This window comes from Pantherophis guttatus, chromosome 12 (assembly GCF_059756535.1).
Source record: "Pantherophis guttatus breed Tessera chromosome 12, ASM5975653v1, whole genome shotgun sequence".
Taxonomy (NCBI): Eukaryota; Metazoa; Chordata; class Lepidosauria; order Squamata; family Colubridae; genus Pantherophis; species Pantherophis guttatus.
In genome coordinates, this window is record NC_142074.1 from 5724746 (window position 1) to 5868924 (window position 144179).

Genomic DNA, 144179 nt, shown 5'->3' on the forward strand with positions numbered 1-144179 from the left:
ACAATTACTACTAACCTGCCTTCACAGAGGGCTGTGAAAATATCTACAGACCATTCACATCCTGGACATAAATTATTTCAACTTCTACCCTCAAAACGATGCTATAGAGCACTGCACATCAGAACAACTAGACACAAGGACAGTTTTTTCCTAAATGCCATCACTCTGCTAAACAACTAATTCCCACAAACACTGTCAAATTAACTACTAAGACTGTATTACTATTCCTCTTCTCATCCTTACTAGTACCTATCTCTTCTCACTTATGGCTATATCCATCTTGCTTGTACCTTTACAACTTATATTGTTTTTATTGTTTCCTAGTATAATTTGATTGCTTATTAGTATCCTATCATTAAATGTTGTATCTTATGATACTTGACGAATATATTTTATTTTTTCTTTATGCACACTGAGAGCTTCTGCACCAAAGACAAATTCCTTGTGTGTCTAATCACACTTGGCCAATAAAATAATTCTGTTCTATTCCATGGCCAGCAGAGGTGCTCTTTTCTTTAAAAAGATGTTGCTTTTTCAGAGAGGATGGTCACCCATGTGATCTATTTGGTTTTGGCAATATGTGAACTCTGCCATTGTGGTATTCCTAGGGGGTTCTGGGCTTCATAGCTTAGCAGCTTCTCCAACTCAACCCAAACTGGTTTAGTGTAGGCATTACAGCAAACCAGGTTTAAACTGTTGTGCCAGTGCAGCTGCTTAGCCTTCAGCTGACCTGGTGTGGCATTTTTATGAATTCTGTCTTGTTGACTCATATTTGTCATATTTAAGTTATGATAATACAAAACTGTGTCTGGATTCACACATGTAGCTTGGTAGGGCATGACTTGATTTAGCCATGATGTATTGAATAAACCACAGGGGCTGATTTTATACATGTTAAAAAGTTAAAATTCATTAAACACTTTTGTCCATGGCACTAAATGCAACAATCCTATTCCCACGATATCTCCAACCAAACACAACTGTAGTGTTTTTATTACACATCAAGTTCGAAACAACCTCTGTTATAGTTTAACACGAAAGTCTGATTCACAAAACTACTAAGTTTGATCTTCCATGAGAAACAACCTTACCGGTGTCTAACCTGTTATGGGAACCTAATTGATTTGGGCACTGTTCTGGGGCAACCTGGGCATCTTATGAAGAAATGAGAACCGTCCCACTTTTATCCACGCTAAAACTTTGCCGAACTCTGAACCCCATTTTAGCCAAGGATATCCACAAATGCACTCTTTAATTTTCAAACCCAAATCAGGAATCTTAACTAACCAAGTCATCTAAGTCGAAGCACCAGTCCTCCTTGGGAGTAAACCGAATCCCATTTCCAAGGAGTCAGTTCCAGGCTCCTTCGCACCAGGGCAGGTGTGAATGGGTGGAGCAGGTTCCTATTAACCTGGCCAGCTTTTCTTGCGCCTTGGAGCGCGATAAAGTGGTTCTTTAGCCTGGGAGGGTTGGAAACAGGAGGTAGGAACGGGGATCACGGTTAAGGGCGCATCATGGAGAGGCTTTTCCCCCGCGTCCTTCTCTTGCTCTTCCTCCTAGGTTGCACGGCCAAGGAGGGTAAAAGGGACACGACTCGTCTCGACCCCTACGGAGCACCGTTGTTGGATGACCTCATGCAATGCCCCGCGCACTTGAACGTCTCCGGGGAGTCTTCCTTACACCAAGCCCAAACCTCCCCTATGGGCCAGGGGAAGGCAGGCGCTGGCGACCCGCCGGCGAAAGAGACCAGCTACCCCTGGACTCTGCTTAGCGGCGTCTCAGCGGGCGAGATTAGGCGATTCTCCGCGAAAGAATCGACAAGTAAGAAATTCGAGGGTTGGGGTGGGTGGGTAACGGGGTTGCTCCAATCGGCCCCCTTTATTCCCTTATTGCACGACACTCGGCTAAATGAAGAGCGCAAGTGAAGGGGCAGCGTTGAACACCGCCGGGTAAAGTGGGACGAGAAGATTTTCAGGTACACCTGGTGGAAGTAAGTCTTCGAAGTTGCCACGGCACAAATAGTTACTTTCCTTCTCTAGATTTAAGGGCTCAAAGATGTGTGTCATTTCTTTTGCTCTGAAATATTCCTTTGTGAAGCGGTGCTATAACCATAACTATTTTTAAAAATTCTTATGAACCACTTTCTTAAAGTACCATGCTCAGGTTTACCCATTTTTCCCAAAAAAATGTCATTCGTGAGTGAGGAATGGACTTTACTGCATTTCTCCCACTCTCTAACCTAAATTATAAGATGGTTATCTACCCCTGGAATTTGGCCATTGTTAACTCAGGGGTGACCAACCTTGGCGACTTCAAGATTTGTGGATTTCAACTCCCAGAATTCCCCAGTCATCCTCTGGTGAATGGAACTGAGGAATGGCTGGCAGGGGAATTCTGCGAGTTGAAGTCCACAAGTCTTGATATTGCCAAGGTTGATCCCCCCTGATCTAACTGCCCCTAGGGATAGAGCCAGCTCTGCAAATGTATGTGTGCAGCAGGAGTTATCTGTATGTTTTGTTTCTTTTTTTAATCTTAGATGCTGGGGTTCTTCTTATGGAGGGTGAGCAATGCCACAAATGGGTGCATGGAAAGGCAAGTCCCGTTGAGACCTTCCAATGTCCTACCCAACATAACCAACGGGAGATGTTTTGCTGTGGTACCTGCACAGCCTCCTACTGCTGTTCATCCACAAAGAAGCGCCTGGATCAGGCAAGCTGCTCGAAGATTATTAAGAAGACAGAAGACCACAGGGCAGTGCTGTTTGCTGTGACCCCATCTGAGAAGTCAAGTAAGAGGATGAGGGGTCCATACCTTAGTTGAGGGGTATTTGGATTTTGACTTTGGAAGTGTGGAGGGTAAACCAGCATGTCTCAAAGTTGGTAACTTTGACATGTGTGGACTTCAACTCCTAGAATTCCTGAGCCATGCCCCACTGGCTGAGGACAGCTAGAAAATGAGCCTTGGTAGTACAGGGGTTTAAGGCACCCTGTTATTAAGCTTATTAAGACCAGCTGCCTGCAATTACTGCAGGGTTCGAATCTCGCCAAGGCTCAAGGTTGACTCAGCCTTCCATCCTTTCTAAGGTAGGTGAAATGAGGACCCAGTTTGTGGGGGCAATAAGCTGACTTTGTATAAAAATATACAAAAGGATGAAGGCTATTGCTTAACGCATTGTAAGCCGCCCTGAGTCTCCGGAGAAGGGCGGCGTATAAATCAAATTAAAAAAAAAAAAATTGAAGCCCACGCTTCTTAAAGTTTACCAAGATTGAGAAACACCATGTTAAATAAAGAAATCCATAGGAGACAGTATTAGGCAATTGCACCAAATCTAACCAGGGTTTGATCAGGTTAATGAGGATGAGACACAGCTAGGAATTTTGAATATAACAAACTGGGAAAAGAAATGAAGAAACCAGTCAAAAAACCATGAAGGCATGTTCATAGGAAGTTATTTTTCAGAATAAATTCAGAATTTTTCAGACTTATTTTTCCCTCATCCTAAAAAGATGCATTAATATGCAAATCCTTTTCTAGCAGTTGTCTGCAAAATCTTTATTGCCTGTCAGTCCCATTTGCAGAGTGCCCATTGGTTGTGTTCACCCTGATTGAATACTAAACAATATTCTTGATACAGGAATGCAAAACTTGGTTAGCTTATTTTTGTATATTATTGTGTTGCACACAGCCAGTGGTGGTCATAAATGAGTTTTACCTTAACCACTAACCAGATTAAGCCTGGTGCATGAATGCAGCTGCTGATTCTCAAACCACAGCTTGAGTCTTTGGTGTGCACTCAGCCAGGACAGTTAGTTTATGCTTCATATTATTGTAGAATCAAACAATTGTTTTATTTCAACTCTAGTAGATCCTGACTGATATGCAAATTTAGGGGGGGGGACCCTTAAGTGAATAAAATATAAAATCGGACAGGCCAGACTAAAACCACCTGATAAATAACAAAGCCAACAAAATGGGGGCTTTCAACTTTAAGGAAAGCATGGGAACAGTTCTATAGAAAGGAGAGGCATTTGGGCTGGAACCAAAGAGGAAGGGGTTCGTGGTATAGGCAGGGCATGGCACCCAGATATTTAGGAGAACAATTAATGTATGGCTTCTTATTTTTCAGTCAACAACATTCGGTTAGTCCTTGCAGTAATTGGTGTCTCGTGCATTTGCGTTTGGATAGCAATGGTGGTTTCCTATTTCCAAGATCAGAGGATCACCCTCAATCAGCAAAGACCTGGCAATGAGCAGTTAGATGTGGAATGTGAGCATCCTGCATCCAGACAAGCTGTCTCTGGAGATCCCAATCCATCATCCTAGTGGCTGAAGAGTCCCAAAGATCCTCTGAGTCACTCCTGGCTGTGGCCATTTCATCTGGTTGCTCTGGAAGTCCCATGGAACAAGACACGCCATTTAGCTACAGATTTAGTGGTTGATCCCTTTGGAGGTTGGGATTAAGCAAGCCCCAAGGCTCAGCCATGAGCATTGGTGTCATTATCTTTTTTAGCATTAGGAACAGAATTATTCTCTTTTTTACTATCTAAGATTCTAAATCATCTTTAGAAGGTACTGCTCTGTTTGCCCAGAATTGCCTTTTACTTGTGGGCCACCCCCTCCCTGCTCCATGGATGCTTTGACTTACATGGATTGTTTATGTGGGTTTTTCCCCTCCCCTCACACACCTGAACCCCTGGTCAATGCATTTGAGTAGCCCTCTTTAATCTTTCCACTGGTAGTTGGGTTCAAACGTCTCCCAGACATGACTTTCAAAGAGGTCTTGATACCTGAGCTTGTAAACTAAGATATGTGGCTTGTAAGCAATTGGAGGAGAGGGAGAAACTCTTTGCAAGAACATTATCCAATGCAGTGTTTCTTAACCTACACAATGTTAACATAAGTGAACTTCAACTCCCAGAATTCCTGAACCAGCCATGGTGGCTGGGAATTCTTGAAATCCTAGTATCTGAAAATTGCCAGACTTGAGAAACATCGATCCAATGTATTGAAATTATCTTCTTCACCCTAAGCTAAAATTGTATGTTCCAGAATTCCTAGTTTCATTGGCTTAGAATTGTGGGAATTGCAGTTCCACAGCATATTCAGAGTAATAGGTTGGACAAGACACTTCTGCTTATTGCTGAGGTAGAGAGCCATCTGCATCCCCCCCCTTCCCTTTTATGATGACTTGAGAGAGTTCAAATGTTAGTGGAGACAAAACAAAGTCAGAGTAAGCGTCCATTTAAATGTTGGGTGGCGTGATTTGGTCTTCATTTTCATATTTAATGAACGGACGTGCTGTTTAAAAAATATACCTTTTAAAAGACTTTTCATATTTGCTTTAACAACTGACTGACAAGGCAAGGACCATACTTTAAAACAAAACAATACGAAACAGGAAGGTTGTATGGTTCCTAAAGAGGAATAGGCCTAGGAAATGCTTTTTAAAATGCAATTGTCCACACTGTTTTATTGTATCTTTCTGAATGTAACAATCATCAATAAAGAATGTGTTAGCGTGATGTTTTAATCCTGGTTTTGGCTGAATTCTTGCCTCTCTGAAGAGGCTCTACATGGGGTTTTTGAGGTCCTGCCATGAATTCTGAGAGTATCGAAGGATGCAGAATAAAGTAAGCAACAAATGTAAGTTTTTGGTTCATTCCATGGCAGGCAGAAGTGCTCTTTCAGAGGGGATGGTCACCCATGTGATCTATTTGGTTTTTAGCAATATGTGACCTTAGCCATTATATTCATAGCAGCTTCTCCAACTCAACCCAAACTGGTTTACTGTAGGCATGTAAAGCAAACCAAGTTTAACCTGTTGTGCCAGTGCAGCTGCTCATCCTTCAGCTGGCCTGGTGTGGCATTTTTATGAATGCTGTCTTTTGGTGCCACAAAGGTAACATTTAAGCCAATCTCATAAATTTAGTCTGTGCCTGGATTAAAACATGCAGTTTAGGCAGTGCATGTTTTGATTTAACCATAGGTCATTGAATAAGCCACATTGGCTGGATTCCTATACTAATCCATAAACTAATTCCCAGGCTGTTTTGGCTCACATTCATGGTACAGAACACATTGACCAGGATTAGGTTCCACTGGCTGAACTGACACTTTTCTAAAAAAAATGTTAAAAGGTTAAAATCTATTAAGCACATTTGTCAATGCCATGAAATATAAGTCATATTCCCACAATATCTTCAACTTGGGCTAACGAAGCTCAACTGCGGCTTTCTACAACACACCCAGCACAAACAAACTACAGTATTAAGGTTTACCATTAAAGGAGAATATTCGTCATTCAGGGTTGAAATGAGGGGTCTTTGGTGGTCTCTCAGCTTGGTGGTTTTCTTGCAGATGATTCATTCCTCAACTAGGTAACATCAGTGATGTTTCACATCAGTGAAACATCTGCAAGAAAACCAAACTCGGAGAGCACCAAGGACCCCTCATATCATGGCTTAATGTGGAAGTCTGATTTACAAAACCTGCTACAACAACCATTAAGGCAGGACCACAAACAACATTTTTCACCCAAATCTAGCATGTGTGAAGCTAACAGTGTCCTAGTATAGTCTAGAACTCTTACCAAGAATAGAGAACCATGTTACTTTTAGCCAGGCTAAAACTTTGTCCAACTACAAACCCCAAATGCTGACATTTTAGCCAAAGATATCACCAGGAGCAGATTGACTTTGATTAATCTTCGAAACCATCAGGAATTTTAAGCCAGTTTTCTAGCTCCAAACACCAGTCCTACTTTGGAGTAAGCCAAAGCCTACACCCACCGAAGGGATTAGTGTCTATATTGCAGGCTCCTGCACCAGGTCAGGTGTGAATGGGTGGAGTAGGTTCCTACTCACCTGGCCGGCTGAAGTCAATTGCTTTCCCTAGCCTTAATAAAGCGGTATTTCAGACAGGGAGGGTTGGAAAGAAGTCGCAGATCACAGCTGAGGGCGCTTCTGCACCATGGAGAAGCCTCTGTCCAGCGCTCTCTTGCTCTTTTTCCTAGGATGCACCGCTTGGGCGGGCCGGAGCGACACGTGCCGCCTTGGGCTCTACGGGATGCCACAGCTGGACGCCTCCGAGGAGTCTTCCTTATGCCGAGCCCCAAGGTCCCAAGGTCCCCCAGGAAAGACACGCGCTGCCGATTCGCCGGCGAAGGAGACCAGCCGGCCCTGGATTCGCCTCGGTGCCTCGGCGCAAGAGATTAGCCGTTCTCCCACCGACCCACCAGGTAAGGAGGGGTGTGATCAACGGCGGTTGGGGAAGGGGCAGCGAGTAACGGGTTAGCTACAACCGGCCTCCTTGCTTCCCTTCGCTGCCCCGTCTTTTGGCTGCGCAAAGTTAAAAGCGCAAAGTGTGCAAAACTGTTTGAAGTGTTTGCTGCTGGGGGAGGGGGGGTCCGCATTCTCCACTGCCAGGTGAGGGGAGATGAAGAGAATCTACTGGAGATTTGGGGGTACACCTCGAGGAAGAAAGTTTTAGGGAACTGGCCTGGCACAAATGACTATTCTCTTAAGGGCGGCCTTCCCAGTCAACCATCTATCTCTTCCATTGCTCCGCTGAGCTAAGAATAGTGTTGGATGACCCTCTGTATACCATCAGCTACGCTGTTTATAACATCCCTCATTCAAAACAACAACAACCCTTAGATGGCATTACAAACTACAAACTAAGTACTTAAATACAAGTTGTAAGGTAGCTAATCAAAGTTATGAAAGGATGTTTTCCTTGTCCCTGCAACTTGGCCATTATTCCTAACAGGAATTGGCTCTGCAAATATATGAATGCAGCAGGACTTATTCCCATGCTCTTTTTTTCTAAATTAGAAGCTGGGATTCTTCTTATGGAAGGTGAGCAATGCAACAAATGGGTGTCTGGAAAGGCAAGTCCCGTTGAGACCTTCCACTGCCCCACCCAAGATAACCAACGGGAGGAGATGTTTTGCTGTGGCACCTGCACGGCCTCCTACTGCTGTTCCTCTACAAAGGAGCGCCTGGACCAGACAAGCTGTCCCAAGGTGGTTAGGACAGAGGACCAAGAGCCTGAAGAGCCTGCTGGACCCACAGTTAAGAAACTCAGTAAGATGACATCCATCTCTCATTTTGGGGGGGCATTTGTATATTAACCGTAAAAGGGTGTGTGTTCAACATAGACAATTTATCCCATGAGTGAGTGTGGGTCTTGGCTTACTCCAAAATACACCTGGTGCTTGGAGCTAGAAAATTGGCTCAGTTAGCATTCTTGATTCCTGTTGGTTTTGAAGACTAAAGTCAAGACTGCTTTTGGTGATATCTTTGGCTAAAATGTCAACATTTGGAGTTGGGCAAAGTTTTAGCCTGGCTAAATAAAAGTGGGATGGGTCTCAATTCTTCATAAGATGCCTAGACTATACTAGGACACTTTTAGGTTCACACAACATGCTATATTTGGGTGAAGAATGTTTTGGTCCAGCCTCAATGGTTGTCATTGAATGGTGTAACTTAATATTCTCAAACTTGGCACCTTTGAATTCGGCTCCTAAAATTCCTCAGTCTGCTATGCTAGTTTGAGAGTTCTAGGAGTCAACATATCCCAAAATTGCAAGGTTTTGAGAAACACTGGATTAAATAAAAAAATGCATAGCAGGAGACTACCTAGATATAACTAGATAGTTGCCTAAAGCTAAGCAGGGCTGGATCAGGTTAATACTTGGATGAGAGATGGCTAGGAATTGTGAGAATAACAAATTGTGAAGAAAAATGAAAGCAGCGAAACTCAACTTCCATACCATTCCCAAGAAAAACCATAAAGGTGTGTTCATAGGTGCACAGGTACACGAGTCAATCAAACTTTATTTCTTCCTAATATATTGATATGCAAAATACAGGTAGTCCTCAACTTACAATCACAACTGAGCCCAAAATTTATATTAAGTAAAAAATTTAAGTGAATTTTGCCCCATTTTATGACTCTTCTCACCACATTTGTTAAGTGAATCATTGCAGTTCTTAAATTAGTAACATGGTTAAGTGAATCTGGCTTCCCCACTTCCCCACTGACTTTGCTTGTCAAAAGGGGATCACATGACTCTGGGACACTGCAACAGTTGTCAAGCATCTGAATGTTGACCATGGGGATGCAACAATGGTCATAAGTGTGTAAAATGATCATAAGTCACTTTTTTCAGTGCCATTATAACTTTGAACTGTTGTAAATTGAGGACTACCTGTAGCTCTCTAGCAGTTGGCTGGCAAAGCCATCTTTACTGAATGTCAGTCCTGTTTGCAAAGCACATCATGGTCGTGCTCACCCTACCGTAGTTAAATACTAAGTCTCATTTGTGCAGTGGTGAGCAGCTTAATTAAGTATTTTGGTAGCTAATTCTGCTGTCCAAGTCCAGAGATGGTGGTTGTTTTGTATCTTTAGTCAGAGTATGGATTAACCAAATTAAGTCTGTTGTATGAATGTAGCTCCTTACTCTCAAACCAACACTGGAGTCTTTGGTGTGCATCCAACCTGCACAGTTTATGCCTCTTGTTATTGCAGGCCCAGGAAATTGTTTTATTTTAAATTTATTTGGCTGCCCAACTTTGGATGGCATATAAAACTAGAATAAAACATGCAAACAGTTAAACATATAAAGCAGGCAGCCAAAGCTGAAATAATTTGGTAAATAACAAATTCAACAAAATAAGGGAGGTGGGGGGCTTAAACTTTTAATTAAGAAAGCATGACTGGTAACCATGGATAATTGTTAAGCAAACACAGACAAGTTAGATATGAGTTGTTTTAAAACTTAAACACTTTTATTGCTTAGGTACTTTTATTATTCAGAATTCAGCCAGACTTTTGTGTTATAACTAAATCCATGACTGCTAAGACTCTGTTCTGCAGATGTTGAGTCTGGCTGGTAAATAATTTTTAGTGCCCAGGATCATATATCACATTAAAATATCATGGTTGGCAATCTGGGAACCCAGCCTTCTGCAGCCTGTAAATCATGGCTTAGCATGTTGTGAATTCAGCAAGCCACAATGATTAGGTGTGAAACTCTGCAAACCTAATGGGCAAATTCATTCATAGTGCTGCAGGTTATTGGGAAGACGAAGAGGCCAAAGTCTATTACTAATGCAGAACAATTCTCTAGAAAGGGGAGGCATTTGGGGGTCTGCTGGAAGAATCAAAGAGGAAAGGGACTCACGAGATAGAGAGAGTGTGTTCATGGCACCCAAATCTTTAGGAGAACAAGTACAGATAATATTCAATTTATGACCACAATTGAGCCCAAACTTTTTGTTAAGTGAGACATTTGTTAAGTGAGTTTTGCCCTATTTGACAACCTTTCTTGACAGTTGTTAAGTGAATAACTCCAGTTGTTAAACTAGTAATGGTTAAGTGACTCTGGCTTCCCCATTGACTTTGCTTGTCAGAAGTCACAAATGGGGATCACATAACTCCAGGACACTGTAACCATCACAAATATGAATTTTGATTACATGACAATGGGGATGCTGCAGCACAGTGGGTAGCTTGAAAGACAGTCATAAGTCACTTTTTCCAGTGCCATTGTAACTTTGAATGGTAACTAAATGAACTGTTGTAAGTCAAGGACTACCTGTAACAACCGGCCCCTTATTTTTCAGATATCATCAGCATCCTTGAGTTCATCTTTTTAGCAGTTGCACTCAGCACGACTTTCACCGTGTTCTTCTGTGCACTGCGCTATTGGATAGAATGCATGAAGGACCAGGTGGCGCAAAGAGTGGCCAATGCCCAGCTGGACTTGGTCCGTGGGGTTCCTGCCACATCTGTCAGTGACAGCCCTCAGCCTGAACGGGCTGCCTCCGCAATTCCTGATCCTCCATCCTCTGTGCCTGAAGAATCCCAGAGTTCCTCTGAGCTGCCCACGGCTGTGGCCAATGCACTTTGGGGCTTTGGAAATCCCATACGTGAAGTGATGAAACTACCAGTATTTATCCTAAGTGGGCCACTGGGGGTTGTACCTGAAGAAGAAAAAAGGGAGGAGGAGGAGGAGGAGGAGGAGGAGGAGGAGACAGTTTTTTAAACAGAGGGAGGAGAAATTAAGCAAGCCCCAAGCTCAGCCCTGAGCATTGGCGTCATTAGCTTTTTTAGCATTAGGAACTGAACTATTCTATTCTTTTTTAATATCTCCTTTTTAGCAGGCATTGCTCTGTAGCCTCGAAATGTCTTTCACGTGTGTGCTACCCATTCCCTGCCCCACATAGCCTTTGGTTTACACGGATTATCTTGCTTCTTCCTCTCCCTTCACACCACTGAACCCCTAGTTGAGATTTGCTCTCTTCAATCTTTCCATTAGAGATTGGGGTTAGAAGTTATGGAGTTCTCCTAGTCATGACTCTCAAAGGGGTCCTGAGACCTTGTTTTACCAACATTATTTTAAATGCTCTGTAAAAAGAACAGCTGAGGCTACTTTTCCACTTGGTAGGAAGTTTCTTAAACCATGGTTTGCATGCAAGTGGAGTTTTTCTTTGCAGAAACTATATCCAACGTATATTGAAACTACCTTCTGCACCCTAACTCCCAGAATTCCTAGTTTAGTTAGCTTAGAATATTGGGAACTGCAGTCCCCATGCATACTCAGAGCAACAGATTGGATGAGATACTTCTAGTTTACGGATCAGGTAGAGAAACTCCCAATCTCTCTTCTACCCACCACAAACATACATTTTGATGACTTGAGAGAGTTCAAATGCAAGTGGAGACACAACAAAGCCAGAGTAAGTGGCCATTTAAAACACTGGGGGGTGATTTTGCTTTATTTTTACATTTGGTGAGGGGTATGCATTTTAGAAAACACAAATTTCTTTTGTTTCACTTTTCTCATTTGATTTAGCCACTATTGATAAGACAAAGAGCGTACCTTTTTAAACAGGAAAGATTGTGTGACTTTTGCTGTTTTAGCAAAAGAGGTATAGATGAGGGATACGAAATGCTTTTATAATGCAACTGTCAACTGCAAACTTATTGTACTGTCAATAATTGTACAATTATTGTACAACTGTACTGTCTCTCAGAATGTAACAATCATCAATAAAGAATATGTGGTCGTGTGATGTTTTAATCCTGCTTTCTGATGCATTCTTGAAAAGGCTCCTCCACGCATTACTTGGTGTTTTTAGGTCCTGCCGTGAATTCTTCCACAAGCATCAAAGGATGCAGGATGAAGTAAGCAACCACAGATAAAAGTTTCTAGTTCATAACATGGCTGACATTTGTGCTTTTTAAAAAAAATGTTGCCTTTTCAGGATGTGGACTTTGTTGTTCCTGTGGCACTCCCTGCCACAATCACATTCAGGAATTCAAACTTTTGTGTTGGAAATAGTTCCTGCTAGTTTGTAAGTCTAGTAGTCCTCAACTGACTGGTTGCTTAATAGGGGTGGGTTCTACTTACCTTTAGTACCGGTTCGCATCGTGCCTGCCCGCATACGCAGACCACCTATGATGACATCCGGGTCAGTGGGCAGAGCCTCCCATCGGTTTTACTACTGATTCTTGCGAACCGGTCCGAACTGGGGGCAACCCACCACTCTTGCTTAATGACCATCTGAAGTTATAACAAATCCTCCAAAAAGTACTTATGACATGAACCAAGTCACTTAAAACAAAATCTTTGCCCTTCAAAGTCCTATAACATGTTTCTTCTTTATTTGTATAATGTTTATATATTTTATTTTTTTTAAACTTTTTTTGTTATATTGATGTATTCTCATTGTGTTATTTTTCATTTTATTGTTCTATTATATTGATTCTGGTTACATTCCTTTCATTTTCTTCTTTTTTATTATTATAAGCTACCAAGAGTAGTTCCACAGCCAGATAGGCGGCAATACATTTAAAAAACTAGCAAGATGCCCATAGTTGCCTTAGCAGGAAGGTGGGTGGCATATAAATAAATGCAGTTTAGTTAAGTATTTGTCAGATTTACACTTTAGGAGTCCAAAATAGCTTGCATGGGAATATCTCTTTGTTATATTCTCACAACAACAGTCGTGTGAAGTAGACTGGGCTGATTTGCTCAAAGTCACCTAGTGAATTTTCATAGATGAGGGAACCTTCATCCTGTGAGCAACTGTACAACTTTGGCTAACCTGCCTATCTCTAAGGTGCTGCCTACAAGACAAAACAATCATCTTAGGAAAAAAAACAAAAAAGCCAAGATCAGCACGTGCCGATTCCCAGCTGCAGGAAAATAAGGAGCTGCATTCTTAGCTCCAGCAGGAACACAGGAGAAAACTCTAAAAAGTGGATAAAATTATGGTATAAACTAAGTTATATTATTTTTTTTCTTTAAGAAAGGCACTTAAAACCAGTCTTGATAAGTGAACTGCAGTGATCATAATGTAAAGTCAGGCTGTCCTGACACTTCTAACACACTGCCTGCCTCTTGAACAGCAGAGAAGTATTTATAGTATTCCTTTTTTAAGCACTGGGAAAAGTATATTTGAAAGACATTCAAGTCCTGCTTAGTTGTTCTTCCACTGAGATTTTTTTTCCCCATCATATTTGACCTGAAAAAAAACTTGATAATCATTAGAGGGCAGCAAAGACATTTTTTCTCCGTTTTGCTGCCCTCTGGTGGCTGTTTGGAGGCCTACTTTGCTCCAAAACCTCTGTTGGCATGGATAAATTAACTTCTTTAAGTAACTCCTTTATTAGAGATGGTAGATTTTACAGAATTTTGCATACGAAGGGGAAAAAAAATCACTTATGATTTGTGGATTGATGATTAGAAAAAACTTTGGATAATAGAAAAGAGTGAACTTTCTTTTGTAATCACAGAGCTTCTATGGTGGTTCTACTGTCTTGTCCAATGGGCTGCAGAAATTGGAAAGATAAATGCAGATGGAATATCAAATGTAGAATAGTGGGATGAGGAACTTGCTTGCTAATGTAGCACAACCAACAGGGTTGGGTTTTTTTTTTTTGTGAGTGCTGCTTGGAATTTGCAAAAAGTCCTTTCAGGAGCACAAGCTATAAATTTCCCTTTTGACCCCCAAACTTCCATCTCCCGCCTCAGTACTTTTTTGTAAGGAATGTAATTCAGTCTCCTCCCCCGCCCCCCCGCCCCGCAAATCAGATGTGATAGCTTCCAGTCCGAAGGAATTGGGGGAATTGAAGTGCCGCAACGTCCTTTAGACCAGTGTTTCTCAACCTTGGAAGCTTGAAGATGGGTGGACTTCAACTCCCAGAATCCCCCAGCCAGCAACGCTGGCTGGGGGATTCTGGGAGTTGAAGTCCACCCATCTTCAAGCTTCCAAGGTTGAGAAACACTGCTTTAGACGGACCCGATTGAGATCTCAGCGGAACTCAAATGCGTCAGGAGCGGAAGCGGGTCGGACGGAAAAGCTGAAGCTCCTGTTGGCGTTTGGCGGTAGCCACGGCAACGCGAACGGCCTGCGCGGCGCGGGTGAGCCCGAGCTCGAGTTGGGATTGAATTCAAACATTATTTTAGAGAGAAACGCTCCTGGAGGGGGGAAAAATGGACATATTGTAGAACTCCCGTCTCTGAATGGACGACGCAACGACCTCTTCATTTCCCTCATTCTGGAAAAAGTATTAGTTTGGACCTGGTTGAAGGTGGGTGGGATCTCCTTTTATTTTTTATTTATTTATTTCGTCAAGCGTGTATTAGATAAGAGACATAAGTATAAACATGATTATGAATACATGAAATGGATACGAATAAAAGGGGGCATTAGAACGGGTTAACAACACAACAGCCCTGCAAGGTAGGCTGCTGGCCTTTCTCTCCGCCATTGCAAGAGAGGTCAGCAGGAGAATGCCTCTGGAAAAATATTTGCTCTGCATTTGCTAGATTTGCAGGCCACCATTTCCCCAGGGACCCGAGTGGGTCTTTCTCTACACAACAACCCTGCAAGGTAGGCCAGGCTGAGTGATAATTCTCCAAAAGGCTCCGCATGAGGTTCCATGGCTGAGAGTGGATTTGAACCAGGAACTCTTGTACCAGGATACCTCCCCGACTTTTTTATGAAAATAAAACTGATTTTAGGGAAGCTTACTCTAAGAGAAATGGGCATCAGATCATAATCTTAGCTAGGTGGGACATTTCTTTGGTACTTGCTCATAGGTTAATGCATTTCCTTTTCTGCAACATCTCCCTGTCAGGTAGGCCTGTTGTTGGTTTATTTAATGTGGCATAAAAAATGAGTACAGGTAGTCTTTGACTTATGGCCAAAATTGAGCCCAGTTGCTAAGCAATACAGTTGTTAGGTGAGTTTTTTTTTTTAATTTTTATTTTTTAATTTGATTTATATGCCGCCCTTCTCCGAAGACTCAGGGCGGCTTACAATGTGCTCAGCAATAGCCTTCATTCTTTTTGTATATTTATACAAAGTCAGCTTATTGCCCCCACAAACTGGGTCCTCATTTCACCTACCTTAGAAAGGATGGAAGGCTGAGTCAACCTTGAGCCTTGGCGAGATTCGAACCCTGCAGTAATTGCAGGCAGCTGGTCTTAATAACCAGCTTAATAACAGGGTGCCTTAAACCTCTGTACTACCAAGGCTCTTAGTTTTGCCCCCTTTCTTGTCACAGTTGTTTATTTATTTATTTATTTTATTCAATTTGTATACCGCCCTTCTCCTAGTGGACTCAGGGCGGTGCATAGCCAGAACTAAAACACATACCAATACAAAATTTAAAATTATTAAAAGAATTACATACTTTGGCCCAAATTTAAAACAATTCAAATTAAAACCCATTGACAAATTAAAAGCTAAAAAACTAAAAAAAAGTGGGGGGGTTCACACCAGCCCTGCTTGATGGAAAAGAAAAGTTTTCAGGGCACGGTGAAAGACCCGGAGATCCGATATCCTTCGTATCTCCGGGGGCAAATCGTTCCAGAGGGCAGGAGCTGCCACAGAGAAGGCCATCCCTCTGGGGGTTGCCAGCCGACATTGCCTGAATCACTGTAGTTGTTAAGTTAGTAATATGGTTATTAACGGAATCTGGCTTCCCCATTGACTTTGCTTTTCAGAAAGTCATAAAAAGTGATCACATGACCCTGGGATACATGACATGATCACATGACCCTGGGATACTGCAACTGTCACAAATATCAACCAGTTGCCAAGCATCTGAGTTTTGATTATGTGATCATGGGGAAGCTGCAACAGTTGTGTGAAAAACAGTCCTAAGTCACTTTTTTGGTACCGTAGCTTCAAACAGTCACTAAACAAATGGTTGTAAATTGAGGACTACCTGAAATTTATATTCCTGAAACTCCATGCTGCCTGGGGAATTCTGGGAATTGAAATCCACCTATCTGAAAGTTGCCAAGTTTGAGAAATACTGTTCTACACTAAATCAGTGACCTACTTTGGATTCTAAGGGAAAGGGCATTTAGAAGTATTTGTGTTGGAGTTCTTGGCAATTCTTTAAACCATATTTATATTTTCCTGGGAGTGTGATTCCTCATTTGATTCCAGGGGAAAAATGTGGCGTGTCCAAAGTATATTTACTGTTGGTTTTGAGGCTGGCTATAGTTTGGGGAATCTTAATACTGTATGTGTTTTACTACATAAGCCTTTTAAAGCTTGAAGTTATGCTCTATTAATTTTGACTATATGAGAATAATTTGTAAGTTGCCTAGAGCCAGTAAGCGAAAAGTTAATAAAATTCACAATATTACTCCTTTACAGAGGACCCTTTTGCTGCTAAAATGAAGCTGCTAGTACATAAGCAGACAGCAACATCCAATGCCAATAGGTAGTCCTCCACTTAACAACCATTTGTTTAGTGACTGTTTGAAGCTATAAATGCCCTGAAAAAAGTGATTTATTTACCAGTCCTCACAATTACAATTGTTGCAGCAACTTCATGGTCACGTGATCAAAATTCAGCTACTTGGCAAAGGCAAATATTTGTGACAGTTGTGGTGTCCCCAGGTCGTGATTATTTTTTGGACCACCTAGCAAGCAAAGTCAATAGGGGAAAGCTGGATTTGTTCAACAACCGCGTGACTTACTTAACAACTGCAGTGAATCATTTAATGGTGGCAAAAGAGTCATAAAAGTGAGTGTGACTCACTTAACAACCATTTTCCTTAGCAATGGATATTTTGGTTCCACTTGTCATAAGTTGAAGACTACAGTTTTGTTTTGCTTTGGAAAAAAAAATCTACGGTACTACAGGTAGTCCTCAAATTAAGACCACAATTGAGCCCAAAATTTCTGTTGGTAAACGAGACAGTTGTTAAGGGAGCTTTGCCACATTTTACAACATTTCTTGTCACAGAAGTGAAGTTTATCATTGCAGTTGTTAACTTAATATCATGGTTGTTAAGTGAATCTGGCTTCCCTATTGAATTTGCTTGTCAGGTCGCAAAAGGGGATCACGTGACCTCGGACACTGCAACCATCATAAATATGAACCAATTCTCAGGCATCTGAATTTTGATCACGTGGCCATGATCAATAGTTGTAAGCGTGAAAAAGGTCATAAGTCACTTTTTTCAGTGCCATTGTAACTCTGAACAGTCACTAAATGAACTGTTGTAAATCAAAGGCTATCTGTATTTTATGATTCCTCTTTCCCCTTTAACAATTTGTATTTATTTGACTTTCTCCAACTCCTTCCTATGCAAGCTTTTTTTTTTTTTTAAAAAAATATCTTGAAATCCTGGCAATTATTTTGGGAGGAGAATAATTAACCATTGGAGTCATAAACCCTATACAATGTAATCTGGCCCTCTGTCATATTAAGGTATGGATGAATTACGCAAAGCTTTTCTTCCGATGTTTTTTCTTTTTCTGCTTCATATTGGCAAAACCTCAACTGTGGTCAACTTTATTTATTCTCTTTTAATGAAGAAACTAGTTAGTTACCATTTAGCAACCATTTAGTTGCCTAGAAGACATTTGTATATTTCTCTGCATTTTCATTATCATAATTACCCCTCTTCATGGTGTAGGAGCAGAAATAGCTGTTCAAACATTCAGAACTCCTGCGAGTCTCTACTTTTACTGTATCCTGTGGGGTGAAGCAGGAAAATGGTTGATCATTTTCTGTTAATTTCCACTTCAATTGTTTCACTTGATAGGACAGCCGCAGCCTAATTGCTGCTACCCTCAATGAAAAGTAATAAAAGGGATACAACTGGCAAACAGGAAAGTTTTAATTAACATTAGAGATTTCTGCTGCTTCGGACCGATTTCTAAGTATAGCAGGAGCTTGAAAAGAATATTCTGAATAATACAGCATTATATTAAGTGCTGTGTAGAACCCACTTTTAATTTTACTTCCAGCTGTTTGCAGAATAGCAGTGGCTAAGCAGAGCCCAACAACTTTAATCTAGAAACCCCTGTAATTTACACTAATTTATATGGTGTTCACTGATCTTAAAAATCTCTCTGGTGGGTTTTAATAAGGAACAATCACTTGTAAAATTTATTTTGTAAATTTATATGCTGCCTTTTGACAGTTGTCCATAAACCATTCTATCAGAAAGTGGTGATCTCTACCTAGAGCAGGGTTTCACAACCTTAGCAACTTTACGACACATAGACTTCAACTCCCACAATTCCCAAGCCACCTTGGGATTTGGGAGTTGAAGTCCACGCATCCTAAAGTTGCCGGGGTTGAGAACTAGTGACCTAGATCATTTTGGCCTGGTTTAGAGATTGGGCTGAATCATACTTCGGGTTTCTTTGGATTAAGCATGGCCTGTAAACTCATTGGTTATGTTATAGAATCTAGGTTTCAGGAACGGTGTTGGAAAGCACTTGTGAGTATGCCAGCACTTTGGGGATTACAAGTAATCCTTAATTTACAACTGTTCGAAGTTTATTTATTTATTTATTTATTATATTTCTATACCGCCTTTCTCCCGTAGGACTCAAGGCGGTGTACAGTCAAGAAAAATATAGACACACAAACATCATAAAATTGCTAATTAAAATTATTACTTAGTTTGGTCAATTAAATAAAACCCAGAATTAGATAACATTTAAAAAATCATTCACATGTTTGTATGTTTAGCCCTGCCTGTTGGAACATCAGGGTCTTGAGGGCACGGCGGAAAGCACGGAGATCAGGGATATTCCGTATCTCCGGGGGCAGTTCATTCCAAAGGGTTGGAGCCCCCACAGAGAAGGCCCTCCCCCTGGGAGTCGCCAGTCGACATAATTTGACTGACGGTACCCTGAGTAGTCCCTCCCTGTGAGAACGAACTGGTCGGTGGGAGGCTATTGGTGGCAAAAGACGGTCTCGTAGGTACCCAGGTCCTAAGCCATGGAGCACTTTAAAGGTGATAACTAACACCTTGAATTGCACCCGGAAGACCACCGGGAGCCAGTGCAGCTCGCGTAGGAGAGGTGTTACATGGGCATAACGAGCTGCACCCATAATCACCCGCGCGGCTATGTTCTGGACCAGTTGGAGCCTCCGGGTGCTTTTCAAGGGGAGCCCCATGTAGAGAGCATTACAGTAGTCCATACGGGAGGTAACTAGGGCATGAGTGACCGTGCGCAAGGCGTCCCGATCCAGAAAGGGACGCAACTGGCGGATCAGGCGAACCTGATAAAAGGCACCCCTGGCCACGGCCATCAAATGATCTTCTAAAGATAGCCGTGAATCCAGGAGGACACCCAAGTTGCGGGCCCTCTCTGTGGGGAGCAAGATCTCATCTCCTATTGTCAGTGAAGTTATAACTGCAGTAAAAGAAGTGACTTATCACTGTTTTTCACGCTAATGACTGTTGCACCATCCTCATGGTCGCCTGCTCAAAATTCAGATGCTTGGCAACTGACTCATCTTTATGAAGGTTGCTATGCCCCAGGATCATGGAATCACTTTTTGCAACCATTGCAAATCAAAGTCAATGGGGAAGCCAGATTCAGTTAACAATTGGATTACTAGCTTAACAACCACAGTGATTCGCTTAACAACTGTGGCAAGAAAGGTTGTAAAATGGATCTAAACTCACTTAATTGTCTCAACAATAGAAATTTTTAGATTTAATTATTCAATTACGCATGTACCCCCATATATGTGGGTAACATGCATAATTTTGTATTGATTGATCTATTTATCTTGTCATGTTTATATTTATATTAGAGGTGGAGACCCTTTGAGAGCTGTATGCAATGTAATTTCATTTTAATGTATCTGATTAGTGCACATTCAAAGTGACAATAAGGTAAAGGTAAAGGTTCCCCTCGCACATATGTGCTAGTCGTTCCCGACTCTAGGGGGTGGTGCTCATCTCTGTTTCAAAGCTGAAGAGCCAATGCTGTCCGAAGACGTCTCCGTGGTCATATGGCCAAAGGCGCACGGAATGCTGTTACCTTCCCACCAAAGGTGAACCCTATTTTTCTACTTGCATTTTTTATGTGCTTTCTAACTGCTAGGTTGGCAGAAGCTGGGACAAGTAACGGGAGCTCACCCCGTTACGTGGCACTAGGGATTCAAACTGCTGAACTGCCGACCTTTCGATCAACAAGCTCAGCGTCTTAGCCACTGAGCCAGTGACAATAAAGTTGTTCTAAGTCTAAGTCTCTTAGCCCTAAGAAGAAGAAAATGGCAAACCACTTCCAAAATCTTGCCAATAAAATTGCAGGGACTTGTCCAGGCAGTTGCTAGGAGTGAAACAAAGGCATGTATGGGTGCGGATGCATGCACAGACACATACACACTTGGGAAGCTAGCTAGCAAAGACTGTCTTTTATTTTTAAACCATTTAAGAAGAAATGTTTTTCCACTTTAAGCACTGTGACTGTTTTACCATTGTTAGGTATATATCTTGCCTTTGTTTTCGTACAATGCATTCATAATGCTCCCACCTCCTATTTTTCCCATCTGGCCAGCTTTCGTTGCCTAAACACAGCTTCCTGGTTTTTACCTTAACTATTTACATTAATCTGGGTCACCAAATGGAGCCTGGAGACATTCCCAGAAAATAAATTTGGGAGAATTTCTCTAGGTTAAGTGTGCCCACTTGTTCAGAAAAAAGCTCCAAGGGAAAAACATTTTATCAGGTGTAAGGAGATGGTATTTCTTTCTGATAAGTGTATTTTTCTGATATTCATTTTTTGAGCATCTGAACCTGTACAGAGAGTCCTTGACCTATGACTGCAACTGGGACCAGAATTTCCATTGCTAAGCAAGATGGTTGTTAAATGAGTCGCACCCAAATTTATGACCTTGTTTGTTAAGCAAATCTGATATTGATTTTGCCTGTCAAAAGCTGGCTGGGAAGATCTCAAATGGTGATTACATGACCAGGATACTGCAACTATTGTAAATACATGCCAGGTGCCCAAATCTTGATCATGTGACCATAGGGATGCTGCAATATAGGTGCAAGGACCAGTTGTAAGTCACTTTATTCAGTGGTATTGTAACTTTGAATGGTTGCTAAACAAGTGGTCATAAATTGAGGATTACCTACTCAAGAGCCAGATTTGTGATGTAGCATTTCTTCTGAACCAGCCCTGAGTGATCTGTTCTGCAAATCTCAAAATCCTGGCTTAGTTGAAAGCATGAATTTAGCTTTTATTTTGAGGTAAACACAGTTAGAATCAAAGCATCATTCTGCAATCATATGTACATGTCTACCGAAGCCGCTGAGATTTCCTTCAGCATTGGGCTTAGGAAATTTTGTTTGCAAGTGAACCTCTAGGTCAGGGATGTCAAACTCAAGGCCCATGGACTGCATCCGCCGCGGGGTGTTTAGATCGGGTCCGTGGGGCCACCCTGGAAACGGAAGGACCGACCCACAGTGCCTCTACCAATGAAAACAGAGCTGGGAGGGCCGCACACCCTCCTGAACTCCATTTTCACTGGCAGATGGTTTCAGGAGGCCGTCACAGCTGAAAATGGAACTTGTGAGGGCCACAAGTGGCCCTCCCTAGCTCCTTTTCACTGGCAGAGGGTTGCAGGAGGCCATCGCAGCCAGAAATGGAGCTCAGGCAGAGTGCTCGAGCCACCACTGGTGCCCCCAACATGAGTGACATCAAGCTGGAACCGCCCCCCCCCGGCCCCCGAAGGTCAGACACAACCCTGATGCGGCCCTCAATGAAATCAAGACATCCCAGCTCTAGGTGCTGCAGCATTATTTTAATATTCTTGCAGGAGAGAGAGGAAGGAGCATTGAAAGACAATGAGTAGAAATGGGAAATGTCCAGGATCACTGCTGTGAAGAAGAGAATGGAGAAAAGGTGCAAATCTTAAATGGCTAAGTCCAGTGTTTCTCAACGTTGGCAACTTGAAGATGGGTGGATTTCAACTCCCCAGAATTTCATGCTGGCTGGGGAATTCTGGGAATTGAAGTTTACCCATCTTCAAGATGCCAAGGTTGAGAAACACTGGACAAGACCCACATCATGCATTGTCTTTTAGTACTTAATGTTGGATCAGTTTGCCAATGACCCTTAAGAACAGTTTAACGGTACAAGGATGACAAAGTGAGTCTTCGGTTTGTTCATTTCTCCTTTATTATATTCTTCTGTGTAACTTCTGCACAAGATCAGAAATTTTGGAACAATTCCATTTTAGCATTGTTTGCAAGCCCTAAACTGTGATTAATCTTAATTGTGCACACTTGAAAAATATGTGTACCCAAAGAAATAAGATGGAGATGAAAGAATATATAGACGAAATTTATCGCGTGCACAAATATATAAGAAGGCATCGACTGGCAAGAGAAGTCCATATAAGATTCACCAAAAAAAAACAAAAAAAACAAAAACCCAAAAAAACCAGGGATGAAATCTACAAGAAATCAAGAGATGAAACAATAACATATAGAGGTAAAGAAATTATAATTTTGAAACAAATTCCATGAAGAATTTGGACTCAAAGACAACAATATCAGCCTCACAACACAATTTACCAAGTATAGAGTGATGTTTAGATAGATAATCCCAGAAGGCATCCTTATTACGTAGCAAGATAGGAAGTACAAGGTAGACTCGATAGAAAAGGCACAAGAATTTTACAAAAATTATCTCTCACAGGAAGAAGAGCAAGAGAGTAAAGAAGAATCAGAAAGCAAAAGTCAAGAGGAAGATCAGTCAGAAGAAACAGAAAGGGAGAGAGAGATAAGAAAAGTACAGGAAAGAGAGTGAGAAGAAAAAGAAGGAGTGAGAGGGAGAGTAAGAAGAGAGACAAGAAATACTAAGAAACAATTGCGGTAGAAATGGAAGAGGCACTAAAGCTCTTCTCAGTGAACATAAATGGTTTAAACTCACCCAAAAAAAGAACACAAATTTACACAAAATTAAAGAAACTCGAAGCAGATGTGATAGGCCTCCAAGTGGTACACATTAAAAAAGTTTTTCAGAAGCTATTAGAAAATGGATGATGAATTGGTAATGTTACAATACAGATCTATGGAGTTTGCTCTGAGACTGAGAGGCCTGAAGGAAAATAGCAAAGAAAATTTAAAAGACATTTGTGCTGATGTTATGGCTGAGATAATTAAAGAAAGACCAGAAGATGTGGCAATCCAAATTGACAAAATTTACAGGGTTACTTCCTGGTTGGCAAAACAAAGACAGCTGCCACGAGATGTGGTGATTTATTTCACATCTAGGAGGATCAGAAATGAAATTTTACAAGCTTCTTACAATAATAAAGTTCAGGTGGCTGGGCAGGAGGTGGTGGTTTTGAAAGAGATTCCTCCAAAGATGTTGAGGAGCAGGAAAGACTTTGGCTTTTTGGTAAATGAGCTGAGAAATCAACAGGTGGCATATAGATGGGACGTTCCAATTGGTCTAATAGTGACTTATAAAGGAGAAAGATAAACACAGTTTGGAAGGCAAAAGATTTTTATGTAAATGTGTTACAGGCTGGATACCCACCCTCACCAGGGGGGGGGGAAGGAAGAAAATGGAGATGTTACAACAAGAAAAAGATGGAAAACAGATACAAACCTACGCTGCAGCTGCAGCTGGAGGAATTATTATGGAAGAAGATTTGGATCTTGGGGGTTTACCCCCAACTTTGGAACCACCTAAGAAGGGAGAGCCGAAAGCACAACAACTGACCCGATCAACTTATAAAATGGAACAACAACCAAAAGGGCAACAATCTCAAGATTCACCTCAAGAAGTTCAAAAAACAGAAGCAGTGGGGGGAGCTAGGCCGAAGACTAAGGTGGAGGAGGAGCTTCAGCTGATGCTCACAGGCTTCGAAAGGCTAAAGATGGCAACTAAATTCTTATCTTGGAATGTTAATGGCCTAAACTCACCACAAAAAAGAAAGAAAGTATTTCACTACTTGAAACAATTTAACAATGATGTTATTTGCTTACAAGAAACACATATTAGATTATCAGACCAAAAATATTTGATAAATTCAAGATTAGATACAAATTTTGTGGCATCAGCGCCAGAGAAGAAAAACGGACTAGTCATATATGTAAGGAAAGGACTATCAGCTAATCTAATTGAGGCAGATGATCAAGGAAGATATATTGCAATTGAATTATTGACAGGCTTTATAAAAGGGAGACAGATGAAATATAATGTTAGGCAAATTATAAACTTACTGGAATATTTGGAGAAAAATAATCAGGTCTCTGCAGCGTTTATATTTGTGGATGCAGAGAAAGCATTCGATCGATTGAACTGGCAATTTTTGTTTAAAATAATAGAAAAAATGCACTTTGGGGAGCATTTCATACATTCAATTAGAGCAATATATCAGGAACAAACAGCACAAATAATAATTAATGGAGGTTTAACAGATGTGTTTAAAATTGAGAAAGGTACGAGGCAGGGTTGTCCTTTGTCGCCATTGTTGTTTATTTTAACTTTAGAAGTTTTGTTGAATAAGCTACGTGATTCTGATAAAATAAAAGGAATTGTAATTAGACAGCAGGATTATAGATTAAGAGTGTTTGCAGACGACCTGGTTCTTACTTTATCTCAACCTATAGAAGTGGCTCCCTATATGTTGGATATAGTAGCTGAATATGGTAAAGTATCTGGATTCAAAGTAAATTTACACAAGACAAAGATGATAACTAAATAACTAAGAATTTATCTATAACTCAAAGAGAAGAGTTAGGGAGGATAACGGGGTTTGAAGTAGTTAAAAAGGTTAAGTATCTAGGAGTATATATTGCAGCCTCAAATACGAAATTGTATAAAAATAATTATGAAATTCTTTGGCAAAAAGTACAGAAAGAAATGGAAAAATGGAAAAAGTTACAACTTTCACTACTGGGAAGGATAGCAGCAATAAAAATGAATGTATTACCTAGGTTTTTATTTTTGTTTCAAATGATACCAGTGCTTAAAAAAGATGGAAATCTGATGGAATGGCAGAAAGGGGTTAATACTTTTATTTGGGCTGTGAAGAAACCAAGAGTGAAACTGAAAATTATACAGGATATACGTGAGAGAGGAGGTCTTAAAATGCCTAATTTAAGATCGTATTATGAAGCTGCAGCGTTATCACAAATTAGTGACTGGTTCAACTTAACTGAAGAAAGAATGTTAAATATAGAAGGTTATGATTTGTTATATGGATGGCATGCTTACTTGTTGTATGAAAAAAAAAGTGGATAAAGTGTTTAAGGGTCATATACTTAGAAATGCATTGTTGAGGGTGTGGAAAAAGTACCAATATAAGCTGAATTACAAGATACCTATATGGGCAAACCCCAGACATGTAATAGAAAATATAAGTACAGAGCAAAGAATAGAGGTGATTACTTATAAAGAGCTTCTTCTTTTGGAAAGGGGTAAATTGCAATTGAAATCTCTAGAGGAATTAAAAGAAGAAGGGATAATTTTTACTTGGTTTCAGTATGGTCAGCTCCAAGCTAGATGGAGGGAGGATCAAAAAATTGGGGTTATGCAAAATGAGGAAAATTTGGTGAAACAGATTAGAGATCAAAGTCAGATGCATATTAAAAGGTTGTATAATGCATTATTGGAAATAGACTCAGAAACTGAATTGGTTAAAGATTGTATGATTAAATGGGCACAAAACTTTCAGGAACCAGTGATGATGGAAACGTGGGAAAAGATTTGGGTCAGAAATGTTAAATTTACGCAAGCACAAAATTTGAGAGAGAATTTTTATAAAATGTTTTATAGATAGCACTTAGATCCTAAGAAATTGTCATGTATGTACTCGAATTTGCAAGCTAAATGTTGGAGATGTGAATGTAATGATGCAACCTATTATCATATATGGTGGACTTGCAAGAAAATCAAGACATTTTGGATAAAAATTTGGTGGGTGATGCAGAACATTTTGAAAAGAAGGTTGAAATTTACTCCTCAATTGTTTCTATTGGGTATAACTACAGACTGTACAGTTTCAGAGACTAAATTGATTTTGAACTTAATATCAGCAGCTAGGCTGCTGGTAGCTCAATATTGAAAGAAAGACTCTTTGCCTACTATTGAAGAGTGGACATTGAAAGTAACAAACCTAGCAGAAATGGCGAAAATCTCGGCGTACTTGAAGGACCACACGCAAGAAAGATACGTATCGGAATGGAGAAGATGGATTGATTATATTCAAAATAAGTATCAGACAAGAAAATATCAAATAGCTTATGAATGACTGTTAGTATTAGAAGTATTTGGTTATCGGTAGTAGAGTTAAGGTTTCAGTGGGGGAGATAGTACTTTGAGGATAAGTAGATTAATCTAGTTTATGTTTGACTAAATGAAATACCTTGTATTTTGCTCTGGGGAGTTTTTTTTCAATAAAAAAAAAGAAAATGCAAAACTAGGAAGACTATATACATCACTAACACAAAAGAAAAAAAGGAATCTCTATATATGTAAAAAAGAGAATAAAATCAAACTTAAAATACTCAGACGAAGAAGGTAGAACTTCGATGGTAGAATTAGAGACAAAGCAAAAACAAATACTATTAGTAGTGATATATGCCCCCAACAAAAACTAACATGAATACTTTAGGAAATTACATAATAAAATCATAGAACAAGGCCACGAGAATATCTGCTTAGAAGGGGATTACAATACTATAGTAGATAGTAAAAAAGACTATAATAGTAATAGGAAAAATAAAAAAAAGAAGGAGATCTTACCCAAAGAATTTTTTAATATGGCAACAGAATTAAACCTGCGGGATGCGTGAAGAGAAACACACAATGAAGAAAAAAAATCTCCGATAGAGTTCGCAGTCTGGGTGTCCTCCTGGATTCTCGGCTGTCCTTGGATGACCATCTGATGGCCATAACCAGGGGTGCCTTTGCGCAGGTGCGTCTTGTGCGCCAGTTGCACCCTTTTCTAGACCGGGATGCCCTCGTCACGGTCACTCACGCCCTCGTTACCTCTTGGTTGGACTACTGTAACACCCTCTACATGGGGCTACGCTTGGGATGCATCCAGAGGCTCCAGCTAGTTCAGAATGTGGCCGCGTGGGTAATTACAGGGGCTTCTCGATATTCCCGTGTAACACCTCTGCTGTGCGAGCTGCACTGGCTGCCGGTGGCATTACAGCCGACAAAGCTTTAATGGCTGCGGTGGTGTTACAGAGGCCGCCGCCGCCCTCCCGGTAACGCCCAGCTGATGCAATCTTCTCCCTTGCCATCCCAGGTTGTCCGAGAGCCGTACCCTGCCAGGGACGGCTCATTTAAACCACCAGAAACTCAGCATATCGTGCAGGAGTCGAGGAATAGAAAAATGGCCTCCATGGTTTCCCATCACTTACCTTTCATCCCCCGATCTCAGCCGACGCTTCGGGGAGCCGCCATCTTGCACATGCGCAGCCGCAGATTTCTGTTCAATTGTGTCCAATATTTGAAAACTGCCTAGAAAAGTCCCTGCAGTTTTCTTGATAAGGTTTTTCTCATGCCATTTGCCATTGCCTGCTTTTCAGGGCTGAAATGAAATGGCTGGCCCAAGGTGACCCAGCTTCATCCCTAAAGCAGAACTACAACTTGCATTCTCCTGGTTTCTAGCTCGGTGCCTTGTCTATTACACCACACTGGCTGTGTGTGTGTGTGTGTGTGTGTGTGTGTGTGTGTGTGTGTGAGAGAGAGAGAGAGAGAGAGAGAGAGAGAGAGAGAGAGAGAGAGAGAGAGATTCTTCTGTTCAAATTTTTAATACTTGGACACTGCCTGGACAAGTCCTTGCCGTTTTCTTGGCAAGGTTTTTCAGATGTAGTTTGCCATTGCCTTCTTTCTGGGGCTGAGAGAAAGTGACTGGCACAAGGTCACCCTGTTGGCTTCATGCCTAAGGCAAGACAATATAGCAAGGCAGTTTTGGTCCTTAAGGTGTCACAAAAATTGTCACAAAATCCCCCACTTTTTTATTTTTTGCTCTGCAGACAGAAATGGCTAGGCATTTGGAATTTAACTGGATAATTTAATGCGTCCTCCTGGACTCACGGCTGTCTTTAGAAGAGCATATGACGGCTGTGGCCGGGAAGACTTTTTATCAGGTTCGCCTGATTCGCCAGTTGTGTCCCTTTCTGGATCGGGACTCGTTACGCACGGTCATTCACGCCCTTGTCACCTCACGCCTGGACTACTGCAATGCTCTCTACATGGGGCTCTCCTTGAGGAGCACCCGGAGGCTCCAACTGGTCCAGAATGCGGCTGCGCGGGTGGTGATGGGAGCGATGTGGCGCTCCCATGTGACCCCCCTCCTGCGCGAGCTGCACTGGCTCCCGGTGGTCTTCCAGGTGCGCTTCAAGTTTTTGGTTACCACCTTTAGAGTGCTCCATGGCTCAGGACCAGGGTACTTACGAAACTGCCTTCTGCCACCAGTGGCCTCTCACCGACCAGTTCGCTCCTATAGAGAGGGGCTCCTCAGGGTGCCGTTGGCCAAACAATGTCGACTGGCGGCCCCCAGGGGGAGAGCCTTCTCTGTGGGGGCACCTGCCATCTGCAACGAGCTCCCCCCAGAGATACGGAGGATCCAAGATTTACGCACTTTCCGCCGCGCCCTAAAAACGTTTTTATTCCAACAGGCTGGTCTGGCCTAACTCTCCCTTTTAAATTGGGTTTTAAATGTTTTACATAAATTGGATGTTTTTAAATTTGTTTTTGAGCCCAAATTATTTAATCTATTTTTAATAGCTTTTAACTTTTGTATGTTATTTGTATTTTTATCTTGGCTGTTCACCGCCCTGAGTCCCTTGGGAGTAGGGCAGTATATAAATATGATAATAAATAAATAAATAAATAAATAAATAAAAATAAATAATGAATAGAATAGAAACTCTGTTGATTTAGTCATTTGACCATGTCAAAGGGTAATTTAATGAAAGATTGCAAAGATTATATTACTCTCCCCCTCCTGCATTCTTGTTGCTAGTTTTTAGATAACTTGCTCCAAAGTTACTCTTGTCTTGGAAGCGGATAGTGGACAGGTTGGTTGTTATTTTAATCCCATACTTCTACATTTATAATTAATTTTGCCCTGGTTTTTTTTAGTTAAAGGGTGTGATGACCAGCTGGGGAGATGAGTTGGGGACATCTGTTGCGGAGCAGATGGGGCCAAACTGAAACTGCAGCATGTCTCTTCCCAACTACATTTACCTCTGTGACTGAAGAAAAAGAGGAGAAAAGGCAGTACGAGGATGACTCATTTGAATCTTATGACTCAGCGGATGAGTTGAAAGAGCCAGTGGCCTCTGACCTGACCGAGGATTGGCAATCCTCATGTCAAAAGGATGAAGGTCAGTTAGGATCCACAAGGATTTGGTTCAGTTCCTTCTGCAGGCTTACAAGTGGGAAATGGGGGAGACTTAGGTCAGCAAAAATAGAAGAAAAAAAGTACAAGGGGAGAAAAAGGCAAAAGAGAAACTTGCCAACTTTATGTTGAACAGCAAATTTTTTACTTTGCTAACTCAGAACATCTTAGCAATATTAAAGAAATATTAATTATATTTAAGTTATTGTTAATAAAATATATTAAGAATTATTAAATAGATTAAATTAATTATACAATTTAAAATAAAAATAATTAATTAAAAATTAAACAATATTACAGATATAAAGAAATATATGCCAGGCAAAAGAAGGAAATGTCTGGGTATAGTAGTGGTGAAATCAAATCTGGTTTTCTACCGGTTCAGTATGTGCCAAAAGGAGGCTTGGGAAGGTAAGTAGAACAGTGAGGGGGGGGGTATCAGCTGGGCATGGGATTTAGTTTTGCTAGAAAGCAGGATTTCCTGCTTTCTAGCAAAACTAAACCATGCAGCACAGCTGATTGTTGGAAATACCGGTTGGAAGGAACTGGTAGCTTTTTTTAACTACCAGTTCGCCCGAACTGGTAGCTTTTTAAACTGCCGGTTCAACCGAATCGGTAGCTTTTTTTTTTTTTCTACAGGGTCGCACAAACCGGTAGTTTTTATCACTACTGGTTCATCCGAACCAGAGCGAGCCGGTAGCATTTCACCCCAGGTGTGTAGTATTTAGCACAATGGGGGAAGTCGGGTAGCTCTGTAAGAGCAGCAAGATAATGGATGCCCAAAATTCATAAGGGCTGTCTTGTGACCTAGGCTCACTTAGTCATTACAGGACACAATTATTCTCAAACGAAACTTTTATTATAACAGCTGAGAATTACTTCATTCCCAGCTTAGTCCAAATTAATTCCAAAACAAGTCCTTCAGAAAAAGTCCTTCGGGCTTATCACAAACTTTATCTTCTTTGGCAGATATGAAGTTCAGAAACGAGACGCTGACTAGAAAACAGATATAGCAACGTTGCTTTCCTACAAAGAGCCCAAGAGCCTTTTAAGCCTTATGGGAGGGATCAGTCATCTCCTGGCCTTACTCCCGAGTTGTCCTTTTTGCTTTAGCTGCTCTTGCCTTCTGGCAGCTCTGCGCATGCATGCACTAGGAACAGGCTCCTCCTGTTCCTCTGCCTCTCTGCTGTCCTTCTCTGGAGGCTCCGGAGTCTGCGCATCACTCCCAGATGGCCCTGGCCTCATCTCTGCCTCCGACGCAGAGCCCTCGTCCAGGCCTTCCCCAGACTCCAGGACTGGCCCATGGTCCTCCCCAGCCTCCTCACTGTCTGACTCCACTGCTAGCTCTGCGGACTGCTGGCGGACCACAACAGACTGATCATTTTTAAAATTTTATGTTTTTTAAATGTTTTAATTGTATAATTAGTCACAGCTATGGATAAAGGAAACTCTAGCTTTGGCCAATGATGACATTAATCAAGGAGAAAATCCCAGATGGTAGGAAATCATAACAGGAGAAAATGACAACCCTTGCACTCTTATAAGATTCTGTGCTTAGAGCACCCTTTAACCAGGACTTGTCAGGCCTGAGCCCCAAAAACAACACAGTAAGATCCACTCAAGTCTGGTTCTTTATTTGCTTACATTATTATACAGAATCTTGCCAGACTAAACCTATACGCTTCTAATGTAACATATATACCTTGAGAGATTCTCGGGTGTGGCTACCCTAAACCTTTTCCTTCTTCGCCTTCCAGTTCAGGACTATGCAGTTTTCCAGAGCGCTGCTCCTACACTCCAGAGCTGGTTTAACTCTCTTCTCTGACACCAACTGAGAGAATATTTCTTTAAATTTATGTCACTCTGTGCTCTAACTCCACCCCTCTGCCCTTCATTCTCCAGACAGACTGAGTCAGCAGTGAATTTTTTCTCCCTGTGCTCTGGAGTGTAGTACAATTAGGCCTTTTGGTTATTTTTGAGTAGATTTTTTTCTTTCGGTGGAGAGTGCTGTCTCTTATTAAATTGCCCGCCTGTCAGCTGTCTTGCCGGTAGCGTGCCTGGTGGTTTGGCCGTTCTGAGCTTAGCGCTCTGGGCGCAGCTGCCGCCAGTTTCTGTCCCTGCGGGGTGGTTCCAGCTGACACTTTGCCGCCGGTGGAGAAGGGGCTGGTGGTTCGCCGTCGGAACCCCTACCACTGCTTCTTGTTGCAGGCTCTCTGTTTAGGAAGGCGGTGGCGGTGCAAACAAGGGAGATTTGCACCGGAGGCATGATCTCTGTAATTGCTGTATCCGGCTTCTGTCCCATCAGTCTTCTGCGGGCGGAGCCGTGCTCCTGATGGACTTTCGCGGAGTGTCGGAGGCTCATTGGAGGCGTGAGTTGGCATCGGGAGGAGCTGGGTGGCAGTCTGCTTCGTGCGCCAGCCTCCCTCGCCACCATTTGTCGTTGCCGGGCCTAGGGCCTCGTGGCAGGTAGGCAGACGTGTCCACATTAATCGGACAGCCGTCATTTTGTTCTCTGACATCGCGCCCGCCATTTTGTTGTCGCCATTTGCCGCCTTTATCGTCGGATCGCCTGGCTCATGGCTTGCCTTTACAAGGGGAGGGCAGCCAGTCATTCTTCGGCTCTCCAGCATTGGCCGGCTTTCTCGCCCAGACTGACTGACATCTTAGAGCCTTGGGCCTCCCGGTGGGACACCCCACTACTCCCCACTACTCTGGGACATTTCAGGGACAGCCTGGGCCTCACTTCTGCTTGGCACTGCATGTTATCTCACCTCCTGGTGGCTGAACTGCAGACTTTCAGATCCCGTCGAGCCATGTTTATTCCTTCCTGCCTTTTTTTTTTTTTTTAAAAAAATACCCTTGTGGTTTCTGACCTGTTTTTGGAGGCAATGGCGAATTCATCACTTTCCTCCAACCTGGACTGAGACACCAGCCCTCCCAGGCCAACCGAGTCGCACAAGAAAAAGAAAGACAAGCCGTCTGCCTCCGACAGCCGCAAGTCTGGGGCCGCAAAGTCATCTGCGGCAGTCGATAAAGACGCTCAGCATCGCCACAAGGCGCTCGAGCGGCAATATACCAAGGCTAAGCAAGCAGCGACTTCATCTTTTGACGGGGAGGCAACCGCTCTTTGGGGGGTGCCCCTCATGTCTACGCCCACGGCCACGGGGTCCCTCACCCCAGCCCCCCTGGCCTGGTCTAAAGGAGTCTCACAATCGCTTCCTGATGTGTCTGCTGCCAGTTTGGGCGTCTGCCATCCTTCTCGGAGGCAGGCCCCTTCCGCTACATTCACGCCCACAGTGGCCAGCCTTTGTCCTCCGGAGCCGCCTCCTGCTACGGCTCAATTCGACCTACAGATTATGCTTTCCACAGCCTTGGCAGCCATCATGGCGGCAGGTTCCCAGCAGGCCTCTCAAGGTCTAGCTGCCAGTGCCCCTCTGGTGACTTCTCGTTCTGCGGCCTCGCACAGGTCTCGTTCTCCTCGTCGGCTCGAGTCAGACTCGTCTTCTGGTTCGGAGCACGAGGATGATTGCCCGGAGGATCCTGAATTCTCCGAGGATGAAGGCCTGCTGCCCGACTCGCTGGCCTTTACGGGTCTTTTTCGACCGGCTTTATTCAAATCCCTCCTCCACAAGGCTCGCCTGACAATGAATTTGAGATCAGTGGGGGCACAGCCAACCTCCTTCCAGTCGGAGGTTGGTCCCCATGATGCCTTGTTCAAACAGGCCAAACAGGAGAAGGATTTAATCCGTGTCCCCAGCTATTCACAGACGTTCTCCAAGCTCCTTGGGCCCAGCCGGGCTCTTTGATGGCGCCCAGTAATTTGGACAAAAAACTTTACTGTCGAGCACCTGAGCTGGAATCATTGTTGGATTTGCCAGCCGTTGATGCACCAGTGGTGAACCTGGTCTCACAGTCGATGATTTCGTCAGATCCCTTGGACGATCTGAAATCGGACGACAGGCGGGTGGAGATGGCGTTCCGTAAGTTGCATCAAGCCTCGGCCTAGGCCGTCAAAACCGCTACGGCCACTTCATTTTTCAATTGCGCTTCCTTGATCTGGCTGTGTCAGTTACAGGAGCGTCTGCCTCCCGAAGCGACACGCTTGCACCAGGACATTAATAAAATCATTGCAGCCACAGAATTTTCAGCGGATGCGTCGCTGAACTCTGAAATTTGCGTCACGCGCAATGGCGTCTTCCATCACTCTCGGCGTTTGTTTTGGCTGCGCTCCTGGAAGGCGGACTTCAAAACAAAATGGAAACTGGCAGCCGCCCCGTACAAGGCACCCGCTCTTTTCGGAGCCGCTCTGGATCCGGTCCTCGCCAAAGACAAGGACAAAAGGAAAGTATTGCCTTCGTCCTTTCGTAAGCAGGACAGGAGATTCACTCCTTACTCCCAGCGGCAGTCCTTTCGCTCCTTTGCCGGTTCGGGGGGCTCTTCCGCCTATCTATCGGCCTTTCAATCGTTTCTCGGACAGGCAACGATTCCGTGACCGGGGACGTCCTCAGGCGGTTTCAAAACGACCCTTCCATGGATCCGGTTCCAAGAACCTCAGGCGTGGCAAATGACTCGCCTGCGCCTGGACCTGTAAGCAGACATCTCCAGGCATTTCACCGCCAGTAGGAGCTGTCGACCTCGGATGTTTGGGTGCATCGCACAGTCGCGGAAGGTCTTCAGATCGAGTTCACGGACTGCCCGCCATTCCACTTCGTAAGGTGTCCTGTCCCGCACTCTATCGAGCTCTGTCGTCTGATGTTGGCAGAGATAGATCATTTGCTGGACATCAAGGTGATCGAACCGGTCCCACCGGACCAGCGGGGGACCGGTTTTTACTCGATCCTATTCCTCGTGCCCAAGAGCTCGTGGGGAGTTCGGGGGATCCCCAATCTGAAGACCTTGAATTTGGCAGTGCGCTACTGGCGGTTCCGGATGCATTCGTTACGCCCAGCTTTCTCGTTTCATGACATGTTATCCAACTCCGGGGGCGGAAGACTTGGATGCACTAAGGTGTCGCTGGCCGAGCGGACTCATGTACGCTTTTCCTCCAATCACCCTGATCCTGCAGGTGGTATGGAAGCTGATTGCGGACCGAGCGGAGGTGCTGCTGGTGGCCCCGAATTGGCCGTGCCGACCCTGGTACGCCGACCTCGTGGAGCTTTTGGTGTGCAACCCATGGCTGATCCCTCCTCATCAGATCGTCCTTCACCAAGGGGCCATCTCCCACCCAGAGCCACAATGGCTCCAGTTGGCCGTGTGGCATTTGAACAGGTCATTCTGAGGAAAGGTTGGCTCTCGGACACTGATTAGCACGATGCAGGCGGCACGCAGACCATCCACGACATGTATATACGAAGCTTCTTGGAAAGCCTTTTGTTGCTGGTGTGCCAGCCATCACGTCGACCCTACTTCAGCGGTGGTCCAGGACGTTCTGGACTTCCTCCAGGCCGGTCTGGGCAGGGGTTTGGTGTCGGCCACCCTGCGTTGGCAAGTGGTGGCCCTTTCCATGGTGATTTCCTGTCCGCCTTATTCTTCCTTGTCTCAGCATCCGTGGGTGAAAGATTTTCTGCATGGCGCCTCAAATCTTTTTCCTCCCACGGTTCATCATTACCCATCGTGGGACTTGCGCCTAGTACTGCAGGCCCTTACGGTTTCCCCGTTCGAACCACTTGGGGCAGTTTCTCTTAAGTTTCTTTCATTTAAGTTTGCCTTTCTGTTGGCGATTACGTCGGCCCGGAGGATTTCCGAACTTGCAGCACTTTCCGTCAGGAAAGACTTGTGTGTATTTAAAGCTAATACAGTTGTGCTCCGGCTGGACCCGTCGTTCACGCCCAAAATAAACTCATGGTTCCATCGGTCCCAAGAGATCGTGTTACCAGACTTTTGTCTGGAACCTAGGCACCAGCGAGAGGTCCTCTGGCATACTCTAGATGTACGCAGGGCTCTGCGTCGTTATATTCGTCGGACTGCGTCCTTTTGCAAGACGGAGGCCCTCCTGGTCTCCTTTCACCCAGCTTCATTGGGACAAAAGGTGTCTTCTTCAACGGTAGGACATTGGATTAAGGCCTGTATAGCATCCGCCTACAAACGCCAGGCTCGCCCAGTGCCGTCCAGGATTTTACCCCATTCCACTCGGAGTGCGGCTACATCGGCGGCAGCTTCAGTGTTGGACATTTGCAGGGCAGCCACTTGGACTTCATTGTCGCCCTTCATAAGACACTATAGGATTGATGTTTATGCTTTGGCCGAAGCGGCCTTTGGTCACTGAGTGTTGCAAAGTGTGGTTTCAGGGTCTTCTGAGCGGAGTATTCAGCCGCCCGACCCTGTGGACTAGGCTTGGGTATGTCCCAGCTATGGAGTGTAAGAGCAGCGCTCTGGAAAACGGACGTTGACTTACCTGAACGTCCATTTTCGGAGCGCTGCGAATACACTCCATTTCCCACCCTTTGTTTGTTGGGGCTTCCTGCTCCGTTGGTTGGTTTATCGTTGGTTTCCTGTTTAAATAAAATTTGGTTTGTTTGAGTCCTGTGTCGCACCTTCGTTCAAGACTGGGGAATGAAGGGCAGAGGGGATTAGAGCACAGAGTGACCTAAATTTAAAGAAATATTCTCTCAGTTGCTGTCAGAGAAGAGAGTTAAACCAGCTATGGAGTGTATTCGCAGCGCTCCGAAAATGGACGTTCAGGTAAGTCAACGTCCGTTTTTGACTTGGGCCTTATTCTGGAATGTGCTGCCTCCTCCCTGGGAGACTGTGGGGCTACCGTTGACATTCCCCACTCTTCTCCTTCAACTGCAGACTCCCATCATAGCACTTTAATAATTACTTGACTAAGAAAAACCGGAAGGTTTTACACAATTTTGTTTCTACATATTTCTACCTTTAGTTTATCTTGTACTGCCTAACTATTCCTACTAGAATGCTAGGCCACAGTTAAAAAAGCAGCGTTTTGTATTAGCATAATATGAGAACAGAGCAAAAAAAATCTTTGAAGGTTAAGGTTACCAAGAACTGCACCTGAACATAAGGAGGACTTTATGTTTTTTAACAGTGCTAGCCCATGCTTGTAAATTAAACAGCTTCACACATCTTTTATGGATGTCTGAGGATTTTAGATTATACATCATGCATGAGTTTCACATGTATGAACCCATTTGTCATTTGGTTGATCTCTATGTTATTTCCTCCCTCCCTCCCTGTTAGAATTGTTAGATTCTGCATTTGTAGGAGAGTCTTTAACTAGAAAAAGGATTAATCTTCTGAAAGTCAACAGAAGAAGTATCACTGAGAGAGCAAAACCTTCCATAGAACCAGATACTGGTAAGTCAATTTTCAGGTCTGAAACTTCTTAGTCTTACTCATGGTAATGGCGATACCTATTGAGTGCCATTACACACAGAGTGGTGATACTATAATGTGAGAATTTGGGGCATTCTCCCATTTTTCAGGTTTTTTTAAAACACATAGATATGGTAATCCTATCAAAGCTAAATGCATTTAGAATAGAATAGAGCTGGAAGGGACATTGGAGGTCTTCTAGTCCAGCCCCCTGATCAAGCAGGAGAATCTATACCATTTGAGACAAGTGACTGTCTAGTCCAGTGATAGCTAATCTTTTTGCCATCATGTGCCAAAAGCAGGGGGAGTGCAGGGGGGGGGGGTCGCACATAAGAGTGCCCACACCCATAATTCAATGTTCCCCTGTGCCCCGCCCTCTCACACATGTGCACATGACCCCCCTGTGCTCCTCCCGCTTTTGGCATGTGACAAAGGTTATCAGTGGGTGCGGTAGGCCCATTTTTTGCCCTCCCTAGGCTCCAGAGGCTTTCTTGGAGCCTGGGGAGGGTGAAAACTGCTTCCTCCACCCCCCCAAAGGCCCTCCGAAGGCCAAAAATGCCCTCCCAGAGCCTCTGTGTGAGCCCTATACTTACCTGGTATCCAAAACAGGCCGCATGGAGACTCCTGGAAGGGGAGGGGTGGCATGGGCTGGGCCAGCCGTAAATCAGCTGCCCGGCTCATGCATGCGCACTGGAGCTGAGCTAGGGCAGTGACTTGTGTGCCCACAGATACGGCTCCGCGTGCCACCTGTGGCACACGTGCCATAGGTTCACCCTCACGGGTCTAGTCTCTTCTTAAAAACCTCCAGTGATGGAGCACCCACAATTTCTGAAGGTAATATGTTCCACTGGTTAATTGTCCTCACTGTTTCTCCTCAATTCCAGGTTGCTTCTCTCTTTGATTAGTTTCCAACCATTATTTCTTATCCTGCTCTCTGGTGCTTTGGAGAATTATTTGACTCCCTCTTCTTTGTGGCAGCCCCTCAAATATGGAATACCGCTATCATGCCACCCATAATTCTTCTTTTCTTTAGACTAGCCATACCCAAAACGTGCAGCTGTTCTTCATATGGTTTAGTCTCCAGGCCTTTCATCATCTTAGTTTCTCTGAACTTTTTCCAAAGTCTTAACATCTTTTTTGTAGTATGATGACCAAAATTGGTTTCAATATTATATAAGCTGGAAGTTGCTTCCCTCTGAGGGTTTTTTTTTTTTTTGCCTATCTGTGATCATTCTGTTTCTCCTGTGCACTGCTTGGAGAGTCCAAGCATGGGTTAATTTCTGTCTGTTCTGACGTCACTGAGTTAGAATTTCTTTGGCCACACCCTCCTCCTCCGGCTGAGCCTCAAGTTTTTCAACTCAGTCTGCTAGAAAGACTTGTTTGAGTTGGTTCCTTTAAATTGATTAAATTAAAACTTCTCAAAATTCGGAAAATTGGCTAAATTAAATTCCTTTCAATAATAAGATAATTCAGAGCTTCCCAGGATTCGTTTCCCTGCCATTTCTAGCTGCTGGAGAGCAGCAAGCAGGTAGAAAAAGCGCTGATCACTCAGCCAGTAGCCGCTATTTTGTGGGCGGTGGCCATTTTGTTGCAGCACACTACGCAGCAGAAATTGATTGTTTTGAGTAGCTGGGCAATACTTGGAGCAAGGGAGCTTCTCTGGAGTCCTAATTGTTGCTGAGAATCGTGGCTACGCAATTAAAAACCGTTTCGCCGGTTTATAAAGCGTTTTGAAGTGTTTGGCTGCCACGTTGCTGGGATCAAGCCCTAATTACACCTGAAGTGCTTGGGCATTGCTGCTGCTACTTGTACTTACTGGCTAACAAACCACTTTGCTGGTTTGGGCGTGATTTGAACTCTGATCTGCGCAGTGAGTAAATCTTTCAACTTCTATTATCTAAAACCTGTTTTCTGGGTTAGTCATGGCACATAGTAGTGATTCTGAGGACTCTCAATATCAGGCTGATTGTCCTGTAGTAAAAAAGCCCAGATTGAGATCTAGCAAGGCTTCTGTTAGCACCCAAGCCAAATCTTCCAGATCTTCATCTTTAGCTACTGATAAAGATGTGCTGAGGAGACAGAAAGCCTTAGAAAAGCATTTTGCAAAGGCTCAGCAACAGGCTGCAGCTTCTAAATCCCCTGAGGGTTCCAGGGACCTGGGAGAACCTTCTAATCCTTTATCTTCAGAATTGCAATTGCAGGAAGTGCAGGAGGATCAACCTAACTGGTCTCCCATTGTACCTTTGGAATCACAGGGGTTCCATGTAGTCCCCTTTCAGGAAGGATTTGTCTCTGACCCTCCTCAGCCTCCTTCTGATTCTTCTCAAGGGCCTAGCAGGCCATGTTCTGTGCCTTCAGCAACTTTTATGCTCACAGCAGCAGGGTTGTGGCCCCCAGAGGTGACACAGCAATCCTTATCCTCAGACTTACGTTATGCCATTGTACAAACCATTACTCAAGTTATTGATCAGGCCTTGGCACAAAGAGGATTGTTGGCTCCCCTAAATCCAGAACCTTCCAGATCAGATCCTATGCATCAACATTCATATAGCGCAGAGATTACAGGGAGGGATCACGCCATGATTCTCCATCACTTCACAGTGAGGCTTCACTGGAAGGAGAGAAGGAATTAGGTGAATTTGAAATGTTTGGGGATGAGGGGCTTGCTCAGGACAAACCTACTTGCACTGGTTTATTCCGCCCCCATCTCTATAAGACATTATTACTCAAAGCAAAAATGACTGCTAATATGGGTCAAATGGAAAGGCCTGCTACAGATGCCAAAGGTCCCCAGGATCTTTGTGCCTGTCTCTTTACTGAGCAGTTACCACTCAGGAAGTTATTCCGTCCCCAAAATTCTTTGTAGATGTAATTCATAGGCAATGGAAATAACCTCTGTCTATCCCAGCGCCTAGTGGCATGGACAAAAAGATGTATACTGTGGAGAAGGAGCTTGAGGAACTTCTTTTTTTTAATATATAATTTATATAATATATATAACTTTTATAATATATAATTTATTTTTTATTATAGTTAAAAAAAACAAATAAAAAAACAAACAAACAACTATGTAATAGTTTTTCTATCACGGTGTAACATCACCAAAATGTCCACACCAATAATCAGAAAGTAAAAATAGAAAATATTTACAGATTCTTATATACAAATTTACATTTCCAATACTTATTGATTACCATAATTATACCATCATCTATAATTATAATCCAACATTATCCTTTGTCTCTCTCCCATCGTTTCTGGATCCAATCATACCACATGTTCCAACTACTATAAAAATCTGAGTCTCTTTTACCCTTGATCAGTTTTGTAAGTCTATTGGACTCCACACATTCCATGATTTTATAAATTATTTTTGAGTCCGTTGGTAGATCCTCATTCTTCCATTCTTGTGTGAATGCCAGTCTCCCTGCAGTGATTATGTGCAGCATCAGATACCATTTAGTCAATCCAATATTTACGGGTCTGACCCCCAACAAAAAGGTTTCCAGTTTCAGTTCCACTCTACAGTGTGTAATTTCAAGCAACCATCGTCTTTTTTTCATCCAATATTTAGCTGCCAGCGGACATGTCCACCATTAGTGGAAGTAGGTTCTGTTGCTATGCCCACATTTCCAGCACTGTGAAGATGTCCCAGGGAACATTTTAGTTAATCTTGCTGGAGGTAGGTGCCATCTATAAACCATCTTATAAATATTCTCTTTATAAGAGGATGCCATAGTTAATTTTAAATTTTTAAGCCAAATCTCCCATTTTTGAAAATCCAATGAATAACCCATATTTCGCCCCCAGGCAATCATGGAGTCTTTAACGACTTCCCCACTTTCAATGATAATAGGTAAGAATAGCATCTCGATAAAACTTTCCTGTCATTACCTAATAATATTTTATCCAATTCTTGTTTCCCATGAAACAAGGCAGGCAGCCCTTTCGGAACACCGAAGTGGGGTTCCCTGCCTCCCCCTATCATAGACAGTACCCCTATGGAGGGGACAGAGCACAGGATAGGTCAGGGTTTTGAGACAGATCTCGACGGCCACACTCCAGGCGGTCTTACAGGGATTCAGGGGGACGCCCCTACTGCCGTTCCAAATGACTCGGGGTCACAAATCCTGATTGGCGGCAGGTTAAAGAGGTTTGCTGACCAATGGAGGGATACCACCATGGACGTGTGGGTATTACAAACAATAACTCTTGGACTGACCTTAGAATTTTGTTCCAGACCCCCTCATCGATTCCTTCAGTGCCCAGTACCCAGGGAGCCCAAAAAAAGGCCATGATGGAGGCCGAGATCCAGCATTTGCTGGACATCAAGGCCATCGAACTGGTACCAATTGGACAAAGGGGTTTGGGGTTTTATTCCGTACTCTTTCTGGTTCCCAAGAGCTCGGGCGGCCAAAGGGCGATATTGAATCTAAAAGACCTCAATGTTCACATAAAATACAAGAGATTCAAGATGCAATCCCTTCATTCAATTCTGGGTTGCCTCAGACTAGGAGATTATTTAACATCGATAGATCTCAAAGAGGCTTACCTCCATATCCCCATACGGGTATCTCACAGGAAGTTTCTCAGATTTGCATTTGCAGGCCACCAGAGCAATATTGGGCTCTCCGATACTACTGAGGATTTGGCCTATCCTCAGCCCCACATACCTTCACCAAATTACTGGACGTTGTAGCAACATGTCTGAGGGCACATCCCATCCACCTACAGTGCTATCTAGACGATGTGCTGATCCAGTTACTGTCTCTCAGGCAGGCAGAGTTAGATCTTCAACTCAAGATCCAGTCTCTGCAGGACCACGGCTTTTCAGTCAACTGGGAGAAAAGCCATCTAATGCCGTCCACCAGACTTACTCATCTGGGGGCGGTGATAGACACCCAGTTATCTCAGGTGTTCCTGTCTCAAGAACAACGGGACTAAGTATAAAGGACTTAGTGAAACAGGTTCAGACATCAGTTTCGGTGCCCCTATTAGTGCTTTCCCAGCTCTTAGGGAAAATGATTTCATGTCTAGCAATAGTTCCCTGGGCTTGCTTACACGTCAGGCCCTTGCAGTGGCTCCTTCTTCCCAATCAGAGGTCAGGGCGCAGCAACTCACTGGGCAGGATCAGGGTTCCTCAACAGATTCTGCGATCCCTGGATTGGTGGAAATCGAAGGCCATTGAAGAAGGCTGCTTGTTTCAAGATCCTCCCAGACTGGTCCTGACATCGGATGCGAGTCTATTCGGCTGGGGAGCACACCTGGGGACCCAGGTGACTCAAGGACAGTGGTCGCAGCAGTGTCATCACTGCAACGACATCAATTGGCTGGAGCTGAGGGCGGCCCATCTGGCGCTCCGTCATTTTTGGTCCGAATTGTCGAATCAACACATTCTCCTGTTAACAGACAACATCACGGCCAAGGCGCATGTCAACCGCCAAGGGGGCACCCGCTCCATCCTTCTTATGGGCGAAGCGAAGAAGATGTGTCTCTGGGCAGAATGGCATCTACTGTCCTTGCGAGCGGAACACATTGCCGGGACATCCAACTCGACAGCAGATTGGTTGAGCCGGAGGACAATAGATCAATCTGAATGGCGACTTCATCCGGAGTTATTCCACCTCATCATAGCCCGATTTGGGACTCCAACCATGGACTTGTTTGCCACACCTCAGAACACTCACCTGCCTCGGTTCTTCACCCGGTACTGGTCTCCAGCAGCTGAGGGCACCAATGCTCTTCGTTGTTCATGGCCACCCGAACTCCTCTACGCCTTTCCTCCCATTCCTCTGCTCCAGAGGGTGATCCGGAAAATTCTGGAGGAGAAGGCAGAGGTGCTGTTAGTCACACCGCATTGGCCGAGACGTCCATGGTTTGCAAACCTGGTGTTGCTGTCGATAACGCCTACCTGGATATTACCACCGCACAAGGTATCCCTCAACCAAGGGGCCCTTCAACATCCGGATCCCCAGTGGCTCAAGTTGGCCGCTTGGCGCTTGAGCGGGAGATTCTTAGGAAGGGATCCTATTCACCTGAGGTGATTTCTACTATCCTTGCATCTCGGAAAGTGTCCATGACCAGGATTTACGATGCCACGTGGGCGTCATTCAGTCGTTGGTGCGCCAAGGAGCATCTGATACTGACTTCCGCCACAGTTCCACAGGTCCTGGAGTTCCTGCAGTGAAGCCTGAAGAAGAAATTATCAAGTAATATGTTTCGGCGACAAGTTGCAGCATTGGCTACCATCTTGCCAGGCGAGGGACCTATCCCTCTTTCTCAGCATCCCAAGGTCCGTAGCTTTTTAAAGGGAGCTGCCAACCTGTTACCACCGACTGTTCATAGATACCCGACCTGGGATCTATCCTTGGTTTTACAAGCGCTCACCTTGCCTCCTTTCAAACCGTTGCGGACTACCACGCTTAGACTATTTACGTTTAAAGTTGTGTTCCTGGTTGCGATTACATCTGCACGCAGGATATCGAAGTTAGCGGCACTATCAGTCCGCCAGGATTTATGTATCTTTCACCTGGACAGAGTCATCTTTAGATTGGACCCTACCTTTGTGCCAAAGATAAATTCATGGTTCCACAGGGCACAGGAAGTGATTTTGCCAGACTTTTGCCCCAATCCATAACATCCAAGAGAAAAGCGATGGCATACATTGGATGTATGCAGGGCCTTGAAATGATACATTAAACGTATTGCCTCCTTTAGGAGAACGGAGGCCTTGTTTGTGTCATTCCAGCCCACTTCGATGGGGAAGGTGTCTCCATCCACCATTGGGCGTTGGCTCAAGGCTTGTATTGCTCTAGCCTATGAACAACAAGCTCGTCCAGTGCCACGTCGTATCACGGCGCACTCTACTCGTAGTGCCGCCACCTCAGCGGCCTGGGCTACACAAGCATTGATTCTGGAAATCTGCAGACCTGCCACTTGGACTTCCCCTTCACCATTCGTGAGGAACTACAAGTTGGATCAGTACGCATCGGCTGAAGCAGCGTTTGGGAGACGGGTCTTACAGAGAGTCCTGCTGGCCGAGGGGACCCTGGACCAAACTGCTTCCCGCCCAACATCATTTTAGCTTGGGTATATCCCATGCTTGGACTCTCCAAGCAGTGCATAGGAGAATGAACGTTGGGCTTACCTTGAACGTTCGTACTATGTGCACTGCAGGAGAGTCCAATCCCACCCTGGCTGGTACTGGTCCGGGGTCCAGGAGTGGTTGGTTCTTCAAACGAGCTGCATCTTTCCTGATTCATTGAAAAAACTGAGGCTCGGCTGGAGGAGGAGGGCGTGGCCAAAGAAATTCCAACTCAGTGATGTCAGAACAGACTGAAATTAACCCATGCTTGGACTCTCCTGCAGTGCACATAGAACGAACGTTCAAGGTAAGCCCAACGTTCATTCTCTTTTTTAGGTAAGGAAGTATCTCTGAAACAATGACCCAATGAGGCACAGATTTTCTAGTATTTGAACAGAATGCCAGTGGCTTGGCATTAGCACCATTGGTGTTACTAGAAAATAAAAATTGCTAACTGTATTTGGAAGACGTCCAGTTGCCCAGAACAACCTCCAAAGATAAGCTTAAGGAATCTGCAACCTGATAGTTTATGGAGGGGGCACAAAACAGTTCCTCGGTTTGGATATTTTCACCCTGGCAATCATTTTGTAAGAATGCAGGTGAGCCTGCAACTGTGTTTATTGGCCCTAAAAGATAATTCAGCCCTGACATGACAAGAATGGGAGCTCAGCAATTAATGCAAAATATAATAACTAGGTTATTAATTGGAATTGTAACAGCACCTTCCTAAGGTTAGGATTAATTCCCTTCTCATCATCCATTCTTCTACAAATGGTTTCTATTTCTAAAATGTTTTCCAAGAGCTAGGTAAAAGGAACTCTTTTAAAAAACCAAGTTTTAGTGTGGTTTCCTAAATCAGTAGCATGATCCCTGTGAGATTATTACATTAAAATCAACCAGCCTTAATCACTTGTGTCCTTAATCACACCAGTTGCATCTTAAAATGTACCTATCTGGGCAGAACAATACAGCAATTGCTTTGATGTGCCACTGTCTAAAAATGTATCTGTTGAATTTAATACTTCCTTACTGGAGACCTCAGCTGTGGGAGCCTTTTACAATTTTCTTTATCTCCTTGAAAGAAGTAGGGAGAACAACTTAATTGTTTAAGTGCATAATTGCAGATTAGCTGCAGGACAATTAAGACCTACTCAGTAAGCTTAAGAAAAAGTCTAAATTTATCTTCTTTGAAGTATTCCTCCTCAGGTAAATGCTATTAAGAATAATAGCAAACTTACATTAACAAAAGGGTTTTTTTTGTTCAGCTTTTTCTTATTGAGATTTTATCCTGATAAATTGTGTGACCCCATTTAAAAAAACTCTTGCTATAAGATGCTAAGTAAAACCAGATCGTTATGGCTTGTTTCACAAATCATAGTTTTTGACCTAGTGGTGAAGACACTCACCTCCCACTTGGAAGGTTGAGAGTTCGAGCCTAGGTGTAGCAGCAGGTGTTTCTCTCCTAGGGTGGAAAGAAAAAAATATGTTGCAAACTGCAGTCATCTCGCTGTTTAAGGAAGTTGCACAACATTCTCAGAGACTCTTCCAATCCTGCTTTCAATCTTTTTGGACTGTTGCCTTCTGGCAGAAGATACAGAACAATTTAAACTTGGACCACACGTCTTCTGAATAGTTTTTATCCCAGAGCTATAATTGCACTCAACAATGAACTAAAGGGCCACCATCAGTGAACTGTTGGACAGCATTACTTGGTCTGCTGTGTGGATGCTTCGGTGGGTTAGGGGTGGGGAATTTTTTGTGGGTGGGGGTGTGTCTGGGGATTGTCATGTCTGTTGGGCTTGGTCATGCCCTTCCTGACATATATATATATGTCAGGAAGAGCATCCGGGTAGTAAATGCTCAGCTCCATTGTCGCACCAACTCTACCCCCCAAAATTAAGGGATTAAAAGGTCACAAAAAAGGAGAGAGAGAGAATCTATCTATCTATCTATCTATCTATCTATCTATCTATCTATCTATCCATCCATTCATCCATCCTACTTTTCTGATTGTAGATGACTTCTAGCCACTACATATTAAACAAAACCATTAAAGCCATTCTTTCATCAGACTAGTTTTAAATGCTCACATACAGATAATCCTGGATTTAGGAGAGCTCTGATTTAAAAGCAGAGAAACTGTGCTTCAGATACCAAGTGCATGTGATGATGTGAGATTTTGGCTTGTCTTTCTTGGGCTGAACAGTTTGATGTCTGAAATGTTCAGTTGGGAAGTTGCAGGTTACATTAAAATTATTATCAGTGAAAAAGAAGTCCATTACACTTCTTGCATTTTTCTTCACTTTTACTCAGCTGTCATTTACTGGCTTGTTAATTGTTTTCTCAGGCCATGGATACCTGGAGAGAAGTGGCTGCCTAAAAACAATTCTTCTGTTAGGAATTTGATGTCCTTAGAGAGAAGTTAACATCGTTTTGTGTTGTTGTAAAGTTTGGGCACCCAGCTGATTTTCAAGCCAAGAATAATACTATTCAAGACACTCAAATAAGTAGCTGTGTTCTGTTAGTATGGATTTGACCCTCCTCCCCAACCCTGCATTTATTTATTTATTCATTTTTTAAAATCTTGACCTTATTACTTTAACTCAAGGCAGTGAACATATCTAATAATGCCTTCCTCCTTCTTCCTGACAACAATCCCGCAAGGTGGGTTGGGCTGAGAGAGAGAGAATTACTGGCCCAAGGTCACCCAGCTGGCTTTCATGCTTAAGGTGGGACTATAATTCCCAGTTTCCTGGTGATTGGCCCAAAGTCACCCAAATGGTTTTCATGGCTAAAGGTGGGATTAGAACTCAGTATCTCCTAGTGATTGGCCCAAAGTCACTTATGCAGTTTTCATGCCTAAGGCAAGACTAGAACTCACTACCTCCTTGGTGAGTGACCCAAAGTCACCTAGCTGGCTTTTATGCCTAAAATGGGACTAGAACTCCCAGTCTCTCAGTTTCTAGGCCAGCATATTAACCATTACACCATGTGGCTAGTAAGCAAAATAAGCTTATGCTCAGGGCACTGAAGGAAGTGGGGGCATATCAGAGTCTCCCCACCCAATCTAGCATGCCCTGAATTCTTCCACTGCCACTTCCCAGCTTTAGTTTTCAATATTTTTTGCATTTGCATTTTTCCTTTATTTAAAAAGGCATTAAAAAGTGATGAAAATTTGCATTTTTCCCTATTGCCCTACTTATAAGTAAATAATTTGCTTAAATTGCTTACTGAGATTTGATGTTAAAATCATAATTTTAAAAAAAAGTTTACATTTAATATAGCTGCAGGGGCTCAATGGCCTGGAATAACGCTGAATTTTTAATCACTTATTTCCTCTTTAGAACTTGGACTTAATGTCTGGTCAGTGAAGCAATGGAAGAGCTGAGAGGCATCATTGCTGGGCTGGGCTTAGGGCATCAGGGGTCCTTAATTGGGCCCTGCCCCTTTCCTACGGCTACTTGGCTGAAATACAGATCCAGTTTCATAATACTGCTTTTTTAGCATTTCCCTTATTTTAATTTGACCATTTTGTTAACATACAAAGCCTTGAGAGCTTTCAAAGTGAAAAGCTGAGATGTTCACTAGCACCTACTGTTTGGTCTCCAGCTCAGTGCTTCTCAGCCTTAGTCTCTTGAAGATGTGTAGATTTCAACTCCCAGAATTCCCCCGTTAGAATGGATTGAGAAAACTGTTTTAAAACGTCTTGCTTGGGTAGTCCAGAGTCTGGAGACATGGTCCAAAGTAGTCCAAACTTTCCCATGTTCTTCCATATCCACATTGCTTCTCTATGTTCTGGCCTTCCTCCACCAAGGAGTTTGATGAAAAGATTTGAAGGAAGTCTTGCTGGTCCTCAAAAGTAGGATGATCAGCCATCTGAAGGGGCAAAGGGAGGTAGGTCCCACCTTGCTCTATTCAGACTAATTTTTGGACCAGGTAGAATCTGTTCCCTAATAACGAATTACCTTGACCATAGCACCTGGGATTTAAAAAGCTGATTTTCTAAACCCTTTTCATCTATGTTGTTTAAGCAAGAAGCATTTGAGTAAAAAGGAAAAGGATGCCTTTGACTGAAACTACTCCAGCATCTGCATCGTGGATAATTTCTGTGACATGGTTTACCGTCTTTCTATTTTCTCTTTATTATTATCTGTAATCAAATCCTTTTTATTCTTCCAAAAATCTAACTTTCCTTTTTGACAAAGAGGTTATTGCTTTATGGTGTTGAAGGAGTTTCTTATTTTGTCCCTGATTTTGTCCCTTATTTTGTCCCATTTTATAATGTTGTAAACATTGCTGACTCCAAATGCACTATTCAATAAGTAATGCTAGTGTAAGTTTCAATACAGGTAATCCTCGATTTACAACCGTTCATTTAGTGGCCGTTCAACATTACAACGGCATTGAAAAATGGGAATTATGACCGTTTTTCCACACTTACGAATGTTGCTGCGTCTCCATGGTCATGGGATCAAAATTAAAATGCTTGGCAACTGACACATATTTATGATGGTGGCAGTGTCCCGAGGCCGTGTGATCCTCTTTTGCAACTTTCCGACAAGCAAAGTCAATGGAGAAACCAGATTCATTTAACAACTGTGGCACGAAAAGTCATAAAATGGGGCAAAACTCAGAACAAATGTCTCGCTTATCAGCATAAATCTTGGGCTCAATTGTGGTCGTAAGTCGAAAACTACCTGTACAGTGACAGCCACCACCATGATATTCCTGATAATTGGAAATAAGACTATAAGGTTTTTCATCCCTGGATAGTATCTGATATTTTGTTCTGTGTCCCCACCCCCCACCCCCAAAGCATTACCAGGAATTTCTGAAGAAGAACTGGGGACTCTGCAGTCTTTCTGTGTCAGCAAAATTAACCATCTCCATCATCAGAGGATCTTAGAGCCATTGAGAAGAAATAGCTGTAAGGAACAGAGGCCTAGGATGGTTTCACGGAGGCAGCAGACGGGAGGTTGCGGCTCTGCTGTCCCTTTTGAGCTAGTAAACAGGCTTCATCTGAAAAGTCTGAAGGAGATGATGAAAAAGGTGCTGAAACCATGATTTTTTTTCAGATGACTGGAAGGGTGGGGAAAAGCCAAGTGCTACTTGTCGTTATTCACAGACTTACAGGTAGTCCTCAATTTACAACCATTCGTTTAATGACCAAAGATAAAACAGCACTGAAAAAAGGTCACTTATGACTTTTTCACACTTATGATCATTGCAACATCCCCATGGTCACGTGATCAAAATTCAGATCTTGGCAACTGGCATGTATTTATCATGTCCTGGGGTCACATGATCACCTTTTGTAGCCTTCTGACAAGCAAAGTCAACAAGGAAGTCAGGTTCACTTAACTGCAGTGATTCTTTTAACAACTGTGGCAAGAATGGTCATAAAATGAGGCAAGACTCACTTAACAACAGTCTTGGTTAACAACAGAAATTTTGTTTTCTCCCTACAAGATTCTGTGCTATTTTGCAATAGAAGGTTAGTCTCAGTATGGCACGAGATTTCTTCAGATGGTGACTTTTCAAAATTGCAAAAATCAAACCAAAAATTGAGCGTTTGTTGTTCATGCATGTTTCATGTGTATGTAGAACAAGTAAACTGTCAGTCAAGTTATTTTTGTTCGTTGTGACATGATTTTGCATAGTACAGTTAGGTTCTCACCAGGGGTGAAATCCAGCAGGTTCTGACAGGTTCTGGAGAACTGGCAGCAAAAATTTTGAGTAGTTCGGATAACCGGCAAATACCACCTCTGGCTGGCCCCAGAGTGGGGTGGGAATGGAGATTTTGCAATATGCTTCCCCCAGGAGTGGGGTGGGAATGGAGATTTTGCAATATGCTTCCCCCAGGAGTGGGGTGGGAATGGAGATTTTGCAATATGCTTCCCCCAGGAGTGGGGTGGGAATGGAGATTTTGCAATAGCCTTCCCCTGCCACGCCCACCAAGCCACACTAAGCCCACCAAGCCACGCCCACAGAACCAGTAGTAAAAAAATTTGGATTTCACCACTGGTTCTCTCTCACATGCAGTTAAGAATCTTGTACGTGTTTCTGTTGTTAGTTTCATCTGAAACTATCGTTATTATAATGAAGATTTGATGTACATTTTCACTTGCAGAAGGAAGACATCTACTAATGAGGAAGCCGAGGTTGAGAAAGGGCAATTGGCCTTGAAAAGAAAGTAAAAAATAGTCTCACCATAATTTTCTAAGTCCTGCTCTTTAACTAATTAACCCGAGGGGAAATGCTTACATTTAGTTGGATGGAATGTCCTTAGAAGGTGGTTTCTCTTCCTTCACAATAGCTTCTTGATCATAGTGACAGGATAGAATCAATGAGATGAGTAATATGCACCTCTCCCCTTCTCTCAATCTAAAATAATTTAAACACTATACTGTAGCTATAATGTGATGATCTTCCAATGTAATCTGATACATGATTATTCAGAAGTGAACCCTATTACATTTAATGAAGCTTGCTCCTGATAAGTGCATCTAAGTTGGCAACCTTAAAGATATGGCTAAGTAAATTTATGATATTGCTGCTAGAGAAGCTATTGTAAGAGAGAAATGAAGGCTATCTCCTGGGGAAAATAATAATAATTAGTTTCTTTATTTAGCTCATTTTGGAAGAAAGCTTATCTGGTTTTAAAGGCTGCCTTTTTCTTCCATACACTTTTGTTCAGAAATGTTAGCCATGCTCTTGTTTTTAAGGAAGACAGTGTGATGGAATGTAGTCTGGAGTCCCAGGAGAGAGGGCTGCCACCCAGAGGGCAAAGAGGCAGCAGAGCTTGGAATGTCTGGTAGGCAGGAAAAGGGCAAACACAGAATCTATCTATAGTTCTGCAGATTGCTGCTTTAGTCTGGAAAGATTCTGTCTGTAGGCAAACACCAATAAAGAAACTACTCAGAAGTAACTTGACATGTTTTTGGGGCCTAACTATTCTTTTTTTAAAAAAAAATCTTGTCTCCTTTTGCCTTTAAGATAGCAGAAACCGAAATACACCAACCGTCACAATGCCCCTTTTGCATGAAGAAAAGAGAAGGGTTTGCAAAAGTTGAATTTCTCCATCGAAAGAAAACTATATTAGACAATGTTTTGCTTCAAGAGAAACTGGAAGACTATATGTACACCAAAGTAAGCAAAAAGCAGAATATATGTACCAAAAGTAGATGTATTGTACTGTACTGTACTGTACTGCACTGCATTATTGTATTGTATTGTATTGTATTGTATTGTATTGTATTGTATTGTATTGTGCTGTGCTGCGCTGCGCTGCACTGCGCTATGCTATACTTATTACATACTACATGAGCCATGGTGGTGCAGTGGTTAGAATGCAGTATTACAGGCTAATTCTGCTGACTGCCGGCTGCCAGCTTCCAACAGTTGGGTAGTTCGAGTCTCACTGGCTCAAGGTTGACTCAGCCTTCCATCCTTCTGAGGTTGGTAAAATGAGTCCCCAGATTTGGGGAAACAATAGGCTGACTCTGTAAACTGCTTAGAGAGGGCTTTAAAGCACTATGAAGCAGTATATAAGTCTAAATGCTATTGCTATTGCTATCTGCATATCTCCAAATTGCTACTAACATTTTAGAAGGATTCAGAATTGGATTAGATTGTGTATGTTTTTCTTAAAAAAAGAGTTCATGAAATTTGTGTATCTGATTTTTTTTTAACCTTGGGAATTAAAGTTTGGAATCCAAAGATCCATAATACAGGTAGTCCTCGACTAATAATAGTTCGTTTAGTGACCCTTTGAAGTTACAACAGCACTGAAAAAAGTGACTTATGACCATTTTTCACATTGATGACTGTTGCAGCATCTTCATGGTCACGTGATTTACATTCAGATGCTTAACAACTGACTCACAATTATGACAGTTGAAGTGTCCCGCGTCATGAGATCCCCTTTTGCAATCTTCTGACAAACAAATTCAACAGGGAAGCCTGATTCACTTAACAATCATGTTCCCAACTTAACTATGGTGAAATGGGGCAAAACTCACTTAACAAATTTCTCACTCAGCATCATAAATTTTGGGCTCAATTGGGGTCGTAAGTTGAGGACTGCCTGTATTTGAATGAAATGAAGACTAGCATTTTGCTACATTCATATGCAGAGATATTTTGCATTGCATTTCTGACTGGTAGTCAGTTTTGTGTAATGGGTGAGTCCAGTTGCTTAAGCCAGTGTTTCTCAATCTTGGCAACTTCAGCTCCCAGAATTCCCCAGCCAGCCAGGCTCTGTGTCCATGTTCTGTGTTCTATCTCATTGTTCATGATCATTTAATAACAATCGGAGCTAAACTCTTACGCATCCATTTATAAATGCCTGAGAGTTTAATGGATTTTGCCAACTTGGGCGTAACTTCTAGCATAATTTAATATATTTGTATGTTGCCTTCATCTACAATCTGATGTCTTCTAATCTGTGACACCGCTGTTTTTATATAAATATAAAACTAAGCCATTTTAAAATTGCATTGGCTTCTGTGTAGTGTCTTTAAGCATCCAAAATATCTCAGCATTGTTATTTCCCTGTGGAAACCCCAAACTTCTAGAGGCCCCCAGATTGTTGAGTTTCCGTTCTTGTAACACCCCCACCCCCCAAAGCTCAGAGTTGAAATCTAACGCATTTGGGGAATTACTGTAGAGACACACTTCATTTTTGTGGTTGGGGGTTGAAGTTAGGAGCAAATGGCTTCCCCAATGCCATTTTTTTTATAGTAGGCAGAATACAAGATAGACATGTCCTAATTCATACCTATGTAAATGAAAACCACCTCCCTTTTCTTCTGTATCACTGTATGTCAGTGACATACATCACTATATGTTAGTGATATCACTAGAAGGGTGATATCACTGACTTTTAAATTTTTGCCCACTAATTTGTTAACAAGTTAATAGTTATTAGTCAGTTTGGTGTAGTGGTTAAGGTGCTGGCCCAGAAACCAGGAGAATGTGAGTTCTAGTCCCATTTTAGACATGAAAAGTGGCTGGTGACCTTGGCCCAAGCATCAGGAGACGGTGAATTCTAGTCCTGCCTTAGGCATGAAAGCCAGCTAGGTGACTTTCAGCCAATCACTGGAGACTCTGAGTTCTAATCCCACAAAAGCTGATTGGTTGATTTTGGGCCAATCATCAGAAGACTAAAAGTTCTCGTCCCACCTTAGGCATGAAAGCCGGCTGGATGACTCGGTCCAATCACTCTCAGACCAACCCACCTCACAGGACTGGTTTTGTGGGGAAAATAGGAGGAGGAAGGAGTATATGTATGTTCTCCCCCATGAATTACTTATACAGGTAACAAAGATGGTACAAAAATCAAATCTGCTGGATAGCTCAGCAGACTAATGCATTGTAATTTAACTCCAGCTGTCTGCAATTAGTAAGTTCGAATCTTGCCAGGCTCAAGGTTGACTCAGCCTTCCATCCTTTCTAAGGTAGGTAAATTGAGGACCCAGTTTGTGGGGGCAATAAGCTGACTTTGTATAAAATATACAAAAGTATGAAGGCTATTGCTTAATGCATTGTAAGTCACCCTGAGTCTCCGGAGAAGGGCGGCATATAAATCAAATTTAAATAAATAAATAAATAAATAATTTGTTAACAGTAGTTATGGCAAATAGTCTGAATTGGAAGTCTCTCACCATATTTTCTTCTTCTTTCAGGATTCTCTTACACTCATTGGAGAAATACATAAAAGTCTTCCTAAGCTTTCCGAAGATCCCAGCAATATATGGCAGGAACTGAATAAAAGAGGTTGGCAAGAATAGCTTTTGCTTGTGGGGATATTGGAGCAAATAAACACAACCATAGAATCTCTATAGACTGAGCAGTGACAATATTGGGAATAATGACAATTTGGATTCCAGAGTCAATTTTTACCAATTATTCCAGGGAGAGCAGAGCTGTATGTGATTATTGAACTAAATAATATATTTTCAAATAACAAAATATTCTTTTTCTTACCGTGGAAACGTCATAAATATGAATTTTTTTTTGAGTAAGATTCTTTTTGGGATTTGGACATATGCTTGCAAAGAAACTGCAGAAATTGTAAAACTGAATATATTTTTATAGTGCTGAAAACCATGACAAATCTGTTAAAAAGTTAAGACACCACTTGACGATTCTAAGGAAGAAGCTGCAATATTGCATTAGAAATGGAAATATACTTGTTGATATTGAAGCAGAGAAGAGAATAAAATAACCTAATGTAACCCAACTGAAATGCCTGAGCACTTCTGAAGGCTATGGACTTTGGGGAAATAGATTATATGGTGATGATTGTCTGTTGTTGGGTAAAGTTGCTGAAAACTTAAAGACCCAGATTTGTTTCATTATGAGGAAAGAAATGGAAGCTGAACTTTAAGCTTTAAAATAGGCATAGTTTGAGTAAACAAAACCAGACAGACCTCTAAAAATTATATGGTGAAACCCATCCACATATGTGATACATGACCCTCATGTCATGTCTACAGCCCTCATCCTTTCATCCAAATGATGCTGCTTGTGTCCTTTGGCCACACAAAAGTGCTCAGCCTTTGGGTGACTGCAGTCTCCACTGACTCTGTTTCTTGCCCTGTTTGGAACTTTTGGGATTTGGTCTTCAGTCTAGTAAGTTCTGGTCTTCAGAGTCCCAATTTAAATTATGAACCTCTGAAGGCTTAAAGCTCTAATCAGGGCTCCAGTCATTTCATGGCATGGGAGAAAAGGACTACGGGCTTTCTGGAAGGATCAAGTCTCAACCCATGCCATCTTCATTGATAAGGGACTGCTAATGGAAGGTGACGGGCAAGAGACCCAGGAAGCTGATGATGACCAGAGGAAACCACATTAAGTGTGATCAAGGATGCAGAATTTAAGGGTTACCCTGGCCCTGGGGACTTTTGCTGCAATGCAATTTAATGCAAATTTATTATATGTATTAAACAGTGTCATATGACTTGAGAACTTCACAATAATCTCCATGGAAAAATAGAATTTGATAGCATTTTTGCAAAGTCTCCACGGGCCAGTGAGACTTTTGGGGAACCAAGGATGGCCTTGGGTGCTCCAGTTGGGTCTTCCTTGGCTCGATGGAGAAATTACCTGAATCAGGATGAGGAAGTTCTGAAAGAGAAGTTCATATAAGCAACCACTGCTTACTGTACTTAGTGTTAGGTTGGTTGTCCCTGTAATACCCAGTTGAAACCTTCTTTCTTTCAGCATGATATACTGTAGGTAGTCCTTGACTTACACCCACAATTGAGCCCAAAGTTTAAAGTTGCTACGTAAGACAGTTGTTAAATGCATTTTGCCCCATTTTAGGATCTTTCTTGCCATAGCTGTTAAGTGAATCACTGCAGTTAAGTTAGTTACATGGTTGATAAGCAAATCTGGCTTCCCCATTGACATTGCTTGTCAGGAGGTCACAAAACAGGATCATATGACACTGGGACACTGCAACCGCATAAATGAGTCAGTTGCCAAGTGTCTGAATTTTGATCATGTGATCATGGGGATACTGCCATGGTTGTAAACGTGAAAAATTGTCATAAGTCACTTTTTTTAATGCCATTGTGACTTTGAATGGTCACTAAATGAACTGTTGTAAATCCCGGACTACTTGTAATTTCTGTGAATTTCCTGGGAAATTCCATGCTTTACTGAAAGCTCTCAATAATATGTTCCTTCCAAGAATAGCTGCCTACTCTTCCACTTACGGTCCTTCTTGGTCTTTTGGGAGAAGGTTAAACAAAGAACAGTGGGTATATTCTGGAGGGCAAGAGCCTGGGAACCCTTTGTCTCATGCATTTCCAGAGAGACGGTCATACTCTAGGTCCACCAAAGAGACTCACTAAACAACTCAGAAAGATCTCTTGCAAAAAAGGCATTAAAGTTCACCGCTTCTTTGATTTATTAAATAACAAAGTTATATTGTTTTGTTCCTGCATAGAATCATCCGGATGACCCATAAATACATTTTTCAAAACCTCTCTGTAGCAATCAAACAGGCTCTTAAGGCTCTTCCATGATTTCCCCTTTGTGGCATTCTTAAGAAACATGCTCTGCTCTCAGTGAGCTCTTTTAATCCCTTCAGCAGTTTTTTCACTTTCTCCCCACTCCCCCCCCCCAACTGGAAATTTCCTCCCCTCTCTGGAAGAAAAGGTGTATAGTCTTCCCCAGTGTCACAACTTATTGAAAAATGTGCATTACATTGACAAATGGTAATTGCAAGCAAGCTATATACTTTAGTAGGATGGTTGCAGGTTTATACTGTATATGCATGCTACCTACTTAAAAACATAGCAAAAACAGATAGTCATTTTCATGATATATCTCACATTCTGGTTAAAAAGGATTACTTTTAATAAGCTACCTATCAAATTATTGTCCTTAGTATGAAGTCAGTAAACCATGAAAATAAAAACATGCTATTATAAATAAGCTCAGTTAAAAGGAATTGTAAACGTGGTTAGGCAATTAAAGAAGAATATAAAAAAAATAATTGGTTAATCATAAGGGCTTCAGTTGATTATATTTGCATGTAAATAAGAGCACTGGCCCCATTCGCTGCCATGAATGCAAGGCCATTGCTCTTGTCAAGGTCATGTCTCCCTTGCATATTCTTTTTAAGTTTTCATATTAAAAATAGTGTTGTTTTTTTAAAAAAATCAGCCCTGCTTAACTGAGGGCACCATTTTAAAAAGGTTTTACATGTCATCATCTAACTAATTAATGGGCTCAATGGGTATCCATCCATCAGATGTGGTCTTTACCTGCCATACTGATTCCTTTGCTATACCAGAATAGCCAAAGGTGATGTTTCTCTGTTTCTCTCTGTCTCTCTCTGATTTCTCTCTCTCTGTCTGTCTGTCTCTCTATCTCCATATCTTTTTGATGGTTTTTCTTACCTTTGGATGGTCGATTCAGGTGGACCCTTAATAATTGCCTTTGTATTTCTGTTTCAAAAATGGTTTTCTGTGTGTACCATATCTATAAATATATTGGCAGCAAATCCCTTTGTATTTGTGAGTATTGTTGCCTTTTTCTTTGTATTCAGCCATAGGATGTCAAAAAGAAGTTTATTAATGCTCCTCTTGAGGCTCCTTTTCTGCTCAGCTCAGGTGCCATTATTATAATCATGGGCTTTATACTAGATTTCTACCACAGGTTGGGTTCTCTGACTCTTTTTCTATAATTATTACAAATGTAGGGAAACAAAGCAAAACAAGAAAGGTTTTTATATTAGAGTACAAATTTCATTCTCTTATTATGTAGAGGCACATTCCCACCCACCCCCAAATGATAGAATAATAACTATTTTTCACCCTGTAGTATTTCCCCAAGAGAGATATTTTACCTCATCTTTATTTTACCATCTGCAGTGAAATCTGTAACTGGCACCTATGAATAAAGTTGTTCCTATTGTTTTAAAAGTTAATTTCCAATCAATTGACCTGCAACTTGCACGAGAAAGCATTTGTGGTAGGTATTTGATGGGATGGAAATCCCACTGCCTTTGATCAGGCTATCTTCTACTGTTTTGAAAAATTAGGATTTTCTTTGAAGTTGTTACATCAGAGGATTTATATGGATTTCACAGTTGTGCTGCCCTTTTTTCAGCAGCTCAAATTTAAGCTCTCTGATACCAGTGGAAAATCTGGATAAAAGAAAAGAGGTTACTTTCAAGCTGGCTTTTCCAGAGTAGCCCTACACAAACAATGGAGTGATGCTTTTATATGTTTGAATATTGCTTCCTGGAGATTGTGCTAGTAAAGGTAGCTTTACAGTCCAATCATGGTATGATCTTAAATAGAGAATGAAAAGGTAGGAAAAATCTCAATTAATTGACAGGTCCATATTAGGAAAGCAATATGCTATATCATTTAATCAATAATGTTCAAAGTTATCTTCTATCTTTCATATTAATGCAGAAATATAATAGTTAGGTTGATGTCTTTGCTTTGAGTTTTGTTCCCTCTTGTTAAACAAGTCTTGACGTGATTCGGTGCCCGCTATTTTCATAATCCTTCTGATACTCTTCATGAGCTTTCTGTAATCTTTTGCTCCTCAGCTTCCATTTATGAAAGCAGGAGGTCGCCAGGGACAAAGACACCAGGCAGAAGAGGAGGATCAGCACCACAAGCAATGCCACGGCTGATGAAAGGGATTCCTCTGTCTTTTGGGTTTCAGCTTCTTGCGTGGCATTCAATAAGGTCTCACGCACCTTGGCTGTTAGAAAAGTGGGAACCGAAGTGTCTCTAAACTTGGGCCTCATTGGAATGTTTAGGATGGCTAACGTTTTAAGCAGAGGTGTTTTCAGAGGAAAGGTGAAGAGAACACAGCTTGCTTCTAGTTGTGTCCATGAAGTTACATGGTCCCTAAGAGACGTTTAACAGCCAGCAGTGAAAGACATATCTTTCCAAGCTCTGCTCTGAACATCAACGGAAGACTGATGACCACTTTATTTTTCAGTTCTCTGTCTTTCCTTGTGTGGTTAATCAGGGCAATTGACAAATGTCATGATAGGAAGGGATCACCCACTGAACTAAGAGAGCCATCACGACAATAATAGATTCCTTATGAGTTTGTTTCACTCTGAGTTTGGTAATCAACCCTCATTCCAGAAGCTATTGCAATGAGGGGCAGAAACTGGTCCATCCAAAAATGGTTGATGCAATGAAATCCAATAATGTTGTTTTCATTCCTAGTTTAGCCGGTGCGTGTTGTATTCACTTGCTTTTGATTTTATCTTCTAAACGGTAACCACTTTTTCATCCCGAGTCTCTCAGTGTGGAGACTTGGGATTATCCAGGTAGTTTCTGACTCTGGAAAAGTGATCTGCATAAAACAACAAGAATAGCAAACAGGTCAATCTATGATACAGAGCAAGGCAGCTTGCTTATTCTGCCCAACTTAGCATGTACTTGGGCTACACATTCAGTTAGAAAGAGATTGGAAGGTTTCTTCTGAATATAAACTTCAGTCCCTGAAATGAATATGTCATTCCTTAAAATTACTTGCTAGGGGAAACTTTCAATTGGCTGGGCTGGGATTGGCTTCGAAGCACAAAGATTTAGATGTCAAAAACAAGGAACAGCTTGCAGAAGCTCTGCATCAGTTAAATCTATGTATTTCTTTGAGGGGAAATGGGTGATTCAGAAATATGGAAGGAAGGAAAAAAAGAAAATAAAAAAGAGGGAAATAAAAGGGAGATATTTATTTAATACCTACTCACTGACTTTCTTTTCCTGCTGCTGTTATATTTGAGGGGTCCTTGGTGCTCTCTGAGCTTGGTTGTTTTCTTGCAGATGTTATATTACCAAACTAGGTAACATTATCAGCGTTAGGGTTAACTAGTTAACTAGCACTGATGTTACTCTGTATCTGTATCTGTATCTTGTTTCAACTCTGAGCTACAAATATTCCCTTTTATTGATATTGTTGTGTTGTCCCAAGGATTATTATTTCCAAGGAGATCCTCTTACAGTTCAAACTTGTAGGCATGGGTGACTAATAAAAGACATCACACAACAGTGCTATGCTAGGTTTTAACTGAGCATGATGTTTGAACTGACCTAATAAAGCTTAGTATACCATTATGGCTTGGTTCAACAAATTGTGAGGCCCCTTTTACAGGAGAAAGTAGGTGCTGCTTAGGACTCTTCCAAACAAGTATAATAGCCAAAAATAATTGGGAACTTTTCTTTTGTCTTAAACCAAATTCACGTTTGTTTATCCCTTTAGTGTAGTCAATGAATCAGGAAACCAGAAGCTCCAATTGCTGTACGTTGTCTCCCTTTGTAGAACCACAAGCCTCTGCAAACAGTGTTGCTTAATTTTAATTTTTAATGCGAGGGAAGGGAGGGAAACTATTAGAAACATTGGTAATCATATTAACATTAATTAATGTACTGTTAACTAGAATTATGTTGAAAGTAGCTTTAGATTTAATTTTAACCCAGTTGTGACTCTTGGTGTGAAAAAGGTTGCAAATCATGGACCTGCTGGCAGAATTGTTTTGACGTGCAAAAGCCTTGTGTGAAGGTGACACAAAATCGCCTGATTTTTTATTTTACTTCCAAAGCTCCATAATTGCTTTGCAGCTTTATGAAGCTGTTAAAACAACTAATTAGAAGGATTTGCAATACTTAATCCTTTGTACTCATTACACCAGATACAGTATCAAAGGTGTTGCTTCATTCTCAAGGTTTATCTGGTAGCTGTGCCTTTGAGGTCTGTGTTGCGTGTGCTATTTCTTTCCATCAAAATGCTCTTTCCATTTCTTTAAAAAAAAGACTTACCTTTTTCTGCCTTCCATTTGTCAAAATCTCCATGTTTATTCTTGCGAATTAATTTCCCATTCGCCTATATGCCTGTTTCTGTAATCCATACAATAACCCCCAGATGTGTTACAAAGCTGCTAATTTTTAGGATTAAGTTGAGGGAGAAGGGAAGAACATCAAAACAGGAAAAGGAAAAAAAAACAATGTGATTTAATATTTTCTCCCCCCTTTTCATCATTTAAAAAATAAATAAATAAATAAATAAATAAAAAAAATATATAAAAAATATATTTTTTATATAAAAAATATAAAACATCAGATTTGGAAAATGCTTGGAAGAAGGGGAATAGCAATTTCAATAGCAACAGCACTTAGACATATATAGTGCTTTATAGCCCTTCCTAAGCAGTTTACAGAGTCAACATATTGCCCCCAACAATCTGTGTCCTCATTTTACCCACCTTGGAAGGATGGAAGGCTGAGTCAACCTTGAGCCAGTCAGGATTGAACTCCTGGCAGTGAGCTGAATTAGCCTGCAATACTGCATTCAAACCATTGCACCACCATGGCTCCTACCATTGTGCCACCACGGCACCACAGAGTAACCTAGAGCTGGGGAGGATCAGTGTGAAAGTGAGTAGCAAAGATGACTAGGAATCTGGAGGCTAAATCAAAGAATGAATGGTTGAGGGAACTAGGTAGATCTAGCCTAATGAAGAGATGGATGGAGGGCGGACATAATAGCTGTCTTCCAGTACTTGAGGGGCTGTCACGAAAATGGGATCAACCTATTCTTCACCTGAGGGAAAGGCAAGAAGTAATGGATGGAAGCTTATCAAAGAGAGAGAGATCCAACCTGGAATTAAGGAGAAATTTCCTGAGAGTGAGAACAATTAATCAATGGAATAGCTTACTTCCTCGGGTTGTGGGTGCTCCATCACTGGAGGTTTTTTAAAAAAAAAAAAGACTGGACAACCATTTGACCAGGATGTTATAAGGATTCCTATCTTGATCACTGTGCAGTGCATTGGATAGAAGACCTCCATGGTTGCTTCCAGCCCTATGATTTTTATGTTTTATGTAAGATCTTATGTGTTCCTCAAACAGAACCACCTAATCAGAACAGGCTCCTTGTTTGAGGAGATCTTGGAAAAGAAATCTAGAGGCCAGGCTGCAGGTATGGATGGAGGCATTCCTTGAAATACTCCAAGACATAGAATTTGACCTCAAAAGAGACTGGCCTTTTTCTGTTTTCCTCTGTCCTCACCAGTTTTACTAGTCATTGGTCTACTTAAACAGTCTTGGAGCCTTTGGTAGAATGTCCCAATTTATTCATTTATTTATCAAGTTTATATGCTGCTCACCTCACTGTTGAGCAACTGGGTGGCTTAAAACATTAAAAGCAGTAATATAGAATAGCAGCAAAATAGAACACTTAAACATAAAAAAAACCATTAAACACCAAAAGTTACGAAAAGCTAGGAAGGAAATTTAATGCATCTTATGGGATGGTGTCACGAGGTGCGCACAAACCCAATTGCTTTGAGTTGTCTGTATTTCTGTCCACATTGAAAAATAGAGACCAGATTGCCCTCCACCTCTGATGGAGCCCACTTAATGTTGCTAATCTACCAGAAAATTTGCCAGCCTCCCAGATACTATTTTGTAATTGGCATTTCTAGTTGGTAGGAGTGTTTAGCAATGAAGATCCAATGCTAAAAAGCCACTTTGGGAATGGTGGAGTGTTGACCTGTTGACCGGAAACTACACCAGGAGTTGTATGGCTGATTGGGGGATTCTGCGAGTTGAAGTCAACAAGTCCTAAAGTTGACAAGGTTGGACACCATTATTATTATTATTATTATTATTATTATTATTATTATTATTATTATTATTTATTTATTCATTCATTCAATTTATATACCGCCCTTCTCCTATTGGACTCAGGGCAGTGCACAGCCAAGGATAAAAACATACCAATACAAAATTTAAAATCAATTAAAAGAATTATACAGCTTTGGCCCACAATTTAAAACAATCCAATTAAAACCCAATTTACACTTAAAAAGCTAAAAAGAGCTAAAGGGGGGGGGGGTTCACGCCAGCCCTGCTTGATGGAAAAGAAAAGTTTTTAGGGCACGGCGAAAGGCCCGTAGATCTGGTATCCTTCGTATCTCTGGGGGCAAATCGTTCCAGAGGGCAGGAGCTGCCACAGAGAAGGCCCTCCCCCTGGGGGTCGCCAGCCGACACTGCCTGGCCGATGGCACCCTGAGGAGTCCCTCTCTGTGGGAGCGTACTGGTTGGTGGGAGGCAATCAGCGGCAGAAGGCGGTCTCACAAATACCCAGGTCCGATGCCATGGCGCGCTTTAAAGGTGGTGACCAACACCTTGAAGCACACCCAGAAGACCACTGGAAGCCAATGCAGCTCGTGCAGGAGAGGCATCACATGGGAGCGCCCTCTTGCTCCCATAATCCCCCGCGCGGCCGCATTCTGCACCAGTTGGGCCTCCGGGTGCTCCTCAAGGGGAGCCCCATGTAGAGAGCATTGCAGTAGTCCAGGCAGGAAGTGATGAGTGCCTGAGTGACTGTGCGTAAGGAGTCCCGATCCAGAAAGGGCCGCAACTGGCGAATCAGGCGGACCTGATGAAAAGCCCCCCTGGCCACGGCCGTCATATGCTCTTCCAAAGACAGCCGTGTATCCAGGAGGACGCCCAAGTTGCGAGCCCTCTCCATGGGGGCCAATGATTCGCCCCCAATAGCCAGCGTTGGCACCAGCTGTCTATATTGGGATGCCGGAAGCCATAGCCACTCGGTCTTGGAAGGGTTGAGTCGAAGCCTGTTATTCCCCATCCAGATCCGCATGGCCTCCAGGCACCAGGACATCACTTCAAGGGCATCGTTGGGATGGCCTGGGGTGGAGATGTACAACTGCGTATCATCAGCGTACTGATTGAACTCCACCCCAAAGCCACGGATGATTTCCAGCGGCTTCACATAAATGTTGAACAGAAGGGGCGAGAGGACCGACCCTTGCGGCACCCCACAAACGAGGCATTCGAGGTCGACCTCTGCCCCCCTGCCAACACCGACTGCGACCGGTCAGAGAGATAGGAGGAGAACCACCGCAAGACGGTGCCCCCCACTCCCAACCCCTCCAACCGGTGCATAAAGTCCACAAGAAAATACACATTTGAATTAAGAAGGCTCTCATAGGGTGCCCATTGCGTAAAGTAGTTTTTGATGCCCACCCCATCAATATATTCCTTTCTATTGTGCCTTACCAATTCTGGAGAAGTTTAAATCCTGGAATAACTAAAAGACCTAAATTGTGGACTGAGGATCAAAATTCTCTTTTTGATAGCCTCAGGTTAAGAAAAACAGATTCTACATTTGACTGGCAGATGTTTTTCTTGATGTTGGTGATCAAGTAGCAAGGTTTATTTTATGGTCTTTTCAGAGATCTGAAAGAATTTTTTGGCTAGGTTATAATTATACACTTTTTAATCACACTTGTAATTTTGCTTAGCTGTTGGATATCAGATTAATTGTACGTACACTTTATTCGTGTGCTTTGGGCTTTTCTTTAGCTTTATGTTTAGTGCATTAGTTTAATTAGTTGCACCTAGTGGTTATAACAATAAACTTCAGTCAGTCGATACAGATAAACAAAATCAGGAAAAGAAGGAGGGAAAATAACACAGCAAGAACAAAAAAAAAAGAGAGACAAAGATAAGAAAAAATGTCTCAAGACAACATGAATGTTCAGTGAGATGTGTATTGTAGGAAGGATTTAGAGAGGGAAATATTCGCTTTCTCATTGTTGGATTGTTGGAAAGTGAATATTAAATAGGAAGATATTTAATGCCATCTCTAAATACCAGATAAATCCACAACATCTTTGTTTCCATCTCTTCCTGTGCAGGCTGATGTAAAAATGGCACTTCTCCATGATATTTAGGAAATATTTTCCTGATTACCTAACTTCCTTTTAATTGAAGGATGACAAATATTCCAAGATGCATTTGCAGGTTCTGTGCCTGAAAATACCCATCTGTATTTTCAGGTGCTTCAGAATCTGCCTGCTGCTTCCATTGCATTCAGTTGCTGCATCTTTTCATAAAAGGTTCGTTGATAATAACAATCACGAAGAGAATCTGGTTTGCTAAATTAACTGAGCATCTAAAGAAGTGGGTGTTCCAATTAAAATTATTTTATTGGTGGGAAAAGCTGAAGATGAACAGTGTATAGTCAGTAAGAAACAACGGAGTGGGGAAGAAAGGCAATGTTAGGTTTTGTGTGATTTAGTAGGTTTTTGTGCGGTGTCAGAGCAGTGGTGAAATGTAAATAAATAAATGTAAATGAAAATAAATAAAATGTAAAATTTGTTACTATTGGTTCTGTGGGTGTGGCTTGGGGGGGTATATGACTGGGTAGGCGTGGCCAACTTTTTTTTACTTTTAAAACCATTTTTTTCGAAGAGGTTGTAAAAAAATGCTTTAAAAGCCTCTGACAATCCCAGCTGAGTTGCCTGTTCATCAGAGACTTTTTTTTATTTTAAAAACATTTTTTCTACAACCTCTTCGGCCGAAGAGGTTGTAGAAAAAATGCTTTTAAAAACCTCTGATGATCCCAGCTGAGCCGCGCGATCATCAGAGGCTTTTTTTTTTACTTTTAAAAGCATTTTTTCAGCTGAAGAAGTTGTAGAAATAATGCTTTTAAAAATAATAAAAAAAGCCTCCGATGATTGTGTGGCTCAGCTGGGCATGGGGGGGGGGGCAGGGATTTTTGCTACCGGTTCTCCGAACCACTTGCCACCATTGCTACCAGATCGGGCGATCTGGTCTGAACCGGGAGCATTTCACCCCTGTGTCAGAGGCTGAACTGAACTCACAAAGTTTATGAGGAGATCGCATTAGTAGAGATTATGTACAAAGGTAAGTCCGAAGGGTTTATACCCAGGGGTGAAATCTAAAAATTTTTGCTACTGGTTCTGTGGGTGTGGCTTAATTAGTGGATGGGGCTTGGTGGTAAGGTTACTGGGAGGGCGTGGCTTGTTGGTCAGGTGGGCATGGCCAAGTCAATGTCACTTCTTTGCCCTTTTTTAACCTACAAAACACAACACAACACAACTGGCTCACCCACAATGTAAAAACAGCAGTGCTAGACCCAAAATGGCCCCTGCAACAAGCAGGAACCTCACACAGCCACAAAAAGCCCAAAAAAACAACATTCACACTTTACACACACAAAATTCCACATACAGCTTTGTGAGATTTTGTGTGTTTGTGTAGTTAGAGTGAAACACTACAGAAACACACTAAATCTCAGAAAGCTGCACAAATATTTTATTTTAATTTATTTTTATTTTTATATAAAAGCAGCTAAATTTAAACTTTAAATGGCTAGGTCTAAAAAAAGGACAACTAAAAATACCCCAATTAACTATTTTTTTAAAGCTCCCAAAGGGGAAAAAACCTTACCCAATAGAACAGGGGTCTCCAACCTTGGCAACTTTAAGACTTGTAGACTTAAACTCCCAGAATTCCTCAGCCAGTTTTGCTTTGCTGGCTGAGGAATTCTGGGAGTTGAAGTCCACAACTCCCAGCCTGCTTGATTGCAGGCAGGGAGATTCAGTTGCTTGATGATGCAAGGATTACAGCAAGGCGTTGTGACCAGCAGCTAAGGTAAGCAAGCTGAGGGGGTGGAGGGGGAGGGATTTTTGTTACCGATTAGCAGGCAACTCAGCTGGGGTTGTCAGAGCTTGGATCATTAGAGCCATTTAAAAGGAAAAAAGTTTTTTTCTTTTACATGGCTCTGGCGATCCAAGCTGAGTTGCCTGATTAGCAGGCAACTCAGCTGGGATCGTCAGAGCCATTTAAAAGAAAAAAAGGCTCTGATGATTGCACGGCTCAGCTAGGCATGGGGGGCAGGGGTAGGGGTTTTTGCTACTGGTTCTCCGAACTGCCCGCTGCCATTGCTACCTACTCGCCCAAGCCGGTCCGAACCGGGAGTATTTCACCCCTAGTTTATACCAAGAATGAACATATTTGATTTGATTTTAGGTTTAATTATCATAAATTACCTATATGATTATTTTTCACTTAATTCCCATTGGTTTGACTTTTAGGTAAAATTTGAAGAATAGTTTCCAAATTCAAATAGTTTGAATTTGATCATTTTTGATTAGTAGAGATTATGGACAAAGGCAAGCCTAAATAGTTTATGCCAAGGATAACCATATTTGATTCAATTTTTGGCTTAATTATCATTAATTACCTATATGATTATTTTTCATTTAATCATTTCTCATAGCTTTGAATTTTAGGTAGAATGTGAATACTTGGTTTTCTGCGATGCACTAATAATGAAGCCTTTTTTCTTTTAATCCACTTTAGTGAAATGTCCTAGAAAACACTCAATGGATTTTGTAAAAAAGGAACAAAGTGAATACCAGCGTTTTTCTTAAACTCAGCCTATAGAGCAGTATTCCCCAAGCTGGGTCCTTCAGAGACATTTTGATTACAGCTGTCAACAATTTTTCAGTCAGCTTGGCTAATGAATTTGTAGTGCCAACTAATCTGTGGGTTGCCAAATTTGAGAAGTTGATTATATAGTGTTTCTCAACCTTCTCAACATTAAAACCTTGGACTTCAACTCCCAGAATTTCCTAGCTGGCTGGGGAATTCTGGGAGTTGAAATTGACACTTCTTAAAGTTACTAAGAATGAGAGATACTGTTCTAGGATGTTGTTCCTTCGTATGTGTCTGATTCAATCTGAAACAAACACAGATTTCTTTTTCAGCAACTCCACAGAGGCCTAAAAAGATAAGACTGATGATAAGATAATGGTGACACGATTAAAACTCCTTCCCTTCTGTATCTTTTTGCACTATTCCAAGTTGCAATGTATTTGTTATTCACTGTTAACCTAACAATTTTAGTTTAAGCTAACTTTTTTCAATAAGTCCAAATATTCCATATTTAAAAGAGCTATAAATAATTCCAAATCTTGATGGAAATATGAGTACAGTATCCTCAAAATTTTCCAGCCCGTTTAAAAAACACTGGACTGCACTTTATGTTGACAATAGAAGCATTTTACTACTCAGATTCAACAACTTGTCAGAGAAGATTTTCAAATGCATGATAACTGCAAATTCATTCCTCAGAATACACTTTAAATACTATGGGAGAAGCCTGCAATGTTTAAGATCAGTGTATATAATACAAAACTATATTTATTAACAAAATCTTTTTTATTCTGCTAGTAAAACTACCCAACACTTAGCTTTCCAAATTTTTGATTCTATTAAATAAAATATCTCTGTTCTCCGTCAAAATACATTGAATGTAAAAGGTTACTTGCTATCTCTAATTCTTTCCAAACTGTGTTTTCTATAGTTTCAGTACCCTGCATTTGAAACTGTTTTTCAATCCCTTGTCAATCATGTTTTTAAAAATCCTTTTTCAGACTGATGGAATTAAGCTAGGCATTCAAGAGACTAAACTGTTCACCCAATGAGATCAATAGACAGATCAATAGAGTCAAATTGATTCCTGGAGAGGACCTGTTAAAAAGATAGACTACAAAAACAACAACACCCTCTACAGGTGCAAAAGTAAAGGTCAGTATTTAGAGGAGGGAGTAAGGGGATGGTAAAATATTATATAATCTGTTATGAATTAGGTTTTTGTTGTGAAGAAGTCACGAGGGGGGATGGGTGGTGAGGGGGGGTTAGGGAGGAGGGGGGGAGAAAAATGTGGGAAAAAATTTGTATTTGAAAACTTTCAATAAAAAAAAGATTTTAAAACACAAAAGAAAAAAAGCTCTATTTAACTAGGGAATTGTAATAATTGAGATACTATTAATTGTATATTATGTTGAAAGCAGAAATGGTTAAGTTGTGGTTTGGAGGAATATATGGGGGAAATTATTTGGTTTATTATTATTGGTAAATATAGTTAATTGATTTGTAAGAAACTGGATTGCATGGAAATAATTGGAATATTCATGTTCATATTGATTAATATACAAAAAGATAGTTATATAACTAATTGATTTATATTAAAATGTTGAATTTGTATTAACCAATTGTAATATTACATAATTAACCAATGTGAGGATGGATATAAAAATAGATGACAATGGGAAGGGGTATAATATAGAATAGAAGGGAAAAATTAAATTTGATTAAGATTAGAGATGAGGATGAAGGGTAATATTGGTTTTTTAAAAAAATAGATGAGGAATAAATATGGCAAAAAGAAAATATAGAAATTGTAAATTTAATTGAAATGACTAAACACTGGTTAAATTTGTGAACCGGCCAAATACTCTGTTCAAAGAAAATACATTGTATGTTTGTATGTGTGTTTCTAATTATTGCTATTTATTCATATTTGTTCTCTTTTATTCTTTAAAGTTTAACAATACATTCTTTATCTTAATATCTTTATATTTGTTTGGGGTTGGCTTTCTTCCCTTTCATCTTTTTTATTGTACAGCAATCTTTCTCCTCAAACCTACCACCTCTCTCTTTTCTTTCCTTCTTACTTTCTCTTCCCCCCTTCTTCTCCTCCCTACCTCTTCCTTTCTCCCTTTCCTCCTCTCTTCCTCCCTCTCTTACCCTCACTCCTCCGCTAATTTCCCTTCCCTTCCTTCATCCGTCTCTATTGCTGTATCCTTTTATGCACATGGACTACTCAGAGGGCTGAAAAAGTTATTTTTGACTGGTCCTTGCACTTTTGACCAGTCTTCGAACTTATGACTGTCCTCTCATTTTACGTTTTTGCCCTATCTTGTCACCATGGTGAAGAGAAGCAGTTGTGAAATGAGTGACATGGTTGTTAATGCTGCACGGGCATAAATATGAGGAGGGTCATAAGTGCGAGGACCTGTCAGAAATGACTTTTTTCAGCCCTCTGAGTAGTCCCTATACACATAACCATGGCCACCCGGTCACATGACCAGCTAGTCATGCCCACCCAGTCACATGACCTCCAAGCCACGCCCACAAAATAAGCCACGCCCACAGAACCAGTAGTAAAAAATTACATTATGAAGTAGCAACAAAAATAATTTTATGGTTGGGGGTCACCACAACATGAGGAACTGTAGTAAAGGGTCTCGGCATTAGGAAGGTTGAGAACCACTGGTCTACAGTTTGCAGCTCAAATTACTCAAGGATATATTCATAAGCTCCAATGACGCTGCTCTCTCTAAAGTCCTGGGTGGCCAATCCATAGATGCATACAGACAACTGCCAAGCTGAACCTAACCCACCCAACGTGAAACAGATTCTTACAAGCAACAACAGAGCAATGACGCTCACATAGGAACCGGACAGTGGCGGGTTGGCCCCAGTTCGCACTGGTTCTATAGAACCAGTAGTAAAACTGGCGGGAGGCTCCACCCACCGACCCCAACATCATCAGAACACTTCTGTGCATGTGCAGAAGAGCGCACGCAAAGTGTGTGCGCATGGCCCCATTGCAAACCAGTAGTAAAGGTAATCTGGAAACAGATCAGTGGTGGGTTGCTCCTGGTTTGCCCCAGTTCAGGTGAACTGGTAGCGGCAGTGGGAGGCTCCGCCCACCCACCCAGATGTCATCAAAAATGTTCTGCGCATGTGCAGAAATGCCGTGTACTCGGAAAGCAAGCGCACGTGCCCATGCGCTACCAATAGCGAACCAGTAGCGCTGGGATTTGAAACCCACTACTGAATCGGATCCTGCAACAGATGAAGATTCATCTTTTGCCCCATGTCTACATCAACAGAACCATCATCGGACCCCAACAACTTTATACAAAAAATTAGAGATGACTTCAGAAGTTCTTTCTCTAAGGGGTTACATGCCCTCATCGGCCAACATTACCCTTCCAGATGTTATGTTGGACAAACAGACTGACTTTGCCCCAAAGAATTAATGGACATTTAAAGTTTGTCCTCAGGACTCAAAATGAGATAAAGCAATATGAGAGGATTCTGACCTTCCAACTTAGTTAGTTTAGTTTAGTTTAGTTTATTAAACTTCTATAGCGCCCTTCTCCCAAAGGACTCAGGGAGTACAGCCATGTTAAAACACACATAAACTCACAAAATTTAAAAACAATTTAAAATGAATATATAAAATTTGGCCCACAAAGTTAAAAATTGACAACCCAATTTAAAATTCATATTCTAAGGCAGCCCGGCCTGTTGGAACAAAAGGGTCTTAAGGGCACGGCGAAAGGTACGAAGGTCAGGGATCATACGAACCTCCAGGGGCAGGTCATTCCAGAGGGCAGGTGCCCCCACAGAGAAGGCTCTCCCCCTGGGTGTCGCCAGTCAGCATTGTTTGGCCGACAGCACCCTGAGGAGTCCCTCTGTGGGAGCATATTGGCCGGTGGGAGGCTACCGGTGGCAGAAGGCGATCTTGTACATACCCAAGTCCTAAGCCATGGAGCGCTTTAAAGGTGGTAATCAGCACCTTGAATTGCACCTGGAAGACCACCGGGAGCCAGTGCAGCTCACGCAGGAGAGGTGTTACATGGGTGCGCCGTGTCACACCCATAATTACCCGCGCGGCCGCATTCTGGACCAGTTGGAGCCTCCGGGTGCTCTTCAAGGGGAGCCCCATGTAGAGAGCATTACAAGGCCCTCCATTACAGATCTCAAGATGGCTGTTCTGGCACAAAGAAATATTAACAGCTCCATTGAGTAAGAGAGAACAAAATTTACATGTATGAAAAGATTTCAAGCCATTTCCGAAGTTCTCAATGAGCACAATGAGTTCTTAATGCATTACAACTGCTAGTTGATATGATACTGGCATAGTTGCATTGGCACTATGATGTGCCACCCTGATGTGCGTTAGAGATGTATGGTGTGCTCAGCCAGGGTTTCAAGTCAAGAATATTAATTCCTCCAGTGAGATAGGATGAGCTTAAAAAAATTGACTGCCCTACCTAATTCAATTCAGAACCTGAAAATGGACTTCTAGAACTAGATCTTCTGCTCGTAGTCCAACATACCACACATTATCCCGGCACTCATCCTTTCTCACACCACTCAGTAATCCCATGCACCAGAATTTAGAAATCTGTACAGTGTTTTTCAATATCAACAACTTTAAGATGTCTGGAATTCGGCTCCCAGAATTCCTCAGCCAGCCAGAATGCTGATCTACATCTCTTAGCATCCACGGTGTTGGCTGTTTTTTCTGTAAGTTCTATTTTAGTGATACCTCAGTAGTTAGTTATATGGTCCCCAAACTTTCTAGGCATATTGACCAAGAAAAGAGATTATTTGGCCCTTCTTTATAGCAGAAGCTGCTTCTCTCCTGTGCTTTAATGCACTGATGTTGGCATGATGACCAGAGACAAGCAGGATTAGTGAAAATGAACACTGTATTCAGGTTCCTAAATTGCAGGAATACTAAAAGCCCTTTTCCATGACGCCTCTCAACTGCATTACCTTCAGCCATAGAACAAAATTGGGATATCCAGTTGTAAATATTTAGCACACCTTTGAGCTCCTCCAAGAAGCTGAGAATGTTCTGAAAACTTAGACATTAATGCCAGCTCAGGAAGAAGCACATTTTCTTGCAATAGATAGTGGTTTGATTTACCTCCAAGTACACGAATAACGTGAAAATGGTTGAGTTTGGGTCATCTGGTTTTCAGTTTGAGAATAAAAGAAGGGGAACTGCAACAAAATCTTGCAGCCTGGGAACATCTTCTGATTTAGCTTCCAAATATCACCACTTGTGCACTTTTAAAGGCTACAGATCATTGCATCCAAAAGGAATTGCATAGCCATACTTACACATCATCGTAGGGGGGGAAAAGTTTAATATTAAATAGTAAAAAGTAATGCCAATATATATTAGCACCCTTGATTCTTCTTTTTTAATATGCAACTTTTATATACAGGTAGTCCTTGACTTACAACCATTCAATTAGTGACTGTTCGATGTTACAATGGCATTGAAAAAATTGACATCACCATTTTTCACAATTACGGTTGCAGCATCCCTAAAGATCAAAATTCAGATGCTTGGCAAATAGTTCATATTTATGTTGGTTTGCAGTGTCCTTGGATCATGTGATAATATTTTGTGACCTTCTGACAAGCAAAGTCAACAGGGATGCCAGATTGACTTAACAACTGTGTTATAATTTAACAACTGGTTCCCTTAACAACTGTGGCAAGGAAGGTTGTAAAATGGGGCAAAACTCAATAATTGGGGTGATTTGTGGTCATAAGTTGAGAACTACCTGTGCATCACTTTCTCTCTCCTTCTGGAAACTTTGTCATTGCTTGAACACATGGATAAATTACCTGCTTTTTGGAGAATGTTGTAGACTGTAGATACATTTCTGCTATGGAATTGGCCACGTTGACCAGACTGGCAGATGGGAAGCCAAGATTATCTTAAATTATGTTGAATAAGCTACCATTGGCAGATTTCATGCCAACCATGGTTTATAAAAGGCCTAGGCTGCCATAAAACTAACCCCAAAGCAGACAAACCACATTGTATTTTAGCATGAGTATGAATCTAACCTTTCTGTTTCTAAAGAGGACAGAAGGAGCAATGGGCACTTATGTGCAGTTGGGGGATAGAATTGTATAAAGCACACGGCCAACTTTAAAAAATATATAACTAGACACAAGTATGAAAGAAATAAATGTTTTAACAGTACATTAATATGTCCCTTCTCAACATCCCTTTATCTACCCTTCCTTCCTTCCTTCCTTCCTTCCTTCCTTCCTTCCTTCCTTCCTTCCTTCCTTCCTTCCTATTAGCAATTCTGAGAGACTGCCTGGACAAGTCCCTGCAGTTTTGCTAAGGTTTTTCAGAAGTGTTTGTCATTTCCTCCTTCCTAGGGCTGAGAGAAAATGACTGGCCCAAGGCATTTTACCCAGTCTGGGACTAGAACTCCCACTCTCCCAGTTTCAAGCTTGGAAAGCAAAGTTAAGAAGCAGATTAAAGTCTCATGGAGAACTTCCATCACTTGGCAGAGATAATTGTACATAAGATAGGTCCAATGTCTTACAAGCTATTTTGTAGTTGTTTTTTTTCTTCTGAGTCTTGCATAAGGATGCTTTTAAATGAGAGCATCAGCTACTTATGCAGTCTCAGTGATGAATACTCTTACTTATGTAAGAGATCAGGCTACAAAGTTGATAAAAAAAATTAAGGACTTTTCTTCAGAGTAAGTCAAAGCATAGTCACCCTATTATATTGATTGACAGTCCAGAATATGACCTGTCTTTCTGTTTTGGCTTTTCATTTTCTTGCACAGATATTATGTAGTTGCTTTACTGGCCCAGGTATATGGACCTCTTACTGCAAATATGGGTATTGGGTACAGACCTGCAAATGTACAATTGCTACAGGGATACAGATTTTCTCCCACCCTTTTTTTCCTGACATTGCCTCATGGAGTGAACACAAATCCGGTTAGCTGTGGAGCAGTGATGCACAGGGGTTGGACTGACAGAATATCAGAGTTGGAAGGGACCTTGGAGGTCTCCTAATGACTAGTCCAACCCCCTGCTCCTAGCTCAAACAGGAGACCCTATACCGTTCCAGACAAATGGCTGTCCAGTCTCTTCTTAAAGACCTCCAATGATGGACCTACAACTTCTGGAGGCAAGCCATTGCACTGGTTAATGGTTTTCACGGTTAGGATATTTCTCCTTAGTTCTAGTTCTTAATTGCTTCTCTTCTTCATTAGTTTCCATTCATTGTTTCTTGTCTTGTCTTCTGGTGCTTTGGAAAATAGGTTGACCTCCCTCTTCTTTGTGCAGCTCTTCAAATATTGGAACACTGCTATCATGTCACCCCTAGTCCTTCTTTTCATTAGACCTTATCACTATCCAATTCCTGCAACTGTTCTTCATATGTTTTAGCCTCCAGCCCCCTAATAATGTTTGTTAACCTTTTCTGCACTCTTTCCATAGAAGATCTCGGGCTGTCCAGTAATCCATTGTAGGAAGAGGTTGAAACATTACAATATCCAGGTGGCCAGGGGATATTATAAGAGGTAAGAAAAGCAAATCCCAAACTGATAAAGAGGAATATTTGTAGCTCGTGGTTGAAATGAGGGGTCGTTGGTGCTCTCTGAGGTTGATTGTGTTCATACAGAAGTTTCATTACCAAACTAGGTACCATCATCAGTGCTAGTATGATGATATTAGCACTGATGATGTTATTTAGTTTGGATAATGCAATGTCTGCAAGAAAATAACCAAGCTGAGAGAGCACCAAGGACCCCTCAAATCCCAGACTGCTTGACCTTGCCTGTTGTCTCCTGGATACCAGTGGAAGTAAAGAAACCCAAAATTCTATTGGGCAAAAGTGCAAGTTTTGTTTGTAAAAGTGTAAGTACCTTCAGAGCAATTATCCTGATTAAATGTAATTTGAAATAAAGAGGATTGTGTGATACCCCACCTCCAAAATAACTGCTGACTTGCATATATTCCAGTCCAAAGGTTCCTTGGTACATATGTAGAAGAAATCCTTATAGGAAGCAAAATTTCCTATTCTGAAGGTCAGAGGATAAGGCAGCTGCAGCACACACATATTATATATTTATTGCATTCAGCCTTTATGCCTATTTTAATTCATAGATCAACAACACAAAAGTCATAGGCTCACTCTGCTCAGTTTATGTAGTGGATCTTTGATGCTTCACTATTAAGCTGCACGGTTAGGCCATCACAATATGCAGGATAGCATTGCTCTGTCAGTAATAAATTACTGTAGATCTCATTTCCTTAAACAGATTAATTCTCGTGTGTGTGTGTATGTGTGTGTGTGTCTTTGCATTGTTTCTTAATTTAGGTAGCATATGACAATGCCCCACCCCCTTTGAGAAGAATATCTCCTGAATGTTTTCTTTAATGAGAGATATGCTGAAATTAATTTTATTATTTTTTTAAAAAGCAGTGAATGTGTGCGTGTTTTCCAGACATTATTTACCGTAGGACACAAGCAGAGTAAATATGATATTGCAACAGATTAAAAAGATATATGTATGTAGAAACATGTGTGTGTGTGTGCGCGCGCGCATATGTGTATATAAGATATTTTTGAATAGTTCCAAAATCTTGGAACTGGAAAGTCTAATGAAATAGAATAAATCATACAATCCTTTGATAAATTCTCCCTTCTTAAGAGGCTAGACATGCTTTTGTTCTCTTGCTTTGGAGGAGCTCTGATGGAGCCCCATCTTAATTGACCTTTTTGGAGAGAGCAGGGAAATGGATCAGAAAGGGAGATGAAGCTTTGGGGGATGGGGAAATTCTTTTTTCTTCCTGACATGAAGTTTATATAGAAAGCAGGGTATAAAATGGTGCAAGAGAAGTGTGAAGATAACAGAAAGGTAGCTATGATTCTGTTCACATGTGTGTACACCTATGCCCAGATGCCCACTTCATTGTAGCCTGAATGCACTGAATCAAATGCACAATCGCCACCAGTATCTGCCAGCGATACGTGGCTACAAAAGTGCCTCTCAAATATTCTTTGCTCCCTGGAGGTTAGGACTCTCAGTTTAGAAAACCCATTGCACCATTCCGACTGAATCTCTGATTGTCCTATTTCCTCCTGGGCTCCAATGCAAGCAGAACTGCTAAGTTTCTAGATGAGGCAGTTCAGCTAAGGACCCATTATATTGAGCAGAAGATCTGGATATCCTGCAAAGGTGGTGTGCTTATTTCAATATTGATGATTGAATATGGACCACATCTACATGATTTTATCTGTTTTACCCAGGAATTGGACTCTGTATTTTGCTTTTCTTTGATATGGTTGTGAGATTAACCAATTAATACCTTACTACTATCACTATTACTACCTCTGCACCATTCAGCTAAGAATCTTTCTCTTCATCCCTTCCCAATTGCCCTGTGAAGCAAAGAGCTTCTCCTCGCAACCTGGATGTAAAATTGGTCTTGCTTTTCAGCCAGAATAGAACATGGGCTATTTGAGGAGGGATGACACAATGATTTGGCTATTAAACCTACTAACTTCTACTGGGTTGATACCATTGCTCATTCTTAAAACCTTTTGCAAATGCTTTGCTTAAGACAGGGTGCACAGGCATTCACACGGTGGCTCAGTTCAAGGGATGGCTGATCTTGAGCCAAATCAAAAACTACCCAAATCCATTTTAGCCTAGCCTAGTTTGGGCATGATGGTGAAGATGATGATGATGATGATGATGATGATGATGATGATGATGATGATATTAGCTTGCAGCATTAGCATCCCCATCAAAACCGGAAGACAGAAAAGGGCAGGGATGAGCTATGTTTGCACACCGTGTCTGAGGCTTTGTGTGTCTGTGTGTGTCATATTAACTAGTTTTCCTTGGATATCAGTGCTGCTGTAACCTCTTCTGCCCCAGTAAAGGAAGGCGGTGGGGGATTTAGAGGAAAGCTGGTTGATTTCTCCCACGGTGCAAAAATCCCGGTGGGGAAGGGGAGATGGGGAGGAACGCGAGCGCTGTCCAGGTGCTGAATCGCTCCAGCTTCCTTGGCTCGGTGGTAAAGCCAGACCGAAAGATGCCTTCAGACAAAGGGCACGTTTCGCGGGTGTGTGGGGGGGTGGGGGGGAGTTTGGGCTCGTCTCCTCCCAACTCCTTCCTGCCCCATCTCTTGCCTCCCTAACGTTCCCCTTTCTGCAGGGCATTAACTCGCGATCATGAATTTTCGGGGTGGGGGTGGGAGAGAGGGAGCACCGCACGTGCTTAGCTTGCCATTCCTCTGCCGGGGCGAAGGGACGCGCGTCCTTGCGCGCACCATCCCCTTTTCCCTTTCAGCCCCGCGGCATCGAAGCTGCCTAACCCCTTCCTTCCATTCATGCCATCCTGCTCCCGCAACAACCCTCCCGACAGCCTCCGCCCGTAGACCGCAGAAAGGTCCATTTTCATGCCCCAGTGCGGCGCTTACCTGACTTGGGCTGGATGCTTTGCGGTGGGCTGGGCGGAGGGCGCGGCTCCTTCTGGGCGTGCTTCCGAGGCGCGTCCCCCTTGCGGTCTCTCCCCCCCCCACTCCCAAATACACACACCTCTGCCTTGGCCCCCTGAATCTCGGCCCCGGGACAGATTTTCCTCTCGGGGGTACGCGGAACGTGAAGGCTTCGCTGGCTTCCCCGGGCACTGAGCGGAGCGGAGAAAGGGTGCGCTCCGTTCGGAAGCTGGCAAGCTCCCCGCGAGGGCGGAGAAGCATCACACGCCGCCGAGGCGCGCCAGCAGCGCGTCTCCGCCCCGGTAGCAACAGCAGCGCTCTGAGAGCCCAGCCAAATCCTTCAACTTTATTTACGGAGAGATTGGGGAGGGGAAAGTGGGAGGAGCCTGGAAATGGAGGTGGGGGGAGTGGGAAACCACACCCACATCGCTTTAGCCCAGATCTCCCTTTGCGGGAGAGGTTCGCGTCTTGCAAGAGAAGAGGAGAGGAGGAGGAGGAGGAATGGGAAAGAGATTGAAACTGGTTCTAGTTTCCTACTTCTTTGGAACGGCTACCCTTTTTATGCAGAACCCATTTGAGTGTGCCCCTCCAAGGGAATGGAGGGCGCAGAGACGCTCAGTTTTGGGGCCGGGGGTGGTGGTGGATGGAGACTGGCACAAAAGAACAGTTAGGGCTGTATTTTTCAAGGCCAAGGAAAGGAAACCGATCTTTTGTGAAAGGTTGGGGAAAATATCCACATTCCAGAGCAGTGTTTCTGAACCTTGACAATTTGGCAAGATGCGTGGACTTCAATTCCCAGAATTCCCCAGCCAACAGAAACGCTGTTCCAGACTGTACTTCAGAAGAAAGCAGGATCAGGACTGCTTAATACTTGGGTAAAGACCACCATGGAAATATAGCCCTACAAATATAGCCATTGAGAAGATTTGGGGGTGGTGTGCTGGAAGAAGAGAATGATCGTGAATGAAGGCAAATATATGTGTCCCAGGATAATGTTGCAGGATCCAATCTGAGTGGGGCACTGGGATCAGAAATGTATTCTTTTATCCAGCACAAGCCCAAAGGCTTGGAAGAATAAACCCAGTAACCGACTCAGATTGGATCCTGCAGAATCATCAACCTTTATTGTGATCTAAAAAAACTGTATGCACCTAACCATAACTTATTTATGGATTTGCAGATTTATTTAGCTAACTTTAACTGTTTTTGGAATAGCTAAGCACGGTTGAACTAGTTGGCACTTTGATTGAAGGTTTCCAAAAAGTTTTAGGAAGGGAAATTGAACAAGGGAAGCTTTCTTGGAAAAGGCAAGGACAAAACAAAACCAGATGGCCAAAAATAAAGCCACATCTGTGTCCACAAAACCTGTTGAAAGCAAGTTTGCCTCAAGGACACCTTAACCTGGGTAGAGACATTGTGAGTCATTCTGGCTGAGGAGAGGAAAAGGGATGGCAGAGTTTGTTCCAAATTAGAGGAAAAAAAAAAACCAACCACCTAAAAACCCTCCTATTTTCCTCTGTTTGAAAGATATTTTCACATTTAATGACTATTGCAGATTCCTTGTGGTCATTCAGACACTTGGCAAGTGACTCATATTTATGGCAGTCATAGCATCTAGAATCATGTGATTCCCTTTTGCAACCTTCTAACAAGCAAAGTCAATGGGGAAGCAGATTCATGTGACCGTATTGCTAACTTAATGACTGCAGTGATTCACTTAATAGCTGTGGCAAGAAAGATCATAAAATGTGGCAAGACTCACTTAACATATGTTTCACTTAACAATAGAAATTGTGATTTTAAGTCAAGGACTATCCTCTTGCTCTTTATTTCAGCCTGCACTGGAAGGACTACAGTTCCTATTATCCCTAGCCAGGATGCCCAAACGCCATGGTAGCAGGAAAGAACTGTAGTCTAATAGATTTATAGAATGTTGGCTTGGGGGAACACCCCCGCCCCTCCGCTTATTTATAATTTGAAGAATGATTTTTGCTACAAGGAACCGTATCATCAGAGTTCATTAAGAAATGGAATTGGATTCTTTGGGCATTGAATGACCGAGGTTTGCATGATTAAAGTCAGATCCGTTTCATTTCCCCACCAGACAAATCATGCTTGGGGGGGGTCTACCTTGTCTTAATATCTTATTGTTCTTATGATGCCAACCCATTTGGAATTCTGTAACTTGCTGAAATTCTGTTCCTGAAAGTATTATGCCAATATGCCCTCTCACTTATCTCTCAAGAAAAGAAATAAACCTTACTCTGACAGATGAGATGAAAGAGGCAAAGATGGCCAGGAGCAAAAATAAAAAATAGCAAACTGCTTGCTGCACTGAATGAATTCCAGCATTGGGAGAGAAAAAAGGCAAGGTGGAAATAAGACATAATGTGGCCAATTGTTTGGGGGAATCTGCCTGGGTTTTGTTGTAATCCTTTCCTCAGGCTGAGAAAGCAGAAGGCTGAAGCAGCGGAATGGATATAATGGATGAAATAAATTAGCCTCAGTATCCCATCCCGACCTTTTATGTTCTGAGCCAAGCAGATTTTTTTTAAAAAAAATCCTACCTTAAGGTGGCAAACATACTTAGTACTTATTCGTCCTCCTATTTTTCTTCACCTATGAGGTGGGGTTGGCTGAAAGATTGACTGATCCAAGGTCACCTGGCCAGCTGTCATGCCTAAAATGGAACTAGAACTCACAATCTCCTGGTAATTGACCAAAAACCAACTAGCTGGGTTTCATGCTTAAGGCAGGACTAGAGAACTCACCATCTCCTGTTGATTGGTCCAAAGTCACCCGGCCAAGTTTTGTGTCTAAAGTTGGACTAGAACTCACTGTATCCTGGTGATTGACCCAAAGTCACCGAGACAATTTACATCATAAGGTGGGATTAGAACTCATAGTCCCTGGTTTCTAGACTAGCAACTTAATCACTACATCAATCACTACATGGTTCTTTGGGTTTTTCCCCTTATTTTTTCTTCTGATATGTAAAATCATAAGTGACCTGAAGCCAAGTGATTTAAAGGCCTGATTTGAAAACCCTCTGCGATTCATGGAACACAACCTGAGCCTTTCATTCAGTTTTGAAGACTAAGGCTGTGCAAATTTTCTAAGAAGGATATCCTTCTGATATAAAAGAAGTAGCTTCTGATATTCTTCACAGCAATAAGTAAAATATATTTTAACTTCTCTCTCTAAAGTTACATCATAGTAGTCTTTCTGTAATCTATCTTGTCTAATCAAAAAAACAATAAATTACAAGTTCATATTTTTTATTTTAACGCATAAAGCTTATAAAATGCTTCCAATTAGCAATAATCTACATTATCTACAATGTATTTAATCAAAGGAATCACTTTATCCATTTCAACAAAATCTGTCAACTTCACAAACAATTCCTCCGTAGTGGGTAATATTGAGTCTTTCCACCTCTGAATACAGCAATCTCACCTCAGTATTCACATACTGAAATAATCTTCCATGACTTTTTTCTATTTATCTATTAGACACAAAGGAAAAGTTCTGACTTCAATCAGATATTTATTTTTTAAATCCTCTGTATCAAACTATGTATATGAATTATTTTTTAGCTTTTTTGCATGCCCACCAAATAAAATAAAATGTTTCTTCATGTTGTTCCCATTTCCAACATATATCTGAAGCACCTTTATACATTCTAGATAATTTCTCTGGTTTCATGTAATACTGATGCATCATTTTATTTAGCTTTTCAACCCCCGGTAGGCCAACCATGGATAAATCCAAGGAAAGAAAAGTTTCAAAAGAAAACAGAACGTTTAATTCAACTACATATGCTAGTTTTGTGGCCGCTTAAGAAATAGTCAGGCACGGGAACGGTTTTGTGGCTCCCGGTGTTTTCTGTGGAAAATGGGTCCAAATGGCTCTTTGAGTGTTTAAGTTGCAAGCCCCTGTCAGATCCCTAAAAATGATACTGCCAATCAATTGGGAGAAGGGGGAGACTTGAATTCGATTTACTAGCATTGCCTGTGTCAACAGATATTTTACAACCTATATCCTGGTGCCAAAGAACCCTGAAATCCTCTTAACGTGGAGGAATGTTTATGATAGCCATGTGGGTTGTTTCACTTTAAAGGATAACGGTGTGAATATATGTTTGTTCGGGTTCTCAGGGAAACTAGTAAAGAAAACATCTTCACACTTGTGTATTGGCTAAAATCTGCATTCTGACTAAAGGGAGGGGTCTCTACTGCTTTAATCCTACTTGTCTTGCCTAAAGGTATTCAGATCTTGCTTTAACTTGGTTGCTATCACTTCTGCTTAATAAAAGTATCCTTTTGAACTACCACGTTTCAACCACCCTTCTTTAGGGTATGATTTGTTAAAGATTCCTAATAAAAATGTTTGGATCTTTTTCAATCTGTGTTTCTGTTATTTGTTCCAACCATTTTTTGATGTTAGACCAAAATTTCTTTGCCACCGGGCAAGTCCACCATAAATGATAGAAAGTCCCTTGTGTCTTTTTGCACTTCCAACAAATCGGGCTATTTTTAGGTTGTATTTTTGCCAATCTGGTTGGAGACATATGCCACCTATAAAACATTTTCAGTTGGTTTTTCCTTGTACGCCGTTGCTTTCGTTAAATTTAGATTTACCTGCCAGAACTTTTCCCATTTTTCCAAAGGTATTGTGTGTTTGATGTTTTGAGCCCACTTAATCATCGTTTCTTTGACTGTCTCTTCTTCCAATTTATAGCGTAGAAGAAATTTGTAAATTCTACTAATTAATTTATTTTCTGAATCTAATATAATTTTATCTATTTCTTGTTTTTGGTTATAAATTTCATATGTTTTTATATGTTCTCTGTATTTGAATTGTATTTGAGTATAAGTCCACCAATCTATTTCTCTGTGTAAATCTGTCTCCAATTGTTGTTTTGTCTTTAATTTGCCTTGATAGTCAATTATATATTTATATCTAATTATTTTTGTCTTCTCTGTTAAGTTTGGGTGTCTAATTGAGACTTCCGGCGGTGACGTCATCACGAATGGGTGAGGAAATGGAGGCTCCGTCTCTGATACCCAAATTTCCTCATTAATAGCTCTTTAAGGGCATTCCCGAACTTGGAGGGATCGGGAAACGAAAGAGGAATTCACGAAGCCCCCTGGTGTTGTGCTGTCATCAGGGAGGTCGAGCAATCAACCTCTTAAATTGGTGGAGAAGAAGTCGGCCTTATCGGCGGACAGGAGTGATGGCGCCCGCCTAGATTGAAGCAAATAGTGGAAGCAAATTTGAGTGACTGCCAGATAGATCACCTACAATAGAGGCAGTAAACAGGAGACGCGCGATCGAAATAGAGGAAGACAAGTGAGTTACAACAGCGGTGGTACAAGAGGAGAAGAAAAAAAGGGGAAACAATTACAGTGCGGAAGAAAGGAACCCATAGAATGACTAAGCAAACATAAGAAAAGGAGAAATAGCGCTCGAAGCGGTGTGAGTGCGGACTTTTACATCTGAGCAGAGGGAGCAGCTTGTAGACTCTGTGGATATAGACAAGCCGTTTGAATCTGGGAACTACAACTGACTCAAACCCCAAAATATCGGAAAACTGAGCACAGAGGCTGAAATACCGGACTAAGTGGTGAAATTTGCGGACACAGAAGACCTGTCTGGATTTCGGACTTTGGATTTATAAATAAATTTGGAGAATAAGAACTTAAGTTTAAAAAAGATTTGAAAACTGAATGGAGATGAACCGATTACAGGGACAAGCAAAAAAGACTGAGACGGACACAGATCGCATTTTTATGACTGTGAAAGAACTAAACGAGAGAGGTAAAGCAAGAAGATAACAAAAGACCAAAGAAATAAAAATTAAGACAAGAGGGAAGTGAATTATTAATTTTGAACTGTTTAATTAGCCAATAAGTTTAACATTTAAAAGAAATATATAAGTAAATAACATTTTATAGCTATAAATTGTATTGTGAAATTACGAACGGTGGTTAGATAAGGAATTATTGTTAAAGTGAAAGATTGACTTTTATACAAAATAACAAATGAGTTGACTGTATGTTTGAGATAGACTGATTGAAAAAGGGAGTAATTGAAAAGATTGCTAATTAGAAAATTAAGAAAATCAAACTAAAAACCTTGACTGATGAAATAACTGTAAGTAAATTGATTTATACTGTGAGTAAGAATTAATTACAGAGGCAAGAAAAAGAGAGAGAAGAGAGAGAAGGTGCAAAAGCAAAGGCACGAATGGAAACAAGAAACACACAAAAAAACAGATACGATAGGCAATGGATGAACCGACCAAACTCTTTTTGGTAAATATTAATGGCTTAAACGCCCCAAAGAAAAGGAATCAAATTTTCACAAAATTACGAAAACTAGAAGCAGATGTGATATGTCTGCAAGAAGTACACATTCAAAAAGACTATCAAAAAATCCTAGAAAACCCCAAATTAGGAAAACTATATTCATCTCTGGCCCAAAAAAAGGAAAAAAGGAGTATTGATTTACGTAAAAGAAAAAAACACAATCTAAATTAGTTTATACCGATGAGCAAGGTAGAGTGGTGATGGTAGAATTAGAGGAAAGAGGAAAATGTTAATTGTAGTGATTTATGCACCTAACCAAAAACTACAGGTTTTTTTTAAAGATCTACACATAAAATTAGCAGAATTAGAATATGATGATATTTGTGTAATAGGGGATTATAATGCAATAGTAAATGCAAATAAGGACTACAAAACTGGGGAAAAAAACAAAAGAAAAAAGAAATACTTCCAAAAGAATTCTTTACTATGCCTGAAGAATTAAACTTGGCAGATGTATGGAGGGAAACACATGAAGAAGAGGCCCAATACACCTTTTACTCCCATCTGCATAATTCCTGGTCAAGATTGGACATGGCATGGATGACCCCAAATATCAAAATAGAAGTAAAAAAAATTGAGATGGGCACAAACCAATGGGCAGACCACAATCCACTATTCATAAACTGGAAAGGGGAAAGAAGACGTAAGAGATGGACGATGAACCAAAGAATATATAAAGAAAAAGAATTTAATTTGATGTTAGAAAAGGAAGTAAAAATATTCTTTCAGATAAATAAAATAGAGGAAACTTCTTTACAAAACACATGGGATACTTTAAAAGCATATATAAGGGGCCTAGTAATAGCATATACGAGGAAAAAGAATAAAGAGAAGAAAAAACAATTAGATAAATTAGAGAAAGACCTAAAACAAATAGAACAAAAACTCCAGGAAAAGGCCCAGGACAAGACAATAAGAAAAGAATGGAAAATGATTAAGCATAAATTGAATTTGATAAACCAAACAGAACTAGCCCAAAAAATAAAAATGGCGAAACAAAACTATTTCGAACACGCAAATAAAACGGGCAGATGGCTAGCCTATAAACTGAAGAAAGAACAGAAAAAAAGAACGATATACCAACTGAAAGACGATAAAGGAGAAATTCAACATAGTAAAGAAGCCAAAAAAGAAATCATTAAGAATTTTTTTTTCTTTTTTGAAGATGGGACCATATCAGCTCTTTTCCAGTCCACTGGTAGTTCCCCAGTGCTCCAGGATTTTTAAAAGATGTGGTACAGTGGTTCTGAGATGACATCTGCCAGCTCCTTTAGAATGGATGTAATCCATCAGGTGTAATCCATCAGGTCCTGGTGATTTATACTCCTCAAAATCAGAGAGGTATTCTCTTACCATTTCCCCCCTTATTTTAACTTTTATTTCTAGTCTGTTTTTACAGTTATGTTTTTTGGTAGGTTGGACTATTGTTTCTTTTTGCATGAAGACCGATGCAAAGAATGAGTTAAGCAGCTCTGCTTTCTCTCTGCTGCCTGTTACTTCTTTGCTGTCTTCTCTCTTTAGTGGACTGACTGTCTCCTTGTTTTTTTTCTTGTTATTTATATGTTGGAAAAAACTTTTTTTTTTTAATTATCCTTGACTTTTGTTGCAAGTCTTTGTTCATCTGAGCCTTTGCTTTCCTGACTTCGTCTTTGCAGATTCTGGCTATCTGCTGATATTCTGCCTTAGTTATGCGTCCCTCTTTCCATTTTTTGCATTTGTCCTTTTTGTCTTTCAATTTGTCAGAGAGATTTTTGTGCAGCTATGCTGGTTTCTTCTTGGATTTCCTATTTTTCTTTTTCAGCAGTATTATGCTGGACTGGGATTTTATGATCATATTTCTCAGAGTTTCAGATCAATAGCCACTTCATAATGCTTTACAGCCCTCTCTAAATAGTTTACAGAGTCAGCATCTTGCCCCCAACAATGTGGGTCCTTATTTTATTTTATTTTATTTTATTTTATTTTATTTTATTTTATTATTTTATTTTATTTTATTTTATTTTATTTTATTTTATTTTATTATTTTATTTTATTTTATTTTATTTTATATTATTTTATTATTTTATTTTATTTTATTTTATTATTTTATTTTATAATAAAAGTCAAGGTTTTTTTGAAGGGTAGCAGCATTGTCGGTGGTATTAAATAGTTTTACATCATTGACGAAGAGAACGCAGTTTGGAGGACTAGTCAATCTGATTCTGATCGAATACAGGTGAGATCTTATATCAAGACCTACCTAGTGGCGATAAAAGTGGCAAAATCCAATTATTTTTCTGCTCTTATCGCATCTGCAGAGAATTGCCCAGCTGCTCTGTTTAGGGTGACCCGCTCCCTTTTTCGGGAGGGAACGCGGGAAGATCCCTTGCAGGGTCAAGCTGAGGATTTTGCGCAATTCCTGCATGATAAAGTTGCTCAGATTCGGGAAGGCTTGGACTCCGACTGGATGAGTCCGGGGGGGGGGGGGAAGACGGGGGTAGGTCTTGAGAATATTATCTAGGAAGAGTTTGACCATGTGGCTCCCGAAGACGTGGACAGGATTCTGGGTAGGCTTAGTGCTGCCACATGTTTACTGGACCCGTGTCCCTCCTGGTTGGTACTGGCCTCTCGGGAGGTTACACAAGGCTGGCTCCAGAGGATTATAAATGCTTCTTTGAGTGGGGGTGCCTTTCCTGCTGCCTTGAAAGAGGCGGTGATGAAGCCTCTCCTCAAGAAGCCTTCCCTGGACCCAGCTGTATTAGCAAATTATCGTCCGGTCTCCAACCTTCGTTTTGTGGCGAAGGTTGTTGAGAGTGTGGTGGCACAACAGCTCCCCCAGTACCTGGATGAAGCTGTCTATCTAGACTCGTACCAGTCGGGCTTCAGGCAGGGGTACAGCACGGAAACGGCATTGGTCACATTGGTTGATGATCTCTGGAGGGCTCGGGACAGGGTTTGTTCCTCTGTCCTGGTCCTTTTAGATCTCTCAACGACTTTTGATACTATCAACCATGGTATCATGCTGCAGCGGTTGAGGGGGTTAGGAATAGGGGGCACCGTGCTGCGGTGGTTCTCTTCCTTCCTCTCCGACCACTCGCAGTTTGTGTTGGCAGGGGGGCAGAGGTTGACCTCGAGGTGCCTTGCCTGGGGGGTGCCGCAAGGGTTGGTCCTCTCTCCCCTTCTGTTCAACATTTATGTGAAGCCACTGGGCAAGATCATCCGTGGTTTTGGGGTGAGGGTACATCAGTACGCTGATGACACTCAGCTGTACATCTCCACCCCAGACCACACCAATGATGCTCTTGACGTGATGTCCTGTTGCCTGGAGGCCGTACAGGTCTGGATGGAGAGAAATAGGCTCAGAATTAACCCTTCCAAGACCAAGTGGCTGTGGCTCCCGGCGTCCCGTATAGTCAGCTGACGCCATCGCTGTCTATAGGGGGTGAATCTTTAGCCTCCACAGAAAGGTTCGCAATCTGGGCATCCTCCTGGATGCACGGCTGTCTTTAGAAGAGCATATGATGGCCATGGCCAGGGGGCCCTTCTATCAGGTTCGCCTGATTCACCAGTTGCATCCCTTTCTGGACCCGGACGCCTTGCGCATGGTCACTCATGCCCTTGTTACCTCTCGGCTGGACTACTGTAATGCTCTCTACATGGCTCCCCCTGAAGAGCACTTGGAGGCTGCAACTGGTCCAGAATGCAGCTGCGTGGGTGATTATTGCGCTCATGTAACGCCTCTCCTGCATGAGCTGCACTGGCTCCCAATGGTCTTCTGGGTGTGATTCAAGGTGTTGGTTACCACCTTTAAAGCGCTCCATGGCTCAGGACCTGGGTACCTATGAGACCGCCTTCTGCCACCGATTGTTCTGTCCCTGTACCACACACGCACCCCCACAGACGGCCCGGACTTAATAAGCCACACGACAAAACTTTTTGAAGATAAAGCTGGCAGCAACCCAGTGGCTAGCTGCCAATTCAGACTTTACTCACACAAAACAAAGATTAGACTGCAAGCATTCCGATAAAACAGGTGGAGTTTCAACAATACAAGGATTAATCCAAATGCAGTCCGATAAAGCAGGCAAAGTCCAGTAACGCAGAGATCATGGATTATTTCCAGTTTTTGCTCGTCACAAACTGAACCGGCCACCACACCCACATTTATACCCTGTGGGGTGTGGTCCAGTGACTCAGCTAATCTCTGGCATGCCTTCCCCTCTGCTGCGCACGCTTCTCCCTGCGCCTCTGCTGAGGGTCCAGCCAGCACTTATCTTCTTCGTCACTGTCCACCTGTGGCTGCGGGGACGTGCTTGGCTCTGAGCCTATCGTTTGGCCTTCGGTGTCCTCCGGAGGCATTGCCAGAGAGGAGGGTCCTGGAGAGGGAGGCCTTGCCAACTCCTCTCCCTCACTCCCAGAGTCTGCATCTGTCGATAGCCCAGGCTCAGGCAACGGAGCCACAACACTGATAGCCTCCCACCGACCAGTTCACTCCCACAGAGAGGGACTCCTCAGGGTGCCGCCGTCCAAATTATGTCGGCTGGCGACACCCAGGGGGAGAGCCTTCTCTGTGGGAGCCCCTGCCCTTTGGAACGAACTGCCCCCGGAAATACACACAATCTCTGACCTCCGAGTTTTTTGCTGTGCCCTCAAGACCCTGCTCTTCCGACAGGCAGAGCTATCTTTGTAATGGAGTTTTAAATTTGGAGTTTTAAAATTTTTGGGTTTTTAACGAATTTTGGCCGCAAATGTAAGAATTTTAATAATTTTTAAATTTAATTATGATGTTTGTATTGTGTTTTTACTTGGCTGTGCCCCGAGTCCTTCGGGAGAGGGGCGGTATAGAAATAAAATTATCTTATCTTATCTTATCTTATCTTATCTTATCTTATCTTATCTTATCTTATCTTATCTTATCATCTTATCTTACTGGCTCAGCGGAACCGGGCAGAACCGGGAGGAACCCACCACTGCAAAGCACAGTCAAAGTAAACCTTGACATAGTGCAACTTGCAAACCAGTCATTATCATTAAGACTGGTTGAGGTTCAGTAAGTGAATTTATTTGGAATTTTTACCATTGATGCCTTCATTGCTTTGAATTGCAAACTGCTGTTCTTCCTTGAAAGACCTGATAGTATACATATCTGATGTCAGATGCAAAGAATCAGGACCATTTGTTCAGTTGAAGTTCAGTAGATTTATTGCTCATACATATATACAAGAATCTAGTCAACTAAAATTCTATACTAAATTATTGCCAGATAAGAGTCAACTGAATCCAAGAGGGGCTAGAGCAGTGATGGCTAACTTTCCGGACTGAGTGCCCAAAGGATGCATGTGCAAATGCACGTGCACACCAGAACCCCCAAAATGTAATGTGCGTGTACCTGAACCCCCAAAATGTAATGTGCGTGTACCTGAACCCCCAAAATGCAATGTGCGTGTACCTGAACCCCCAAAATGCAATGCAGGTGCGAGCCCTGCACGTGCCCCCCCTGCATGCATGCACTCCCCCACAGCACCCCCCCTTCCATGCATGTGTGGCCGACACCCAAAGTCCAGCTGGCTGACGGGAGGCATGCACGCATCGCAGCAGAGCTGAACTGGGCAACTGCTCGCATGCCATCAGAGAGGGCGCTGCATGTCACCTCTGGCACACGTGCCATAGGTTCGCCATCACGGGGCTAGAGTTTGACATTTGTGACAACATAATGACTCTAGGCTGATGACTTGTTTAACTTCACCGCCTAGCTCTGCCTGCTCTTCTCCTCCTACATCTGATAGTGTATTAATGAATGAATGAATGAAAGAATGAAAGAATGCATGAATGAATGCTTTTGGGACTGCTGATATATATGAGGTTATATATTCAATTCCTGCCACTTCTGTTCATTTTTCACTCAAAATCTGAGTGTGGGAAAGGCGAAAACTAAAGCAACTACATTCTAGATACTTGGACATCACCTCAAACTTGGGAGATGTTGTTATCTGTTGAACTTCATAACTGTTCTGTGGGAATTAGTTTAAGTGCAAAATCCATTCACTGAAGGAGCTCTATGGATCAACAAAACACCATGACATGCCAACTCTTTCACACATGAATATTGATCTGATGATGAGACCAGGATCAAAATATCTCCCTGTTGCATAGTCTTCACTTTGAGTAAGGCCACAATACATGAGCCTCTTTATCATTCTTAGAAAATAAAATGCAAATAAATATTTCAGAAATATATTCCCTGACTGGAAAAATGCAAATAAAATATGCCAGAGAGAGTAGGATTCTCCTTAATGCATGAATCACAGCCTTGCTAATTTATTTTTGCAGACATCACCGACTTCAGAGATGGTTCCAATGCAGCATGGAATAAATTAGCAAAGTACAGGTAGTCCTTGACTGGACTACCTGGCTTCCCCATTGACTTTCCTTGTCAGAAGGTCGCAAAATGGGATCACACTGCAACCATCATAAATACGAGTCAGTTGCCAAGCATCTGAATTTTGATCACATGGGGTTATTGCAATGGTCATAAGTATGAAAATGGTTATAAGTAACTTTTTCAGTGCTGTTGTAACTTTGAACGATCACTAAACAAACTGTTGTAAGTCGAGGTCTACCTGTATGCGTTCAAAAGTGAATTAAGTTGGATTCTTTTACAGCTCTACCTTCTTGGAGGCATTTGGCGAGAAGACTTTTTCTGCCCATAGAATTGCAGGACACTTCTTTCTTTTTTCTTAGCCACGGCTTGCCTGAACATCTTTTGGTATGAAATCTGGGCTTTTGTCGCCCTGCATTAGACAAACTGTCACTTTTGATCAGGCTGCTTGGTCTCCAATCCAAAGTAATTGAGCACAGCAAGGTAGCTAGAATGAAACCAAAATGTGAGAATGCTCTTTGCTCTGCCATGCGGAAAAAGTCCTGAGAGGAATGTTGATGGCATCTGTGGAAACATATGGGCCCAACCATCCCCTCTTGATTGGAACCTGACATTGGTCTGTTGGAAGAAACATCCTTCTAGGTTCTGCTCCAAGTGGGGAAACAGACACTGGAAACATGGAGGCTGCTTGGAAAGATGGTTTAATGGTGGACAGGATCACATGGCTTGAGTTCCTGAACAGAAAAGGGGCAGATACAGAAAATCCTCGGGTTTTTATGCTCTCTCTGGCTCTGCATTTCTTGGGGCCCCGAAAGAGTATCCTGATTGGTTGTCAGACTCCCAGGGGGTGGGGGCCTTGCTGGCTGATGGTCACATGTGCTTCCCAGGTCACATGTGGTGAGTTTCTGCTACTATTGTGTAGAGGGCTAATCCTATCTTTGTTGGATCTTTGGCAATTCCTACTATGGCTCTGCCTGAAGGAGGCAGATCTTTGTTATGTAGAATAGACTGGCCCAGGCCTTAATGGCCCATTGACAAAGGGTGGGGGGCAGGAAGATGGGAGCTGCTTTGTCTATAAAATATGCTTCTCATATTTCTCATCCAGGGAAATATAATATTCTGCCTTTTTCATATTTCCTAAAATATTTCACTCTTCCAGGAAAGGGGTGGATGCTAACTTCCTACAGGTCCAATCAGCTCAAAGCTGATTCAGTCAAATTTCTAATCAGGAGGCATGCCTTAATTCGGAAAGTCACATTAAACTGTTGAATTGGATTTATCTGTTTATCCAATTATCAGCTATCTAGATTGCTGAAATAACTCTACAGGCATCTGAGCCCATAGGAAGAATGGGAGTGTGCAAAATGTCTCAGAAGAGACCCTCCTTAGTGTCTTCAACTGTAAAAGAGAGGGGGGAGATGTGTACTTTCAGACTTGCAAGATTCTGAATGAAGGTAGTATTAATACTCATAGTTGGTGCTTCTTGTTGAGAATGCCTGTAGGAAGTTAGCACTCACCCCTCTCCTAGAAGAATGAAATATTTTAGGAAATATTTAAAAAAAAGCAGAATATTATATTTCCCTGGATGAGAAATGGAGAAACATGTTTTAAAGACAAAGCAGCTTCCTGCCTCCCCACCACCACCTTTGTCAATGGACCATCATCTGCAACACAATAGGACCCATCTAGCAACAGAAACTCACCACATGGCAAGACTCAAGCAAGCTTGAGAAACAACCTAAAAAGTTAGCTGAGATTCCTAGACCACCTGGGAGTTTGACAACCAATCAGGATACATTTCTTATACAGGAACAAGAAACTCAGAGGTGGGGCCCAACAGAGGGCATAAAACCAAGGCACTCCCAGCATCTGGGGTTTCTTTGTTTTCTATTCAGGAACTCAAGCCATGTGATTCTGCTCGGGAGCTCAAGCCATGTGCTCCTGTTCAGGAACTCAAGCCATGTGATTCCTGTCCACCATTAAACCATCTTTCCAAGCAGTCTCCATGTTTCCAGTGTCTTTTTACCCACTTGGTGTCAACTTGCAAAGCTTTCAAGTTGCCATAAGCAGGAGGGAGGGAGAACTGATAGAGCTGATTGACTTCCCTAACTGAAGCTACATTCCATACATGCTTTCTTACCGCAATCAGTCGGAGGGTGTTGGATTTCACAGCCAGCCAAAGTGGTTAATTGGAGAATGTGATTTATGACATGGCCAGGGAGGAGGGGAGAGACAGGATCATAGGGGAATGTAAATCTACGTGGGATTAGTTCTAACTGCATCCGAATATTGCCGAAATGGTGCTCCTAATAAATGACTGTATTTCTTTTGAAGTTTGGCGCATGGCTCATGAATTAATTAGGGCATTTTTCGGAAACTTCACAGACAGTTAGAACTAACTTTTAAAATCTATCAAGATTACCAGGTATCCTGAATCCTGGACTCTCCAATCACTCCCTGATATCTGGGATGCTGGGAGGGAAAATCAGGCAACCAAGGCCAAAGACGAGCTATCTGAAGAGAGCCTAATTGCAGCCAGAGTGCAGCCTCCCTCAGACATCAAACTTGAGATGTCTGCTCCAACGGCAGAAGCAAGAAAAGATGAGTATTGGTGGGAGTTAATCCCTAAAGCAGCTGAGGTTGAATTCCCCCACCCCAATGCCCGGGAAAAGGGGAAGCCCCTGAGCAAGCTGGGAAAAGTGGAGTGGAGGTTGGACTGGAAACAAGCCAGGCTCTCAAAGCCCCTGGGAGTTCCAGAGATCAGCCAAGTGAGGAATTTGACCGGGCCACTCTTCCCGATGAGGGGCCATCTTGCAGGCCAAAGGAGAGGGAGGGGAGCAGTGGATCCCTTTGAAGTGAGGAGAAGCAGACAGGAACACAGCCCCCCTTCTCCACCCATCAGAAAGAGGCTGCAACCACGCAACAGGCAGGCTGCCCAGGGCAGACAAACCCCTCTCTCCCTGCAAACTAGAGCTGAGGAAGAGGGCCAGCTACATCAAATGCAAGCATACAGAGGCCAACAGGGGGAGAGAGGAGCAGTGCTGAATGAACTGCTCCAGTTCAGAGGAAAGTTTGATGGGGACTCAGATCAGCTAGCTCTATTCCTTGACTCAGCTGAGATCCACCTAGAATGTTATGGACACCTCTACCCATCCCACAGAGCCATGGTGAATACCATCGCAGAGGCGCTAGAGGGAATGGCTAGCAGCCCTTCACAAGAGGAGAGCCCCCCAACTGCAAGACGTAGATGACTTCCTACGACTGCTAGAGGCCAGATTCGAGGAGGAAGAGGAAGACCCATATGCAGAGGATGAGCTCAGCTATCTAAAGCAGAGCGGCTGTCCCATTAAAGAGCACATCCATGAATTTAGGAGAGTCATTGGGAGGCTACCTCCTTTGCCAGAGCGGTTGCTAGTGCACTTTTTCAGAACAAGCCTGGACAATCAAATTGGCCAGGTAACCGCTTACTGGGACATCCCAAACCAGCTCTCTGAGTAACCACTAGTAGCAATAAAAGTCGACAGTGGATTGCGCACCAACAACATGAGAGAACAACCAGATACGAAAGAGAGGGGGCAATCTGACCTGAAACTGCCCAGCCAATGGGGAACCACAGCACCACGGCAGACCCCGAAACCAGCCCTCCCCCGAAGCCTGCTGAAGTGCTACAGATGTGGAGGGAAGGGCCACATGGCATCTGTGTGCACGATCCCAGCTCCAAGGCCTAGGCCAGAGCCACCACCCAGGGCACAGCTGGAACAAGGCCCCAAATGAGCCACCAATATGTCCTGGAGGGCGCTCCAGGCTGAAGAGGTCCCTCCCCATCCAACCAAAGGGGGGGAAACACCAGGCAACGATGACCAGTTGCCAGAATCCTATGATAGTGAAAACGAGAGCGAAAACGACCCACCACTCTTGACAAGAGAAGAAATTTAAGATAGATACTGTCAGCCTCTGCCTTTTCTGCTTTGGCTGCCATAGTAACGGGAGGGGGGAGAGCAGGTAGCATGGGGGGGGGGGAAGTGTGCTGGAGGAGGAAAACAAAACCAATAGTTAAGCCACCGGACTGTATCTTTGAAGCTGCCGTCAGGCCAACGGTCGTGGCATTCCTGATTGATAACTCTGGCAGATGTGTGCTTCCACCTGACCCCTGGGAGACCTTTGGATTGGATGATTTACGGTGGACAGTGGGAGGGGATGCTTTCTATATGCACTTTTTGCATGTATTGCCTTAGATTCTGCTTTCCTATGGTTGCCTTCACTTCATCTCTAGTAAAAGTACCTTTCTCTATAAACAATGGAGTTTGGTTCATTCTTTCCTGGACTTTGAAGGAAGCACACCTGACATTAAGCAGAATCTCACCTCCAGTCATCCCGGATAAACACCGAGAGGGCTGAAACCAAGACATGTCTGACCAAGAGAGTGAAGGAGACCAGATGGGAGCTACAGGTTCTACTATAACTTCATTTCAAGCAGAGAAGGAAGCTGCAGAATGGATGGAAAAAATTCAGCTGAGAGAGGAGCCAGAGGAAGCTAAATGGTCGAGGGGAGTAGGAAGGTTGCTGGACCTGGGGAGGACCCCCCAAGGAGTAACCAGCTCCAGGCCTCGTAAGGGAGAGGCAGTGTGGCTGCAAGAGCAAAAGGAGAGCCTCATGATTGCTCAGGCGATGCAACTCCTCCGCGATGCTGAGGAAAGCCGGAAAAACCGTGAGTCTTATGTATTCCCTGTGGGAAAGGGAGGAAACTACCCCACACTGGATCCAGAAGAGACAGCCTGTTGGGGAGAGGAAGAGGAAGCTGGGTAAGAAACATCTCAGGCTTCTGGGGCTCAAGCGAGGGAGGCAGCAGCCCAGGGACCCCCAGCCTTGCAGGCCCCACCCTGCAGACACAAAAAGCCAAAAATTCCCCCCCAACCAGAAAATATGATGGGAACCCGAAGACCTTGGGGCTTTTCTTGACCCAAGTGTGGAACCACATGCAGGACTGCGGGGAGGACAGCCTCTCTCCATTGGTCTGCAGTGGGTTTCCTCCATTGCTAGGAACATGGGCAAAATGTGTAAGATTTGGGAATGATATGTAACAAAAAAATAATAATAATAAAACCAGCAACAGAAGCAACACTATCATTTCCAACAATCAGGCCAGGCCAGTCATACCACTCAAAGTAATGGGAAAGTTGTTTTTCAGCCACCTTGAGAATAAGGGAGAGAAAGAGGCCAGGTTCAGAATAAGGTAGGTGGGACTCCATCATGAAGGTCTGCACCCTTTCATTATATCCAGAAACAAGATTTAATAGAGTTCCTAAAGAAAGCTGGATGTGGAATAAACAAGCTTGGTTCTTAATAGGCCCTAGTGGTGGTGTAGTTTTTCAGCCCCCAACCCAGTTCATGGGCATTATTTGATTCATGGTGGATCTTTGGATCCATCCCTTCCTAGTGGCTGGGCCTTGGACCTCTCCATCACTCTTTGACCTTCCCGTTATATAGGGCAGTGGTTCTCAACCTTTTCTTCACCCTGGACCTCCTTTAAACCTCCTTTTGTGGCAGCGAACCATGGCCACCATCAAGACTTAACTCAAGATTTAAATCATAATATTTATTTAAGTCTTTGTGTACCCCCTGTGACAATTGAGAACTACTGATAGAGAGTTTTAGTCAGACCCCATTTGGAATACTGTGTCCTGTACTGGAGACCTCACTTAAAAAGGATATTGATCAGATTGAACGAGTCCAGAGACGGGCAATAAAAATGGTGTAAGGTTTGAGGAACAAAACATATCAAGAGAGATTGGAGGAACTGAATATCTACAGCCTGGGGGACAGAAGGGGAAGGCGGGGGGACACATGATTGAAACCTTTAAATATATTAAGGGTGTGAATAAGGTTCTAGAAGGCAGTATTTTCAATATTAAGCATGACCTCAAACTGACAGGAATGAAGTTCAAAAGTAATGTTAGAAAATATTACTTCACAAGAGAGAGTAATGGAAGCTTGGAACCAAGTTCCAGTAGAGAAAGAGGGTCAATCATCATTAAATGAGTTTAAACAGGCTTGGAATGCATGTTTATCATCTGAGAAAAATTTTTAAAAAATAAAAAAAATCCTCAAAGGGTAGGCTTGATGGACCAACTAGGTCTTTGTCTGTCATCCATTTTCTATGTTTGTCATCAAAGCTGATGGTGGGAAAAAGCAATATGAGAGACAACAGAAAAGACCAAGTTCTCACTTCTTTTTAAAGAGAAATTATGCTTGTCACAGTAGAAATTAATAAAACATTCTGCATGATTCTGCTGGCACCAGAAAAACTAATATTGCTTTCTCACTAAGCAAGTTTCTTCCGATTTTTGCAAGGCTGCTAGAAGTTGATTCATTTACTGAAAAGTCACGCGTTGCCTGTCTTTGTAATTTGCTTCTGTGTTAAATAACAGTACCATCAGTTGTTCTAAAGTTAACAAGGACACAATGAAATCTTGCAAGAAATATTGAATTGAATCAGGATTTTTTTTTTAAAGGCTCATTCTCTTTCCAACAGCAGGCTGGCAAGTTTAAAAAGAGTGACAAGCTGATTGCGTGGGGAATTCTTAAAAGACTAAAATTAAGCCTTAATTGATTGAGTCACACAACAGAACAAAATTCTTGCTGAAAAAATATGTAAGTCGCTCTCTGTCTGTCCGTCTGTCTCTCTCTGTCTCTCTTTCTCTCTCTCACACACACACCTATATATGTATCACAACTATATGAGTAAAACATGTTGGTGGATCAAAGATAGGAAGGAAATTTAATTTAAAATATAAAGTCTTACAGCAATGAATTCCACATATGGGATTTTGCTACCATAAACACCTCTGTTCATGTTTGCAGTCCGGGTGACTCAGAAAGCAATTAAATCTCAAGACCTGATTATACAACTGCTTCATAAGCAGCTGATTACTCTCTCGTGAGCTTCTGAAAGCATCTGCTGGAGACCGAATGCTAAATTTAAAATGCTAAAGTGGGTGAACTGGACCCAGTTTTGGAGCTCAACTTGTATTGTTTGATTAGCACTTTTGGCCTGGAATATTGCTGAATATTGCTGAAAAGTAATAAAGAAGGGAAGGACACAGGTGTATTAATTGTACCTGTCCTGTCCTTGAGGGATCTCAGCATTTCAAATATGAAATGTAGATAAGCCTGGCACTCTTGAGAATTTGGCCATCAACAGGCACATAGACATAAAACAACATCTACATGCCATTTAAAAGAGACAATCAACAATCCAAAAAGGGAATATAAAAACTCCTGCACAAGTTCCACAACCACACCCTCCCATGGCCACCTGAGGCAGAAAAGCTTCACGAAAGCCCCCAGACACCAGCCGATTTCCCTGACAAGCCATAGAGGTTCCCCTCCCCACCGAAGAGAGCGAGGAGCCTCCGGCCAAAGGACCCCTCTCGACAAGCCGAATGACGACAATAACCCAATGGTGAGTGCAGCCACCCCCCATTTTCAATTAAAGTGAAATTGGTGGTGCCTGAGACTGGAGAGCAAGGAGAAGTATCAGCAGTAATCAATACAGGCTGTACCAGATGTTTAATTGGGTGTCCAATTGTTAAATAATTAGGAATAAAAACTAGAACCCTAAAATACCTAATTAAATTTGAACAGGTGGATAGAATGTTAATTGGAAGGCTTCCAACCACCGAAATTCATTCATTGGCATCCTTCAGTCTCAAAACACTATGGTATTGTGCTCTGGAAAGAGGTCCTAAAACAGCATCTAGTGCAGTGGTTCCCAAAGTGGGCGGTACCGCCCCCTGGGGGACAGTGGGATGCCTTAGGGGGCGGTAAGAGGCAAGGAGGGCGGCAGAGGGGCACTAGAGGCAAAAGGGGGCAGCAGAGGGGCACTAAGTGGCAAGGAGGGTGGTCCCCACCCTTTGGCCTGTGCCTCGCAGCAGTTACCTCCTTACAAGCAAACAGCAAGAAAAAACAACTCCTTTCAGCTTCAGCATAGGCTAATTAGCATAGGCTAATTAGCCCGTTGATTAGATCAGCCTCCCGACTCTCAGCTGATTTGCTCTCAGCTGTTTTGCACAGGGCTCTGCTGCTTGCTGCAAAGAGCTAAATTGCTGGAGCAGATTTTTTTTTCTCCTTGTGCTAATCAAGCTGAAAATGAAACTGAAAGTAAAGCAGGCTGTTGGCTGTTTGCTGCAATGTTGGAAAATTAAGCAGAGGCAGATTTCGTTTTCTTCTTTTTCCTCACCAAAAAAGGTAGGTGCAAACAGTGGGAAATTTAGGGCAAAAGAGGAGAGTTCAAGATTCTAAAACACAAAAGAAAAAAAGGAGAAAGAAAAAGGCAAAATAGGGAAATTGTTAGGGAAATTGTAACAATTGAAATATTTTTAATTATATATTGTGATGAAAGTAGAAATGATTAAATTGTGATTTGGAGGATTATATGGGCAAAACTATTTGGGTTATTGGGAGAGTTTAAGATATGAAAATGAGTAACATAAGGGGAAAGCTCTATTTAACTAGGGAATTGTAATAATTGAGATACTATTAATTGTATATTGTGTTGAAAGCAGAAATGGTTAAGTTGTGGTTTGGAGGAATATATGGGGGAAATTATTTGGTTTATTATTATTGGTAAATATAATTAATTGATTTGTAAGAAATTGGATTGCATGGAAATAATTGGAATATTCATATTGATTAATATACAAAAAAGGTAGTTATATAACTAATTGATTTATATTAAAATGTTGAATTTGTATTAACCAATTGTAATATTACATAATTAACCAATGTGAGAATGGATATAAAAATAGATGACAATGGGAAGGGGTATAATATAGAATAGAAGGGAAAAATTGAATTTGATAAGATTAGAGATGAGGATGAAGGGTAACTGGTTTTTTTAAAAAATAGATGAGGAATAAATATGGCAAAAAGGAAATATAGAAATTGTAAATTTAATTGAAATGATTAAACACTGTTTAAATTTGTGAACCGGCCAAATACTCTGTTCAAAGAAAATACATTGTATGTTTGTATGTGTGTTTCTAATTATTGCTATTTATTCATATTTGTTCTCTTTTATTCTTTAAAGTTTAACAATTCATTCTTTATCTTAATATCTTTATATTTGTTTGAGGTTTCCTTTCTTCCATTTCATCTTTTTTATTGTACAACAATCTTTCTCCTCAAACCTACCACCTCTCTCTTTTCTTTCCTTCTTACTTTCTCTTCTCCCTCTCTTCTTCTCCTCCCTACTTCCCCTTCCTTTCTCCTTCTCCTCCTCTCTTCCTCCCTCTCTTACCCTCACTCCTACTCTAATTTCCCTTCCTTCCTCCCTTCTCTTCCTTCCCTCTCTCTCCTTCCTTCTTCCATCTCTCTTCTCCTTCCTTCATCCCTCTCTATTGCTGTATTCATTTTCAATTTTATATTTTCCACTATGGAGTCCAGGTAACCCCAGTCTTTCTTTATTTATCAAGTATATTTCTCAAAATTTCCCCTCATCTTTTAGCAGTATTTTGAAGGAAAGATTATGTATTCGAATGGACCGTGACCCGATACGCACACAAACGCACTAAAGCATGGAAGTTGACAGAGGAGTCTTGAGAAACTACTTAGTTTAATAAAAACACATACAAATAAAACCTACAAGAAGGCACCAATGGCCTAAAAGATTCTCCTCTCAGCAAAGTCCATTAGCTCTAATCTTCTTCCCAAGCATGGGAGGTTCTCTGTGTTCTTTGTCAGTCTTCTCAGGAGCAAGGCAGTGACTCATCTCTTTGTAGCAACTTCAGCTCTGGAGTAAGATCTCAGGTGAGATCTCTGCTGGGCTCTGCAGTGATCTCAGCAGCCAACTCTGGTGCTGCTTATATACTGATCAACTGATGGTTGGAAAGTGCGGGAAACTCAGAGCCAGAAAGCTGTGCTCTGATTGGTTCATTCAAAGTGTTCAAACCAATCAAAATTAGCTGCAGCAATATGCTGAGAGGTTTTTCCTCTCATAATCCCCTTCTCTGCAATAATTGATTACAGAAATGCATGTACATACAAGTCATGAGCATGTACATCACTGTAGTAAGAAATATAATCTTACATGGTCATAGATATCTTATCCAAGAGATATTGGTGTTGATCCCTAGGCAATGGCTTCTTGAGCAAGTCTGCTATCTGCTCCTTTGTCTCGCAGAAAACTGTCCTAATGAAACCTATCCTGGTCAATTGCCTGACATGTTTATACTTGATGTCAATGTGACGTGACCTCTGTCCCACTGCATCAGCCTGCGAGATATTGATAGCAGCCATGTTGTCCTCATAAATCTCAATAGGAAAATATGTCTGCATGGGTGTGTCACAAGGTTTGGCCTCTGTCATGTTGCATCTTTCTATCAATTCTGTAATCTTGTCCTGTTGGGAGAGATCATACCCTTTCTCTGTCTTTCCAAATTGGACTCCTAAGAATTTATAAATTCGACCTAGAGGCTTTAGGGCAAAATTCTTACTTGACTCCTTGGAAAACATCTTACATCTGTCCTCAGACTTGCAGACATACAAAATATCATCCACATAAACCAGAACTGTTTCTTTAATACCCTGGTGATTTTTAATGAACACACATTCATCAGCTGATGAGATTGTAAAACCCATCTGTTTTAAACTACTGGTAAGGCATTCGTACCACCTTCTGCCAGATTGTTTAAGGCCATAGAGGCTTTTGTTTAAAAGCCAAATATAACTTTCCTGGTGATCTACACCTTGAGGAGCCTTAACGTATATTTTCTTATCTAACTTGGCGTGTTAAGTATGCTGTTTGTACGTTGAATTGGTACATCTTGTACGTCTTGTATGGTATGAATTGTACGTCTCCCCTTGTATGGCAGCTATAGTGAGTGCGGTCTTCACACTTTCAGGCCGCACTGTAGGCGAGAAGGTATCAACATAATCATCAGGGAATCTTTGTGAAAAACCCTGTGCAACCAACCTCGCCTTGTAAATAAACTTCCCATCTTTGATGGGCTTTTTCTTAAAGACCCATCTTGTGCCAATTACCTTTTTGTTCGTTGGTAACTCGGTTGGTGTGAATACCTCTAGTTTTTTCAAACTCTGCAATTCGGTATCCATCGCAGCACGCCAATTTTGTTGTTCTTTATCAGATAGCATTAACACATCTTCATACCTCTGGGGTATGACCGAAACCTGGTCAACAGAAGTGACAAAACCTTCATACCTTTTTGGCTTCTTCCCCCTAGTGGATCGAACTGGCCTTTTAACTGATTCTTCATCCACTTCAGTACTATCTGATAAGTTGTCCTCCTCACCATCACCATTCTGTACCTTTAAAGTGGGATGCCCTTCTTTCCATGCTGTCTCTGTCTTCCACTTTAAAATTCCCTTCAAGGGTTTGGGGGGGTGTACTGTCCTCCTCGTCTCCAAAACCAGAGGTGTCGCTATCAGTAGATAGGCCTTCAGACACTTTTTCTGAGTTTTTATTTTTACTACGAGGGGGATCTTGAGCCAGGATCTCATTTGCATGGATCCTGCTCCAATTAGTGCCTTCATAAAAACTAGCTGACCTAGATATTACTATTCTCCCATTTGAGTCCACAAACCTAAAAGCTTTAGAACCTGTCTCATAGCCCATAAACCTCAGTTTGGCTGAGACTTTATCCCCCTTCTTTCTAAGCTCTTTTGGGATGTGGACATCAGCCATCACTCCAAATACATGAAGATGCACCAATTTTGGCTTATGGCCATACACTATCTCATATGGGGTCTTTTGTACCACACTGGACCATACCCGGTTGAGTGTATAATTTGCATACGAAACAGCTTCCGCCCAATATGAAAAACTTAAGTCAGCATCCTCAAGTGCGCACCTTACCATTGTCTGCAGCACGCCATTCCGTCTTCCCGAAATTCCGTTTTGAAATGTGGAGTAAGGAGCCGTGCGTAAATGTACTATGTCTTTCCTTTTCAGCCAATCAGAGAACTGCCCTGAATTAAACTCAGTTCCTCTATCAGTCAAGATCTTTTGAATATTGACCTTATGCTGGTTCTTCACTAGGCAGCAGAATTCCTTAAATTTAGACAATGTCTGATCCTTGGATTTGATAAGGTAAACAAATCCAAACCTACTATGGTCATCTACAATTGTCAGAAAGTAACGATTCCCACAAAAAGAGGCTTTCAGGGAACCCAACAGATCCATATGTACCAACTGGAATATGTGTTCAGAATATCTCTGGGATTTCTTGGGTGCAGGACTCACTTTTGACTTTGCAATCCTGCAAATAGAACAGTCCAGAAAAATGTTACAATCTTTAACCCTGGTTCCATTTGAACATTCAGATACCTTTTGTACTACTGGGAAGCTTACATGACCCAATCTGCGATGCATGAGATGAGCACATTCATTATGTACCGGCTTGCCAATGGAGATTGCGTTGGCGTTCTCAGGCTCACTCCTTCCCTGTTTTAAGTTAAAACTTACAGACTTCTTACTGCTTAAAACATTTTTACAATTACCTTTAAAATTCCCCTTCTCTTGTGTACCTCCAAAATCATCATCTGAATCAAATTGAGATTCTTCATCATCACTATCAAGAGTGGTAAGCTGGTTAGTAACATCAGATTCCTCAGCCTTTGAAATGGGAGAGTAATAAGGTAAACCGCTGATTTTCAACACTTCCCCAACCACATGCTTATCATTGGTAACCACAGCAGTTCCCTCTGTGAACAATATCTCTATCTTAGAATTCTCACTTATCTTCACAGTGCTGAGCAAATTATGATCAATGTCAGGTACATATAAAACATCATTAACTTCCCCAAGCCCAGGAATAAAAACCTTACCAATGCCAGTAACTCTTACCCTTTTACCATTTGCAACCTGGTTCATTCAAACTGTTCAAACCAATCAATCAATTAGCTGCAGCAATATGCTGAGAGGTTTTTCCTCTCACAAATATATTTCATCTTATTCCATTTTTTCTTTTAAATCTTTACTCAATCTTCCAATCCTTAGACTTTATACTTTTAACAATATATCTTTACTTTACTTCTTACAAGTATATCATTTGAATCATTTTTTGCATTTCAATTTCATTCAGTTTTAAATTTAATTTCTATATTCCATTTTATTCAATTAATTCTTATATTATAATTTATTCTCTCCTTTTAGTGCTTCTTCCAATATCATTCTTTCTTTCACATTACATTGTTCTATTTTTCATTTAAAGCATATAATTTCTACAACTAGCATCCTTCTCTTTATTAACAAATTAACGTTTTCACTGACTCTTAACTATTTTCTCTTAGTCTCTCCACAGTTCTTTTTCTTGATGTTTTCCTTCCTTTCTCCCATTTCTTTACCTTCTTCTTTTTCCTGTTCTTATATCTCCCCTTCAGCCTTTTTCCTTTAATTTTAACTCTATTACTTTTCATTCTCAATCTTATCCCATTTATTTCTCTTTTCTTCATATTTGAGATATATTTTCCCATATCCATTTTTATTCTATCACTATTGAACCCAGTGTAATCATCTTTATCTTTTTTTCCAATTATTTCCTTTTCAATATTATCTCGTTTCTCTTGCTTCTCATTCATCTTTTCTCTTTCTTTTTTTTTTTTGCAAGCTAACCAATTCTCTGCTTCTTTATTTCCCTTAAATGCCTCCTTTACTTTTTGAAACATCTCCCTTAGTGTCTCATATTCATCCTTCCAATTTTCCATATTTTCAATTTTAAAAGAGTAGGATTTTTAAGTGTATTCTTTTCTTTTACATATGTGGGGGGGGGATGCTTTTCAAGGAGCCACAAGGGGGGCTGAGAGCAAAGTCATTCTGACAGTGTCTTTTAAAATTGCTTGGAAGACCCATTTTTTCCCTAACAATAATGGTTTGTATACTTTGGAATAAGTTTAAGTTTAAGTTTACTGGATTTCTATACCGCCCTTCTCCCAGGGGGCTCAGGGTGGTGTACAGCCACATTAAAACACATGAATTTATAAAATTTAAAACCAATTAAAACAAATATATACAATTTGGCCCTCAATTAAAACACACATACATCCACTTAAAATTCATATTAGGCCAGTCCGGCTTGTTGAAATAGGAAGGTCTTTAGGGCACGGTGAAAAGTACGCAGGTCGGGGCTAAGACAAAGCTCTAGGGGCAGCTCATTCCAAAGGGCTGGTGCCCCCACAGAGAAGGCTCTCCCCCTGGGTGTCGCCAGTCAGCATTGTTTGGCTGATGGCACCCTGAGGAGCCCCTATCTATGGGAGCGTATTGGCCGGTGGGAGGTTGTTGATGGCATAAGGCGGTCTCGTATGTATCCTGGTCCTAAGCCATAGAGCGCTTTAAAGGTGGTGACCAACACCTTGAATCGCACTCGGAAGACCAATGGGAGCCAGTGCAGCTCACGCAGGAGGGGTGTTACATGGGCGTGCCTAGTCGCACCCATAACCACCCGCGCAGCCACATTCTGGACCAGCTGGAGCCTCCAAGTGCTCTTCAAGGGGAGCCCCATGTAGAGAGTGTTGCAATAGTCCAGCTGGGAGGTGACAAGGGTGTGAGTGACTGTGCGCAAGGCATCGCCGTCCAGAAAGGGCTGCAACTGGCGAATCAGGCGAACCTGATAAAAAGCCCCCCTGGCCATGGCCGTCATATGCTCTTCTAAAGACAGCCCTGCATCCAGGAAGACACCCAGATTGCGAGCCCTCTCTGTGGGGGGCAAAGATTCACCCCCAATAGTCAGCGATGGCACCAGCTGACTATATCGGGACGCTGGAAGCCACAGCCATTCGGTCTTGGAAGGATTGAGTCTGAGCCTATTTCTCCCCATCCAGACCCTCACGGCCTCCAGGCAGTGAGACATCACATCAAGGGCATCATTGGGGTGGTCTGGGGTGGAGATGTACAGCTGAGTATCATCAGCGTACTGATGGACTGTCACCCCAAATCCACGGATGATCTCACCCAGCGGCTTCACATAAATGTTGAACAGAAGGGACGAGAGGACCGACCCTTGTGGCACTCCCCATCCTCTGCCCCCCTGCCATCACAAACTGTGAACAGTCGGAGAGGAAGGAGGAGAACCACCGCAAAATGGTGCCCCCTTGAGGGGGTCCAAAATGGTTAGGACCCCCTCAACCATTGCAACATGATACCATGGTCGATGGTATCAAAAGCCACTGAGAGATCTAATAGGACCAGGACAGAAGAGCAACCCCTGTCCCGAGCCCTCCAGAGATCATCCACCAACGTGACCAACACGGGTCCAATAAACACGTGGCGGCACTAATCTTACCCAGAACCCTGTCCACATCCTCGGGAGCCACAGGATCAAACTCCTCCCAGATAATATTCTCAAGACCTACCCTCGTCTCCTCCCCTGGACTCATCCAGTCAGAGTCCAAGCCTTCCCGAATCTGAGCGACTTTATCATGCAGGAATTGCACAAAATCTTCAGCTCAACCCTGCAAGGGATCTTCCCGCACTCCCCTCTGAAGAAGGGAGTGGGTCACCCTAAACAGAGAGGCTGGGCGGTTCTCTGCAGATGCGATAAGAGCGGAAAAATGGTTAGATTTCGCCGCTTTTATCGCCACTAGGTAGGTCTTGATATAAGACCTCACCTGTGTCCGGTCAGAATCGGATTGACTAGTCCTCCAAATGCTCTCTAGGCATCCTTTCCGATGCTTCATCTCTCTCAGCTCCTCGGAGAACCAAGGAGCCAATTGAGATCGGCATCAGGTCAGAGACCGCAAAGGCATGACATGGTCCAAAGCTCCGGTGGCCGCACTCTCCCAGGTGGCCACCAGGTCTTCGGTCAGGTCATGTGCCAGGGTCTCAGGAAACGGCCCAAGCTCTGTCAGGAACCTTTCAGGATCCATCAGGTGCCTGGGACGGAACCATCTGGTCGGTTCCGTCTCCCTGCGGCGGGGGGAAGCGGCTGGAAAGTCCAAGTGAAGGAGCGAATGATCTGTCCATGACAAGAGTTTAATGTCTAGATCCCCTCTACCAATCATTCAACCACTGACCAGAGACGAAAATCAAGTCCAGAGTGTGTCCCCCTTTGTGAGTGGGGCCTTGAAATAACTGGGTCAGGTCCATGGCCACCATGGAAGCCATGAACTCCCGAGCCACCTCTGATGCCTCACTTGTGGATGGTAGGTTGAAATCCCCCATGACAATAAGTCTGGGGGTATCAACCACCACCCCGGCAATAATGTGGAGCTCAGGCAGGGTCACCGCCACGTGGCAGGGAGCCAGGTACATAGTCAGCAAACCCATCTGCACCCCACGGCCCCACTTCACAAAAAGGGACTCACATCCGGCTAACTGAGGAACAGTGGTCTCCCTCGGACAAAGACTTTCCCGAATAATCATCACCACTCCCCCACCCCTCCCCTGAGCCCTTGGCTGATGAAATGCACGGAAACCTGGTGGGCACATTTCAATGAGGGGGACCCCCCCTCCTGGCCCAACCAGGTCTCCGTAATACCTGCTAGGTCCGCACCCCCCTCCATAATAAGATCACAAATGAGGGGGGCTTTATTAACTACCGACCTGGCGTTACATAACATCAGCTGAGGACCCAGGGCCTGAGACTCTGTGCAACCCAGGACATGAGCCGTGCCTTGGGGGCCGGAGCGTGCAATCGCTTGAAGACAGTGCATGCGCACCCCTATGGCCTCCTGCGCCCATCATACCTGCCCCTCCCACTTATTATTTCAATTGAACTGCCCGTCCTTTCACCCTCTGGCTCCCCGGTCAGATTACCCTCCTCAACCCTTCCGCTGCACCCATCCAACCCACCACCCCGCACAGTGGCTATATGGACCCCCCCAGGTCCATCTCTACAATCCCCTCCCCCCTCCTGGGTCCCCTTAAAAGCTTCCCTGCTACCCTTGTTAAAAAATCCCTCAACCCCTTTTTTTCACATGCCACCTCTCTGGGTCCCAAAGCCCGTCATTGAGGTAGGCCCTCAATAATGTGGAGGGCCACGTCTGCGAGAGGCGGGAATCTCGCAGTGCAATTAGCTCCGCCGCCAAATACATCCACTAAAGTCCAACAAGGAGCTGGCATCCGGGTAGGGTCCAATAAAAGTTCTGCAACAGAAGATGGAAAATCCATGTGGAAAAAAAAAACAGCTGGCCTCCACTGTTCTCTCACCCCAGTGGGAAGAGTCTTAAGCCTTTGAGCACATCTCAGGTGATGGTCAGATGGTTGTGACTTTAGAAAATTTGATGGTCCGCCTCCAGCCTTACAATAGCATCCAGTGTCCAGAAGCCAGCTCCCTCAGCACCCACATGACTGTCCAGACCATATCGGTATATGGGTTCAATAAGAATAGAACATCGCTTGTGGAGACAGATCTAGGGCAGCTTTTTGCAAGCAAAGAAGCTTTTTGTATTTTTATACAGGTAATCCTCGATTTACATGACCTCCAAGCCATGCCCACCCAAATAAGCCACGCCCACAGAACCAGTTGTTAAAAAAATTGAATCCCATCACTGGATAGCACATATTAACACTGCAGCCCTTCTCATGGCTGGCCTTAACCACTGAAAATCTGTCCCCCTTCCATCCCACATATATGGCTTGGTGCCAGTGTCTCAGCCCTACCAGATGTGTATGTATCTGATTCCAGAAATCAGACTTAAACAAAATCATGCAATTATCAACTTTGGAGCTCATATAATCCAAACTTCTGCTCAGTGAGGGAATCCACCACTGCATTAACCCTGTCACTGTGAATCAGTGGTGCCACACAACAGAAGCAGAGGAGATACACCACACCAATCACTGGTGTGTAATTGCCAGTATAAAATAGCTGCCATCTTTGCTTGGTGGTACTTAAAGCTTCACAGCTGCTGGACCCTTAGCTGGTGGTATTTTCAGTTGAGAAAGACTTTCTGAACTGTCCCTCCCCAGATATCTCCTCATTTGCCCTCCTGCGCTCTCATCCCTGAATGTCACACGCATGTAAGGCTCTCTGTTGCAGCCCCATTTTACATTTCCAAAGTAATTAGATTGTCAGCCCTATCTCTGTCTTCATTAAATTACAAGACAAGCATGAACAGGCAGGAGATTTAAGTTTGCCAGACTGACCAGCCTCATAAAAGGAATTAACTAATTCATTGCAGCTTCACATATTATTGTGTGGTTTCTTCTCAGCTGCTCTGCTGTGGATAAGGAGAACTGTGAATCAGAGATTGCCGAGCAAAGAAATTCTCTGATAGTTCTTTGTATCAGCTCTCCTTCAATATCATGAATGAGAGGTTGCACTCAAAATTTCTTTCTTTTTTTAAAAAAATTATTTTTTTTCTCTTTACATATGTCTTACATATTTAACAGATCTGTGACATTATTCATACAACTAGAATCAATATTCAACACATTGTATACATTCTATTTCTAAACCTTCTATTCCTTTATGTACATTTCCATTCCTTATTTCTATTGTCTATCCATTCATACCATTTTTCCCATACCGCATAATATTCCAAGTCATCCTTTCCCTTTAACTCTAATGTGAGTTTAAGCATTTCTGTGCAATCAAATGTTTTTTGAATTACTAATCCCTCTGGCGGTATACTATCTTTCTTCCAATACTGCGCAAAAGCAATCTTTGCCCCCGTTAATATATGTAACATCAAATATTTTATCTTTCTATTATATTTCACCCTAAATATCCCCAGGAGAAACAATTCCAATTTAAATTCTATTTGACAGTTAAATCCTGCAGTCATTCCTGTATCTTCGTCCAATATCTTTTCACTCTGGGGCATGACGACCATGAGTGAAAGAAGGTACCTTGTCCCTGTTGCATTTCCAACATTTTGGATTTAAATTTGGATACATCTTGGCCAGCCTTGCTGGTGCTAAATGCCAACAATAAAGCATCTTATATTGGTTTTCCTTATAGATCACTGATTTAGTTATTGTATAATTTTTATTCCGGATTTTCTCCCAGTCTTCTAATTCTATGTGGTGTCCTACGTTTTTGGCCCAGGCAATCATGGGTTCTTTTACCACGCCTCTGCCCTATCAAATTTTAGTAAATAATTATATATTCTGGTTATTAATATTCCCTCTGGACCTATCAACAGTTTATCTAATTGTTGTGGTTCAATATCGAATCCATATTCTTCTGCATCCTTTTTATATCTAGATTGTAACTAGATATGGCCACCAATCCATAAATATTCCCTGTTTCTTTAATTCCTGATTGTTTTTGAGTTTCCCTTGATTATCTAAAATTTCGTTAATATCTGAGCATTTTGCCTACATCTAGTGTATTGGGATGGATGGTTGCCTCCATGGTGGATAGCCACCCGGGGATCTTCATATAGAGTTTTTTCTTTATGTCTTCCCACGTTTGTAACAGTGCATCCCTTATTTTATGTCTGTAAAAATATGAATGTGCCTTATTTCCCCTATCCCACAGAAAGGCGTGCCAACTCTTTTGTAAGTCATGCCCTTCCAGTGTTAAAATTCTTCTATTTTTTAAATTTATCCAATTTCTAATCCATACTAATATCGCTGTCTTATAATAGAGTTCCCATGCCAGGAGTCCAAAGCCACCTCTACTTCTACTGTCCTGAAGTGAAACTAATTTTATCTGTGCCTTCCTACCTGACCAGACAAATTTTATAATTATTTTGTTTGGATCTGTGAAAAACTTCTTATCCAATTTTATAGGGATTGTTTGAAATAGATAAAGTAATTTAGGTAAAATATTCATTTTAATAGTCGCTATTTTTCCTAATAGAGATAATTATAATGTCCCCCACCTTTCCGGATCCTTTTTTATTTGTTGAAATAGTTCTATATAATTATATAATCCTATATAATATAGGATATATTGAAGAACACCTCGCCATTAATCAGATTATTTAATCTTCAAATATTTAATCTTCTTAGCGATTTGTAATCCTGTTTCCCTCTCTAGATCTCTTTTCTGGTTCATTATTAAATTTTTAACTAACTTTTTGGTCTTTTCTTTGTTAATTTTGAGGCCCGATACTTCCCCATATTTTTCTATTTCTTGTAGTAAAATGGGGCCAATTTCCAATGGTTCCTTGATAAAAAATACCAAGTCATTGTTGAAGGCCTGTACTTTATTCTCTTTCTTTTTAATTCTTATTCCTTTTATTTCTTGGTTCGCTCTAATTCTGATTAATAATATTTCTAATGTCAGGATAAAAAGTAGAGGTGACAATGGACATCCCTGATGTACTCCCTTCATTATTTGAAATGCTTTTGTGGTGTCTCCATTTAATATTACGCTTGCCTTCTGAGTAGTGTATATTGCTTCTATCATATTTTCAAAGTTATCTCCAAAGTTCATATTTCTAATTTGTTGAATCATAAATTGCCAATTTAAATTATCAAATGCCTTTTGAGCATCCAGAAAAACAAGCACCGCTTGTTTTTCTGGATGGGCTTCGTAATATTCCAGTAAATATACTACAGTTCCTGTATTATCTCTTATCTGCCTTGTCAGTAAAAATCCATTCTGGTCAGTGTGTATATTTTTGTTTAATAATTTTTTCAACCTCTCTGCTATAATGTTCATAAATATTTTATAGTCGGCATTTAGGAGCGATGCGTCACCCCATTTCCCCTCCTTCAGAGGCCCCAGCCCTTAATCTCCTTGCTTTCTCCCCCTTGACTGCCTCTTTTGTCATCCCACAGCCGTAACCTTACTTTCCTCCCACAGGGAAGGCAAGCCAGGGCTGAGCCATTGTCTCTGGGCTCCCCACCAGCCTGCATCTTGCCCCCTCTTGTCGCAAGATGTGTGCAGCTGCCGCATCTTTTTTCAGTGTGGCTGGAGTCCAACCACACCAAAAAAAAGATGTGGCGGCTGCAGGCATCTCACAACAAGGGGGTGGCGAGATGTGGGTTGGTGGGAGCCCAGCGATGACAGCTCAGCCCTTGCTTGCCTTCCCCTCTGCCACCAGCCACTGCAGAGGAAGGTAAGCCTGAAGAAAGAGGTGGTCGTGGGGGAGGAAGTGGGGCTAGGGCTGTGGCCTCTGAAGGAAGGGAAACGGGGTGTCGTGTGCGACTGGTGAAGGGAGAACGGGCGGCATGCAGGTTTAGGCCAGGCCTGGGCAGAAAATAGGTAGAAAGAATAGCTGTAAATTCAATTTTTTTTCCTACCAGGTTCTGTGGGCATGGCTTGGGGGGGGGTCATGTAACTGAGTGGGCGTGGGCGTGAGTGATGTCAAGTTGGACATGCCCATTCAGTCACAAGACTCCCCCCACCAAGCCGCACCCACAGAACCAGTAGGAAAAATGTTTCAATCCCAACACTGATCCAAACTAGACAGTAACGCATTGCAATATGACAGGTTGCTCTCGGTGGTTCCTCTATAGCAGTGATGACTAACCTTTTTGCCATCATGTGCCAGGAGAGGGGAGGCAGGGAGGGTCATGCCGCGCACGTGCCCACACGCATGCGTGTGCAACCTCCCCCCCGCTCCTGGCACATGATGGCCTGGTAGGCCCGTTTTTCTTTCTTACCTGGTTCCAGATCCTCTCTATTTATCTGGGAAGGGCGAAAACAGCTTTTCCCACTCCCTAGGAGGCCCTACGGAGGCTGAAAGGGCCCATTTCCCAACTCCCAGTGGGACAGGAAGTGACATTTTTTGCTGTCCCCAGCCTCCAGAGCCTCTCTAGGAGCCTCCAGATAAATAGAGAGGATCTGGAGCCAGGTAAGAAAGAAAAACAGGCCTTCCCCACCCACCATCCCCAGGCCCTCCAGAGGCAGGAAACAGCCTGTTTCCCTACTCCTGGTGAGCCCAGAAGGCCCGAAAATCAGCTGGCCGGCGCGCGCATGTGCCCCAGAGCTGAGCTGGCGTGCCCACTAATATGGCTCATATGGCTAATATGGCTCTATAGAAAGTGGTAAGGACAGGAAAAGGAAGATGTACTTTTTTTAATGCAACACAGAGAATGCAGGCGTTGCTGTGCCTGCTTCACCAGTGTCTCACTGTTGAGCAACAAAGCTAGCTTACTCGTTAGCTGCACATCCAGAAACATGATAACCACCTCTACAGGTGAATAATTAATACACAGAGGTGTATTAGATTCTTCTGTCTCTGTTAATTGCTCCTGGTCCAAACTGCTGTGGAGAAACCTGATCTATTTCAAATATATTTAATAATATGATAATATAATCAAAGTTAAACTGTTAAGCACAAGAGGTTTCTATCGGTACATATCAGCAGTCTTTAGTGGCAATGTATAATTAGCTCATGCTTTCTGTCAAATGTTTTTGAAAAAGTTGGGAAAAAATCACCCAAGTCTTCATGATGTGTTTCACTTTGGTTCATTTTCCATTTTTTCTAAGGCCTTATTTCCTAATGGGGGTGACTCAGTTTTGATCATTAGCCTTTCCATTTCTTATGTAAAAATATGTATCTTTCATTTGATCAGTAGGGTTTCTTTAGATGTAAAATTGCTTTAGAGATAAAATCATCACAAGAGAGACCTTCAAAGTATTCAGTAATGACGGAGAAATTCTGTCTAATTTGATCACCTATTAAAAACATTTCTAATAAATTTCTTTCGTACAAATGTCGGACAAGGATGTTAAATACGGATGTTTAAACTGTGTATGTTTCCTTAAATCATGTAAGAATAAAAGTGTGTGTGTGTGCACGCGCGCATATACACACACACACAGCTACAGGAACAGTGCGAATGTAGCATGTCTGCAACTCTTTAAAGCACAGGGCACTGCAAAAGGCAGTTCCAGGTAATTCCATTCTTGACATGCTCTTTCCTTGACAACCCTGTGGAAATTAGGTTTCAATTGCTTTCTCCCAGAATGTTTTTTCCAACAGTTTCCAGTGTAGTCCATAGGCTAGACAATCTCTCTTCCAAGAACATGGGAGCACTGGAAACTGGAAGAGCAGCCGTCCAGTGCACATGTGTGCACCGGGAAGATGATCTTCTGGTTTCCACCGCGCGCATGTGCGCCGGCCAGCTGGTCTTTGTGCCAGAAAGAGGAAGACTAGGTGCGCATGCACATGTCGGAAACCGGAAGATCAAACCGGTGCCAAAAAGTTTTGCCAACACTACCATAGGGTGTATGGGGTGTTCAAGGAAGGATAGCACCTCTGATATAGGGGCATGTCATGTCCTTTTAAGGGCAGCTTGTCCTACTTTGATCCCCACCTGTCACTCAGCTCTCACCTGTGGCTCCCGGTAGCTGTAGTATGTGCAGCGGCCACACCCTGGGCAACAGCTTCAACAGGCTGGGCAAACCAGGTTGAGGGTAGCCATCAGGTCATGAGATAGGGACTTGTCTATCCCGAGCATGTGAAGATATCCGGCGGATTGAGTGGATGAAACCTACTAGAACAGGACAATGGTCATGAAGGTGGTCTCTACAAGCAATGTGGTATGCTAAGAACATGGCAAGACACAAAAGACGCCCTGGTTGACTACTGCACCCAACCCATCTCCAACTGTCTCAGCTCTTGTCCTGCCATTGGAGCAAGATGGAATCTGGGAAGAGTGAGGCTGACTATGCGGGCCTCTCCCTTGCTTTAATCCAATTCACACTCAAGTCTTGACATCCCCCCAACCATCGTAAACCTTCAAAGTCCTGTGGCGATGGGCAAGCAATGAAGCAGCAGGTGTGGATACACTGGGAGCTGTAGCCACTCTTCTGACCTAGCCTTAGCAGAAGCAAGAAACAGACTCCTTGTCACGAAAAACCCCTCTTTATTTACCCTTTGTGAATTAATTGCATTCACCCACCAAAAAGTCCAGGCAATAGTCCTTCAAAGAGTTAACTGCAGTAACAGACCTTATAAGTTCCTTGTGATAATTGCAAGGCCGTGAACTCCCAGCTGAAAGGCTGCAAATTAAGTTCTGGCAAACAGTCTCTGTGGCACAAAACACAATGAGCAAAATCTTCAGAAATACGAACTGTTGTCTCCTATGACAACCACTCCCCTTTCCTTCTATTTATTCCCCAGCCAGGGAGGGGCCATTCAGCATCCATGTGTGCTTTGCTTCCTGAGTCGACTCCTTGTCCTCTGTAACAGCTCTGCACATACGTGCCTCTGGAACAGGCCCCAGCTGTTCTTCCTCCTCACTCATATCAGCCTCCAAAGACAGCTGCCTCTCCGGTAGCTGGGAAATGCAGGATGGCCCTGGCTCTATTTCTACATCTGATGCAGAGCATCCATCAGAACCTTTCCCAGACTCCAGAACTGGCCCAAGTTCCTCTCCAACCTCCTCATCGTCTGAGTCTACCACCAGCTCTGCTGGTAGCTGGTGGGCCACAACAGCTACAGATCTGTACACAGGTGGCTCAGGTCTAATGGTCATCTCCTTGCTGACCAAAGCAACAGCTGGATTTTGCGTCTACCTGAGTGACTGAGCAGCCCTGTTCAGGACTGCACTGCTCACCTCTGTAGTAAGAGGAAGGGGCTAGAAAAGGTGCCCTAAACATTGTTTGCTTCACAGAACCCTGGCCAGCTTACAGCAGCTGGGGGGGGGGGGTTGATTCCATTTCATGTGGTTGAACAACAAAACATAAAATGAAATGTAAGGTGACACCACTCACTATTGGCATATGGAATGTACGCACACTTCAAGTCAACCCCTCAGCAGATCAACCAGAAAGAAAAACAGCCCTGGTCACCAGAGAGCTTGCAAGATATAACATCAGTATTGCGGCCCTGTGTGAAACTGGTCTAGCCAAAAAAGGTCAGCTCACAGAAACAGGAGGCGGTTACACATTCTTCTGGTGTGGATGCAGCAGTGACAAACGTTGTGAATCTGGAGTTGGCTTTGCGATTAAGAATCCTCTTGTCCACAAACTTGTCAGTTTTCCCAACGGTGTGAATGATCAACTCATGACACTGCATCTCCCACTACCAAGAGGAAAACAAGCCTACACGATGAATCCAGATGAAATAAAGGACAAGTTTTATGAAGATCTTGATGCCCTATTTTTATCCATGAAGCACACCAACAGGCTGAATCTACTTGGCAATTTCAATGCAAGAGTAGGATCTGATCACTCTGCCTGGGATCATTGGAAAAAATGGAATCAGCAAATGTGACACCAATGGCCTATTACTACTGAAGAAACTGCAGAAAAAACAATTATTACAAACCAGAGATGGGTTTCAGCAGGTTCTGACCAGTTCTGGAGAACTAGTAGTGGAAATTTTGAGTAGTTCGGAGAACCAGTAGTAAAATTTCTGACTGGCTCCGCCCCCATCTATTCTCTGCCTCCCAAGTCCCAGCTGATCGGGGGGAAATGGGGATTTTGCAGTAACCTTCCCCTGGAATGGGGTGGGAATGGAGATTTTACAGTATCCTTCCTCTGCCATGCCCACCAAGGCATGCCCACAGAACCGGTAATAAAATTTTTTGAAACCCATCACTGCTACCAACCTGCCTTCCATTGAGGACCTGTATACTGCACGAGTCAAAAAGAGGGCTGTGAAAATATTTACAGACCCCTTGCATCCTGGACATAAATTGTTTCGACTCCTACCCTCAAAACGACGCTATAGAGCACTGCACACCAAAACAACTAGATACAAGAACAGTTTTTTCCTGAATGCCATCACTCTGCTAAACAAATAATTCCCTCAACACTGTCAAACTATTCACCAAGTCTGCATTACTATTACTATTAGTCTTCTCATCGTTCCTATCACTTATCTCCTCCCACTTATGACTGCATGACTGTAACTTTGTTGCTTGTATCCTTACGATTTATATTGATTGTTTCCTAGTATGATTTGATTGCTTTTTTGTACCCTATGACTATCATTAAGTGTTATACCTTATGATTCTTGATGAATGTATCTTGTCTTTTCATGTACACTGAGAGCATATGCACCAAGGACAAATTCCTTGTGTGATTCCAAATCACACTTGGCCAATAAAGAATTCTATTCTATTCTATTCTATTCTATTCTATTCTATTCTATTCTATTCTATTCTATTCTATTCTATGTGTGGCTCATGACCTGATCATCACCAATACCATCTTCCGCCTGCCCACTTGCAAAAAAATGTCCTGGATGCACCCACACTCCAAGCACTTGCATCTTATTGATTATGTCATTGTGTGGTGGAAGACAGGCAGGATGTAAGGGTGACCAAGGCCATGCCGAGTACTGACTGTTGGACTGACCATCGACTCATCATCTCCAAATTAAGTTTTCAAATCAAGACAAAGAGATGTCCGCAGGGAAACAAAGCTGTGATGAAACAGATCAACATCAGTAAACTGAGGAACCCCAACACAGCAGCTTCACTAGCAGAAGATCTTGACAACCAACTTTCAGAGCTGCAATTAGAGGGGAATGCTGAGAAGGACTGGGAACGCTTCCAGTATATTGTGCACTCTTCTGCACTAAAGGTTTATGGACCCTTACACAGGAAACAGGAGGACTGGTTTGACGAAAACAATGAAGAGATCAAGGCCCTGCTTGCTGAAAAGCACCACCTTGATTCGTTGTCAACAGCTAAGAAAAATGCCTTCAACAACACTCGCAAGATGCAGGACTCCTGGTTAAGAGCCAAAGCAGATGAAATTCAGATGTTTGCTGATAGAAATGATGCCAAATGGTTCTACAAAGCCCTCAGATCCTTGTAGAGCCCTCAGCCTTCAGGGAGCTCCCTTCTACTGGACTCAGATGGTGCAACTCTCTTTTTTTCTCCTAAATATTTTTATTCAACATTTTTAACCTTTAAAATTTTTTTAAATGTATTGTGAGCTGCCCTGAGTCTTAGGAGAGGGTTGGCATATAAATTTAATTAATTAAATTAAATTAAATTAAATTAAATTAAAATCACAATTATACTATTACAGCTTTCCGTTATCGGAATTTTTTCTTAATTTCAACTTATCCATAGGCCTATTGTTTTATACATGTACATTCTTATTTCATAGTTACTTATAATATGTCTATTACACTCTAAATATATATTTTTACGTTTTATTATATTTCCTGTACATTCACTATATATTAATTTTAGACTTCTTTTCAAGCTAATTATACCACCTGTTCCATGTCTCATAATACACTGTTTCCTCTCTGTCCGTTAATTCCATCGTTAATTTATCCATTTCTGCACATTCCAGGACCTTTCTTATAATCATTGCGTTTGATTTCTTGCTTCCAGTTTTGAGTGAATGTGATTCTGGCTGTGGTGATTATATGGAGCATGATGTATTGAATTTCTTTACTTATGTTTCCTTTTATTATACCCAAAAGGAATGACTCTGGCTTCACATCAATTTTTTGTTCAATAATTTCCTCCAACTATTTTTTGATTTTTGTCCAATATTCCCTGGCTTTGGGGCAGGGTACTACCTCTGGTAGTAGGTCCCTTGGTGATTACATTTCCAGCAGTTTGGTGGCCTATTGGGAAACATTTTAGTCTGCTGAGCTTGGTGGCTCAGTAGACTAAAAGCATTGTGATTAATACCAGCTGTCTGCAATTACTGTAAGTTCGAATCTCACCAGGCTCAAGGTTGACTCAGCCTTCCATCTTTCTAAGGTAGGTAAAATGAGGACCCAGTTTGTGGGGGCAATAAGTTGACTTTGTATAAATATACAAAAGTATGAAGGCTATTGCTTAATGCGTTGTAAGCTGCCCGGAGTCTCCGGAGAAGGTCGGCATATAAATCAAATTAAAAAAAAAAAAATCTCTCCGCAGGTAAGTGCCATCTATAAAACATTTTGTAAATGTTCTCCTTGCATGTGGCCGACATCATCATTTTATAATTTTTCCCCATAATTTTTCCCAATGCTCCAACTCAATATTGTACCCAAAATTTTTAGCCCAAATTATCATTGTTTCTTTCAGTTTCCTCCTCCATTTTAAATTTGAGAAGGCAATTATATGTTTTGGTAATCATTTTTCCATCAGTCCCTGTTAATATTTTATCCAATTCTTGTTATTCATTTTGAAACCCATATTGTTCTGAATCTTTTTTATATCTTGTTTGAATCTGTAGGTACAGCCACCAGTCTATTTTAATTCCCTGTTTTTAGATCCTGACTTGATTTGAGTTTCCCTTACCCATCTAATAGCTCTTTATAAGTTACTATCCTGTTTAAATCAATTAGATTAGGGTAAACCATTGCTTCCATAGTTAATATCCATCTAGGATTTTTTGTATAGAAATTTCTTTTAATTTTCATCCAAATCTCTAATAAGGCATCTCTCACCTGGTGTCTCTGAAAATATTTATGGGCTTTATTTTTTCCCTCCGAAATAAAAGCGTGCCAGCCCCGCTGTAAATCATGTCCTCCTATTGTTAATATTCTTCTATTTTTTAGAATTATCCACTCTTTAAGCCTTATTACAGCTGCTGCCTGATAATAAAGTTCCTAGTCCAGGAGACCAAAGCCTCCTTTAGTTCTGGAATCCTGTAGAGTTTTAATATAATTCTAGCTTTTTTCCTCAGCCAAGCAAATTTTAGAGTTATTTTATTTAATTCTTTAAAAAACTTTTTCCCTATTTTTTTTTTTTTTTAAATTTGATTTATATGCCGCCCTTCTCCGGAGACTCAGGGCAGCTTACAATGCGTTAAGCAATAGCCTTCATACTTTTGTATATTTATACAAAATCAGCTTATTGCCCCCACAAACTGGATCCTCATTTCACCTACCTTAGAAAGGATGGAAGGCTGAGTCAACCTTGAGCCTGGGAAGATTTGAACCTGCAGAAATTGCAGGCAGCTGTGTTAATAACAGGGTGCATTAAACCACTGTACTACCAAGGCTCCTATAATTTTATAGGTACAGTCTGTAATAGATATAGAATTTTTGGTAAAATGTTCATTTTTATGGTCGCAATTCTTCCGACCAGAGATAATTGCCGTTTCGCCCAATTCTCCAAGTTCTTTTGAAATTGTTGTAATAATTTTGAGTAATTATCTTCTGTTATGGAGGAAATTTTTACTGTCAACCAGATTCTGAGATATTTTACTTTTTTCACTATGGTACAACTCTCATTACTGAGAAGACTCTGATTCTACAGTGTTGGACTGAGCTCTTCCAATCTGTACTGAACTGCCCATCTTCCATCAACAATGAGGCGATTGACAGAATGCCCCAGGTGGATATCAACTACAGCCTGGACCCCCTACCATCAAAGACTGAAACCCTACAGCCATCAGCCAGTTGTCCATTGGCAAGGCCCCAAGATCTGACTCAACCCCAGCAGAAGTCTATAAAGATCGTGGTGCAATGTTTGTTGACAAACTTACTCAGCTGTTCCAGTGTAGCTGAACCACTTGACTGACTACCTGGAACAGGCTTTATTACCCGAGACACAGTGTGGTTTCCACAAAGAGCATGGCACTGTGGACATAATCTTCACAGCCTGGCAGCTCCAAGAGAAGTGTCAAGAGCAGAATCGGGAATTGTACAGCACTTTCTTGGATCTCACCAACAATTTTGACACTGTCAGTCATGAAGGTCTGTGGCGCATCATGTCAAAATTTGGGTGCCCTGATAGATTCATCCTGATGGTACGTCAGTTCCACAATGGCATGACAGCTCATGTTCTGGATGATGGAGAAGCTTCAGCTTTCCCATCACAAATGGCATCAAGCAAGGGTGCGTGCTTGCTCCAACCCTGTTCAGCATAATGTTTTCAGCCATGCTGTCAGACGCCTTCCAGAATGGTTCCTTGGGAGTCAGCCTGAAATACAGGACCGATGGGAAACTGTTCATCCTGCGAAGACTCCAGGCTGTCACCAAGATAAAGGAGACTATGCTACAAGACCTCCTTTTTACTGACGACAGTGCCCTGAATGCTGGATCAAAGCAGGAAATGCAAGCCAGTGTGGACAAATTTGCAGCAGCATGCGACAGCTTAGGCCTCCTCATCAACACAAAGACCAAAGTGATGCACCAGTTCTGAATGCCCAACACCAAGAGCCCATCATCACAGTGAAGGGACAAAAGCTGCAAGCAGTGGACCACTTTACATACCTTGGCAGCACCCTCTCCCATGCAGTGACAATTGAGGTCAACTGCAGAATCACCAAGGCAAGCTCTGCATTTGGGAGACTGACCAATGTGTGGGACTGCTGTGGAATAAGCCTTGCTACAAAGCTCAAAGTCTACCGAGCAGTAGTGCTAATTACCCTGATGTTTGCCATGAGACTTGGACTGTATATACAGGAGGCACACTAGGCAATTGAACCACTTCCACACAATCTGCCTCCACAGACTTCTGAGGATCCGGTGCCAGACTCAGGAGTCCTTTCCAGAGCAGGCTTGCCATCAATTCACATCCTGCTGATTAAAGCCCAGATATGCTGGGCAGGCCAAGTTGCAAGGATGTCAGACCACCGCATCCCCAAACAGCTCCTCTATGGTGAGCTGTCTCAAGGAAAGCAATCGCATGGGGGACAAAGGAAGTGATACAAAGACATGTTGAAAGCCTCTCTCAAGTCCCTGGATATCGACACCACCTCCTGGGACAAAATCGATCGACATGGCACATGTTGATCCACCAAGGCTGCCAGACATTTGAAGACAGAAGGACAACCATAGCACAAGAGAAGTGAGCACTCCACAAAGCCAGAGCTGCAAATGCTGCAATAGTGGTGCCCACACATGTCTGCCCAACATGTGGCAGAACATTCCGTGCCCATATAGGCTTTACAAGCCATCTGCGGACACACTGTGGACAGCCGAAAACCTGTTAGATGTCAAGGTCCTCTTTGAAAATGATGGACGAACATCATAGTCCTAGGATTTCCTCTTGGTTTCTCAATCAATCAATCAGTCAAACATTTATTCGGTCATAGACCAGGAAATAAAAAAAGTCACAGTTAATTAAGGTAAACGGAAAAATATAGTTATTCTAAAACATTTAAAAAGAGTGATTAGATTAGATTAGAATTAGATTAGATGATAGATAGATAGATAGATAGATAGATAGATAGATAGATAGATAGATAGATAGATAGATAGATAGATGATAGATGATAGATGATAGATGATAGGCCTGGTTTCCCAATTAAGAATTGAATAGGCCAGCTAGCTCAGCTAAATTCATCAAAGTGAAGCCAATGTTTCCCAGGCTAGTAGAACCTTATCAAACCTCTGTTATTCTCACAAGTCATCTCCACCGGTTTTTTTACATTTTTTAATTAAAAAATTCCAGTCCCTTTTCTTTGGACCAATTGTTTCCTTGCTGTTTTTTTCTCTTGCAAGAGAGTTTGGTAAGGAAAGTGCAAATGTAGATAGGACTTTTTGGAAACAGTAGAAAGGTTTACAAGAAAGGTCAGGAAAAAACTTCTCTTTTGAAAAACTTTTGAACAGATCCTCCTTTTTTTAAATCAAGATGGGTAGCTATTTTGTATCCTTCACTGACTGCAATGACAGATTTCAGCACAGGTTTTCTGATTATTTTTCCCCTCTGTTATTTCAGTCATCTCTCTGGCACTTAGAGCAGGCCACCTGTGTCTCTCTCTGACGCAGGATATTAGTTCCTCCAAGCTGCCTTCATCTCATCCTCATTATTTGCTAAGGTGGTAAGGTTTCTGCTCCTTCTATTCTCTTGGCCTCTCTGCCACTCACCATTAAAATAAGAATGAGAGGAGAAGGAAGAAGAGACGATGGTCATCGGTATTGGCTTCCTTATTATAAAATGCCCCTTCCTTCAAACTAGTTTAGACTTTAGAAGCTTTCTGAGAATATTTGGGACCGATTGTTTCCTTGTACTGATGGCTACATAAACATAAATTCAAAAAAAAATCTTCATTTTGGGGTGACTTCAGGATTCAGCCAGTTTTATTTATGAAGTGTGCATTCAGTCTAAGTGGATTCTAGTGGTTTTGATTACATGCCAATAAATTGGTGTCAGATATATTTTCTCCATAACAATCTGTCCCCAACCTAATTCTGTTGTGCACCCTTAGGCAACTTACATTTATATATTAAAGAACAATAATTATTATAAAGCAATATAAACATATGAGAGCTTCTTTGATACAATATTTAAATACAACAGTTTAGAAACTGGAAGGCTACTTCTAGTTCTCTCTAGACACAAAGCCAGCTGAGTGACAAGTAATTCTTTTACACCCTTAGGCAGAAGGTAGTGACCAGCCATTCCTGAAAATATTGCCAAGAAAACTGTAGGAACTTGTCCAGGCAGTTGTCAGGATTGATAACTGACTCAAAGAATATTTATTTATATCTATATTATCTTACCCCGTTGTTTGTATGTACACTGAGAACTTCTGCACCAGAGACAAATTCCTTGTGTGTCCAATCATACTGGGCCAATAAAGAATTCTATTCTATTCTATTCTATTCTATTCTATTCTATTCTATTCTATTCTATTCTATTCTATTCTATTCTATTCTATTCTATTCTATTCTATTCTATTCTTGTTGGCAACGATATGGAAATAGTTTTCATTTCCTTTTTTTTAGAATTTTTTTTTCTGTTTATGAGATTTCCAAATGACTTCCCATCCCCTTTTTAATCAAGCCTGATTCTGCAACCCAGATTGGTACCCTCTGAGCCTATATAAAATATACCTATGTACAACTTTGGAGAGCTGATTCACTCTTCAAAGAGTGTTTGTGCAAAATCTTCTTTTGGAGCACCACGAAACAATGCCAGCTTTGCTTGTTCGCAAAGGGGTAGAAAGCCTGGGCTGAACACCAACTCCCACAATCCCTCACTTGCTTTCCAGGAGTGCTGGGACATCTGGTAGGCCTTGTATAGCTTTGGAGTACAGAGATGTATAAGTCCAATTAAATACACTTCACCAGGATTGTCGTACTATTATATAACCATCCCAAATGTAATTTTTCCAAAAAGGAAACTGGACTTTCTTGATGTTTTCATTGAAAACACCAAAAAAATCCTTTGGAAAAAGTACCTATTGGACAACCATGACCTGGATGATTGAGAATCTCCATAGATATATAACCAGTTACTGAAAAGCAGAATTGTCATGGTAAATGTCTAACAGTACCACCTCCCTGGGCAGCTGGCCCTGCAGGGGTTAACTGACCACATATCCCATAACTCCTGTAGCCGCTCCTTACCTCCTAGCCCCTCCTCCTGGGTATAATAGCTCCAACCACGAGGTACTCCAGTTGATCCAGATGTATACCTGAAAGAGAGAGGTACAAGGTCAGTGACCTCCAGTACCATTAGGCCTAGGATCCACCTAGGTCTGCAATAAAGTTAAAGAGCAAAAGATTGGAATTTGTCTTTGAGTTATTGGGCTAGATCCAACATTTCACAAGAATAACAGAGTTGGAAGGTACCTTAGAGGTCTACTGGTCCAAACCCCTGATCAAGTAGGAAACTCTATACTATTTTAGTTCAATGGCTGTTCCATGTCTTTAAAACCTCCAGCGATGGAGCACCCACAACTTCCAAAGGCAAACTATTCCACTGATTAATTGTTCTTACAGTTAATTTCTCCTTAGTTCTAGGTTGGTTCTTTCCTTGATTAGTTTCCATCCATTACTTCTTCCCTTGCCTTCAGGTGCCACGCTGGCTGGGGAATTCTGGGAGTCCTTAGAGTGGTGATTTCAGCTGTAGTGAATCTAGAGAAGGTGTTCGTCTGAAGTACTTCTGAAATCTGGATGTTCTGATTTAAAAATACTCTACTTCCCTTTGCTTAATCAACAGCACCCACATATCTCCATCAAAATAATGTTCCTTATTCTCTACATACACTTATTCATTCCTAATCACAATGATGCCTGCATAACAAAATATGTGTTGTGATGCAATGCAAGTCCACTCTTTGTGATATTGATAAAAAAGGGAATTTGCATCATGATGCAGGTTTTATTATTTGTACTCCTTTGCCCTTGCAAGCTATACAGCCTTGGTGCATGCAAGGGGCCAGAGAGAGAGGACCCTGCTGTTGCAAAGGTGACAGCTGCACATGAGTTACAGCTCTATGACCACAGAGGGAGAGAAGAACACAGAGGGCAAAGATCAGTTGATATAACTGATAACTATTTGATAATTGGGTGAAGACAGCCTAACGCGTATATCATTGTCATGACATCATCATGGCTTATGACAACCATCTACTTGTGTTAGGTGAACTTGTCAGAAGCAGTGGCATTTTCCTGAAACATTGACTTCTGCTGCACCAATGAACAGTTCCCTGTGAGTCTCAGAATAGGCCAGGTCTACTTTATTGCCTCTGTTGACACAACACAACTTCCTTTTTTGGTGACATGACTCCCAAGTGACCACAGAGTTTCTTGTTCGTCGTGGAAGCACGTTGCCCCCTTTTGTAGTGATAGGGTTGGTGTCTCGTAGCCGGTGGTCACTCTAATGCCTTCTTGGCCCTCGAGGTTTTCCTTGCGGCTTGCGGTTAGTGCGGGAGGCTTGAATGCGGAGCCAAAGGCTGCCGCTAGAGTCTCTATTGCTTTCTCTATCTCAAGCCCACTAGGCAAGTTCTGATTTACTTGGATTTGTCTATTGCAGTTGTTTTGTGGATGCTCCCCATTTGTTTCTTTATTTGTTGTGTCATAAATCTCCAGTTGACCCGATCAAACGCTTTTTCTGCATCCAGAAAGATCAGGGCTACCTGTTTCTCTGGATGCACCTCATAGTATTCTATTACATTAATCACAGTCCTTATGTTGTTTTTAATTTGTCTTGCCGGCAGGAATCTGTTCTGATCTGAATGTATTCTATGATTTAATATTACTTTTAATCTGTTTGCCATCAGGTTCATAAAAATCTTATCATCGGAATTTAGTAAAGAAATTGGCCTATAATTTTTTATCTGTGTTGTATCTGCCCTCTTCTTCGGGATTAGCAAGATATATGCCTCCCTCCAAGATTCTGGCAGCTTTGCCTCTTTCAATGCCTCACTGGAGTCCTCTAATAATATCCAATTTAATGATTCCCCTAATCCTTTGTATAATTCTATTGGTAACCCATCTGTTCCCGGAGTTTTATTGTTTTTTTGTCTCCTAATTGTTGCCTGTAGTTCCTCTATAGCAGCGGTTCTCAACCTGGGGGTCGCGACCCCTTTGGGGGTCGAACGGCCATTTCACAGGGGTCGCCAAAGCCCTCTCTCGCCCCCCCCACGCCTTCACTCACCCTCACTCTCTGCTCTGTTGGATCGCCAGCCGTTCACTTACCCCGCCTACTCCCAATCTATTGCTGTCTCCTGAGTCCCAGCTGATGGTTAGAGGAAAAAAACCTGTTTAAATTCTTGCCGTGGGGCTTCAAAGGGCCGCCCTATAGCCAGTGGTGGGATTCTGCCGGTTCTAGGGGGTTCGGCCAAACCGTTTGTTAAATTGCTGGCTCGCCCCACCCCTTGCCCCGCCCCTCCGCACCACTATTTATTGCCAATAAATAGTGGTGGGCGAGGGGCGGGCGAGCCAGCAATTTAACAAATGGTTCGGTGTTTTTTTGTAATTTTATTGGCCCGGGGAGCTTCAGCATAGGCTAATTAGCCCTTGATTAGATCGGCTCCTGACTCTCAGCTGATTTGCTCTCAGCTGTTTTGCTCTGCTGCTTGCTGGAGCAGATTTTTTTTCCCCTAGCTATGCTGAAAAACAAAACTGAAAGTAAAGCAGGCTGTTGGCTTTGCTGTTGCTGCAACATTGGAAAATTAGGCAGGCAGATTTCTTTTCTTTTTCTTCACCAAAAAAGGTAGATGCAAACAATGGGAAATTTAGGGAAAAAGAGGAGAGTTCAAGATTTTAAAACACAAAAGAAAAAAAGCTCTATTTAACTAGGGAATTGTAATAATTGAGATACTATTAATTGTATATTGTGTTGAAAGCAGAAATGGTTAAGTTGTGGTTTGGAGGAATATATGGGGGAAATTATTTGGTTTATTATTATTGGTAAATATAATTAATTGATTTGTAAGAAATTGAATTGCATGGAAATAATTGGAATATTCATGTTCATATTGATTAATATACAAAAAAGATAGTTATATAACTAATTGATTTATATTAAAATGTTGAATTTATATTAAACAACTGTAATATTACATAATTAACCAATGTAAGGATGGATATAAAAATAGATGACAATGGGAAGGGGTATAATGTAGATAGAAGGGAAAAATTGAATTTGATTAAGATTAGAGATGAGGATGAATGGTAATATTGGTTTTTTACAAAAATAGATGAGGAATAAATATGGCAAAAAGGAAATATAGAAATTGTAAATTTAATTGAAATGACTAAACACTGTTTAAATTTGTGAACCTGCCAAATATTCTGTTCAAAGAAAATACATTGTATGTTTGTATCAGTGGTGGGTTCCTTCCGGTTCGGTCCGGTTCAGCCGAGCCGGTAGCGGTGACAATATGATGTCACCGAACCGGTTCTCCCTCCCCCGCCCTCCCCCACCCTCCCCCACCCGCCCACCCACGTTATTCTTACCTTTTATTTGGTCCCACCCCTAATCTATTGCTGCCTCCTGAGTCCCAGCTGATGACTAGAGGGAAAAAAACTGTTTAAACTCTTGCCGCGGGGCTTCAAAGGCCGTCCTATAGCTGATCAGTGTTAAAAGCAAACAAATAAGTCGGGTCGTAAGTGCAAGGACTGGTCGTAAGTGCGAGGACCTTCCAGAAATGACGCCCACCTAGTCACATGACCTCCAAGCCACACCCACAAAATAAGCCACGCCCACAGAACCGGTAGTAAAAAAAATTAGAACCCACCCCTGGTTTGTAGGTGTGTTTCTAATTATTGTTATTTATTCATATTTGTTCTCTTTTATTCTTTAAAGTTTAACAATTCATTCTTTATCTTAATATCTTTATATTTGTTTGGGGTTGGCTTTCTTCCCTTTCATCTTTTTTATTGTACAGCAATCTTTCTCCTCAAACCTACCACCTCTCTCTTTTCTTTCCTTCTTACTTTCTCTTCCTCCCCCTCTTCTTCTCCTCCCTACTTCCTCTTCCTTTCTCCTTCTCCTCCTCTCTTCCTCCCTCTCTTACCCTCACTCCTACTCTAATTTCCCTTCCCTTTCTTCATCCCTCTCTATTGCTGTATCCTTTTATGCATATGGACTACTCAGAGGGCTGAAAAAGTTATTTTTGACTGGTCCTCGCACTTTTGACCAGATCTCGAATTTACGACTATCCTCACATTTTACGTTTTTTGCCCTATCTTATCACCATGGTGAAAAGAAGCAGTTGTGAAATGAGTGACATGGTTGTTAAGAATGCTGCATGGGCATAAATGTGAGGATGGTCATAAGTGTGAGGACCAGTCAAAAGTGCGAGGACCTGTCAGAAATGACTTTTTTCAGCCCTCTGAGTAGTCCCTATACACATAGCCATGGCCACCCGGTCACATGACCAGCTAGCCATGCCCACCCAGTCACATGACCTCCAAGCCATGCCCACAAAATAAGCCACGCCCACAGAACCGGTAGTAAAAAAATTTAGAACCGACCCCTGGTTGGGGGTCACCACAACATGAGGAACTGTATTAAAGGGTCACGGCATTAGGAAGGTTGAGAACCACTGCTCTATAGTAATCTCTCTATTCAGTATCACTTCCTCTTCTTCAGTTACTACTGGCATTCCCTCCTCTTTTAAATATTGGTCTATTTCCTCTGTTGGCACTTTGTCCTGTGTGTATAACTCTTGAAAAAATTGGATTGCTATCTCTTTCTTCTTTTCTGGGTTCTGACATAACTTACCATCCTTATCCTGCAGTTGATTGAATTGTTCGTTTCTCTCTTTCTTTTCTTAATTTATAAGCCATCCACCTCCCTGGTTCGTTTGCCTGTTCAAATTGATTTTGTTTTACAAATTTCATTGTATTGACATATTTTTCATGTTCAAATAGGTTAAATTTATATTTAGCTCCCATACAATTAGTTCTTATTTGTTCATCCTCTGGCCTCTCCTGTAATTTCCCTTCCCAATTTTTAATCTCTTCTCGGATTTTATTATATTCGTTTTCCTTCTCCTTTTTCTGTTTGCTATTATAGGCTATTGTTAAACCTCTAATGTAGGCTTTTGTTGTGTCCCACAGGTTTTGGAGAGATGTCTGATATTTGTTGTTATCTTTGAAAAACCCCTTCAATTCTTTTTCTATCTTTTCAGTATACTCCTTTTCTTTCATTATCTGAACATTCATCATCCATCTGCTCCTTTTCTTTCTTTGCCCTCTCCATTCTATTATTATTGGGTTATGATCAGCCCAATCGTTCATCATGATCTCTACTGATTCCATCTACTGTATTAAGATCTTTGTAGCCCATACCATGTCTATCCTCGATCAGGATTTGTGGGGATTGGAGTAATATGTGTACCTTTCCTCTTCTGGGTTATATAGTCTCCATATATCCACTAAATTTAATTCTTCTGTTAAATTAAAGAATGTTTTTGGCAGCAAATTTTTCTTTTTATTATTGTTCTGATCGCTCTTATAATCCTTTTTTGGGTCCACAATTGCGTTAAGATCCCCCAGCAAACATACATTTTCTATATTTTGTTCTATTATCTTTTCATGCAATTTTCGGTAAAATTCTTTTTGTTCACTATTTGGCGCATATACGACCACTAACAACACACTATTACCTTTAACATTTACTTCAATCATCAAGATTCTTCCTATCTTGTCTACATATTTTAAATTACTTTCTATCTCTTCCTTAACAAAAACTGCTATTCCTCTTTTCTTTTCGTCTGCTAACGATACAAATAGTTTCCCTAATTTTTTACATTGTAAAAATTTTTCATCTTGTTTTCTTATATGAGTTTCTTGAAGGCATACAATGTCTATTTTTTGTTTGATTAATTTCCTAAATATTTGATGTCTTTTGGCTGGTGAATTAAGTCCGTTTATGTTTAGTTATATAATTTTAAGGTTCCAGTCCATTCTTTAAAATTGGTCTTTTTTTTTTATTCCTTTACTTCCTGTCCTTTTTCTTAGCTTGGTTTTGTGCTCTTGTCATTACTCCTTCTTCTTTTCGAATTTCCCCCTCTTCTTCTTTTTCTTTTTCCTTAATACTCTCCTCACACGGAGTTTCTTGATCTTCTCGTCTTTGTTTTGGTTTAACTCTCTTTTCCAATTCTTCTCTTCTGCCATTTGTTCTTTCTAATTCTATCACCTGGTCGTGTAGGGTTTGTGCCTTCTCTAAGGAGTCGACTTTTATCTTTTTCCCCTGCCACGTGACCAACACTCCCTCCAGTATTATCCATCAAAATAATATTTGTTTCCTATTTAGTAATGCTGTGAGGAATCCATAGTCCTTTCTCCATTCTCTAATTCTTTTTGGTATTTTTTAATTTTATGATTTCTTTCTGTTTGTAGTACATTGGTTCTTCTTTTGTTATTTTGAACACGATGTCTCTGACTTTCCTCCACATGAATCGTACATGGACCTCTCTTGGCAGTTTGTGTTGTCTCGCGTAGTTCGTATGTACTCTAAATACCTCATCCAGTTTGTTAATAATCTCATCCTTATCTCACTGTAGAGCTTCCACGATCATTTTGGCCATTACTAGAGTTAGGTCCTCATCTCTTTCTTCTCTCACATTTTGAAACCTTAGATAGAATGCCGCTCTCTCCATCTCTAACTGTGCCACCGTGTTCTCAAGGTCTTTATTGAGGCCTGTCATTTTCTCATCTAATAATTCTAGCTTCTCTTCCGTTTGCTCTGTTTTTTTTTCTATGGCCATGATCCTTTGGTCATTTTTTTGTATTATCTCTTGAATAGAGTTCATTTTTTCATCTAATTTTTGTATATCCTCTTTGACCGATTTTTTGACTTCGTCCAAATCTCTCCTGGCTTCCTCATGATTTCTAGACAAGCACTCTTGCATTTTTAACATAGTCTCCTGTATTGTCGCTAATGTAGTCTGGACAGTCTGCATACTCATGGTGGAGGTTTGCTTTTCAGTCGAAAACATCCCTTCTAAGGTCTTTTGTGTTGCTGGAGAAGCTGTTAATCCAATTGGTGTTGAAGTGACCTTCTTTCCTGATTTTACTGTAGTTACTGTGGTGGATGTCATTTCCTTCAAAATTTTATGTTGTTTTTCTAGAATTCTGTCTATTCTTTCCCAAATCAGCATCCACTTCTAGCTCAGTTTTGTAAACTACTAATTCCTAATGTTTTTAAATAAGTCTAAATATATTCTATTCCTATTTTATTTGAATATAAAATCTCAATCTATAAATTATATTTTATATTTTAACTAATTTATTATATATCACTCTAATGATTCTCAGATGTACTGTATCTTAATTTTGATCTTAATGAGAATCCTTCTCCTGTTCAATAGGCTATAAATACTATAAAGTGATATAAATGCTATAAATACTTTAGACTTGTATTAACTTATACTATAGTAGACAGGTTAATTAATTAATTTTCTAACTGGCTTGATATTAATAAAAATCTTAATCAAAACACATATAAGAAAGCAACAGACAAAATATTATAGCATATAAACAGTACTAAAAAAATTATATATATATATATATATACATTGATTAAAGTTTACATCAACTGAGACATTAAGGAGGTTCCTTTCTGAATTTCTTTCCCTGCCTGTTATGTAGCTGTAGGTTATGTTCGTTCTTATCTGATTGTTCCCTAGGCAGCATCACTTCCCTTTATTCCTCCTTCTCCCAAGATCATTCTCGCACACCACTCAAAATCTCATATATAGGACATGCGATCTTCAAAATGCTGAAAGTCATCCCCAGAGGAACTCTCCCCCCCCATATTCAGATGGTCTTCAGCTGGCTAGGGCTGGAGTCCAGCACAAATTATTCCCTTTTTGTTAAACTGGACTCAGGTGAGAAGGAACAGTTCTGTGCAGTGGTGGGATTCAAGTAATTTAACAACCGGTTCTCTGCCCTAATGATTTCTTCCAACAACCAGTTTGCCAAACTGCTCAGAAAGTTAACTGGTTCTCCCGAAGTGGTGCGAACTGGCTGAATCCCATCACTAGTTCTGTGTTCTTTGCTCATGACTCACTGAGGAGTCATGGAGATGAATTCCCATCAGAGCTGATTTGAGTTCAGCAAAACCTGCCAGCATTCCATCCAGCAAAATCCACCTGTGCAGTCCAGATAGAATTGTGGATGAAGAGAGAGCAGATGCTTTCAAGGAGCTAATTTGAAGAAGCAAATGGGATATGGAGGAAGCAGCCCCCACCCTTCCTCTCCCAGGTCTCTCTCCAAATAGGTTAATTAGCCAACTGCTTAGTTCAGGCCAATTTCTGAAGGCTTTGAGTTTTCAAAAGAATGAAATGAAGGAAGAAAGTGCTAGGTAAAGACACTTTTCATCTCAGCAGTGGCTTCCATAATGCATGGGCTGAATTATGCAAGAAAAAATGGAATGAGAGTAGAGCAGAAAATACTGTATGAGATGGTGTTAGGAATTACCAGTAGTCCTCGGCTTATAGCCATTTATTTAGTAACTATTCAAAGTTACGACAGTGCTGAAAGAAGTTGTTTGCAATTGGTCCTCTCACTTGTGATTGTTAGCAATAGCACTTAGATTTATATACCACTTCACAGTGCTTTACAGTCCTCTTTGAGCAGTTTACAATATTTTGCATCTTGCCCCCAACAATCTGGGTCCTCATTTTACTGACCTCAGAAGGATGGAAGACTTGAGTCAACCTTGAGCTGGTCAGGATCAAACTGCTGGCAGTTGGCAGAGTTAGTCTGCAATACTGCATTCTAACCACTACGCCACCAAAGGCTCCTGGCTGTTGCAGTTTTTGTGGTCACATAATCAAAATTTGGGCCCTTGGCAACAACCAGCATGGATTTACAATAGCTGCAGCATCCTATAGTCACTTGATCATTGTTTGCAACCTTCCTAGCCAGTTTCCAACAAGCAGAGTCAGTAAGAGAAACTTGATTTGCTTAACAGCCATATGCTTCACTTAAGAACCACGTGGATTCACTTGACAACCATGGCAAAAGGTCATAATATTGGGTGTGGCATAGCAATGGAAGTCATTATCCCAACCGTGGTCATAAGCCAAGGACTATCTGTATTATAATGACAGATAGGCATGTATGAGGCGTAGTATGAGGCATGGGTTTTTCCTGAACTAGGTTAATATGTGTATTTTCAGATAGTAATGAGAAGGGTCAAATGAAGGCTGCCCTTGTCCTTGAGAAGATCTTTTTCCTAGAAAAAAAAAGGCATTCAACTTTTTAGCCTTCAAGACAGTCCCAAAATGTTCTTGTTCCACCATGTATTTGGGCCTTTGGACTGCCTACATAATTAACATAGGATACGTTATTGCTTTAGCTTATTTTAAACTACCTTGAGTTTTAGTGGAGCCTGTAAATCTTGATGTAAATGCAATTAATGTGTATTCAGAAGGATTTGATTCACAGGGAATCAAATGAAATGAAATCAAAATGTTACTGTTGTCATTTGATCAGAAATCTGATATGATAAATAAAACTAATAAAGTGTATTGCATTTTGTGTGTGTAAGCAAGGCCACCTCTGAAGATAATCATTCCATCTCTCAACTGTGATTTTCTCAGAATATAACCGTGTTGCTAAGCAGCAAAATTTTGCCATCAAATAGGTAATATTTTGGTCAGCTGTAAGATAGCTTCCATAAAATTCTCTAGTACAACTAGGAAGGTGATTTTGAAATGGTTGAAGCAGTCACAACCCTGAAATTGGAACAGAAAATACAATTTAGAAAAAAATATGCTCTCTGAAATCAATTATATTTGATCCACTTAAGTATTGCTGCTATGATCCTGAATGTTCTTTTTAAGGAAACTTTTCTGTAGGATGGTCTGTTGTATAGATTAAGCATTAAACAATCCCTGGAAAAGAATTCATGGATTTTTCAGGCAAGGCTCTGCTCAGGGCAGGTGAAGAATTGCCTTTGGAAATATTCAAGATGGAGAAATGGCTGATGGCGAACTTACATATCTCTGCATAGACCCCTTTGGAAGTTCCTGAACTCATTCGCAAGAAATGTGGTTCCCCACCCCCCTCCACTGCCCATAGGTTAACATAATTAGCAATAAATTAGTATGCTGGCATTGACTTTCAGTGACTTTGCTGATTGCACACAGTATCCACCAAAGTCTTTCAAAAGTCCAAAAGGATCCGATCAGATCTCCTAAATCAGGGGTGTCCAGGCTTGGCAACTTTAAGACCTGTGGACTTCAATTCCCAGGATTCCCCAGACAGCATGACTGGCTACGGAATTCTGGGAGTTGAAAAGTCCCCAAGTCTTAAAATTGCAATGCTTGGACACCTCTGCCACAAAGAAAAGAGGGTCAATCTTATTTATTTGTTTGTTTGTTTGTTTGTTTGTTCAACTTGTATGCCGCCTTTCTCCGAAGACTCAAGGCGGCTTATAATGCATTAAAAAACATATATAAAAACATTAAAAATTAAAACATTAAAAACAATTAAAACCCATTCACACCATTCATGGCCGGATCTCGCCAGATCACAAGAGTGAGATCAACGGCCCCAGGCCTGCTGGAAGAGCCAGCTTATCGGAAGGCCAATAGGGTGGTCCAGATCTCAGGAGGTAACTGGTTCCAGAGAGCTGGGGCAGCCACAGAGAAGGCCCTCCCCTGCGGGCCCACCAGCCGGCACTGTTTAGCTGACAGGACCCGGAGGAGACCAACTCTGTGGAATCTTACCGGTCGCTGGGAGCTATGCGGCAGAAGGCGGTCTTGAAGATAACCTGGCCCTGAGCCATGTAGGGCTTTAAAGGTAATAACCAACACCTTGAATTGTGACCGGAGACCAATAGGGAGCCAGTGCAGCTCGCGGAGAATTGGTGTAATGTGGATGTACCTAGGTGCACCCATGACAGCTTGTGCGGCTGTGTTCTGGACCAATTGTAGTCTCCGAACACTTTTCAAGGGTAGCCCCATGTAGAGCGTGTTGCAATAATCTAACCGTGAGGTGACAAGGGCATGAGTGACTGTGAGGAGAGCCTCCTGATCCAATTGGATCGCCTGATCCAATTGGTGCAGCAGGCGAACCTGTGCATAGGTCCCCCTAGCCACAGCTGACAGATGTTGCTCTAATCTTAGCTGTGAGTCTAGGAGGACACCCAAATTGTGAGCCCATTCTGAGAGGGACAATTTCTCTCCCCCACAGAACCAAGGATGGACAATCAACATAGTCTTTAAGAGGCAATACCCACAGCCACTCTGGGTTACCCAGCCACTTGTCTGGGTTAAGTCTGAACCTGTTGACTCCCATCCAGACCCTCACGGCCTCCAGGCACCAGCACATCACATCCACCGCCTCACTGAATTGACGCGGGGTAGAGCTATACAGCTGGGTATCATCAGCGTATTGCTGATACCTCACCCCGTATTGTCGGATGATCTCACCCAGCGGCTTCATGTAGATGTTAAATAGGAGGGGAGAGAGGATCGAGCCCTGAGGCACCCCGCAAACGAGGGGCCTAGGGGTCGACCTCCTGTCCTCCTACCAACACCGACTGTGGCCGACCAGAGAGATAGGGGGAGAACCACCCAACTCCCTTAGTCGTCCCAGAAGGATACCATGGTCAATGGTATCGAAAGCCGCTGAGAGGTCAAGTAGCACCAAGATGGAGGAATGACCCCCATCTTGGGCTCGCCAGAGATCATCCATCAGCGTGACCAAGGCAGTTTCCGTGCTGTAGCCAGGCCTGAAGCCAGACTGAAAAGGGTCTAGATAATCCGTTTCCTCCAATGACCGCAGGAGCTGAAGTTCCACCACTTTCTCTACAACCTTTCCCACAAAGGGTAGGTTGGAGACTGGACGAAAGTTCTTTAATTCTGCTGGATACAGGGAAGGCTTCTTGAGGAGGGGCCTTGCAACCGCTTCCTTTAATGGTTGCAGGAAGACCCCTTCCCTCAAGGACACATTAACTAAAGCCTGGAGCCAGTCTCGTGTCACCTCCCTGCTGGCCAAAACCAGCCAGGAGGGGCACGGGTCCAACAAACAAGTGGAGGAATTCATCGCTCCTACAGCCTTGTCCACTTCCTCAGGAGTCACAGGCTCAAATTTATCCCACACAATAGGACTAAGACCTGCCCCCGTCATCTCTGTCGTAATTGCCCAATCAGAGTCCAGGTCCATCCGAATCTGAGCGACTTTATCCAACAGAAACTGCACAAACTCCTCAGCTCTACCCTGCAAGGGCTCCTCCACTCCCCCTGCAAAAAGGAGGGAGCGAGTCACCCTAAATAGGATGGCTGGGCACGAATCAGTGGATGCAATAAGTGCGGAAAAATGCGAACATTTTGCCACCAGTATCGCCACTAAATAAGTCTCAATAAAGGCTCTTAAGAGTGTTCGGTCAGATTCGGACTTACTGGTCCTCCAGCGTTGCTCTAGATGTCTCTTCTGGCGCTTCATCTCCTGGAGCTCCTCAGTAAACCAGGGATTTGGAGTTGTCACATTTAGTTCTTTTCTTATGTGTCCTAAGTATCCAATTTCTTGCCTGATCCTCTTTGTATAAACTTTAACCTGATTTATAACCGTTGCCTGGTGCCAGGAATGCCTGGAGAATTCTCACACCTCGGGAAATGAAAGGGAAGGGGGGGAAATGAGTGGATTGTAAGATGACCCTGAGAAGCTCTTCATATCTGTTTCTCAGAGAGGCTGGTACAATTCATCTTCACACCAGTGGATTGGTCGGAATCCACATCAGAAGGTGGGGAGGGGGTTCCTAATTTCCTGTATCCTGAACTGCATGCCCTGAGGGACCCCAGAGCCTGCTTTGAGTTTTGACTTGCTTTCATCCCTTTCAATAAAAGATTTCTTTTGAAATACAAAGTTCTCAAGAGTTCATACTTTCTTGGAAAGGTGGGGGAGAAGCTGGTCCTTATACACTCCTAATATTGTGATCCCTTGACCCAGAATTTTTTTGTGAGAAGCAGTTCAGTCCAACAATCCGTGCAATTTCCTCATTTCTGTTACTGAATTCAGCAAGACTTACTTCTTAGAAAATATGTATATACTTACAGTATAAAATGAATTCAGGGATAAGATGGGTGACAAAATTTAAAATTTGCTTAAAGGTAGATAGGGAGAAAAGGAAGGACGGGAGATGGAGAAGGTTGTTCATTATTGAATGCCCTATTAGACTTACGATGAAAAAGAAAATAAATGAAATTGCTTTCTTCCTCATCCAATGCTCTTAGAAAAAATGGCTATTTTGCATTTAATATATTCACTGGCAAACTAATGATCACAATCCAGTGACACTTTGAACTCCTGCCATTAATATAATCAGAATCCCTGTGCCTAACCAGAATATAGTCTAAATCAGCTTTGAGAAGGAAGTAAAGAAGGGAGATATAGAGGTAGGATGGGATTAGAATTTTAATCACACAGAGTTAAGATTTGGCTATAGAAACAAGGTTGTCCCAAAGATGCTTTTTCAAAAGGCAACTGGACTTTCTTTTTCCTTGAAGACATTTCAATTCTCATCCAAGAAGCTTCTTCAGTTCTGACTCTTCAATCAGAACAATCAGAACTGAAGAAGCTTCTTAGATGAGATGCAAAATGTCTTCAAGGAAAAAGAAAGTCCAGTTGCCTTTTAAAAAAGTACCTTTGGGACAACCATGACTTGGATGACTGAAAATATCCGCAGACATATAGAAACAAGGGTTATAAATGAAAGCATCTTCTTTTAGCATATAAGCTGTGCAATTCAATTGAAAAACTAAAGTGAAAACTCTTAGGGGGGAAATAACAATAAAAATGTACAATAATGTAGACTTGTATATCTACTGTATATATGTTGATGACCATTATCCCTCTGTGCCTACTGATAGCTGATTAGTCAGAATGCCAAGCTTCCAGGAATTCCCTAGTATTTTTAGATTTGGCTTGCTCTAAAATGTCAGTAATTTCCCAGTAGAAACAGTGGTTGGATTTGTCTATTTATTGAGAGACTAAGGAATAATTGGCATCACATTTTTGACTCTCAGTTGATTCTTGTGGGTGTGTTCTGCCAGTCTTTGACCCCTCTGCCATACCTAGTGGCTGTCACAATTCTTACTTTGTATGCTTTAAATGACTCATATGTTGACTCCTTTGATTATTTGGTGTTTAGGTTTGCTTAGAATGTTCTGGAGTAATTTTGTTGCTTTCTGTGCTATGGTGATACCAAAAGGAATTGTACTCAGTTTCAAATATCTTTTTGATGATTGGAATAGTGATTCTTTTCAAGGGCTGTGATGTTTGTGTTGTAATAGGTTATCTATCTAGGCATTTTTTAAATGAAGTAGTGTGAGATTTATTGCATTGGACAAAGTTGATATGTAGTCTGTTTCCTCTTTTTGGAGTTCTGGGTTACTATAATGTGAATAATGTGCTTACAAACATCCTTTTGTGGGAAGTTTGGGTTGTTGATTTGCTAGAGATAAGAGATGGAAATAAACCACGGAGTCCTTAGTACAGAACCCTGGATAGCTGTTATAGGATAGCTGCTACTCTGAAAAGCTAAAGAATCAGTTCTCAACAAATGAACCAGCAAACATGTGGAAAACTCTTAAAAATATCACCGGCTACAGCAAACCTCCTTCCCAGACTGAAAGAAATCAACAACTGGCAGATGACCTAAATGTGTTTTACTGTAGATTTGAAAGGAAACTACAGCCACCTATCTCCACAACCCCCATCTCAGACACACCAACAACAGCCAAGCCTCCTACAACTGACCCCATCCCATTGGGTTCACAACCCCTAGTGATCACAGAAAAGGAAGGGCAAGACCTATTTCACAGACAAAAACCAGGAAAAGTTCCAGGCCCAGACAAGATAACTCCTTCTTGCTTAAAAGTCTGCTGACCAATTGGCCCGCATCTTCACTCAAATCTTCAATAAATTGCTAGAGATGTGCCATGTTCCTTCTTGCTTCAAACGCTCCACTATCATCCCAGTGCCGAAGAAGCCCACAATCAAGGAACTGAATGACTACAGACCAGTTGCTTTAACATCTGTAGTCATGAAAACCTTCGAAAGGCTAGTGCTGTCCCACTTGAAACCATCACGGATCCACTGTTAGACTCCTTGCAATTTGCATACCGAGCAAATAGATCAACAGATGATGCTGTTAATATGGCTCTGCACTACATCCTACAATATCTTGAATCTCCAAAGACCTAGGGTCCTCTTTGTAGGCTTTAGTTCAGCATTCAATATCATCATTCCAGACACTCTTCTAACTAAGCTAAACCAGCTACAGGTACCTGAACACACTTGTAAGTGGATCATAAGCTTCCTAACAGACAGGAAGCAGCAGATGAAGCTAAGCAGAATCACATCAGATACCTGTACAATTAGCACAGGAGGCCCCCAAGGCTGGGTGCTCTTGTGTGCCCACTTCTCTTCTCTCTGTAAAGCAATGACTGCATCTCTAACGATCCATCTGTTAAACTACTGAAGTTCGCAGATGACACAACAGTGATCGGTCTCATTCGAGACAATGATGAATCCGCATACAGATGGGAGGTTGAACAACTAGCCTCGTGGTGCTACCGGAACAATCTGGAACTCAACACACTCACAAGTGTGTGAGCACACTCACAAGCACAACAAAGAATGTTCTTTCTGCACCAATTCAGAAAGCTCAAACTGCCCAAGGAGCTGCTGATACAGTTCTACAGAGGAATTATTGAGTCTGTCATATAACTGTCTGGTTCGGTTTGGCACCTCTATAACTGTCTGGTTTGGTTCTGCAACCAACAAGACAGACACAGACTTCAGAGGATAATTAGAACTGCAGAAAAAACAATGGCTACCAACCTGCCTCCCATTGAGGACCTGTATACTGCACGAGTCAAAAAGAGGGCTGTGAAAATATTTACAGACCCCTCACATCCTGGACATAAACTGTTTCAACTCCTACCCTCAAAACAACACTATAGACCACTGCACACCAGAATGACTAGACACAAGAACAGTAGTGTCTGCACTACTATTAATCTTCTCATCTTCTCATCGTTCCCATCACCCATCTCCTCCCACTTATGACTGTATGACTGTGACCTTGTTGCTGGTATCCTTATGATTTATATTGATATTGTTTCCTGATTGTTTATTTGTAACTTATGACTGTCATTAAGTGTTGTATCTTATGATTCTTGATGAACGTATCTTTTATTTTATGTACACTGAGAGTGTATGCACCAAGACAAATTCCTTGTGTGTCCAATCACACTTGGCCAATAAAAATTCTATTCTATTCTATTCTAGAGTCAATGAATTCAGGGCTTTAGATTCAGTTCCAAGGACAGCAACCCTAATTTTTTGTGAACCACCAAGTGTGTTTTACTGTAAAAAGAGAGAAAATTGGCTATATAAATTGAGCAAACACATAAATAAATAAATCTTGCTATATGGATTAAGATGTATCTTCACATTTGGATTTATAACTATACCTCTTTCCCTACTATTATCATTATCTTTTTAAAAAAATCATTATAAAGACGGTTTGGACAAGCAGTATGTTGGCTTAAAGGTGAAGACTCTCACCTCCCACTTGAAAGGTTGAGAGTTCAATTCTAGGCAGTAACATATATTTTTCTAGCAGGGCTTAAAGAGAAAATATTTGCTGTGAACTCCGCATAATCAACAGGAAGAGCATCCAGGCAGTAAATGTTCAGCTCCACTTATTTGCCCCCACCCCACCCTGAAGCAAGGGATTTCAGGGTCAAAAAAAAAAAAAGAGGGATTGGACAATGGTCAAAAGCATTATGATCTTCCTCAGGTTCTGTGTTTAAACTAGCTAGAGATCCTGGTTATAATTTCTGGTAAACTAGGATCTTGATAGTTCAAATTTTTCATAAACTTTGATTCGTTAACTGACATCTACCTATTGGGATTTCGGAATTTCTTCCTGGGAATTTTAAAATGGGCTGTGGGTTTTGAGCCTCTTTTGAAAGGTGGAAGAAATGAATTTGATCTTTTCAAATCTATTGCGACAGGCCAAGGGGGTTCAATAGCAATTCTTTAAATACTGAGATGCTTCTATTTGTAGCTGATTGAAAAGAGAAAAATGAACCAAATTGGGGGGAAACTCCAAATTATTCACCCATTTTAACAATTAATATTTACTCTTTAAATATTTATATCTCTTATTTTTAGTAATGTTTTGTTATTGCTTCCACTGAGCATGGAAAATAATATGTAAAATAATGTGGTATAATTGATAGCTTCAACAAGCTGTTTTTTTAAAATATTTTTGGAATACATACTGATTTTAGAGTGCTTCTCAAAGCAAGGAGTTATATACAGAATAACAGAGTTGGAAGAGATCTTGGAAGTTTTCTAGTCCAATCTCTTGATCATGTAGGAGACTCTATACCATTTCAGACAAATAGCTGCCCAATTTCTTCTTGAAAACCTCCAGTGATGGTACATCCACAACTGTGGAGACAAGCTGTTCCACTGGTTAATTGTTCTCACTGTTAGGAAATTTCTCCTTCTTTCTAGGTTGCTTCTCTCCTTGATTAGTTTCCATCCATTGCTTCTTGTTCTGCCTTCTGATATAGTTCTGATATCCTGGGTTACAGTTCCAAAATTTGCACATAGAACATAGAATCATAGGGCTGAAAACGACCTTGGAATCTATCAAAGCACCAGTGCTTCATTGGAACACTGAATCTGAATTCTATGCACAAGGGGTCATGGATAGCAACTTAACCTGAATACCAAGCACCAAAGTTGTTCTGGCAGAACACCAGAAGTTGAGCAACTGATACGTTGCATAAGCACTTAGTATCAGGTAGAGCAAAATGCAACAGCAACTCATGAGGCTGATACTCATCTGTGCAGGCAGTATCTAACCTCTAAATCTGCATGTTTTATGTACTAGAAATCAATGCTTAACAAAGCACATCAAGGCTCAAAGCAGAAAACTATGTCCAAAGCGGGTAAAGCAATCAATCCCCTCCCAAAATGCTTATCCAGTAGCATTAACATCCTAGCTTAATGAGTTTTTGTACTGAACCGGGGGAGGGGAGGGAGGTATCATTGTTGGTAGATGAAGCTCTGAAAAAAATGCAAAGAGGCAAATTATTTTCATTTCTGATCTGAATTGCTTCCAACCGATTCCATGCAAAGCATTATCTACCCTTATGGCCTTTAATAACCATAAAGTATTCAAGCTGTTTTGCTTCTCTTTGAAAACAGAACAAGGAAGGGAGGGAGCAATCTTGACTCCTGTAGAGGCAAAAGCAGATCTGAAAGATGTGTTGGTTGTCTTCTCTTCAGAATAACAGAGTTGAAGGGACCTTGGACCTTATACCATGGCTCTCCAATCTCTTCTGAAAATCTTCCAGTGATGGAGCACCCACAACTTCTGAAGACAAGCTGTTCCACTGCTTAATTGTTCACATTATCAGGAAGTTTCTCCTCATTTCTAGGTTAGGCCTCTGCTTGATAAGTTTTCATCCATTGCTTCTTATTATGTCTTCAGGTGCTTTGGAGAAAAGGTTGACCCCTCTGTTCTTTGCAGTAACCGCTCAAATTGTTAGAGCCCTCAAGGGGCTCAAACAAGCCCCCTTTTAAGAAGATATTGGACAGTCATTTGTCTGAAATGGTATAGAGTCTCCTGCTTGAGCACAGGTTGGTTTAGAAGACCTCCAAGGTCCCTTCCAAGTCTGTTATTTTGTAACTCTATAAAGGTAAAGATTTTCCCTGTCCGGTCACGTTTGATTCTAAGGGATGATGTTCATCTCTGTTTACTAGCCGAGGGAGCCAACATTGTCCAAGGATGTTTCTGTGGTCATGTGGCCAGTATGACTACAAGTCGAGGCACATGGAATACTGTTACCTTCCCACCAAAGTGTTACCTATTTATCTACTTGAATTGGATGCTTTTGAACTGCTAGGTGGACAGGAGTTGGGGCAAGGAATGGGGACTCACCCCATCACACAGCACTCAGGTCTCGAACCTGGGCTGTCTGCGTTCCAGCTGACAAGCTTAGCATCTTTAACTACTGAGCCATACTAATACTATATTAACCTGATAATATAATGTAAAGAAATTAATTTGGGCTGTATGAGTTGTCTCCTCTGGGGAATATAGATCACAAATTGGAGCATGGGTAGTATCATCATCCTTCTAAGCTGTAATCTGTTGCTGTTGCTTGCATAGAAAGCTGTTGCTTGCATAGAAAAAGTGGGGGAAAGTCTTAGGCCCAGCAAAGAAGGGCCTGGTTTGACAAAGGCATCTTCACCCTCTCTGCCCAAACATCTGGCTATATCTCAAATCTTCCTCCTGTAATTTAGTAGCCTGCAAGAAATGCTGAAGGTTATCTCTCTCTTCAGCTGCTTCTGATTGGACATATTTGTCTTTTCCATGATAGCCCACCGAACATTGAAGCTCTTCCTAATGGAAGAAGAGTTGGCTTTGATAACTACCACATTGGAGGAGCAAATCAATCAATCACAATATCCTTCTCCTCTAGACTTCAGTATGGATGAGCATGAAAGAAGGAAGGAAAGAAAGAAAGAAAGAAACAAGCAACAGTCTCAATGTTTTATTATGCAATTCTTAACCACAATCTGGTTTTGAAGGATGAATAATTCCAAGAGATGGCCTAACTTTTTCCAATTCACTGTCTAGCTTGCCTTCAATTAAACCATCATAATTTGCAAGCTGGTTTGTTTGCTTGCTCCTCAAGCTGAAAAACGTAAGGAAGGATTGAGTAAACCAAAATGCAAACCGATTTCTAGCAAATAAATAAAAAAGCTGCTGGCTTTATATTTATTATTTATTTTATTTTCCATTTATATATTATCATGCATATATATATGTATATGTATATGTATATGTATATGTATATGTATATGTATATGTATATATGTATATATTCTCCTTCAAGCTCAATCAAATAATTCCCCCTAATATTATTGAGCCCATTTATATATTTGTCCATTTTTCTAAGGCTACGTGGCTCCATAACAACTCTGGCTAGTATGCAGTAAGAACAGTTGGAAACAATATAAGGAAACATCTGGTAAGAACAATAAGACAAATAGCTTAAAGAGAAAATATTCTGATAAGAGGCTTGGGAGATGCGTAGATGTTTAGAGTTCATTGAAAGAAGGAGCCATACAAACGTTTGAGGATGCTGCTCCAGAGACCTTTTTTGTGCAATTATTCAGATACAGTAAGTGATTGAGGGAGCAGGCATAGAGCTAATACTTTAATCCAGAAGTGCAAAACATCTGGCCTAGAAGGAAAGGTGGTTGCAAATATTTTTTTGTGGTTTCAGATTCCCCTTGAGGGGGTAGACTGTGCCCAAATTTTAAGAGTTGGGATTTTCTAAACAGTGGGTGACATAAGCCTTGTAGAACAACAGAATAACAGAGTTGGAAGGGACCTTGGAGGTCTTCTAATCCAACCCCTTGCTGTAGCAGGAGACCATATACCATTTCAAACAAATGGCTGTTCAATCTCTTCTTTAAAATCTCCAGTGATGGAGCACCCACAATTCCAGGAGTTCAGGTTGAAGTTCACCCATGCTGAGCAGAAAACAATTCTGGTTTCTTAAATTGCAGAAGACATTTGTGTGAACTGAAAACAGACAATATGGGGTGGATTTAATGCTCTGTCAAGTGGTTTAATCATATCAGCTTCAGTTCTGTAAGAAAAGCCAATATCTCATTGTTGCTTCTGAAATCCCTCTTTAAAAAGCAGGGGGCAAAATCTGTGTGTTGATACTTGTGAGGTTGTAGGAAATGAAAACCAGAGATGGTATCCATTGCATTTCTCACTCTCCCCACCCCCCACCCCCCAAAAGTGGTAAAAGCTTCTTCCAGATTTGCCTCCCTTGGAAGGAAGACCGTATTGTTTTATTCATTTTTATTTATTTTATCTCAAATTTATATACCGCACCTTCTCCTGAGGGACTCAGGGCAGTGTACAGCCAGATAAAAACATACAATGCAAACATTAAAAACAATTAAAAGGATATATATTAATTTGGCCCCAATTTAAGATAACAAAACCGATTAAAAATTAAAAAGTATTAAAAAATATGTTAGGCCAGCCCGGCTTGCTGAAAAAAAAAAGTTTTAAGGGCACGGCAGAAGGCACCGAGGTCTTGGATCCTCCTTATCTCAGGGGGCAGCTG

General features: G+C 41.9%; 1 protein-coding gene and 2 long non-coding RNA genes across 5 annotated transcripts; 2 read left to right on the top strand and 1 right to left on the bottom strand.

Annotated features, from left to right (window-relative positions):
* Positions 1 to 14336: 14336 nt before the first annotated feature.
* C12H8orf48 (chromosome 12 C8orf48 homolog) lies at positions 14337 to 57113 on the top strand. 3 transcript variants are annotated; one of them, XM_034435080.3, is made up of 6 exons: positions 14337 to 14604; positions 29421 to 29665; positions 36877 to 36993; positions 48912 to 49144; positions 51092 to 51244; positions 53782 to 57113. In XM_034435080.3, the coding sequence occupies exons 2-6, from the start codon at positions 29449 to 29451 to the stop codon at positions 53884 to 53886; spliced, it is 825 nt and encodes a 274-aa protein (XP_034290971.2). In that variant the 5' UTR covers positions 14337 to 14604; positions 29421 to 29448; the 3' UTR covers positions 53887 to 57113. The 3 variants fall into 3 exon arrangements, with proteins under 3 accessions (XP_034290971.2, XP_034290972.2, XP_060548033.2); XM_060692050.2 differs by lacking the exon at positions 53782 to 57113 and adding an exon at positions 53284 to 53371 and having other exon boundaries at positions 14388 to 14604; XM_034435081.3 differs by lacking the exon at positions 36877 to 36993 and having other exon boundaries at positions 14367 to 14604; positions 53782 to 53935.
* Positions 55989 to 77670, bottom strand: LOC117675980 (uncharacterized). The gene is made up of 2 exons (XR_004594319.2): positions 77332 to 77670; positions 55989 to 58939 (listed from the first exon to the last, which is right to left on the bottom strand). It is a non-coding gene; the product is annotated as an uncharacterized LOC117675980 (long non-coding RNA).
* On the top strand, positions 67857 to 83473 carry LOC132711961 (uncharacterized). Its single transcript, XR_009622667.2, has 3 exons — positions 67857 to 68010; positions 74338 to 74420; positions 82339 to 83473. It is a non-coding gene; the product is annotated as an uncharacterized LOC132711961 (long non-coding RNA).
* The last annotated feature ends 60706 nt before the right edge of the window (positions 83474 to 144179 follow it).

Excerpts from the sequence above, each read along its gene's own strand:
- C12H8orf48 (XM_034435080.3), top strand. The coding sequence starts at position 29,449 with ATGAGTTGGGGACATCTGTTGCGGAGCAGATGGGGCCAAACTGAAACT. Across the intron at positions 29,666-36,876 it reads CTCATGTCAAAAGGATGAAG|AATTGTTAGATTCTGCATTT; the intron begins GTCAGTTAGGAT and ends CCTCCCTGTTAG. Across the intron at positions 36,994-48,911 it reads TTCCATAGAACCAGATACTG|CATTACCAGGAATTTCTGAA; the intron begins GTAAGTCAATTT and ends CCACCCCCAAAG.